At 54.4% G+C, this 129,244-nt stretch overlaps 4 protein-coding genes across 17 annotated transcripts in view; 2 read left to right on the top strand and 2 right to left on the bottom strand.

Annotated features, from left to right (window-relative positions):
- Nucleotides 1-9,992: 9,992 nt before the first annotated feature.
- On the top strand, nucleotides 9,993-40,016 carry SH3BP2 (SH3 domain binding protein 2). Of its 3 annotated transcripts, none has more exons than XM_081105329.1 (13): nucleotides 9,993-10,039; nucleotides 29,278-29,417; nucleotides 30,382-30,484; nucleotides 31,373-31,490; nucleotides 31,693-31,763; nucleotides 33,561-33,649; nucleotides 33,877-33,945; nucleotides 34,903-35,539; nucleotides 36,916-37,051; nucleotides 37,271-37,326; nucleotides 38,073-38,154; nucleotides 38,754-38,813; nucleotides 39,465-40,016. In XM_081105329.1, exons 2-13 carry the CDS (start codon nucleotides 29,282-29,284, stop codon nucleotides 39,600-39,602), a joined length of 1,695 nt encoding a protein of 564 aa, XP_080961455.1. In that variant the 5' UTR covers nucleotides 9,993-10,039; nucleotides 29,278-29,281; the 3' UTR covers nucleotides 39,603-40,016. The 3 variants fall into 3 exon arrangements, with proteins under 3 accessions (XP_080961455.1, XP_080961454.1, XP_080961456.1); XM_081105328.1 differs by lacking the exon at nucleotides 9,993-10,039 and adding an exon at nucleotides 22,110-22,286; XM_081105330.1 differs by lacking the exons at nucleotides 9,993-10,039; nucleotides 29,278-29,417; nucleotides 30,382-30,484 and adding an exon at nucleotides 30,905-31,297.
- A 4,515-nt stretch (nucleotides 40,017-44,531) lies between these two features.
- Nucleotides 44,532-121,792, top strand: ADD1 (adducin 1). 9 transcript variants are annotated; one of them, XM_081091907.1, is made up of 17 exons: nucleotides 44,532-44,654; nucleotides 89,481-89,695; nucleotides 93,013-93,175; nucleotides 97,907-98,058; nucleotides 101,672-101,752; nucleotides 101,998-102,147; nucleotides 104,204-104,347; nucleotides 104,448-104,546; nucleotides 105,416-105,592; nucleotides 109,546-109,794; nucleotides 112,266-112,367; nucleotides 112,727-112,816; nucleotides 113,407-113,499; nucleotides 117,379-117,535; nucleotides 117,767-117,850; nucleotides 118,513-118,543; nucleotides 120,070-121,792. In XM_081091907.1, coding segments are annotated over exons 2-17 (1,968 nt in total). In that variant the 5' UTR covers nucleotides 44,532-44,654; nucleotides 89,481-89,500; the 3' UTR covers nucleotides 120,071-121,792. The 9 variants fall into 9 exon arrangements, with proteins under 9 accessions (XP_080948033.1, XP_080948034.1, XP_080948028.1 ...); XM_081091908.1 differs by lacking the exon at nucleotides 113,407-113,499; XM_081091902.1 differs by lacking the exon at nucleotides 118,513-118,543.
- Nucleotides 121,793-122,307: 515 nt separating this feature from the next.
- Nucleotides 122,308-126,211, bottom strand: MFSD10 (major facilitator superfamily domain containing 10). 4 transcript variants are annotated; one of them, XM_081092411.1, is made up of 13 exons: nucleotides 126,137-126,211; nucleotides 125,439-125,695; nucleotides 125,257-125,353; nucleotides 124,895-124,998; nucleotides 124,524-124,682; nucleotides 124,280-124,441; nucleotides 123,899-124,007; nucleotides 123,700-123,811; nucleotides 123,410-123,518; nucleotides 123,224-123,314; nucleotides 123,063-123,110; nucleotides 122,891-122,980; nucleotides 122,308-122,716 (listed from the first exon to the last, which is right to left on the bottom strand). In XM_081092411.1, exons 2-13 carry the CDS (start codon nucleotides 125,610-125,612, stop codon nucleotides 122,601-122,603), a joined length of 1,371 nt encoding a protein of 456 aa, XP_080948537.1. In that variant the 5' UTR covers nucleotides 125,613-125,695; nucleotides 126,137-126,211; the 3' UTR covers nucleotides 122,308-122,600. The 4 variants fall into 4 exon arrangements, 3 of the variants coding, with proteins under 3 accessions (XP_080948537.1, XP_080948538.1, XP_080948536.1); XR_013996061.1 differs by having other exon boundaries at nucleotides 123,899-124,437; nucleotides 126,137-126,205; XM_081092412.1 differs by lacking the exon at nucleotides 123,410-123,518 and having other exon boundaries at nucleotides 126,137-126,205.
- Nucleotides 126,212-128,480: 2,269 nt separating this feature from the next.
- The window catches only part of NOP14 (NOP14 nucleolar protein), a 15,177-nt gene continuing 14,413 nt past the window's right edge, over nucleotides 128,481-129,244 (bottom strand). Inside the window, exons 16-18 of the mRNA XM_081090505.1 lie at nucleotides 128,986-129,104; nucleotides 128,707-128,862; nucleotides 128,481-128,598 (exon numbers count right to left, since the gene is read on the bottom strand). Of these exons, the coding sequence (XP_080946631.1) occupies nucleotides 128,499-128,598; nucleotides 128,707-128,862; nucleotides 128,986-129,104 (375 nt within the window). The 3' untranslated portion in view covers nucleotides 128,481-128,498. The remainder of the gene's footprint in view (nucleotides 128,599-128,706; nucleotides 128,863-128,985; nucleotides 129,105-129,244) is intronic.

Raw genomic sequence — 129,244 nt, 5'->3', positions numbered from 1 at the left:
TCAACTAGGTATTGTCACCAAAAAGAATTTATTTGTGAAAAAGAAAAGATTTCCACCCGGTATGTGCAGAGTTGGGGAGCCAGGTGCACACACTGAGGGAAGTCGAGGGGAGGGGCTGCCCACCAGACGGCCGCTGTGAACAATTCTTCCTGCTGGGCTCTAGACATTCAGGGGGCGGGCTCCTCCCACACGTCCTGGCCCCTCCCACCCACATGGCCCCTCCCACATGTCCTAGCTCCTCCCACACACCCTAGCTCCTCCCACAAGCGATGGTCCCTCCCACATGGCCTGGCCCCTCCCACGTGCCTTAGCTCCTCCCACACGCCCTGGCCCCTCCCAGGGACTCTTGCCCTCTGTCCAGGTTGAGGTCTCTGTCATGAGCTTTGCGCCCTGCGACATGGAGGATTACTGGACATGGCGTCTTCTGGGAGAAATCAGCTCCCCCAGCCACTCGGCCAATAGGCGGTAAGAGGCCGTCGTTACCCTGAGCGCACCCGTTCCTCCAATGACTTCCCTTCCAAACAGCCCTTCCCTTACCCATCCGATGACGTCCCTCTCCTGCGTTTGTTGGACTTGGCGGCGGCTTATTGCTCAGGCGGCTTGTCTCAAATTGCAATTCCTTGCCGTCTCTGATTAAACCCATCGTTTCTGGTAAAATAACGGAGTTCCACTTTTTATTTTTTTAGTATTTTTTTGTTAAGATTTTTTAAAATGGATTTTTAGAGATAGAGTAAGCAAGAGAGAGAACGAGAGAGAACCATCAATGGAAGAGTGAAACATCTATCAGCTGCCTCCTGCACACCCACCCCCTACCCAGGATGGAACCAGGCATGTGCCCTGACCGCGAATGGACCCGCAACCTTTCGGTGCATGGATGACGCCCAACCAACCGAGCCACACTGGCCAGGGCCGGACTGTTGTATTTTTCAGGTTGACACCTGGAGCCTGGTTCCCAGCTGTGAGATGAGCGCCCGAGCCTGTCCCTCGGCACTGGGGGTCACCCGTGTTCGGGAAGGAGCACCTGGGTTGTAGGGAGGAACCTGTAGCTGGGAGCGGCCTCCAGAGCGACCCCATCGCCTGACACTCGGCCTCGGATGGACCAGGTGACCAGGCGCATGACTCCTGGGCTTGGTCTCAAAGCACCGCAGCCACTGCCTCGCCTGGGAGGGCCGGCCCTGGGCAGCCACGCACATCATGAGGACACTCGGGAGCCCTGGAGAGGCCACAGGAGGGGCTGGGACAGCTGAGCCATGGCAGGAGCCCAGCCCTCTGCAGGCTGTGTGCACACAGGGGTGCCACCCCCACCCCAGCTCCCAGACAGGGGGAGCCAAGGAAACCATCCTCCGCTGGTCCTGCGGGGGACCCCTGGGAACCTGGAAGTCTGGGGAAGGAATTGGGGCCACCTCGCCCCTGGTGTATTTGAGCAGCTGTGGGCACCATCATATCTACCCCTAAAGGCAGCAAAGGGACGAAATTCTGGACCCTGAGGCTGAGGTTGGGGGTACGTTCGGACAGAGCAGTTCCAGCCCCCCTGTCGGTGGTGGGAGCCTGAGTTGGCCCCTCCCTTCTGTCCCACACCCGCTTGTCCCCGCTCTGTCCCCAGAGCCCTTTCTGACCTTGCGCCCTCGTCAGAGGGCGTGGGGCTGAGCAGAGGGAGGCCTGGACAGGACCCTGGGCGGGTGGGGGGTGCAGGCCCCAGGAGGGCCCTCCTGCCACACACCTCGGGCCTCAATGCTCAATAGCCACCTGGAGAAACGACCCCTGACCCACCCGCACAATCATTTCCTTTTTTAAAAAATATTGTTATTGATTTCAGAGAGAGAGAGAGAGAGAGAGGGAGAGAGAGAAATATCAATGATGGGAGAGAATCATTGATCAGCTGCCTCCTGCACGACTCCCACCAGGGATCAAACTCACAACTCGGGCATGTGCCCCGACTGGGAATCAAACCCTGACCTCCCAGTTCATAGGTCGACACTCAACCGCTGAGCCATACTGGCCAGCATCATTTCTTGATCAAGTGGTCAAAACGCAGATGCTGCAGGATTTATGTTCCGTTCCTGGTGGGTGCGGGCGCCTCAGGCAGCTGGGCTCATGGGCAGAGCCCAGGGACTTTGCACACCAAGGAAGGGCCCAGGCAGAGCAGAGGAGACGGGACGGGTGCTGGGCTGCCTAGGGCCCTGGGCCCTGCCCCTCAGAGCTGCTCCCTGCCCTAGACCACACTCTGGGTCTCCAGGAGACCCCACTGGGCCCTCAGCCTTCCCCCATGAGTGTCCACAAGGGGGCGATGTGACTGGTGTTTTAAGGGGCCACCAGGTTTGGGGGGCAGAGCCTCAGGCAGGACCCAGAGTATGTGCCAGCCCCACTTTCCGCCCAGCCTGAGCATGCACAGCCCCCGCCTGGGCTCTCGTCACTGAACGCTGTGTTGGTGTAAGAATGTCCAAACCTGTAGAGAATTGTTTCCTTTAATTTCTTTTATTTATTGATTTTTAGAGAGAGAGAGGAAGAGAGAGGAAAAAAACATCAATTTGTTGTTCCACTTATTTTTGCATTCACTGGTTGCTCCTTGTATGTGCCCTGACCAGGGATCAAACCCATAGCCTTGCCCTGATTGGTTTGGCTCAGTGGATAGAGCGTCGGCCTGTGGACTGAAGGGTCCCAGGTTCGATTCCAGTCAAGGGCATGTACCTTGGTTGCAGGCACATCCCCAGTGGGGGATGTGCAAGAAGCAGCTGATCGATGTTTCTCTCTCATTGATGTTTCTAACTCTCTATCCCTCTCCCTTCCTCTCTGTAAAAAATCAATAAAATATATTTTTTTAAAAAAAAACAAAAAACCCATAGCCTTAGCATATTGGGACAATGCTCCAACCAACTGAGCTACCCAGCCAGGGTGAGAATTTTTATAAAAATTTATTTGAGCTTCTCTCTCCCCCCCCCCCCCCCATCACTCTGGCACCCTTTCCTCTCTCCTTTTCCCAGGCGTGTTCTCTCTGACTCTTTTTCCTACGCTCCAAGGGCCCTTCCTTTGCCTCTGTAACTCGTTTCCTGGGCCCACCCAGCCCAGCTGGCTCACCTTTCGTTCCTCGGTGACTTTCTAAATAAACTTTCTCTTATAATTTGGAAGAAAGAATTTTATTGAGCTAAAAAGAGGACAGATGTCAACAGTGAGGGAAGTGCCTCAGAGTGACAGGGTGCGGCTTCTTTTGTGCGGGGCGGGGTGGGGGGGGGGTCAGGAGGGAACGCGAGGAGGTTGCCAGGGACGGGGTGCAGGACAGGCCGCAGGTGTGTGCTCTCCTGAGGCGGTGCCGCTTATTCCAAAGGTGCCTCAGCCCGGCCCTGGCGGGTGTGGCTCCGGTGGTGGGAGCTTTGTCCCTTGCACGGAAGCGTGACTGGCATGATTCCAAGTCAGGGCACATACCCCGGTTGTGGGTTTCATCTGATCAGTGTTTCTCTCTGTCCCTCTCCCTTCCCTTCTCTCTCAAATCAACAAAAACATTTAAAGAATATTTCCTGATAGACTGTGTGGCTGACAAAATAAGGACCCCCCAAAGGCGTCCCTGTCCCAACCCCCAGAACCTGTGGCCATATCGCCTTCCCCGGCAAGGGAGAAGCGAGGGTGCCTGAAGCAGTGAGCAGCCGGCCGGCGTGGCTCAGTGGTTGAGCGTCAGCCTCCGATTCCCGGTCAGGGCACAGGCCCGGGCTTCTTGGACGGTCCCCACAGAGGGTCTCTGGGCTGGGGGACATCAGACGGAGGGGGAGGGTCCATGATGAAAACAAGAGTCCAGCCCTTGCTGGTGTGGCTCAGTGGACAGAGTGTCAGCCTGTGGAACAAAGGGTCCCGGGTTCGATTCTGGTCAGGGGCATGTACTTCGGTTGCAGGCTCCTCCCCAGCCTGGGCTCTGGTCAGGGCGTGTGCAGGAGGCAACCCATTGATGTGTTTCTCTTACATCAATGTTTCTCTCAGCCTTTCCCTCTCTTCCACTCTCTCTAAAATCAATGGAAAAATATCCTTGGGGGAGGATTTCCAACAAACAAAAATAAACAACAAGCCCTAACCGGTTTGGCTCAGTGGATAGAGCAGTGATGGAGAACCTATGAACTCATTTTTTTGGTTGATTTTTCTTTGTTAAATGGCATTTAAATATATAAAATAAATATCAAAAATATAAGTCTTTGTTTTACTACGGTTGCAAATATCAAAAAATTTCTCTATGTGACACGGCACCAGAGTTAAGTTAGGGTTTTTCAAAATGCTGACACGCCGAGCTCAAAAGGTTCCCCATCACTGGGATAGAGCGTCAGCCTATGGACTCAAGGGTCCCGGGTTCGATTCCGGTCAAGGGCATGTACCTTGGTTGTGGGCACATCCCCAGTAGGGTGAGTGCAGGAGGCAGCTGATGTTTCTCTCTCATCGATGTTTCTAACTCTCTATTTCTCTTGCTTCCTCTCCGTAAAAAAAATCAATAAAATATATTTTTTTAAAATAAATTAAAAAAAAAAAAAAAAACAAGAGCCCAGTGCATGGTCAGCTCTGAGACCCCAGCCTTGCCGCCCCCCCCCCCCCACGTCCCTCAGGGCCAGGACTGGAAGCCGGGCCTTGCCCCTTGAGGCAGGACGTGGGAGCGCATTTCTTCGGGAAACCTGATTAGCCAGGACCCGGGGCCATGTCCTCCGGTCACTGCAGGACAAAGGTCCCTCAGCAGCCTGCTCCCAGGTCCACTCCCGTGGTCAGCGGGGGGCAGGGAGGGAACTGCAGGCTTTCTGAGGTGCACACCTTCTCAGCTGGGATTTTACCCTCAGCCACACTTCCCCAAGAGTTTGCGATCTTACTCCCCCGCATATGTCATCAGTTTGGCTCAAATAAACCCTTATTAAATGTTTAGAAGACCCTGGTTGGGTGGGTAGCTCAGTTGGTTAGAGCATTCTCCCGATGCGCTAAGGTTGCGGGTTCGATCCGTGGTCAGGCCACTTACAGGAAGCAACCAATGCCCTGGCTGGCTCAGGGGCTGAGCATTGACCTAGGAACCAGGTGGTCACCATTCCATTCCCGGTCGGGGCACAGGCCCGGGTTTTGGGCTCCATCCCCAGTGGGGGCCGTGCAGGAGGCAGCCGATCCATGGTTCTCGCTCATCATTGATGTTTCTCTCTCTCTCCCTCTCCCTTCCTCTCTGAAATCAATAAAAACATTTTTTTTAAAGGCACGAAAAGCAAAACAAAACAAAAATAAACGAAGGAAAAGAAGCAACAATAAATGCATAAACACTAGTAAATCTCTCTTTCAAATCAATGGAACATTAAACAGCGACAGCGAGGAGGAAGCGCCCTGCGGGGCGGGGGCGGGGGCTGGGGGGCTGGGAGGCGGGGGTGGGGGTGGGGGGTGATTGGGAGGATGGGGGGCGGGGGCGGGGGCTGGGGGGCTGGGAGGCGGGGGTGGGGGTGGGGGGTGATTGGGAGGATGGGGGGCCGGGGGGGGAGATTGGGAGGATGGGGGGCCGGGGGGGCGGGGGGCCGCGCTGCCCGGGGGGACAGGGAGGAGGCCGCTGTGGATGCGGGCGCGGGGGGCAGCGCGAGGGCCGCAGGGAGGAGGCGGCGCGGGCGGCGGACGCAGGGAGGGCCGAGCCGGGTGCGCGCGAGGCTGGGAGCTGAGCGCGGGCGCGGGGCTGTGGGCGGACGGACGCGGGTGGACCCAGCGACGGGAGCGGAGCCGAGGACCGTCCCTCCAGGGAGCCGCGCCCGGTGGGGACGGGGACGGGCGGCAGGTGGCCCCCGAGGGCGGAGCAGCGACGCCGCGGGCTGTCTGGGGGAGGAAGGCGAAACCGAAAGGACGGGCGGAAAGTTGCGATGGAAAGTGAGGGCGGGACCTGCTGCGGAGCCCGCGGGGCACGGCGCCTGCCAGGGTCCCCCACCCCGACGGCGAGCAGGAGCGGGGTCCCCCACCCCGACGGCGAGCAGGAGCGGGGTCCCCCACCCCGCGGTGGGGCACGGCGCCTGCCAGGGTCCCCCACCCCGACGGCGAGCAGGAGCGGGGTCCCCCACCCCGACGGCGAGCAGGAGCGGGGTCCCCCACCCCGCGGGGCACGGCGCCTGCCAGGGTCCCCCAACCCGACGGCGAGCAGGAGCGGGGTCCCCCACCCCGCGGGGCACGGCGCCTGCCAGGGTCCCCCACCCCGACGGCGAGCAGGAGCGGGGTCCTCCACCCCGCGGGGCACGGCGCCTGCCAGGGGTCCCCCACCCCGACGGCGAGCAGGAGCGGGGTCCCCCACCCCGACGGCGAGCAGGAGCGGGGTCCCCCACCCCGCGGGGCACGGCGCCTGCCAGGGGTCCCCCACCCCGCGGCGGGGCTGGGCAGCAGGCCGCTCTGGCCGCTGCAGGCAGAGGAGGCCGTGGGCACCGCGCTCATCTGGCCACGGGGGGCGGGCGGGCTGTGTCACCGCGGCCTGCGGCTCACACGCACCCCTGTTCGGTGACTCGCTCTTTGGGCCGGTTTCCACGGAAACGTAGAAACGCAGACAGCGTGAAATCCATGTGTCCCCCCCCACACACACACACCCCGTGAGGGCGCTGGCGCGTTGGCGGTGCCCATCCTCACCCAGGGCACGTTTCCCACGGACTTTAGAGGGAGGGGAGGGGAGGGGAGGGGAGGGGAGGGGAGGGGGGAGGCGTCACCGCTGCCTCCTGCAGGCCCTGCTGTGATGGAGCCAGAACCTGGGCCCGTGCCCTGACCGGGAATCGAACCCGCGACCTCCCGGTGCGTGGGCCGCCGGTCAAACCCCGAGCCGCACCCGCGGGCTGGCGCCCTTCTCTCCCCGCCAGTCCTGGTCCGGCTGAGCGGGCCCTGCCTCTGAGGGGCGCCGGGCACCCCCGCAGCAGCTCGGGAGGCGCTGAGAGGCGCAGGCGGCTTTGCCCTCGCGTTTTCAACATGAAACAGAGAAAGTGAGGAGGCAGCCAGACGCCCAGACGCCCAGGCGCGGAGCCCGGTCCCGGGGGGAGCCCCTCCGAGCAGGTTTTCTCCTGGAAAGGGAGGCGCCCCGCCATCTCCTGTGGCTGCACCCACCGAGGGGGCAAGGGTGCGAAGGCCTGGGCACAGCGGGCGCTCAGCGAAGGCCTAGTGCCCCCCACCAGCAGGCTCAGTCCCCCCTGTGCGCCCTCCTGCCTCCTCCTGGCCTCCTTCCCACGGGGACCCAGCCCCCTGCCCTAGAGCCCCCTCCCCCGGCCGCCCCAGGGCCAGCGCTGGGCCTGCTCTGCTCAGAAGTTCGCAGTGGACAGGCCGGTCCACCTGCCCCTGGGCTTGCCCCCTGTCCTGGGGGGGAGGAGGGAGCAGGGGGCAGAGCCCAGAAGCAGCCTGCAGCAGGGCCAGCGGTGGCGGGCTGGGCTGAGCCAGGGCAGAGGGGAGGGGAGGAGAGACAGGGTGTCAGGAGTTGGGCTGATGGGTAGAGAGTGGCCTGGGAAGGGGTTGTACCCCAAGCCGCCCGTCATGGATTGGGGACCCTCGGGAGCGCACCTGGAGGATGGAGGATGGAGGATGGAAAGGGAAGGGAGGGTTCCCCGGCCCTGGGCGGGGCAGGTGCTGAAGGTTCAGGGACACCCACCAGCACCCACAGGGTGGAGAGGTCCGGGTGCCTAGTGAGGTCCAGGCTGCCTGGCTGAGGGGCCTGGGGGCAGCCTGGGGGGGCCCAGTGCCTCTGGGTCCCTCATCCCCGCCTCTGGCCCGGGGGCTCCACAGTCACACCGGCCACCTCACACCCTGTCTCATGTCCTTCCTCCTAGTGCCCAGCCCTGGCCTGGGGGGCGGCTGCCCGGACCCTAAGCTGGTGGTGGGACCACCCCCCCTCCCGTGAGTGAGGCCCCAGCCTTGACGGCCACAGCTTCCCCTTCCAGACCCCAGGGCCTTCCCCAAGGTCACGTGGGCTCGGGAGTGGGGGACAGGGGCCACTGGAACCCCGAGTCTGGAAGGAGGAAGGCCGGGTGAGCCACCCACCCCCCACGCCACGGGCCGGAAGCCCTAGAATAGAAGGGGCCCTTCAGGTCCCAGATTGGCCCCGGGGCTGAGGGCAGGGTGTCAGGTATAAAAATAGAGCCTCGAGCGTGTGCGTGGGCCGAGCCCTCCACCCACGGGGAGTTTGGAAATAGACCTTCCTGGTGGGGCTGCCTGACTGCGTCTGTGTACAAGTTCCACCCAAACAACCTCAGGCGAGGCAGCAGCTGACCAGGCTGGGGTGCTGATGGTGCCAGGGGCCGGTGGCCAGCAGTCAGGGGGCAGCCGCTAGGGAGGGGGCAGCCGAGAGAGGGGCAGGGGGGGGGGCTGGCCCTGGAGTTGGCCTCCCAGCCCAGGACTCCCTCACCCTCCAGGGCCCTTCCAAGTTGGGAGGTCTTGGCCCCTTGGTCCCCAGGAGCCCCCTCTGACTGTCCCCCACACCCTCTCGGGCGGCCGAGAAGGGAGCCGATGCCCACCCACGGGTCCCCCTGCACTGGCCATGACAAGCAGCCAGGCAGGTTGCCCTCCGGTGCTCACAGTGGGCAGTGGACCTGCCCCCAGGAGCCCAGCCCAGGGAATGGGTCCGAGGCATGAAGCCAGTCCTGCCAGTCCCCTGCAGTAGTGGGTGGGGCTGGGATGGAGGTGGGCCCCGGGCTGTGACACTGAGCTGGCTCTCCCAGTAGCAAAGCAAGGGGCTGGGGGCAGGGGGCAGGGGCAGGGGGAGGCAGCGGCCAGGCTCTAGCTCCAAGTCCAAACAGACTTCCCATCGCCGAGTCCTGAGCCACCCCTAGGGCCCGCCTTCGGCCCCACCCCCGTGTGTCCCCTTGGCTTGGTTCCAGCAAAAGAACACCTGGTGGGGCTCAGCCTGTGCTGGGCTGGCCTCTTCCCGCCCCCAGCCCCTTGGGCCCCCGGCCAGCGCCTGCCCTTCCCAGCTCATGGCTTCCTGGGACCTGGGACTGGGGGTCCATCCCCCACACCTCATGGGGACGAGCCTCCCTCCTCCTCACCCCCCAGGCATGGGCCCCTTTTCTGAGAGGCTCACCAGCTTGCAGGTCTTGCTCCCTCTCCCTGGAACACCTGCACTCTATCTCCACCGCTCATATCACCCACCTGGCCCCTAGGCCCCCCCAAGCCGTTTCCTCGCAGGAAGCCCCTTCCTCCTAGGCCCCGCCCCGTAAGCAGGGCTGTCTAAGTCTAAGGGGGCCTGGAATCGCCCCCCACCCCCCCGTTTCTGCAGGCGGTGGGGCGCGGCCTTGTTGGCTGAGAGCCTCCCAGAGGCAAAGGGAGAGGTGGCCTGTTTGCTGGGAGCCAGATCCCGGGCCGTGGGCGTCCAGGCTGGCCCCAGCCCCAGGGCTGAGTCCCCGTTTGGAAGTGGCTGAGGTGCCGGCGCGCGTTCCACTGGGTCCCAGCAAGTCCTCGGTCAGAGGGGTTCACCGGGCCCTGCCCCAGCTGCCGAGGCCACCAGGAGGCCCCGGCGACACAGGCCGGACACGCCCAAGGACAGACAAGCTTCGTGTGTTCTCTCATCTGCATTTACTGAGCATCTACTGTGTGCTGTGCATGGCCCCCCTGGGTGGCCAACACCCGCCTGTCCCTGGGAGCGGGGTGGGGAAAGGTGGGGGTCCCTGCACCCTGAGGCCCCGGCACCCAACCTCGGGCCTCCACGACGGCGAGCTGAACCTGGGGGACCAGTGCGCGGGTGAGGAGTCCTCAAGGAGTCTGGGGCGGGGCGGGGCCAGGCAGGAGGGGCGTGGCCTGACAGAAGGGGCGTGTCCGGGCACAGCCGGGGCTCCAGGAGGATGGAGCTCCAGGAGGCAGGCGGGGCCCGGAGTGGGGGCGGGGCCTGGCCGGAGGGGCGGGGCCTGGCGGGGGCGTGGGCTGGAGCTCCAGGAGGCAGGCGGGGCCCGGAGTGGGGGCGGGGCCTGGCCGGAGGGGCGGGGCCTGGCGGGGGCGTGGGCTGGAGCTCCAGGAGGCAGGCGGGGCGGGCCCGCGCGCGGGGAGGCCGAGCCGGGATCCGCCGCGGAGAAGCTGAGCCCGCGGGCCGGGAGCGGAGCCTCGGCGGGTAAGGGGCGGCGGCGGGATGCGGGTGGGCGGGCGCGATCGTGGCCCCCGGGCTCGCCAGGGTCGCCAGGGCTGCCGTCCTTGCCGTAGGGCGCCGGGGGCGAGGGGGCGGGCAGCGCGGGGCCCGGTGCCGCCACTGCCTCCCCGCGGGAAGCGCGCGTTCGGGGTTGTCAGGGAGCGCCCCGGAGACCTAGGCGTGGCGGAGGTGGTGTCGCGTCGGTCCCGCGTCCCTGTCGTCCTGACTCCGCGACCCCAGCCCCTGTGGCAGGAAGGCCTCCGCCGGGCCCCTTACACCACCCACCCGTCGCGGCCTCCGGGACTCAGGCGGGAATCTGTTCCCACCTCCTCCCGGCAGCCCGGACCTTCCTGCCCTGGCCGCTCCGCCAACGGAGAAAAGCCACCCGTCTGCGCTGATTCACACTGAAGTGTGAGTGACTGGCTGCCGTGGCTGGGAGGCCTGCCACTCCTGTTCTGGGGAACAGTGAGGTGTCGGAGAGGGTGGCGGAGTGGATGGGAGAGTTGGGGGTTGGGACAGCGTTGCACATGTGGGTTCGGCCCCTCCCCGCGCCCCACTCTTTCCTGCTGCTCTGGGCCTTGGCTTCCTTCCCCTGGAGGAGGGGTGCTGGCAGCTGGCTCCCTCCGGGTGTGGAGAGGGCCGGGCGCTGCTGGGGGAGCTGCTGCCCAGGGGCCTCGTCCTCTCAGTGCGTGGGCTTGCTCCTCCGCGCTGGCGGTGTCTGTGCCCGCGGCGGGTTGGCCGTGCTGAGTGGCCCTGACCACTGGGTGCCCTGTGGTCTTGCCCATGAGGTGTGTCACCTGGCCAGCACAAAGGGGCTCCAGAAAGGTTACCCGCCTGTGGGTGAGGATGTTCTGTGGGCCGAGGGGTGGCAAGCCCTGCAGTGGGACCAGGGTTCCAGGTTCAAGTCCAGCCTGGCACTGCCCCTGCCCCTGGTCGGCCCTGCTTTCTCTGGCCTGGACTCTGCAGGACCAGAGGAGGGGGCTGGGCTCCCCCTCCTGTGTCTCGCCCACTGTGCCCATTACCAGGACAATCCCCTGGGAGCCCCCTGGGAGCCAAGGCTTCCCTCCCGGGGGGCCAGGGGACCAGGGGGTCCTCGGAGGAGTGAGGACTCTGTAAATCCCCCTCCCCCATTGCTTTTCTCTGGGTTGGGGCACACCCTGGACAGAGGGGCAGGCCAGTCCTGTCAGCCGTCGGAAAAAGGGGTGCTGACAGAGGGCCTGGCCTTTTGGGAGAGCCCCTCGGGCCTAGGAGTCAGGGAGGAGCCCGGAGGCTGGTCTGGGGGAGAGGAGGGTGGACGGCCCCCGATATGCCTTGGCCCTTCCTGTTCATAGGAACAGAGGAAAGTGGGTGCTGAGTCAGCCGCCACCCCTCCCCGCATGTGCACACGCCCGCGCACAAGCCCACAGATGGGGAGCCTGAGGGGCAGGGAGACAGAGTGGCCCGGCCGTGGCCACAGAGGCCCTGGGTTTCAGTCCGCCTGCCGCCATTTACCAGCCCGGGGACTTGCTGTCCGCCTCTGTGCAATGGGCAGTGAGCTACCTTCTACCTCAGGGGTGGCCGTGGCTGCCCAAGGGCCTGGGGTGGCCGGTCAGTGCCTGAGTCACTGGGCTGAACAGCAGGGACAGCGGGGCCACCTCTGCTGGGGGGTGGGGTGGGGGCGGGGCCGGACTGGAGAAGCCTGGACAAAGGGCAGGCTCCCAGGTCCCCTCCCACTGGCCCTCTGGACAGAGGCCTGAGTCCACCAGGAGCAGCAGATTTGGGGAGCCACCCGGTCTCCTGACTGCTGTCCTTGGAGCTGCAGGGGGACACTGAGGTCAGTGCCTGCTCCTCCCATACCGCTGGGCGCCCTGGTGCCAGGCCCCAGGCCAGGCACGGACCCTGGAGTGGACAGGCCCACAGGGCAGAGGGCAAGGCCTGCTGGCGGTGCCCACAGGGAGCAGCTCAGCCTGTCTGGCCGCCCTGCCACCGTCTCCCTCAGAAGCACTTGAATAAAAGGCTAAGTGTCTGTGCTCAGGGCACCCTCCCTACCTCCCCCCCGCCCCCCATAACCCCCGCGGCTGTGTCTCCTCAGAGTCTTTCCTGGTCGCTGTGTTTACCTGTCTGGCTCCCCTGCCCGATTGGGAGCTCAGTGCTCCGAGTGCCTATGTAGCCTGTGCCAGGGGAGGCGGGCGGTGGGGCTCTCCCAGGGAAATCTTCCTGGAGCACCCAGAAGCTTCTGCAGACCTGAAGCGCCGGCAGGCAGGCTCACAGGGCGGGCAGGCTCACGGGCCGCGGGCTCACAGGCTGGGGCAGGGCCGGGCTGGCAGGGTGCCCTATGAAGCTGGCCTCGTCTGTATCTAACTCTCACTTTTAGCTTCGAGACAAGCACAGTCTTCGCCCTGGAAGGCCTGCGGGGTTGGCAGGGCTTCGGTCAGATAATAATGGGTCGTTGTGCTGTGGCCGCTCTGGAAACTTTCCGGGTTCCATCACAGGCCCCCCTCGCCCCCTCTCCGCCCCGCCCACCACCACCCCCTACCCCGGGCTCTAGCTGCCTTGGTGGCCCCAGAAGCTGCACAGATGGGGAGACTGAGGCCCTGCAGGCATCCTCAAGGCCCCGTCCTAAATGAGGGCAGGTCCTTTCTCTGTTCATTTCTGGAGACGGGTTGGAGCTGAGGATGGGGTCAGCCTGTGCGCCCCCAGGCCTCCTGCCACAGCGTGGATCTGGGATTGGGGTCCCAGGGAACCAGGCCCTAAGATGGGGCGGCCAGGTCAGATCTGCACCCCTTAGGAGAGCGGTGGGCAAGGATCCGGTGAGGAGCATGGCCTGTGGGACCCCAGGGAGCCCCACCAGGACACCAGCGCTCACCTCGCCTCTGAAGGTGCCTTTCCAACCTCAGCTGCTGCCTCTCCTCCTATTTGAGGCCAGAAGGGCCAGGACTGCCCCCCATGGCCGGGCACACCGTGCTGGGCCTGGCGGGGCAGGAGGCCCGGGTGGGTGGGTTTACCGCGGTGGGCAGAGGACGGACTGGCTGTGTCTCCCGCCTCAGCATGGAGGTGCTGCGCCGTCTGGACGGAACCTCTGGGAACGCATGGCCGCTGCCCGCGCTGGGTGGGCTGCACGGGAGTGACAGCCACCTGGCCTCCCTGCTGGCCCCCGGCTCCTGTCGCAGCCCGTGGTGCTGGGAGTGGACCGAGCCTGCCGCCACCCTGTGCACCACCCTGTCTCAGGACCAGCTCTGTGCTGAACCCCCACAGCCCTCCTCTCGACCTCCTGTCTTCTCTCAGACCCCATCCTGGGGGAGGTAGAGGCTGCTCTGGGACCTCGCCCCAACACTTCGCCGCCTGGGACCTAATGCTGGCTCCTTGTCACATCAGGGAGGGGCTGGGGGTGGCGAGGGCCAGAGAGTCTGGGTAACCTGCTGGCCAGGCCCGGCCGTGGCTTCAGACCCTGCTCCTTCTGCCTCTGAGTCCCCAGCCCATCCTGGGGTCCGGGGCCCTGGAGCAGGGGCTCCCGGAAACCGGTCTCCCCATTTCTGGAGAGTGTGACCAGGAGGGTGAGGTGCTGTGGCTGGTGGTGCTGTGCTCTTTCTGGGGCAGGAAGTCGCTGGGGAAGGAAGAGGATTGAGAAAGAGGACCCCGTGCTCTGGGGAGGATCCGGGAGGGCCTGCCCAGCCTGGGTTCCCGCCAGCCGGGCACTGAGGGCAGCGGGGCCGGGGCTATGGGCCCCACTCCGGGCCTCCACGTAGATGCACCCACGCCTCATAGACGTACACCCCTCCCAGTGGGCAGCGCCCAAGGATGGTGCAGGAGGTGCCATGTGGGACCCCAGGAGGGCCTTCTGGGGGGAGGCAGTGGGCAGCAGGCGGGCGCAGGCCTGCCAGTGCACTGGCGGGCTCTGAAGGGCCAGGAGCAGCCAGAGAGGCTGGAGGTGGGTCCGGAGCACAGTGGCTGGAGGATGTGCTCCAAGCGCCGTCTGGGTCTGGAGACCCACTCCCTGCAGCCAGCTGTGGCCCAGGAGGCTGGGCAGGGCCTGCAAGAGGGCTGTGTGTGTGTGTGAGGGGGGGCCCGGCCAGGGCAGTCAGTGACCCCCACCAAGGGCCTCTGGGCCCAGGGGTGGGAGCTGCTGAGACGGTAACCCGCCTGGCAGTGCCCACCCTGCCCCCACCCCACCTACCACCAGGCTTCTTTGCTGGCTTCTCTGGCCGGCAGAGCTGTGACCCAGGGTCTCTTCCTGGGGAAGGGGTGTTCCTGCAGCATCCACTGAGCTGCACTTCCTCCCCCCACAGTGCAGGCTGCCCCGCCTGTGGCAGGTCCCTGGCCCCGGGGAGGCCTCCGCTGGCCACAGCAGCCACCTTGTCCCTGGGAGCCTGCGAGGCCACCGGCTGGAGGAGAGCGTTTGCCCGTCTATGGTGGCCCCGTGATGGCCCCTGGCTGAGGGCAGGGCCAGGCGGGCGCCGGGCCTGGGGATCCAGTGATCTAAGACCACTGTGCCGGGGGTTGGGAGCGGGGTTGCTGGGTGCACGGGAGAGCCTGGGCCTGGGGCTCACATGGGCCTGGCTGTGGAGGCCAGGGCTCTGGCTGGAGCTGGCACCCTTTGAGGAAGGGCCCAGCTGGAGTCCCGGGGGCAGTGGGATTGCGCTCCGCCCGAGGGCCTCCTCTCCAGCCCAAACTGGGCTCTGCGATCCCCCAAACCGCCTGGGACCCCGAGGGCCACCGCCTGCCCTCACTAGGGCATCAGCGGGTGTCTCGGGGTGACCTGAGCTGGGCCCAAGGCAGGCAGGAGTCTGTCAGGTGGGACAGGGTGAGGTCAGGGAAGGGCACCAGCCAGGAGGGGCCTGGGCTGAGGCTGAGCAGGTGCCTTTGTGCTGCGGCTGGGCCGGCATCTCCGAGCAAGGAGGGAGGGTGGGGCTGTGGGGTGCAGGAGCCCCTGGACCACTGGCCTTGGAAAGGGGACAGTGTGCTGGGCAGATGGGGCGCCCCTCTCCCGTCAGTCAAGTGCTGGGCACAGACGCACTGGGAGGGGCAGGGGAGGCTGGGGCCTGGGGGCTGGGGCCCTTCCCACCAACCCGGGCCCAGGGCCAACCCTTCTCCTCACAGGGCAGGCGAACAATGGGGCAGTGTGAGGGCGCCTGGGACCGGGAGGTCAGCCAGGCCCACAGGGCATGCACAGGGGGGACGTGCACAGGGGGGTTCGCAAGGGGGGTGTACACGGGGGGGGGGGCACGCACAGGGGACTGTGCACAGGGTGGGTCCTCAGAGGGGGACATGAACAGGGGGGCACGCACAGGGGACTGCGCACAGGGGGGTCCTCAGAGGGGAACACGCACAGGGGGGCGCGCACAGTGGGAGCGCGCACAGGAGCCAGTGGCCATGAGTCATCCTGTCCAGCGCCCAAGCCCAGGGTTCCCAGGCCGGGGAGGAACACGCTGCTCTCGGTTCCCCAGCTTCATGCTGGCTCAGCTGGCTCCTCCTTCCCCCTTCGGCCCTCTCTGCCTCTTCCCGGGTCCCCTCTCCGCTCCCTCCCTCCCTCTCAGCCTGTCTCTGCCCCTTGCCTCTGAGAGACAGAGATCCCGGGAGACCCATCCCGAGTGGCTGCTCCCCCAGACCCTGCCCGGCACCCGAGAGCTGCTCTCCAGGCCTGTGGGTGACCCGGGAGGTCGCGGGTGAGAAGACAAGGCCAGCCCCTCCGTGGGACCTCCTAAGGCCCCTGAAAGGGACTAAGGAATAAGAAGCAGCCCGAAGCAAGACAGTAAAACACAGTGCCAGCCAGCGCAACGCCCAGAGGCGAGCATCGATCGACATGTCGAAGGAAAAGGATGTTTCAAAACAGCTTAAAATTCACATTAGTGATAAAAGGGGAAAAGTGGGTTAAAACTGAAGACCAAATCCTAAAAGGCTGAAGTCAGTGGGAGGAGGAGGTGGCCCTGTATGTAGCCGACCCAGCCTGACCCTGACTGTTCCGGCCCCGGGCAGGGCGGGCATCAGCCAGAACCTCTGCCCAGACAGTGGGCTCGGTCCTGGGAGCCCCAGCAGCAGGAGCCAGGGGGGGCAGACCTCACCACACCCGTCCTGGTGCCCTGTCCTGACCCGGAGCCTGACCTGGTGGGTAAAGTGCCCAGAGCTGTACGGGCTGAGGGCGGCCGAGGTGTGGTTTGAGGGAGGCCACCAAGGCCTGAGGGAGACGAGAGCGATGAGTCATGGAACAGATGGTGGGGCAGCCAAGGCCACTGGCCGCTACAGGGGTCAAGGCTGGTGACCCAGCTGGTCTGTCCCGGGATGCCCTGGACTGGCACCGCGGACAGCAGGTGTCCACGCAGTGTGTGGCTGACCTGGCCTCCACCCTGGGCTCCTGTGAGGCGCCGTGGGGCTGGATCGCTCTGGCTGCCTCCTCTACCCACTGCCCCACCTCAGCATGAGCTGTGTTCCCTGTCACCTCCCCCTGCTGCTGGGATCTGGGCCAAGCAGGGTGCCCTTCACCCCCAGAGACCCTGGGACCCAGCACTAGGCCAAGTGCCCGTGGGGAGTGCCGGCGGGCTGCCTCCTGTCCCCAGGGTGCTGTGCCCAACAAGCCTGTATGGGAGGGCGAGGAGGGGAGGCTCAGGGTGCCGTGACTTGCACCAGGAATCCGTGCGAAGAGGAGAGGCCGGGACTGGAGGCCAGTCCTGAACAGTGCTCAGCCAGGGCAGGTGCGGGACCCATCCACACGCGGCAGCCTGGAACGGGCCTGCCTCTGTCCCCCGTGTCTGTGGGCCTGTGCCTCCTCTCACCCTGACCCCAGGCCCTTTGCACAAGCTGCTTCTGATCCAGCGCTTTTCGTGTGCTCTTCCTGCTTGGCTACCTCACATGGAAGAGTCCTCCCAGCACCCTGGCTGGTGTGTCACCATGTCTGGGCGGAACAGCGTCATGAGGGAGTGAGTCAGAGGTGGCTGCCTCCCCAGCAGACGGGGAGCCCGAGCTGGAGGGAGGCCGGCTGGGATCCTGAGGGTAAGGGTGTGGGCTCGCAGGCAGGAGGCAGTGCCCTGATGCCTCCCTCGGCCCTGGTACTGGGGACTCAGGGTCGGGGGGCGGGGAGGGGGGCGATGCCGGGTGCAGGAGACAGGCCCCATGGCTCCAGCGCAGCCCCGCCCAGCCCAGCGGTGGGCGACAGCATGCTGTTCTCTGGCCTTGATTTTCTCAGCTGCCCAGTGGGTTGGCCCCGGCTTTGTAGGAGCCCCCATGTCTGTGCGGCGCTGTTCTGCCTCGCTCTGTCCGCCAGCCTAGTGCTGGTCCCAGCCGCTCCTGGGACGGCCCGTGCTCCTGCTGGGGAGCCTGAGGCCTGCACTCTGCTTCGCTGCCAGAGCCTGTTCCAGGGGGAGCCCCAGAGGCCCCTGGGGGCGCGGCCGCTGTGAGCAGTGAGCAGGGCCGGGTGGGGCTCGTGCCGTGGCTGCCTCCTCTGAGATGCAGCTGAACAGGCGGCTCTGAGCCAGCAGGGCAGCCTGGCACGCAGTGTGGCTCTGCCCAGAGCCCGTGCCCTCTGGCTGCCCCCGGGCTGGTGGGCGTCCCCCCAGGTGGGAGCACCTGAGAGTAGGCCCTGGGGCCCCCTCTGCCCCTTTCTGCCCCTCAGGGCCAGGCCTGGCAGGAAATGGGCGAGGTGGCCTGGGTCCTGGTCACATGGGCAGTGCGGCTGGGTGGCCGTGGCTGCAGCCACTCAGCCTCAACTTCCTCATCAGGAGCGCAGAGTTCAGCCTCGGGGAGCGGGGACTGCGCGGGCCGGAGCTGACACGTTGGCACTGGCAGCCCTGCCCCTGCCCATCGGCCTGGCCCTCCATCTCGAGATGACTGCAGGCGGGGAAGTGCCGCCTTCACTCCCCCTGCCTTGGCCTCAACAGGTGGACACTCTGTCCACAGGAGGGGCTGGTTGGTGGCAGCCTCTGCCCCTGAGTGGGCCCATCCCAGTCCCTCTGCAGCCGGGAGGCAGGCCGGAATCCGGCCCGGAGCCAGGGTGGGCCCGTGGGCAGCGAGTGTGCGGAGGGGCCGGCGTGGTGGGTGTGCGGGAGCCCAGCGGCCGGGAAGCGGGAGGGGGTGGGCTGGATTTGGGGAGTCCTCTCTCCTCTGGTGCCTGGTCTGGCTCGAGGTCAGCTTGACTCGGACTTCAGAGAAGGTGGTCTGTCCCTCTGGGCGTCCGACAGGTGCTTGCCAGGTTTCCGCCCTTGGCCCTTGGGGCCAGCAGCAGGGGCAGCCCCCCCTGCCCGGGGTGGGGCGGGGCCCTCAGGCTCAGGGAGGGAGTGTGGCCCCGGTTCCCCACCTGCTCGCGGTCTAGGCTGCGGCCTTGCTTTGTGAGCGCGGACACTGAGGCGGGAGCCCTGGGCCTGGCTGAGGTCCATGGGGGAGCAGAGCTGGGCGCCTGTCATGCAGCCAGGGCCCCCGCTGAGATGGAGAAGTGGGGTGTTTGGGTCAGATGAATGGTTTGATTAAACAAATGAGCTTCATGAACTGGACCCCATGGAGAGTAGGGGGCGTCCAGCTAGTGGGGGGCCCCATCTGCTCATGCTTCAGGGGGTGCCCAGGGCATGCTGGGTGCACTCCAGGGGGTGGACACGGGGTGGAGCTGGTGCGGGGGAGAGGCAGGTAGCCCACAGACAGACCGGACATGCTTGGGGGTCCTGAGGGGCCGCTCCTCCCAGGAGCCGGAGGGTCCTGCCCACGGGCGGCCGTGCAGGTGGCCGGCCCCAGCCCTGAGCAGCGTGGTCTGACCGCGGCCACGGAAGCAGAAAGGAATGAGCGAGCCGCCAGGGCAAAGGCCTGGCCCCTCACCTCCAGGTGGCCTTCCCGACTTGGGGTAACAGCTCAGAACGGGGCCGGGTGGCCGGGAGCCCTGAGGTCCAGACGCTTGAGAGAAGGCTCTCCCTCCCCAATGAGCCTGTGAGGCCGGCGTGGCCGGCGTGGCCGGCGTGGCCGACGGAACCCAGCGCCAGGGGCCCCAGGGGAACCCTGCCCAATGCCCTGCCACGTGGTGTTTAGGACAGTGCCACGCAGGAGCTGTCAGACGAGGACACGGAGGCTCAGGGTGGGCCACAAGGTTAGAGGAGAATGAGCCAGGCCCGTCCCCAGGGAAGTCCGTGCTCTAACCACTGCCCCATCCTGCCCACCAAGGTTCCTGTGGGTGGGGCAGACATGGACTGAGCGCCTCTTGGGGTGGCACCCCGTGGCCCCTGCAGGGTCCAGGGCCTTGGGTGCTAAGCTGGCCCCGGGGTGGGGCAGGGAGCCTCTTTAGGCCGGGGCGGGGCCGGCCGGGTGGGGGGCGGGCAGGAACTCGGGGTGGACGGGCCCACACGTCTGCCCTCGGGAGAGTTTTCTGAAGCGACTGAGAGGTGGAGACTCATCGGTGTCACGATGAACTGAACTGTGAATCCTGACCCGCCTCTGCTGCTGTGGTTTGAGGTGGGAGAGGCGCAGGAAAGCGACACCCCAACCTGCCCCCCGACATGGCCTGAGTGGCCCTGGTGCCCAGGACAGGGACCTCAGCCTGGAGGCCCTGCCCAGACGCCCCCCTCCCCCGCACGTGCTGTCCTCCTGGTGAGGCCCCAGCGCTGTCCCAAGCTCCGCGCCCTCGGCTCCAGGAGGAGTCGCTCCGCTTGGGAACGTTCGCTGGGGCAGAGGCACCAGGCCTGGGAGGGGGAGGCCCGGGTGCTGTGGGGCCGGGGCCTCGGGGATGTGTGGGCGCAGAGCGTGAGCACGGGGGCCCCAGAGGAGAAACCCACCCCTCCCGCAGCTCGGCCTTCGTCCTCGGCTGCCCAGCCCCTCGGCGGTGGCCGTGCATGCCCGCCTCCTCTGCCTCCGGAGTCCCTGGGCCGCAGGAGAGGCCGGGGTGCCTGCCCCCATCCTGGGGGCCCTGAGCGGCCCCTGGTGCCTCCTGGAGCCCGGCCACCACTGTCCTGTGGGCACAGGGCGCTGGCAGCTCCAACGCAGCCGCCCCGGGCGCAGGTGGGCCTGGGCGCAGCCTCGCTGCCAGTCAGTTCTTGCTGGGGGTCAAGTGGGCGGCCAGCCACAGTTCTTTTTTTAATTTTTATTGACTTCGGAGCGGAAGGGAGAGAGCAGCATCACGATGAGAGAATCGGTGATGGCTGCCTCCTGCACGCCCCCTACTGGGGACGGAGCCCGAAACCGGGGAATTGAACTGTGACCTGGTTTATAGGTCATCAACTCAACCTCGGAGCCGCATGGGTTGGGCCAGCCACAGGTCCTCAGCCTGGCTCTGAGCAAGGTCCAGGCCCGGGCTGGTCATGGCCATGTCGGGGGTTTGGCCACGTGTGTGGACATGACTCTGAACCCATTGCCCACCCGTTGGCCTGCCTCGGCCGTGGCGACGCTGGTGAGCTGGGCTGTGCCATCGACTTGGAGATTCCCGGGGGGAGGTGAGATTCTAGGTGATGAGGGAGCGTTTGTTGGGGAGGATGAGGTTTCCAGGTGGAGACCACTGTGGTCTTCGAGACAGGGCCCAGGGTGGGGAGCGGGGCCGGACCCCACACTCGCCTGAGCCAAGGAAGGGCTGGCCAGGGTGCGTGAGCAAGAGTGGTGGGCGCGGGCCTGCACGGCCTCGCCCGTGCCGGAGGGTGCCGGGTGAGCCAGGCCTGGCAGAGCTGCGCACACGGGGAGGCCGGGGTGCACACCAGCTGGGACCCGACGCCCACCGTTGTCAGGAAAGGGGTGGCGAGGCCTGGGGCCGAGTTTCCCACGGCTGCTGCCAGAAGTGCCGCAGCCAGGGGCTTGCACAACCACCCACCTCTCCTCTGTGCTGGAGGCCAGAGGCCAAAGTCAAGTGTAAGCGGGGCCACACTCGCGCCTTCGGCCTCTTCCTCCGGCCAGGCCGGCAGCCCCGCTCCCTGGGCCCGTGGCCGCCCCGCTCCAGTCGCTGCCTCTGCCTTCACGTGGCGCCTCCTCAGTGTTTCCTCTGCTTCCTCCAGGGATCGTGTCCCTGGGCTTAGGCCCCATCTGGCTGATCCAGGACGAGGTCCTGAAGCCCATGCCACATGCAAACCCGGGCAGGTGCGGGCAGGACCAGCAGCGCCCGGCGCTCACCTGGCTCCGGAGCAGGCGGGACCCTGAGCCCTGAGTGAAGCTCCCCCCCTTTTTTTCAGGCTGACCCTTGGCCCCTGCCCGGCCCTGCTGGCCCCCACCCACCCTGGTGAGTGTCCTGCGTGTGGCGTGGCAGGGCGGTCCCAGACACTGTGAGCTCCGGCCCTTGGGGTGAGGGAGGGTGGAGTGGGAGACCCCAGCAATGCTCCAGCCCCACCTGACTTCCGGCTCTGCGTCAAGGCCAGGGAGCTGCCCTCATGGCGGGTGGGTGGTGTGAATGTCCAGCGGGTGAGTGCTGCCTCGGAGCTGGGAGGGCACATGGAGAAAGAGGCCCGAGAGGAAGGGTCTGGGGGGAAAGGGCCCCCCCAAGTCTGGGCCCCTCAGGGACCCCTGTTCCTCTGGTCTGGGCCGTGGCCACTCAGTCCCAGCCTCCGTAGAGCCAGCAGCGTGGCGGCCCCTGGAGGTGTGGACCGGCTCCCACGCAGGCTGCGGTGGCACCGGGAGTGGGAGCTTTGGGAAGGTGGGGCCTGGCCTGGCTGAGAACCGGTGTCTTGGTCCTTTGGTGTCAAAGGGCAGAGCGGTGACCACGCCCGTGTGGCCTCAGAGGGCAGAGCTGGGCACTGGTGCTCGGGGTGGTGGGGGGAGCGTGCTGGCAGGTAGCGAGCTCCCCGCGGGCGGGCGGGGGGTGAGGGTGAGCACTGGCTCCGGGCAGGGGTTCTCGGGCCAAGGAGGCTGGCCTGGTGCCCTGGGACCCACGGGCTTCGGCGGTGCTGGGAGAAGCCACGTCGAGGGGAGCGCCTCCCAGGGGACGCAGCTGGCCCCCCGGGGCTGGAGGGCTGCGGTCTCTGACCACAGGGGCCGGAAGCCGGGCCACTCCAGCCCCGCGGGAGCAGCCCCAGCCAGCGCGGGTCTCTGGGCCTCGGGGCTCCGCGGGCGGAAGGCAGGAAGTGCGGCTGCGACCGGCTGCCCAGGGACCGGCAACAGGAAGTCCCGGAGGGGGAGCGGCCTGGAGGCCACAGGCCCCAGAGGCAGCGGCGCTGTCAGCAGGGCCCGGGCAGCGCGGGCAGCAGGCCTCACCGCGGGGAGATGCCGGCCCCGGACCACGGCCCCTGAGCCCCATGGCCTCCCGGGGCCCCAGGACGCCTGCCCCCCACCCGTCGCCAGGAAGGAGAGCCATGTGCTGGGTCAGTGCCTTCAGGTCAGTGGGGGGCCTGCGACCGGGCGGCGGGGGGTGGGGATGGGGGGACGGCGGGGGGGGGGTGCCGCCAGCGCCTGTGGAGCCACTTGGGGAGGCCCGAGGGGGCCTGAGGGGAGCAGGGGAGGGGGCACTGGGCCCGGCTCTGGGCACACAGCTGGCAGCCGGCAGGGAGGCCGGGCCAGAACGCCTGGGGGGGCTGAGCCTGCCCACAGCACACCCTCCCGGGGGCAGCCGTGGTCTTTAGGACCTGTGTGTGCACACATTGGGTGTGAGTGTGAGAGCACTGTGAGTGTGATGGTGTGAGTGTGTGTGTGTGGTGTGATGGTGTGTGTGAGTGTGTTATGGCGTGAGTGTGTGAGAGCATTGTGAGTTGTGCTGGTGTGAGTGTGAGTGTGTGTGAGTGTGTTATGGTGTGTGAGTGTGCATGTGTGAGAGCATGATGAGTATGGTGGGTTGAGAGAGATTGTGAGTGTGATGGTGTGTGAGTGTGATGGTGTGTGAGTGTGATGGTATGAGTGTGTAAGTGTGAGTGTGTGTCTGAGTGAGTGTGTGAGTGAGCCATGCGCCGAGGGTTCGGACGGGGTGTGGGGGCCCCTGGCTGCCAGCCGGACGCTGTGCGCGGGGCCTCCCGGCGGGGGCTTTCCTTGTGGCCTGGTTGGCACCCTCCCTCTGGCGTGGCTGCTCACCGCCTCCATCGAAGATTTTCGTTTTGATTCTTTTATGGAGAAGGATTCCGGGAAGAGGAAGGGGAAGGAGAAACCGAAAGGCAAGCACAAACGAGCGGGTGTGAGGCGCCAGGTCCCCCTGCAGCTGCCAGCCCTCCGCCCCTGTGCCCTGTGCCAGGCTGGGGGAGTGGCTGCTCCAGGCGGTGTGAGCGCCCCACCATTTACTGGCTGTGGGACTTCTCTGACCCTTGGAGTCTTCATCAGTGACGTGGGGTGACGCTGGCTCACACCTCAGAGGAAGTGGGGATGGTGACATGAGGTGCCCATGGTGGGTCCCCAGCCTCTCCTGGCCCCAGTGTCCTAGTCTGTAAAGTGGGAGTAAGGCGCCGAGCCTGAGGTGTAATGAGCTGCCAGGCTGGCCTTGGCGCTGCGTGTTGCAGGGCTGGGGTGGTGGTGAGGGTTTGGCAAGGCCCACACTCCTGCCCAGGGCACAGGGCCTCGCACGGAGGCTCCTGCCAGCCCGGGCGGCTGTGGTGTAGCCGTGCGAGCCAGTGAGCCAGTGAGCCAGTGGGCATGAGCAAGCGTGAGTGTGGAAGAGTGCATGTGAGTGTGTGTGCACGTTTGAATGAGGTGCACCTGCGTATGTGTGTGTATGGACCAGTATGTGCACATGTGTGAGTGGGTGTTACGTGTGCATGTATATGTGTGAGTGGGTGTTATTGAAAATGCGTGTGCGCCCTGGGGTGAGCGTGAATGTATAAGTGCACGTGTGCGATGAGGCAGTGTGCGTGGGTGTGAGTGTGTGAATGTGTGTTGGGGACCTGTGGCTCCCACACACTGGCCAGCCCGTCACCACTGACAGGAACTCCCTGACACTGTGGTCACACGCGCGCCAGTCCCTCACCATGTTGGGGGCATGTCTGCCGGTCCTGCAGGAGCCCAGCCCTCCGGGGACCCCACTTCACTCTCAGGCACGGCTCACACCGTGCACACCCACGCACGCACACGCGCACACACAGGACCTCCCGTGGAGCGCACTGTCCGTGGCACGCGGCCATGTGGACCGCAGCGCCCGCTCCCAGGCGGCCTGCGCACAGCCCCCACCAGCCTGACTTCCTGGAACTCGCTGTGGCTGTGACGGAGGGCCTCCGCCACCTGCTGTCCCCACTCCTGCACCTCGACCTCGGGTCCCCGAGACCAATCTCAGCTTTGAGGGGGTGTGAGCCCAGGAGCAGGGCCCGAGAGTGCCCGGTGCCCAGGTGCCTCTCCCAGGGCGCACACCTGCAGACGCCCAGCGGCACTACCTGGCCACCCACCCCGACCTGCGCCTCTCGAGAGCCCTGTCCAGGCGGCCGCTCGAGCTGCGGGAACACAGCGCCCTGCACCACAAGCTGGGCAGCTGCCAGCTCACGGGGTGGCCTGGGGCACCAGTGGGGTGTCTCCCCTAGAGAAGGGGACTGAGGTTTCCTATGGAGGCCCCGGGGGTGAATGGAGTTTAACTGTCAGGTCACTGGGGCTGGGGGGGAGGCAGCCCGGGGGGCAAGGCCACCTGGGCGATGGGTGACCCTGGGGCCTCCCCTCCACTTTCTCGGGCTCCGATGGGGTCTGAGCTGGGCTGAAAGTCCCCCCAAAGCTGTGAGGTCACTATGGCCACCATGGCCTGCCGTCACCCTCACTCTCAGCTACCACTTCCCCCGTTCACTCCAGCCTGGCCTGGCACCGGCTTTCCGGTCAGCTGCCCGCCAGCCCAGCTCACCCGCGGGTGCAGGTGCAGGGCCGGTGGCGGCCAGAGGATGTGTGGTGTCAGGATGGGCTTCCCTTTGGACAGTCCGTCCTTGGGAGAGGGGCTGCAGATGTTGGCATCTGTCCTGAAGCAGGGACACCCCTGGGTGTGTGTGAAGATGGACACAGCCTGGCCCTGTCACAACCCACCCTGCCCACCCAAGGCCAGTCAGCGGCCACCTGGCGCCCTCAGCTTGCCCAGGAAGGGACGGTGGCCAGTGAGAATGGAGGACTCCCCCCAGCTCCTCCCAGATGGGGAGCAGGAGCGAGGGCGCCATCTGTCCTCACAGCAGCTGCCCCGTCCCCTTACAGGCCAGGAGGGTGCGACACACCTGGCTGGGGCTCTGTTTGGGGTTCCTGCGCCTCCCACACAACTGCAGTCCCCACACCCGCCGGGTGGATACCCTCCGCCTCCTTTCGGGCTCCCCGGGTGCCCCTGTGCCGGGCCTGAGCTGGTGAGGACGGGATGGACAGTGACGCCCGTGTGGTCAGTGTTGGGAGGGGCCGTGCAGCCCGTGGAGGGACACAGGACCCCGCAGAGGTCAGGGAAGGCTGCCTGAGGAGGGCGCTGGACCTTAGCTCGTTTTGGGGCTATTCGCGTGCTACTGTCTAGAAATACCACCAATTTTTGTGTGTTGGTCTTGTAGCCAGCCCCCCCACCGGCCCCCCCAGCCCGTTTTAGTTCTCATCGTTTCCAGCGGGCTCTTGGGATTTTCTACACCGAACAGCTAGTCTGTGACGTTTACCTTCCTCCTCTCGTCGGATGTGTTCCACTGTTCTTGCCTACTGGAACCGGCTAGACTGCCGCTAGAGCCTCCAGGGCCAGGTTAACCGGCGGCAAGGAGGGCAGTCCCTGCCTGCCCCTGCCTGTCCCTGCCTGCCCCTGCCTGTCCCTGCCTGTCCCTGCCTGTGCCTGCCTGTCCCTGCCTGTCCCTGCCTTAGGGCAGAGCCTTAGGGCAGGGCCTGCGCGGGTGCCTGAGCGGCTGAGTGGGGGTGGCGGCGGGTGCTCCCGGCGCCTGGCCGCCTGGAGGAAGTTCCCTCCTGGTCCGAGTTTGTGGAGTGGTGTGCTCATCCTGAAAGGATTGTCCAAGTTCGTCAAACGCTTTGTTTCCTGAGACGATCAGGTGGCTTTCGTCCTTTATTCGATCGATCTGATTGATCCGACCTGTCACCCTGCTGACTGCGAGACCGCCTCCGCCCTCCCTCCTGGGGGCCGCTTGGCGGGCAGAGCCCCGGCTGGCGTTGGGGGACTTCTGTGTCCACGCCCGCCCGCGGGGCATGGTCTGCAGGTTCCGCTCCCGGTGGTGCATCTCAGCTTGGTGTCGGGGCACTGCTGGCTCCGAAAACGAGCCCCCCTCTTCTGTTTGCCAGTTTGGGGGGGATCGGAGCTTATTTGAGCCGGTGGCACTCCAGGCAGCGGGAACTGGCGGAGGCCCGGAGGAGGCCGGCGGGCTTGGCAGCAGGAGCCGTGGGCCGGGCTGGACAGGCCACCGCGGGGTGGAGCGGGGTTGGGGTGGGGGAAGTGAGGGGGGGAAGCCGTGGGAAAGGCCCCCCGGCGGGACCCGGGAGGGCAGGTGGGCTTGGGGAGGCCCAGGAGGTTCCGAACAGGGCAGCGAAGGGACCGGTGTGCGCCCCCGGGGCGGTGTGGTGCCTGGCAGGGCGGTGCGGGGAGCGGTGCGGGGGGCGAGGGGGGGGCGGTGCGGGGGAAGGGGCGGTGCGGGGCGGGGGGGGGGAGGCGGGTCCCCACCTGCCCGAGAGCTCTCCCTCCCCGCGGGGCGGAGCCGGCGGCGCGGGGCGGGACGTGGCAGCATGGCGGGTGCGGGTCTCCGGCCGCGGGGCTGGGGTCCGCGGGAGCCGAGAGCCTGGCGCGAGGCGGCGGGGAAGCCCAGCCCGGGGCCGTGTCGGTGCGCGCGGGGCCGGGGGTCCGCCCCCCGGAAGCCGGCCGTGCCCGCCGCGTGGACGCCGTGAGTACCGAGCCGGCCCGGCCAGGCTTCCTGCGAGAACAAAGGCGGGCGGGGGGCGGGGGGCGCGGGGCGCGGGCACCTCTCCCACCCGCGGGGCTGGTCCCGGCCGGGGCGCGGAGGGCGGTGCCCGCCTTTGTTCGCAGCCTCGGCTGTTGGGTCCCGGCCGCAGGGATTGGCTTCGGTTCGAGGCAGCCGCCGGCCGGGGTGGGCGATCGAGGCCGCGGGGCAGCCCGGGCGGCGCGGGGAGCCCCCACCGGGCGCTGCTCCTCGTGGGCGCAGAGGCTTTGTTTTGGGGGGCGGGGCTGAGGTGGGGAAGGCCCCGCAGCTGCCCCTCTGCTGAGCACACGCCTCCTCCAGCCGCACGGGGCCCGGGGCGGGGGGTGTGGGGGTGTGGGCGGGGTGGGGGCCCGGGACGGGGTGGGGGCGGGGTGGGGGTGTGTGTGGGGGTGTGTGGGCGGGGTGGGGGGCGGGATGGGGGGGTGTTTGGGGGTGTGTGTGGGCGGGGTGGGGGCGGGGTGGGGGGTGTGGGGGGTGTGTGTGGGCGGGGTGGGGGGCGAGGGGTGGGGGGGGGCGGGACGTGGTGCCCCGCGGCAGGGGACCGGGTCTGGGTCCTGAAGGCGCGGCAGGAGCCGCGTGGGAGGGGAGCTGAGCCAGAGCGAACAGCCTGCGGGCCGGGAGCCTGGACGCTGGCGGCGCCGGCCTGACCCCGACGGGAACCGGGGCGGGAACCGGGGCGGGAACCGGGGCGGGAACCGGGGCCGGGCACGCAGCCGGGGTGGGGAAGCCTGTTCCCGGGGCCACGGGACAGTTCTAACAGCCCTGTGGTCCGTGCAGTCACCACTACAAACCAGCCTGCGTGTCCTCAGGGACTTCCGTGGCCCTGAGCTGTCCCCTCTTGCCGGGGATCTTACGGGAGGTCTCAGGGAGGGTCTGCTGGAACACCATCAGCCCTGCAGGGGTGCTCTTTCTAGGCCAGGGGTCCTCAAACTTTTTAAACGGGGCCAGTTCACTGTCCCTCAGACCGTCGGAGGGCTGGACTATAGTTTAAAAAAAAACTATGAACAAATTCCTATGCACACAGCAGCCCCCCAAAACACCCAGCGGGCAGGATGGGCCGTAGTTTGAGGACCCCGGTTCTAGGTCATGGTCCCCTCTAATTGGTCGGCTCCAGGACAGGGTCATTACCCGCTGGTCCTGAGGCAGCCACGGTGTCACTTGTCTGGTTTTGCTGCTTCCCTGGGCCTGGAGCTGACTTGCACGGAGGCCCGGATGCTATCTTGAGGGAGGGAAAGGTCAGGGGCTCACAGCCTGACCAGTGGTCAGCCAGGGGAGGAAAGGCTACCCTGGGGCGAGGGTCTGTTTTCCCAGTTCTGCCCCCGGCTAGGCATCTGGGCTTTCCGCCCTGGTGCGCGTCTGTACCTGCCCATCGTCCTCCTCTGCTCGTGTCTGTTTATAACACCCGGGACCATGTACTGTATGGTCCCTGCGGGAGGGAGGGTGTGCTGTGTGCCAGTTTATAACACCCGGGACCAGGTACTGTATGGTCCCTGCGGGAGGGAGGGTGTGCTGTGTGCCAGTTTATAACACCCGGGACCAGGTACTGTATGGTCCCTGCGGGAGGGAGGGTGTGCTGTGTGCCAAGCTGCGTCTGCACTGTCCTCCCATTTCACAGCCCCAGCAACTGAGGCTTAAGGATCCCCTGGAAGGCCGAGCCAGGGCAGGAACCTGGGTTGCCTGACCCAGGAGCTGGGGGGCTGGTAGCTACCTGCTTTTCTGCTTCCTGGTCAGGGCCCGAAGGAAAGGATGGGCAGTCCCTGGCCGGGTAGCTCAGTTGGTTAGAGTGTGGTCCTGATATGCCAAGGTTGTGGGTTAGATCCCTGGTCAGGGCATTTACAAGAATCAAATAATGAATGAGTGCATAAGTAAGTAGAACAACAAATCGATATTTCTTTCTCTCTCTCTCCCCCCTTCCTCTCTTTCTAAAATCAATAATAAAACAAAAATAATAAGAAAAAAAGAAAGGGATAGACAGAAGCCAGCTAAGGGCAGGTAGGAGTGGAGGGTGGGGATCTAGGAGCCATGTCCCTCCCTGCTGAAGGTCGGAGCTGGTGTAGCGGGTGCCCAGGGCCTGCCCCAGCCCCGAACCTCTTTAACTCCCTCCTTCAGGCTGTGACTCAACACCTCCTCCTGGGAGCCCTCCCTGAATCTCCTGTCACCTGGGACTTATCCCTGGGTGGTTATGGCCTGAGGCCTGACTTTCCTGGGCTGGTGGTTTCCTGAATTCCTTCTGCTGTCCTCAGCCTCCAGGGGCCTTGAGCTCAGTAGGTGAGAGCTGAGTGAACCAGTGACGATGAAAGAGCACCCTTCGCTCTCAGGGTCCCTGGGTGCCCGGTATGTGGCCAGAAGGACCAGGGGCTGACCAAGCGGCCCAGGCGCCCTGTCTCCAGGGTCCCCCCTGGAAGCCTGGGCCTTCAGAAGGCAGCCTTCTCACCCTCCTGCCCTGAGCCTTCACGCGGCCTCAGGACCTTGGTGCCCCCGCTGTCCCCACCCCTGGCTGAGACATCTCTGCTGTCATTGCAGCTTCATGGCGGCCGAGGAGATGCACTGGCCTGTCCCCATGAAGGCCATCGGTGCCCAGAACCTGCTGACCATGCCCGGGGGCGTGGCCAAGGCCGGCTACCTGCACAAGAAGGGCGGCACCCAGCTGCAGCTGCTCAAATGTGAGTCCCTGTGGGGGGAGCGTGGTGGGGGGACGCGGGGACAGAGCTGAGCCTCCGGTTCCTTCCCTGGGGGCCGCCAGGGTTCCCCTCCCTCCCTGAGGTGGCCGCTGGCAGGACTGGGAGGGGCGTAGGTGGTGCCGAGCTAGGGTCCTTGGTGTCGGTGCCGACCAGCTGGTCAGGCTGAGCCCTCCCCTGTCCGGTGGGTGTTCCGGGAGTTGGTTGGTCACCGTGGTTTGAAATGACCGCACGTGCCAAGCCGAGCCTCTCGAGCTGCATGAAAGTGGGGGCTGGGCCCTGGGACCGCAGCTGGGACAGGAGAGCCCTGGGCCTGCGAGATGCCACTTGTCAAGGCGCTGAGGGCCCAGAGCGCCCGGGCCTGCCCATTCCTCCGAGTGCTGCCTGGTCGTGGTGCCCCAGGCTGGGCACCCCCTGGCCTGCTGTCTTTGGACAGGGTGCCTGCGAGGGCGCGCTGCCACTGACCTCCCGGGCCGGTGGGGCTGCTTGGCACGGGGCAGCGGAGAGCGGGGCTTCAGCGGGACTGACTGCTCAGCCTGGGGTCGGAGCCACACTCGGGGCTTCTGTGCCTCCTCCTCTTTGCCCCTCCCCCGCTGTGCCAGCCTGGGCTGGAGGGAACCTTCCGGCAGCCCGCAGCACCCAGCAAGGCGGCTGGGCCTCCCCAGGCCTCTGGCCCTGCTCTGCCCGTCCTGGAACCAGCCTCACAGCCCTTGTCTGCACAGCCAGTGCCCACACCTGCCCTGCCCGGGGCCGGCCATCATGCCCACGACTGTGCCCCCGTTTGACCCCATTCTGGACTCCTGGGGAGGGGCCCGCATGCCAACCCAGCTCCTTGCCCTTCCATTCCATGGGTTCAAAGCCTGGTCCAATCGCCCATGGCCCCTGGGGAGGGTCCCCAGAGTGGGGTCTGCCCAGTGGCCCCCAGCTCACCCGCACCCGCTGCCCACAGGGCCCCTGCGCTTTGTCATCATCCACAAGCGATGCATCTACTACTTCAAGAGCAGCACCTCCGCCTCCCCGCAGGGCGCCTTCTCCCTCAGCGGCTACAACCGGTGAGCGCCCGCCTGCTGCGGCCCTGCCCCCCAACCCGCTCCCCTGCCCTTCCCCTCCACCTGCTCCCCAACCCGCTCCCCTGCCCTTGCCCCCCCTGCTCCCCAACCCAGCTCTCCCCTGACCCTGCTCCCCCCAACTCAGCTCCCCCTACCCCCCACCTGCTCCCCCAACCCAGCTCCCCTGCCCTTGCCCCCCCACCTGCTCCCCCAACCCGCTCCCCTGCCCTTGCCCCCACCTGCTCCACCAACCCAGCTCCCCACTGACCCTGCTCCCCCAGCCCCACAACAGAACTCTGGCTGGTGACATGCTGTAGTGTGCAGCCCGGGCCCGTGGGTGGGACGGGACATCGTGTAGTGTGCAGCCCATTAGTGTCATCCGGATCCACCCCATGGCTTCAGGGCCTGCATGGCAGGGTGAAGTGGGCACCAGGGCCCTGCACCGTGGCATCAGTCTGTGCCCATCGCCCATGCCTGGCAGACCCCGGTCTGGGGACCCTCCCCAGAGGCCATGGGCGATGGGAGCGGGGTCAGCGGGGAAGGGCCTGCCCCCGCCTGAGGAGGCCCATGGTTTCACTGGGGGGACGGAGACCTCAGGCAGCGACTCACCCCGCTCACACCCAGCCACAGCCTCAGGGAGCCTTGCCCCAGCGCCAGCCCAGCCGCACGTGGGCCGGAGCGCTGCCGCAGCGGGGGCGCCAGGGCCCGGTGGCCGCTCTGGGGTCGCCTGGGGAGGGACGCTTTCTTCTCCAGACTCACTTCTGCCTGGAGCCGCTAGCTTCGCCCGACCATGCACGTCTGTCCGCTGGAGCCGGTGTGGGTGCCAGACCCGTCCCGGGCAGGGCCGCCCCCTGGGCGTGGACAGGGGGTGACCACTGGCTGTGCCCTCAGGGTGATGCGGGCGGCCGAGGAGACCACGTCCAACAACGTCTTCCCCTTCAAGATCCTCCACATCAGCAAGAAGCACCGCACCTGGTTCTTCTCCGCTTCCTCTGAGGACGAGCGCAAGGTGACGGGCCTGGGGCGGGTTAGCCATGGCAGCGGCAGGGGCCGCCCTTAGTGCCCGACCGGCACCGCATGCCCGGGACCTGCCCTCAGGAGGAGCCCTGCATGGGCGGAGGGGCCTCCCGACCTTGGTGGGCACAGCAGGGCCTGAGGGAGGAGGCCGTGCCCTGGGCAGCATGTGCCCACTGGGCCCCGCTGCCCCACAGAGCTGGATGGCCTTGCTGCGCCGGGAGATCGGACACCTCCAGGAGAAGAAGGACCTGCCGCTGGACGCCAGGTGGGCCCGGCTCCACCCCGTGCCCACGCCCCGCCCCCACGTCTGTAACCCCGTGTGCGCATGCGTGTGTGCCCTGTGGGTAGTTCCTCCTTGGGGGTCACATGCTCTCAGCTGCCCACTGGAGGCCCGGCATTGGCAGCAGCCAGAGCTTTGGGTGCTGCCGCTCCGTGTCCGCCCGGCCGGCCCCGGACTGAGTCCCTGGGACACCACTCGGCCCACGTGGGTCTCGGCGACCTCACCGAGGCGGCCAGCGGCAGGAGCTCTTGGGCAGAACAGAGCCCTCCGTCCTTTCATAGATGAGGCCACTGGGGCCCAGAGGAGGCCCGGCACCCCCAGGGCCACCCTGCAGGTCCCTGCCTGCCCTGGAGCTCCAGCCCTCAGCTCCAGCCAGGGTCCTGCGGTAGGCCCGGTGCCCTGCGGTAGGTGCCCTGTGGTAGGCTTGGTGCCCTGTGGTAGATGCCCTGCAATAGGCCCGGTGCCCTGCAGTAGGTGCCCTGCGGTAGGCTTGATGCCCTGTGGTAGGCCCGGTGTCCTGCGGTAGGCCCGGTGCCCTGTGGTAGGCCCGGTGCCCTGTGGTAGGTGCCTGTGGTAGGCTTGGTGCCCTGCGGTAGGTGCCCTGCGGTAGGCCCAGTGCCCTGTGGTAGGCCCGGTGCCCTGTGGTAGGCCCGGTGCCCTGTTGTAGGTGCCCTGTGGTAGGTGCCCTGCGGTAGGCCCGGCGCCCTGTGGTAGGCCCGGTGCCCTGTGGTGGGTGCCCTGTGGTAGGTGCCCAGCGGTAGGCCCGGTGCCCTGTGGTAGGCCCGGTGCCCTGTGGTGGGTGCCCTGTGGTAGGTGCCCAGCGGTAGGCCCGGCGCCCTGTGGTAGGCCCGGTGCCCTGTGGTGGGTGCCCTGTGGTAGGTGCCCAGCGGTAGGCCCGGTGCCCTGTGGTAGGCCCGGTGCCCTGCGGTAGGCCCGGTGCCCTGTGGTAGGTGCCCTGCGGTAGGTGTCCTGCGGTAGGCCCGGTGCCCTGTGGTAGGTGCCCTGCGGTAGGTGCCCTGCGGTAGGCCCGGTGCCCTGCGGTAGGTGCCCTGCGGTAGGCCCGGTGCCCTGTGGTAGGTGCCTGTGGTAGGCTTGGTGCCCTGCGGTAGGTGCTCTGCAGTAGGCCCGGTGCCCTGCGGTAGGCCCGGTCCTCTGCAGTAGGTGCACTGCGGTAGGTGCCCTGCGGTAGGCCCGGTGCCCTGTGGTAGGTGCCTGTGGTAGGCTTGGTGCCCTGTGGTAGGTGCCTGTGGTAGGCTTGGTGCCCTGTGGTAGGTGCCCTGCGGTAGGCTTGATGCCCTGCGGTAGGCCCGGTGCCCTGCGGTGGGTGCCCTGTGGTAGGCCCGGTGCCCTGTGGTAGGTGCCTGCGGTAGGCCCGGTGCCCTGCGGTAGGTCAGCCTAGAGACCACAGCCTCCAGGGCAGGAGCAGGGGGGACGGTGCCCTGAGGGGGGACAGCCTCTGGCCACTCGGGGCCACACTTGTGGCAGAAACCACGGGGCGGGGGAGGCACCACAGCCTTGTCTCCGTGCTGGTCCTGTGCGCTCGATGGAGCGTGTCTGTGTGTCTGTCTGCATGCCTGTCTGTCCTCATTTGTGTTCACCTGTGTTCTAGGTCTGTGTCCTGTGTCCGTGTCCTGTGTTTATCTGTGCATATGCCCACATCAGTGTGTGGTGTGTGCGCGTGCCTGTGTTTGTCGTGTCTGTGTGTCCACATGTTTGCAGTGTGTCTGTGAGTGCCGGGAACGCTGCCCTGTGCTCACTGCCACCCTTCCCCCCCGACCCCAGCGACTCCAGCTCGGACACAGACAGTTTCTACGGCGCCATTGAGCGGCCTGTGGACATCAGCCTCTCTCCGTACCCCACAGACAACGAAGGTGAGGGCGCCTCGGCGTGCTCCCGATCCTGCTCCACCCCGGACCTGGCTGCTGCCCGGGGGAGGCAGCCCTGGCTGTCCTGCCTGCTCTGTCCCCGTGGCTCCCCAGCCCGCCCGTCCTGCCCTCAGCCCTGCCCAAGCCTCCCTGACAGCAGTGCTCCGAGCCTCGCCCTCCGCCCCGGTGCAGCCAGCCTGGGCCGCCCTGCCCTGACCCCCATCTGCCCACAGACTATGAGCAGGACGACGAGGACGACTCGTACTTGGAGCCCGACTCCCCCGAGCCCGGGAAGCCCGAGGGTAGGTGGCCAGAGGTGGGCTGGGGGTGCTTTGGGCAGAGGGCAGGGGCTGGGGGTGCTTTGGGCAGAGGGCAGGGGCTGGGGTGCTTTGGGCAGAGGGCAGGGGCTGGGGGTGCTTTGGGCAGAGGGCAGGGGCTGGGGGTGCTTTGGGCAGAGGGCAGGGGCTGGGGGTGCTTTGGGCAGAGGGCAGGGGCTGGGGGTGCTTTGGGCAGAGGGCAGGGGCTGGGGGTGCTTTGGGCAGAGGGCAGGGGCTGGGGGTGCCAGCCCCACCCTGGGCCTCGGTCTCTCCACAATGGCCGGCGTGACAGAGGGAAGGGGGCAGAGGAGGCGCGTGCTCTGGCTGCCGCTGCCTGCCGCTCAGGGCCGGGCCCACTTGCGGGGGGAGCCAGGCTGGTCCACCCGCTGTGGCTGGCAGCGCTCTGCTCCATGGAGCTCAAGGCCAGACAGGCCCTCCCAGGCCCCTCCCACCTGCGGCAGCCCCAGTGCCGTCCCCAAGTCCGAGGGCCTCCAGGGCTCGGCCCGGTGCACTCCTCCCGTCCCACCTGGGCCACAGCCGATGTCCTCGCTGGGCTGTCGACACCTCCAGCCTGTGTCAGTGTCGCCTGTGTGTCCCAGGGCACCTTACGCTGCCCTCGTCTTCCTCCGAGCCGCCCGCCCCCTCCCCGGTGGGAATCCGGCCTCAGCGAGGCCAGCTCCTCCGCGTCCTCCTTGCCGCCGGCACCCCATGGCCCCTGGTGTGACATCTGGGTCTCGGGGAGCCTGCTCAGGCTGCCGCACGTGGCGGGTGGGGAGGTGACCGGCCGCGGGCTGGGTCAGACCCCAGAGGAAGGCTGCCTGTGAAGTGCTGAGCGCGCCTCCAGGGGGCACGCGCACCTGACCCGGCACCTGGCACCAGCAGGGGGCTGGTCCCGCCCCACCAGTGAGGCTTGCTCACCCACTGGGTCTCTTTGCTCCGCAGATGCCCTGACGCACCCGCCAGCCTACCCCCCGCCTCCCGTGCCCGTGCCCAGGAAGCCCGCCTTCTCCGACATGCCCCGGGCCCACTCCTTCACCTCCAGGGGCCCGGGCCCTCTGCTGCCACCCCCGCCCCCGAAGCGCCGCCTCCCCGAGGTGGGCGCGGCTCCCGAGGACTTCAAGAGGGACCTGCTGGGCCCGAGGTGGCCCGAGCCTGGCCCCAGGGTGCCGGCTGCCTCCCGGAGGATGAGTGACCCCCCGGTGGGCAACGTGCCCAGCTTGCCTACCCTCCGCCGGCCCCCGTGCTTCCCTGAGAACCCCAGCCCGGAGCCCCGCGTCCCCAGCCCCGGAGCCGGCTCTGCTGGCTTGGCCGCGGCCACCTCCAGGAGCTGCGATAAACTCAAGTCCTTCCACCTGTCGCCCCGCGGGCCGCCCACGCCCGAGCCCCCACCCGTGCCAGCCAACAAGCCCAAGTTCCTGATGGCAGTGGAGGAGGAGCCCCTCAGGGAGACGGCCCGGCCTGGACTCTTCGTGCCCCCCGTGGCACCCAGGCCTCCTGCCCTGAAGCTGCCCGTGCCTGAGCCCCCAGCGCGGGCCACGGTCCTGCCCAGGCCGGAGAAGCCGCCCCTGCCTCACCTCCAGTGAGTGCTTCCAGCTCTCCCTGCACCCAGCCTCCTCCCCACGGTGGGGGGTCGGCCCTGCCCGGGGGAGGAAGGCTCTGCCTCGGCCCAGCAGCCTCTGCACCTGACCGGGGTCCGAGGATGTCCCACCTTGACGTGGGGCACGTCAGCCCAGGCGTGGTGGGCCTGGGGCTCAGGGCTGCCTCGAGGCACAGTGGGTGAGGGGGGCCGTGGGGACAAGCTTTCTGAGCCCCTGCCATGCCTGGCCAGGGCCTTTGGGGTCGGGAGGGGCTGGCAGGGTGGCTGCCTGCCCTGGGAGAGGCCTGGGGGACAGAGCTCGGGCTGTGAGCCTTTGGGACCCTTCCTGGGGCCCTGGGTGTGCCCCTGGCTCTGGAGCCGTGGGGGCTGCCTCGGCACCCTCCCCGAGTGGGAACTTGCTGGAATGCGGAGCGTTGCAGTGACTCCCCCAGGCCTGCTCGAAGTGCTTTCTGCTCTATTGCTGGGCAGTGCCAGGAGCCCCGGCGCCCCCACTTCCAGTGTCAGCAGCCTGTGGTCAGAGATGCCGGGACCCACAGCAGTGAAGGCCCTGGGGGCCACAGGGTGCGCCTCGAGTGGGTGCGCTAAACCGGGCCCCCAGCACCCTCGGCCACGGCACCTTTCCCCCCAGGACTCTCTCTTTTTTATCCTTATCTGAGGCGGTGTTTATTTTTATTATTATTTTTAATGATTTAAGAGAGAGGAAGGGAGAAGGAGATTGAGAGAGAGAAACATCCACCGTTGCCTCCTGCACCCACCGGGAATCGAACCTGAGACCTGTTGGTGTCTGGGATGATGTTCCAACCAATGAGCCACCCGGCCAGGGCCCCAGAGCTCTTGTTAGGCCTGCTCTTGTGGGAGGGGCCTGGGAGGACCCCTTGCCGCCTCACTTGTTTCACGAGAGGCCACAGTAGTGTAGACTGTCACTGCGGAGCCTGGGACCTGGGCCTGGGACCAGGGTGGACTCACAGCACAGCCTCACCCACAATCCAGCAGCTGGTCCTGTGTAGGCTCCTTAATTCTCCCCGAGCCACCGGGCCACACGTGGCCCAGCCCCTTCACACCCGCCACCCATCCGCCCTGGCGGCTCCACAGCGTCTGAGCTCAGGCCCCAGCAGCCCGGCAGTGTCGCCGGCAGCCTGACCCCGGCTGGGGCCTCCAGGTCCCGCGATTCCTGCTGCCTCAGATCCGTCACACGGCCTCGCAGACGCTGTGGCCGTGGGCCTTCGCCACCGGCTGTGGCAGCCAGACCCCGTGTGCCCAGGCCGAGCTGGCGCGGTCCCCCGGTGCACAGGCTGGTGTGGAGGAGCGCTGAGGGGCTGCCCCGTGTGATGGACGTGACCTTCTTGCTCCCCTCCCAGGCGGTCACCCCCTGACGGGCAGAGTTTCAGGAGCTTCTCCTTCGAAAAGCCCCGCCTACCCTCGCAGGCTGACGCCTCGCAGGACGACCCGGGTGGGAAGGACTCTGGGAAGGACTCGGATGAGGACTATGAAAAGGCAAGCGCCGAGAGCTCGCGCCGGAGGGGGCACTGCAGGAGGGCTGCGGGCGGAGTCCCCATGGCCGTCCCGGCCCGGAGCCCCCAGACCCTGGCGCGGAGGGGACAGACCTGGTGCAGAGCCTAGGATCTCGGCACAGGCTGGCAGCCGGTGGGGGTCGGGGTTGCTGGCCACGAGCCCATACAGACCATGCAGCTGACCACGCTGCCCTCCCTCCAGGTGCCCTTGCCCAGCTCAGTCTTCGTCAACACCACCGAGTCCTACGAGGTGGAGAGGTGAGTGGGAGCCCTTCTCTCCAGGCCTTGTTTTTATAGACACGAGGGTCCCCGTCTTTCTGTCCCCTCCTCACCGCGGTGCTGGGTCATGGCTGGCACAAGTGCTCAGCCGAGTGTTGCCGGAAACCTGGCGAAGCAGCAGATGCCATAGCTCAGTTCTGCCGACACCCTGGGCTGGCCCTCTCGTACCCACTGCTCTGGGCACCCACTGCTTTCAGCGCGCCCCCCCCCCCCCGCCCCCAGCACTGGCTTGAGGCAGGAAGGAGGGTTGGGGCCCCAGATTATGATGGGGGTGGGGTTCACGGCACCCACTGCTCCCTGCACCCACTGCTCCCTTCACCCACTGCTCCCTGCACCCACTGCTCCCTGCACCCACTGCTCCCTTCACCCACTGCTCCCTGCACCCACTGCTCCCTTCACCCACTGCTCCCTTCACCCACTGCTCCCTGCACCCACTGCTCCCTGCACCCACTGCTCCCTTCACCCACTGCTCCCTGAACCCACTGCTTCCTTCACCCACTGCTCCCTGCACCCACTGCTCCCTTCACCCACTGCTCCCTGCACCCACTGCTTCCTTCACCCACTGCTCCCTGCACCCACTGCTCCCTGCACCCACTGCTCCCTGCACCCACTGCTCATGGCGCCTGAGCTGCAGGAGAGAGAGAGGACAAAGTCACATGGTCCTGGGGCTGGAGGGTCCCCAGGGAGCCGTCTGAAGATGGGTCACCTGCTCACTTAATTTTCAGGCTGTTCAAAGCCACGAGCCCGCGGGGAGAGCCCCAGGACGGACTCTACTGCATCCGCAACTCCTCCACCAAGTCCGGGAAGGTAGGTGCCACGGAGGAGCCTGGTGGCCAGCCTGCCAAAGACAACGCCCTGGGGCTGGCTGCATCGTGCTGGGTCTGCTGGCCCTCCCCACGTCGGGCTGCAGGCGGGCACACCAGGCGACAGGCCACGTTCCCATGAGCCTCTACCCCTCCACCCAGTGCCATCCTTGGGGTCTCTGCCTGGCAGCCCCTGCCCCATTTATTCTCAGGAAGTAGATACCATCTGCAGATTGGGGGAAGGGTGGCCGGAGACGGGAAGGGGAGCTGGGGCCCTGGACTCCGATGGGGGGTCCTGCACTCTGAAGGGGAGGCTGCTTGGAGCAGGGCCAGCGGTAGGTCATCTGCCAGCTCGGCCTCTGCCCCTCCAGGGGCGACTTGTGTGACCTCACGGAGCCTCAGTTTCCCCATGTGTATCAGAGATGGCGCTGGTGGGCCAGGCACCCTCGAGTCTCATCAGAGGCCATCTGAGGGCAGGGCGCCCTCCCCACGTCGTCCCTGAGGCCAGGGGACTCGGCCTTGGTGCAGCTCACCCTGGGTCCCCGAGCCCGGCCCTCCCGGTCAGAGCTGCCCTCAGCCCTGCCTGCCGCTTTTCTCCCCAAGGTCCTGGTTGTGTGGGATGAAGCCTCCAGTAAAGTGAGGAACTACCGCATCTTTGAGAAGGTACGTGGTGGGCTGAGGGCCTGGGCGGGAAGGGGCGTGGCTGGGGGCCGGACATCTCCCCGAAGAGCAGGCATGGGCCACATCCGCCGGTCAGCGGGCCGTATAAGGCCCTGCCAAACTGGATGATGAGGGGCGAGTTAATTACATGTCTGACCACATAGAGAGGCTGATGTGTAAGTTGATAGTTTTGTATCGCCCTCGAATGATGTTATAAATATCCACATGGCCCTGGGCAGAAACCAGGTTCCCCACCCCTGAGTGTGGGCAGGGGGCAGGCGGAAGCTGGCACCTGCCGGCACCATCCCTCTCCCACTGCCTCAGCCTCCCCCTTCCCTGGCCTAGCTGTGTCCTCAGTGAGCTAGAGGGGGTGGGGTGACCAGTTCCTGACCCGGCTTATCTACAGCCTGGCCTGATCCCCTGCTGAAGCTGGGGGGGCGGGGGGGGGGAGTGGGGGAGGTGGGGAAGAGAGGCAGGCATGAGGGGAGGGAACGGGTAGCGGGAGCAGGCCTGTCCTTAGGGCTGGCCGCCCCGTTTTGCACGGAGGGGAGGGAATGGGCAGCAGGAGCAGGCCTGTCCTTAGGGCTGGCCGCCCCGTTTTGCAAGGGGGGAGAGCTGGCCCAGCCCCCCCTGACCTCGCTCTCCTGCCCCCAGGACTCTAAATTCTACCTGGAGGGCGAGGTCCTGTTTGTGAGCGTGGGCAGCCTGGTGGAGCACTACCACACCCACCTGCTGCCCAGCCACCAGAGCCTGCTGCTGCAGCACCCCTACGGCTACGCTGGGCCCAGGTGACGTCTGCGCCAGAGCTGCTGACAGAGGTGACCATGGGCCGCCTCCTCATGCCGATGAGACTGGCCTGTCTGGGATGAGGAGCTCTGGATGGAGGCCTCCCCAACAGACATCTTGTGGAATCTGCCAGGCCAGGCCCCACCCAGCAGGCAGAGTCCCTAGCGGGCTGGAGGCTCGTATCCCACCCCGGCAGCCCCGCCGCACTTCCCAGAACCCGGGGTCCCTGGACGAAGCCCAGCCTGCGCTTCACGGACAGGAATTCCGGTCCCCCCAGCGCCCACCCTGCACTGGGCAGGGGGCTGGTCAGGGCTTGGGCATTTGGGTGGGGGCAGGGGCTGGCCCCAGGACCCCCAGGAACGCTAAGACTTGGCTCCCGCAGGGGCCTTTGCTGCACAATAAAGCACAGGTGACCTTTGCCGTGGTGGCCGGCTTCATTGGCAAGGAGGGGTGGCCGGCCCTATCGAGGACGCACACCGACATCCAGGGGGCCTCCCCACCTCCCCGCGCAGGTGCTAAATGACCTGCCCAGTTCGCAGGCAGCAGTGGATGGAACGCGAGCGCAGCAGTCCGCCTCCGCCCACCCTCCGCGTGCCAGGCTCTGCTGGGGCTCCAGGAAGACCTGTAGGGGGAAGTGACCGCTACAGACAGAGGGGCAGGCAGAGAGGGCCCTGAGTGGGCCAAGGGTAGGTGGGGGTGGTGGCACCCGGATGGCTGAGTCCTCCGGGCCACACGGGGATGGACCAGCCCCGATCCACCCCTCGCTTCCTGCCGTGGAATTCCAGCCAGCGCCGCCCTGGCAGGTCAGCCAGGCGGGATCTATTTGTGTGGGAAGCGGCCTCAGCGGGGGGTCAGGGCTGGCAGGGACCCCGGATCATCTAATCCTCGCTGCACTGTAAGCTGGGGAAAGGCATTCGCTGTGTAAAGCCCAGACCCCAAACGGCACTGTGCCTGCTGTCCCCGGAGGAGGCTCTTTGGACTCCTCCCCCCGGACGTGTTCTGGTGGGGTGGTCAGCTGGAGAAGGGGAAGAGATGAAGCTGGTCAGCTGATGCGGGAGGCCGCGCCCCCGGGGTGCTGGGGGGTGCAGGGGCGACAGTGGCCATCTGCTTCCAGGAACCAAGTGTCCCCGCTGTCTGCAGATGTTTCCTCTAAGGCCTCCTGGGGTGAGGCTCGGTGCAGCTACCATCGAGTCTGGGGCACTGGGACAGGGAGCTCCCCATGTCCTGCAGCGGCTCTGGAAAACCAATCCTTGTGCCTGCAGTCACAGCTCCCTGCCCTTGCCCTGCACTTGTTTGGGGAACCCAGTGAGGCACATCGTTCTCCACTGTGCAACTTCCCTTCCTGTAAAATTTTTTAAAATATGTTTTTATTGATTTTAGAGAGAGGAAGGGAGAGAGAGATAGAAACATTGATGAAACACTGATCAGCTGCCTCCTGCACACTCCCCACTGGGGATCAAGCCCACAAACTGGGCATATGCCCTAACTGGGAATTGAACCATGACTTCCTGGTTCAGGGGCTGATGTTCAACCACTGAACCACACCGTCCCGGCATGTGTAAAACTTTAAAATGGGGACTTGGGTCAGAGAACAGCTTCCAGCCGGTGCCCAGGGTCCTCCACGCTGGTGATGTGAGGCAGGACCCAGGACGCTATAGCTTTTAGCTAACATGCAGCTGCTTCGGAGACAGCTCAGTGGGTGAAGCACTTGAAGACCCTGAGCTGGAAGATTTTTGAGGTTCTGGGGCCCAGAGCCACGTGATAGGAACTTCTAGCTGCCAGGACAGATGAGGCCTGTGGTTGCCTAAGGCCCAGCCCAGAGTCTGGCCTGGCCTTGCTCCTCCCAGGCCCTGGCTCTGCCTCTTTGTGAACTATTCCTGGGCCCAGGGCCTCAGTTGCAAGAGTGTGTGCGTTGGGGGTGGCAGATGGGATCCCAGGCATGGTCCTCCAGCATGAAGCCAGGCAGCCGGCGCCACTCCCTCCTGAGACCTGCCTGAATGTTCTGTACCACCTAGTGAGCACTTCCTGTGCTCGAGGCGCTGAGCTGGGCCCTTGACAGTCTAGTTTGCTTGGAGAGCAGCTGCTGTTAGCTCCATTTTACAGGTGAGAAACTGAGGCCAAGGTCTGCATTCAAGTTCCAACTCTGCTACGTGATCTCCCACCTCTCAGCCCAGACCCTACGCTCTGGCTAGCTCCCCACCACCCCTCATGGCCTCTGATAGTTACTGCGGGGTGCCCAGATCCTGGTATGCTCAGAGATGGGGTGCATTCCTGGGCTGGGAAGCTTCTCCAAGCCCAGGGCTGACCTGGTTTTACTTTCCCTGCAGTTGGTGAGAGTGCAGTGAACCTCTACATCCTCTGTTATTAGAGACTTTTTATTATAAAAAGATGTTTTTAGAACCAGAAGAGACCTCACAAAGCAAGTCTTTAGTAGCCCCTAGTCTCCCCCTTCCTCTGGGTCACATTGTGTGGGCGCCCCCTGCTGGTCCAAGAAGGGCTTCCGGTACCTTACCGGGAATGGGTGGCTTTGACAGGGCCCAGGGAGGAAAAGGCCTGGGGCCTGGGCTTCTTGCTCAGCGCTCGCTGAGCCTGGCCTGTGGAGGGGAGACCCAGAGGACACAGGCCACACGAGTACGGGGCACAGCTGGCATTTGAAGCAAAGCTGTGTGAAGACCAGCGAGGGGAGGGCCACCGCCTCTGTCTCTGGCCGTGGCCCAGCAGTGTGATCCCCTCGAGGGCGACTCCTCTGTATCCAGCTCTGCCTCGGTGCTGGCAGCCCCGTCCCTCGCCCGGAAAACACTGCCCGATGGAGTCACGGCCACGGGGAATCCCCGAGACCACAGGTGTCGACAGATACTGGTGCGATGGTGGCAGGTGACGTGGGACTGGACCACCTACCTCGGCACCTGCCTGAACTCAGTCCTGGATCTACCACTTCCAGATGGTGCACCTACCGACGTGATGTGGCGGAGGTCTGACGGAACCCAGCGATGGCAGTTGTGGCCTCAGGCACTTTCGATGGCCCATAGAAACATTCCATTTGTACCAGAGCCCAGTAGCAAACCAGTTACTTGGGTTTGTGGTTTCCATCAAATTTGAAAACAAAACACCTTCAGCCATTCTATCTTCAAATAGTGTATCCGTCCTCCTCCCACCTCCACCTCCCTGGTCAGGGGCTCTGATTACACACATACTTGGCCTCTTGAAGTTGTGCTACTGCTCACTGGAGCTCTGTTCCTTCTTTTCTAGACTCCTCTCCATGGTTCACTTAGTTTTGTTTTTTTTTTAAATATATCTTACTGATTTTTTACAGAGAGGAAGGGAGAAGGAATAGTTAGACACGTCGATCAGTTGCCTCCTGCACACCCCTTACTGGGGATGTGCCCGCAACCAAGGAACATGCCCCTGACCGGAATCGAACCCGGGACCCTTCAGTCCGCAGGCCGAGGCTCTATCCACTGAGCCACACCGGTCAGGGCTCAGTTCCTTGTCCGTCTCCTACTTCACTTTCTTCTGCTGTGTCTAACCCGCTGTTCAGCCAGTGTGTTTTTCAGTTCTGACATTATATTTTTCACCTTTAGAAGTTTGATTTGGCCTTAAAAAACGAAAATGTTTCCCGATTACAGTGGACATACAGTTTTTCGTTTCAGGCGTACAACACAGCGATTAGATATTCATGGAACTTTTGAAGCGACGGTCCTGATAAATGGCACCCGATCGGACCCGTACATCAGTTAGACTGCATTCCTAGGCTGTGCTTGACGTCTCGGCGACGATTTGGTCTTTTCTGTACCTTCTGTCTCCACTGAACGTGCTCCACGGTCTTGGACGCCTCCCTCCTTCCCTCCAGCAAGCCCCCCCGACAGCCCCGTGGCCAGGCCTCGTTGCGGGTGCCAGTGGCAGACGTGAGCGGGACAGGAGTGTGGCGGCCGTCACTATCCCCAGAGATGGTCCCGATCCTCCCGGGGCCACGGCCGGGGCCCCGCTGGGAGGGAGGCCCGGCTCCTCCCTGCTCGCCGCCCAGCCCTGGGCCTCGGCTTTCCACGGGTGGTAAGGGGGCAGGAAGCTCTGCCGGTCTGTCTCCCGGGCCTTCGGGGCTCAGAGGAGACAACGGGGAGGACAGGGCGGGGAGGTGCTGGTCCCGCTGGGCCAGCCTCCAGGTCACGGCCGGTGGCCTGGTCGAGAAGGTGCTTCCTCCAGCCTCGGCGGGCCAGGCCCCGGCGCCAGGCAGCCGCCCCGTCGGTGGGGCCTTATCAGCGTCCGCAGGCCCGAGGGGCCGACCGCACCCTGGCTGCCGGTCGGCCCCGTCTGCCCGCGGACTCCCGCCCGCTGGGCTGAGGACGGAGCCCAGCGGGGGCCGCGCACGGGGCAGGGTCCTCCGCTGCAGCAGCGGGCGAGCCGAGCAGGCAGAGGCCCGACCGGGCCCGCACTGGCCCCGCTGGGACAGCGCCCGGGGCTGACGGGCCTTGAGAAGGCCGAGCTGCGCGTCCGTGAGCCTGGGCGCAGGAGGCCTCCACCGGAGTCTGACCGGCGACAGAGACCGAGGGGACGAGCGGCTCCGGGGAGCGGGCGCCGCTGGCACAGCCGGCGCGGCCTCTTTCAGCGACGAGGCCTGAGGGGCCGCGCCCCCCGCCTCCCGCCCCCCGTCCCCGCGCTGCAACCCGGACAGTGGCGCCCGACCCTCGCGGTCGGCGGGAAGGGCGGGGCCGAGCCGAGGCCGGTCCCCGCGAACTCCGGAGGAAGCCCCGCCCCATGTCAACAAGGACCCACCCTTCCGCGTCCTCCCGCACGCGGACAGCCAATCGCAGGGCGCGTTGATTAGCGGTGCGTCGCGGGCCGGGCCTATGGGGAGGCGCGTTGTTGGGCCGCAGCGCCTCTAGCCGCACCCAGCCGGAGCGGCCAGGGCTGCGCTGAGCTGAGGGGGCGGAGAGGCCGGGCGGGCCGGGTGCGCGCGGCGGGCAAGGGGCGGAGCCCGAGCCGGAGCTGGAGCCGGAGGCGACGGGCGGCGGCCGCACTCGGACTTGAGGTCCCGCGCGCTGCCCGTGTTTCGTCTCTGAGGTGAGGCCGGGCGGCGGGGCCTGCAGCCTGCCGAGCGGGCGGGGGCAGCGCAGAGGGCGGGGGCGGTGGTGGGGCCGCGGAGCCGCCCTCGGAGGGGTTCCGCCCTTCGGCCGTCGGCCTGGACCGGTGCGGAGCCGACGCTCTGCAAGCCTTTTGCACGGGGGCGGCGGTGGGGGCGCGCGGGTCCCGGTTTCCGGGCTGCGCGGTGGGGCCGGGGTCCGTGAAGAGGAGGCGGCTCCGGCCCGCCCGCTGGGCCCGCCCCTCGGTGCCCGGAGGCTGGCGGCCGCGGCGTCTGCGGGGAAGGAAAGCGCGTCCGGCCCGCAGACGGGAACAGGTCGTCCTGCAACTTTGCGCCGCGGGCCGTCCTCGCTCTTGTTCGCGTCCGGGCGGCGCAGGGGCCTCCCCCCACACTTACTCCTGCTCGCCTGACGGTCAGGAGGTAGGCGGTGCGTCCCCTTCTCGCCTCCCCACCGGGGTAACGGCTGGCTAACCTGGCGCGGCGGGCGGCGAGGCCCAACACGGACCGCGATGATCCGGTCCCCGCGGCCGCGAGCCTGGCTGGGGGCCCCCCGAGCCGCGGGCCTGTGCAGAAAGGGGGTTCCGCGTGTGGAAAGGACTGAGATCTCAGTGGAGGCGGGAAGCCGGCGGCCGGGAGGCCCCGGCGTCTCCTCGGCGCAGGTCCGCGGGCCCCGGTGCCGGGCGGGTGGACGGAGCCTCGAGGGGGCTCAGCCCGCCCCAGAGCGGGGCGCGCCGGGCCCGCGGGGAATGGCTGCAGGTCCCGCCAACGCCAGCGATGTGCCCAGTATTGTTGTTTCTCTGCTTTATTTTTTAAAATCCCAAATCTGAATACCCGCGCTGGTTCTGGCGGCGGGGAGGACGAGAGCAGTCAGGTTGTCGGTGCGGAAGCGGCGGGCTCGGGCCGGGGGAAGGCGCCTCGGAGTCGGTGTGGCTGCGGCGGGTGGTGGTGGGGTTTGTGGAGGTTTGGGGTTCAGAGGCTCCTGAGCGACGTGCGGCCGCATCGCCCCGTTTCCAACACGCAGGCGAGTTTCCTTTTAGAACGTGAGTTACAGGCCGGCCCTTTTCTCCTGGAACTCTGACGCTGCCTCCCACGGCTTGGGTTTTGTTTGGCGGTATTTTGTTTTACTGATTGTGCCGCAAAGGCTGTTTGTTCAGATGATGGTTAGTTTTTAGTTATTTCAAGTAGTCATTGTATTGAAGCAGAAAACACCTAACTAGGCTAATTTAATTTTTTTGTTAATCCTTACCTGAGGATCCGCCCCCCCCCCCCCCCCATTGATTTTCAAGGAGAGTGAAAGGGAAGAAGGGAGGGACGGAGGGGGAGAGAGAGAGAGGGGGAGAGATGAGAGATGAGAGAGAGAGAGAGACACACACACACATGGATTGTTTGCCTCCCCAGATGGAACCTGCAACACAGGCATGTGCCCTTGACTGGGAATCAAACCCCGGACCCTTCCGTGGTTGGTGGACGCTCTAACCACCGAGCAACCAGCCAGGGTTTGGCAGTTAATTTTAAAAAGACATTTTATTATGTGAAACCTAGAGCTTAAGTGGACTTTCTTTTTACATGTTTAGTTCATCTCTCACATACACAGAGAATAGTGTAAGTCTCTCTTTACCCTCATCTAGCTTCAGCTGTTAACTCATAGCTAATCTTGCTGTATCTGTAGCCCCAAACCCAGATGCCATTCGTTTTAACTGTTAAATATTTCAGTCTGTGTATCTACATACATCCTCTTAAAAAGATAAACACAAATACCAGTATCCCGAAATTCCTTATTACCTTCATATATCCAACCAGTGTTAAAATCTTGATTGTCTCAATTCTTTTTAACAGTTTGAATCCCGATCCACATGCGGTTCATACATTGTGTGTGTGTGTGTGTGTGTGTGTGTGTGTATGTATATATATATATGTTTTGTAGAGGGAGAGAGAGATAGAAACATCAAAGATGAGAATCATTGATCAGCTGCCTTCTGCACCTCCCCTACTGGGGATCGAGCCGGAAACCTGGGGATGTGCCCTTGACTGGAATTGAACCTGGGACCCTTCAGTCCGAAGGCCAGCACTCTCTCCACTCTGCCAAACCAGCTAGGGCCATACTTTTTTTTTTTTCTTCCCTAAATATATTTTATTGATTTTTTACAGAGAGGAAGGGAGAGGGATAGAGAGTTAGAAGCATCGATGAGAACATCGATCAGCTGCTTCCTGCACACCCCCTACTGGGGATGTGCCCACAACCAAGGTACATGCCCTTGACCGGAATCGAACCTGGGACTCTTCAGACCACAGGCCACTGCTCTATCCCAGGCCAATGCTCTATCCACTGAGCCAAACTGTTAGAGCCATACATTGTTTTAATCTATTCCCCCTCCATCTTTTGCTATCTCTTGTAATTTATTTGTTGCTGAAACTTGATGGTTTGTCCTGTGGAGTTACATATAGTCTGGATTTTATTATGCATTGTGGTTTACACAAAATTTACTGTAAATTTAATCAGTTAGATGTAAAGGTGTAATCAGAGTCATGATTGATATACTTTTGGCAAGAAGACTCTGAACCGCGTCCAGCATGGCCAGGGGTGAAGGGGGGAGGAGGGGAGGTGGGGGAAGGATTAAAGAAGACAGAGAGAACACAGTTGGGGCTAGGTAGGTTCACTGGATTAGGACACAGTGACAGCCTGTAAGCCAAGCTTTAGTCAGAGCACACAAAGCAAAACAAGGGAAGTGGTCAACATGTTTACAGTGTTCTTGCGAATTTCACCTTGTTTTGGCAGCACTTGGTGCATCTCCCCCAGCCCATTAGCTACCAAGGAAGGAACAAGGGAGGACTATAAGGTCAAGCTTAATCATGCTAGGGCGGCTCTGACTCTGCCCTCCAAGCTGGGACTTGTTTGGGGCCCTGCCACAGGTCAGTCTGAGGCTTGATCCTGTAGCCGCTCCCTACAGACTTCATAGGTGAGTTAGGCAGATGAGGATTAATAGTTTTTCTTCTTGTTAGCAGCCCTTGAAGCTCAAACTTAGTCATTATTTCATTAGGCATGGAAAATGTGGATAAATTCTTTAACCTCATTTATTAGCTGGAATGCTTCTAAAAGAGACATTGCCCTTCTATAATTTCATTACCTTAAATTATAGCTCTTTCAGGAAAGACAGGATAAATAATAAATACTTAATTTCTGTCAATTATTTACTAGTTTTTTGTAATACTGAGTTGGCATCCTCCAGAAGTAGCCAATGAGTTGTATGTGTTTGTATTATTGTGAACTCATGAATTTAAGCATATTTGATATGATTGAATCCATTGTAGGTATTATCTTTATTGATACTCAGATTATCCCATCTTTGTCCAATAGTAATCTGTTCAAATTGGGTCCTAAATCCTGTAGACACAGCTCTAATAGTTTCTGAGTGCTCTCCTTTTTGGTATGACAGACTGCACTGGGCTCATCTTGTACATTTTCTATCCCAGCTCTGAAATCATCCATTTCTCCAAATGAAAAATCATATTTATTAAACACAATCTAGGCCCTGGGCTCACTTGTTCATTGCTACTAGGTTGATTGTTTCATGGTCTTTTCAGATCATGGGTTTCTGATACTTCCAGTTGTAAAGCAAGAAGACAGAGTTCTATTTAACCTTTTTTTAAAATCCTCACCCAAGGAGTGAGGTTGTTTCTCCATTGATTTTTAGAGAGAGTGGAAGGGAGGGAAGGAAAGGGAGAAAGAGAGAGGGAAACATTGATGTGAGAGAAATACATCTATTGGCTGCCCCCTGTACGTGCCCTGATGTGGGGGATGGAACCCACAACCTAGGTATATGCCCTGACCAGGTATGGAATCAGCAACCTTTTGGTATATGGCAGTGGTCTGCAAACCGCGGCTTGTGAGCCACATGTGGCTCTAGGCCCCTTGAGTGTGGCTCTTCCACAAGATACCACGTGCGGACGCGCACGTACAGTGCGATTGAAACTTAGTGGCTCATGCGCAGAAGTTGGTTTTCGGCCTTGGCGAGTCTTTTGAAGAAGTGGCGTTAGAAGAAGGTGGGGTGTGTTGGTCCGTCGGGGACACAGCGCCGGGGAGGTGCGCGCGATTCATGCACGAGTTGATTGAGCCAGTCAGTCAGCAGTCTTGTTGTGCAGTGGTTAGTGCTAGTCGTGTCTGCAAATCGCGCGCGGATGACAAAAGTACCTACTTGAAGCATAAAGTTACCTGTATTTTTCCAACCAGCTGCAAATCCTACAGGTATTTTTGTCATCAATTTAAGAATTGTAATTATTTTGTGTTGGTGGCTTTATTATTATAAAATGAAACATTTTTTTAGGTATGTTGAGATGGTTTGGACATATAGAGAGGATATACGAAAGGAGATAGACGAAACAAGTATACAAGACGAGTGTGGATGGGAGAGTTGGAAGGGGTCGACCTCAGCGAACGTACCTCATTCAGATTGAGGAGTACCCTAATGAAGTTAATAACAATGTACCTACCTATATAGTTTAAGTTTAAAAAAATTTGGCTCTCAAAAGAAATTTCAATCATTGTACTGTTGATATTTGGCTCTGTTGACTAATGAGTTTGCCGACTACTGGTATAAGGGATAATGCTCCAACCAACTGAAACACAGGGCCAGTGCAACTTAACCTTCTTGATCTTACACCTGTATCTTTTTCTTCTAAGGGAAACATCTTGATTCTGATTACTCATTGTTTTATCCCACACTGTATACATCTCAGTCTCAGGAGAATATGAACACTATACCACCAGCTAATAAAAACAGTTTAAGAGTTTTTTTTGCATACTTATTAGGGATATGTAGGCTAATTACTGTGATTAAAGTTACTCAGAATCATTGCTCTATGATTTTGCTACTACTGGATGTGTACTTTGGTTCTTTTGTTTTTTATTTTGCTTTCAATATTTAGGAATTGATTTTTTAAAGTTGAATTTTGTCTTATACTTATGTAAAATATGAAGAGACTCTCAAAAGCAAACATAAAACAAGGTATATTTAAAGTAACAAAACACAATCACTTATCTGTTCTTTGTATACATGAGTTTGGTTTTTGTTGTTTTTGTTTGAAGATTCCACATATCAGTGAGATCATACAGTATTTACCTTTTCTGCCTGATTTCACTTATCATAATGCCTTTAAGGTTTATCCATGTTGCAAATGTCAGGGTTTCCTTTTTTATGGCTGAGTAACATTCCTGTGTGTGTGTGTGTGTGTGTGTGTGTGTGTGTGTGTGTGTAATGTTCTCTTGGGGACGATCAGGGCCCTGATCAGGTTGGCTGGCTGCTGCAGCGCACATCATAGCCACCAGTCGTTCTGGTCGTTATGCCATTCCAGTCACTGGGCTTTTATATATATACTAGAGGCCCGGTGCACAAAAATTTGTGCACTCGGGAGGGTCCCTCAGCCAGGCCTGTGCCCTCTCGCAGTCTGGGGCCCCTTCGGGGATGACCACCTGCTGGCATAGGCCTGCTCCCTGGGGGATTGGGTATAAGCTGGCAGTTAGACATGGCTCTGGGAGCCCTCAGGGGTTGTCCACTTGCCAACAGGGAGCAGGCCTAGCTGCAGTCGGACATCCTTAGTGCTGCTGAGGAGGCAGGAGAGGCTCCCATCACCACCACTGTACTGGCAGCCATCAGCCTGGCTTGTGGCTGAGCAGAGCTCCCCCTGTGGAAGCACACTGACCACCAGGGGACAGCTCCTGCATTGAGCATCTGCCCCCTGGTGGTCAGTGTGTGTCATAGTGACCAGTGATTCCCGCTTGTTCTGCTGTTAGGGTCAGTTTGCATATTACCCTTTTATTATATAGGATAGAGGCCTGGTGCATGGGTGGGGCTGGCTGGTTTGCCCTGAAGGGTGTCCCGGATCAGGGTGGGGATCCTGCTGGGGTCCCTGGGCAGTCTGGGTGAGGGGCTGATGGCTGTTTGCAGGCTGGCCAAGCCTCCAGCCACCCAAGCTCCCAGTGGAGGCTGGCTGGAAGCAGGTATCTGGGATTTATTTAGCTTCTATAATTTAAACTTTCTTGCCTTTTGCGGAGGCTACAGCCAGCAGCAGGAAGCTTGGTTGTGGGGCAACCAAGCCTCCTGCTTGCTTCAGCTCTGTGGCTGCCAGCCGCCATTGTGGTTGGGTTAATTTGCATATAGTCGCTCTGATTGGCTGGTGGGCGCGGCTTGGGCATAGCAAAGGTATGGTCAATTAGCATCTTGTATTTTATTAGTGTTGATAGATAATGCTGCAATGAACGTGGGGGTGCATGTATCTTTTGGAGATAGTGTTTTCATTTTCTTTCTATATCTTCCCAGAAGTAAAATTGCTGGGGTTATATGATAGAGTTTTTTGGTGGTGGTTTTTTTTTTTTGCCTTTTTTTTTTTTAAAGGAATTTCTATATTGTTTTCCATTTACATTCCTATCAACAATGCACAAGGGTTCCCTTTTCCACAACCTTGCCAACACTTATTTCTTGTATTTATAGCTATTATTAATAGGTGTGAGGTGGTATCTCATTGTGGTTTTGATTTTCAGTCCCCTGAGCACCTTTCATGTACCATCTGTTGGCCATCTGTATGTCTTCTTTGGAAAAATGTTTATTCAGGTCCACAAGTTTTTTCCCAGTTGGTAGGATGCCTAACCCTTTTAATTTTATGGTTATGTTCCTACTTCCTCTTTATTAGATAGATAGTAGTGTACTGTACATGTTTTCCCACCATGTTTTTTTTTTAAATTTTTATTTTGGTAAAATACACATAAAATTTAACATGTTAGCCATTTTTAAGTATATATACAGTAGTGGTACTAAATATATTCACACTGTTGTGCAGCCATCACCACCAGTCATCCCCATAACCGATACATTCTCATGACTCCTTTCTTGTAAAACTGAAATTTTGTAGCTTTAAGCAGTAATTCCCCATTCTCTCCTTCTCCCAGCCCCTGATAACCACAATTCTACTTTCTGTGTCTGTGATTCTAAGTACCTCATATGAGTAGAATTATGCAATACTAGAGACCCGGTGCATGAAATTTGTGCATGGGTGCGGTCCCTAGGCCTGGCCGGCGATTGAAGCACAAGCGTCTGGTATGGAAGGGCAGGTCCCAGTTGACCTCTGAGCCCTGGGCAGCACCTGGGCCTCTGCATGCCCCCCTCCGCCTGAGTCATCGGGCCCCCGCCTAGCTCCCTCAGCGCCTGGGAGCCGGGCAGTGCCCCCGTCCCCTGCTGCTGGTCGCTGTCTGTGGGACAGTCGGCAGGATGATCGGGCCCCGCTTGCACCCACCTTGGCCTGGTGCCACCTATTCACCTGCACTACCATCTTGCCACGGTCCCGCTCTTGTCAGGGCCCATCGGGGCTGGCAGCGCCTCCACTGCTGCCCACTGCCAGCGCCATGTTGCTGACACCCACCATGGTCCGCGCTGCCCCCTTGTGGTCAGCGCACATCATAGCGGGCGGTCGAACTCCTGGTTGAGGGGACAATTTGCATATTAGGCTTTTATTATTATACTAGAGGCCCAATGCACGAAATTCGTGCAAGGGGCTTGGTCCTCGCAGCCCTTCACATCCTCGGCCGCCCCTCACAGCCCTGGCTTCGTCCGGAAGGTCATCCAGATGGTTGTCGAAATGTTGTCCAGACGGTCGTTCGGCTGTTCGATCTAATTAGCATATTAGCTCTTTATTATATAGGATAGGATATGTTCTTTTGTGTCTGGCTTATTTCACTTTGCATAATATCCTCAGTTCATCCATGCTGTAGCATGTGTCAGAATTTTCTTCCTCTCTAAGGCTGAATGATGCTCCATTGTATGGACGGACCATGCTTGCTTATGCACTATTCTGCTGATTGACACTTCCATGTTTCAGTTATTGTGAGTAATGATGCTGTGAACAGGAGGATACATACATTTCTTTGAGAACCTACTTTAAATTCTTTTGAGTCTATACTCAAATGAGGAATTGCTGGATCGTGTGGGAATTTTATGTTTAAATTTTAGAGTAACTGCCATACTGTTTTCCACAGTGACTGTGCCATTTTACATTTCCACCAAGAGAGCACAAGGGTTCCAATTTCTTCATATCCTCACTAGCACTTGTTTTCTATTTTTTTGAGAGTAGGCACAGTAGCCATCCTAATAATAGGTGTGAGGTAGTATCTCATTGTGGTTTTGATTTGCATTTCACTAACCCCGCCATGCCTTTTTCATTAACATTTGGCATTCCATGTATAATCTATAATAATAAAAGTATAATATGCTAATTAGACTGGACATCCTTCTGGATGAAGCCGGGGCTGTGAGGGAAGCCTGGGTCTCCAGTGCCTGCTGGTGGCCGGAGGGAAGCCCGGGTCCCAGGTGCCAGAGGGAAGCTGGCGCAGGCAGCTGGGGGAAGGAAGGCCTACTCTTGCACGAATTTTGTGCATCAGGCCTCTTGTATAGGCATATGTCTCCTTCCTTCTTTCCATTGTATTGTATTTTATTCAAGAAGATAGGACTTCTTTTTAATGAACACTCAACATGAAAAACTTGTCCATTAATGGCACTTTTTTCTTAATCTGTGATTTGGTGAGAGTTTTCTGGTGCATTTTAAGTTATCAGAATGGAAGGAAAACTCCACATAGGTGTGATGTCATACTTCAAAATTTTATTCTATGGAGGAGACTTGAGCCTTCTCTATTATGTGGCAGTTAACAGCTCCAGATGTTAAAGACTTCGGTATTACAATTTTCTTTTTTTAAAACAGCTGCATTTCAGCCTTTCAGCTGCAGTATACAGTTTTGGGTTGGTTTCAGAAATGCCATTTCTGAGATAAATTCACCTAATTCATAATAATGACACAGTAAATTCATTATAATTATTTTGAATTTTTATTTATTGATTTGAAAGAGAGAGAGGAAGGGAGAAAGAAGAGAAACATCCATTTGTTCCACTTATTTATGCATTCATTGGTTGCTTCCTGTGAGTGCCTTGACTGGGGATTGTCATAACCTTGGCATATCGGGACGATGCTCTAACCAACTGAGCTACCCGGCCAAGGCAGTAAGTTCGTTATTATTAATCAAATTGTTAAACATCACATTTTAGTAATCTTTTTTTCTGTTATTACTCATTGTTCTCTCTAAACTCTAAGGTTTAAAATCTAAAATATTAGATCTGTATATTATAAGTGTGTGAAAAACAGTGCCTGTTGCTATTATCATTAATGCTGTCTTGCTAACATTCGTTTTGTGAATTCTGCCTTCAGAAAACCTCCTGACTCAGTCCTAATAGTCCATCTTGTCTTTTACTGAAGGTTCCCAGCAGCCATCATATCTCTCTTGGGTTATCATAGCAGCCTCCTGCTGGTCCCCCCCCCCCTCCCCCCAGTCATTTCTTTCTACCTATTCTCTACCTGTCAGCCAGGGCGATTTACATAAAATATAAATTAGGTCATGTTCTGCTTTGCTAAAACCCTTCTAAGACTGATAAAGTGGTTGCCTCTAGGGAACTGTGTGGCTGTTGGACAAGGGTAGGAGGGAGACTTACTTTTCACTGTATTATAACCTTTATACTTATAAAATTTTGATACATGTAACTGGATTATGTACTCAGAATAAAGTAAGTAATTTTGCAAACTAAAAAACTCCAGTGACTTCCCATTATACTTAGAACAAAATCCAAACTTCTTACCTTGCTTTCCAAGCTCATTTTATATCATTCTTCGACTTGCTTGTTTGTGCAGCATTTACAGTTGTCTTCCTGGAAACCGCTAGCCCTTTTCCAATTTAGGGACTTGCACATTGATCTCACTGCGTAGAATGAACTCTTTTACTCTGCTCTGCATGGCCAGCTCCTTCTTACCTTTAGGGTTCCACTCAAATGTCCCTTAAAGAGGCCTTTCTAACTGCCCTCTTACAGTAAGTAGGTTTTCCCTATTATTCCCTAACTCAGATACTTCTTAATTTTAATGACTTATTTATCTGTTTACTCAGGTTTTCTCTCCCATAGGAATAATACTCTACGAAGGCTGACACTGTGTTTAGCCATTGTTTAAGGTGGCCCCTCTATGTTCTTGCTGGAATGAGTGACATGACTAGACTGTCACTTCCCTGTTGAGAGCTTTTCAGTGATTGGTCCTGAGTTCCTGGACCAGGCTTTCAAGCTTTGGCCTCCTGCCATAGCTCTAGTTTTATCTCTCTTTTCAAAAAAAAATTTTTTTTGACAGGGATTAGAAAAGATCAGTTTGTTGTTGTTTTAAAATGTTTTTGTTGACTTGAGAGAGGGAGGGAGAGAGAGAGAAAGGGAAAATAACATCAATCTGTTGCCTCCTCATGCCCGCTATTGGGGATCGAGTTTGAAACCTGGGCATGTTTCCTGACCAGGAATTGAACCGGTTACCTTCTGGTGCATGGGACTATGCTTAACCTACTGAGTCACCCTGGCTAGGCTCCAGTTTTATCTCTTATAACATCTTGGTTTTGCACCCCACTGTGCTCTGAGCAGGTAACCGGGCGCACAATAAGTGCCCAGTAAATATTTGTGGGATGAATGAATGAATGAATAAATGACTTAAAAGCAATCTTTTTGTCTTTGTGAAATTGTCACTCTCTTGGGACAATTCAGGGAAGGCTACATAAAGAAGGTAGAACTTAAATTTATCTGGGTAGAGAGGGTAAAGAAAAAGTCATTTTGTGAAGGAGAAATGGAAGTTTTTTTTAAAGAGTTTTTTTGCAGTCATGTTTTATGGCAGTGGCTTAGACACACACATGTAGGGATCCTACCTAGACCTGCTGAACCGCAGCCTTGGGCCAGGTGATTAAGGAGCACTTTTATGGCTTTGCTTTTAGAACAATCGTCCACCATTTAACCAGGTTTGCAGTGGACCCAGGACCACCATTCTGTGAAGGTGGGGTTGCTGTCCACATTGAGGCGATGTGTCTTGGTTAAGTGCCTTGGGGCTTTCCTTTAAGATTTGTCCCTCCCTCTCTTTAAGTGATTGTTGAAAAATAGGGATATGCTTTTAATTGGCAATATAGAATTTCCCAACTTCAGTGTATAAATTTGAATTTTCATCTTTTTAAATATTTGCTATGTGCTAGACATTGTTCTTTTATGTATTCTCTCATTTAATTCTTGTAACAATACTATTAAGTAGATAGCATTATCATTTTTCTTTTTTTAAGTATCATCTTTTTTTTTTTCCAGGTAAAAAACAGAAGAGAGTTTAAGTGATTGCCAAGGTCACACCGTTAGGAGGTGGTGCATCTGGGATTGAAACCAAGGGTGTCTGACTCCAGAGCAATGACCCTAACCACCAGGCTGTGCTGCCTTTCTTCTCTATGCTTTTGTAGTCCTAACACTTTAGGCACTTGGTTATAACTGCTGGTCCTCGTCTTCCTGTGTGGGCGGGGACTGTGCCTTGTATACACCTGTATTTCCCAAGTCTGGCACCATGCCTGGCATAGAGCAGGCCCCTAAAATATTTATTTCATTAGTGATCTTGAGTTAATTTTTTAAAAGCTTAGGTATGAGAGATAGTGTTCATGGCAAATTCTTTTTTTTTTCTTTTCATTTAAATTATTAAAGCGTAGTGGCCTGGTGCACGAAATTCATACACATTAAAAGGGAACTAATTAGAGGAAATATTTTAATATTGCTATTTGCCCTTTATAATAGAAGTGTCAGAGAGGAAAGAAAATTAGTAAAATGTATATGAAAATAATATGTAAATTTATTAATAATCACAACATGATATAACAACAACAAAGACGATATAAAAACAACAAAAACATGATGTAAAAATAGCACTGATATAAACAATGACTGATAAAGTGATTAAACTTACTCTAATATCTCCCTGTACACTACATTAAGAGTGAAAACACTTTCAGAGTGCTTGACTAATTTCCCTTGTGATGAAGTATTTACAACTTTAACTTTAACATCACATGCTCTTCGAACTCAAGAAAAAGCAACATATAACTGACCATATGCGAAAATGGGTTCAGGTAGGAATATTCCTACTCTGTCTAGATTTTGTCCTTGTGATTTATTAATAGTCATCGCAAATGGTGGCATCACGGGAAACTGTCTTCAAATTAATTTAAATGAGAGGCCAGTGTCAGATGGGGATAAATCAATGCTTGGAATCAGAACAAATAAATCTAGTACCATTACAAAGACCCAATTTACTGTTAAGGTTTCTCAGTAGCATGATGATTGCACCCACTTTCAATTTTAATTTATGACAGGGCATTCCTGAAGGAGTAACACTATTAAGAAATTTGATGGGAAAATTTTCCCTTTCGGCATTATCTGTTGAATCAATGGAATCATCACTCTTGCTTTGTGCAAATAACATGACCCTCTAGTCCAGGGGTGGGCAAACTTTTTGACTCGAGGGCCACAATGGGTTCTTTTTTTTTTTTAAAATATATTTTATTGATTTTTTTACAGAGAGGAAGGGAGAGAGAGAGTTAGAAACATCGATGAGAGAGAAACATCGATCAGCCGCCTCCAGCACATCTCCCACTGGGGATGTGCCCGCAACCCAGGCACATGTCCCTGACCGGAACCGAACCCGGGACCCCTTAGTCCGCAGGCCGATGGTCTATCCACTGAGCCAAACCGGTTTTGGCAACACAATGGGTTCTTAAACTGGACCGGAGGGCCGGAACAAAAGCATGGATGGAGTGTTTGTGTGAACTAAATAAATTCAAAGTAAACATCATTACATAAAAGGGTACGGTCTTTTTTTCCCCCAATAGTTTTATTCATTTCAAATGGGCAGATCCGGCCCTCGGACTGTAGTTTGCCCACGGCTGCTCTAGTCCCTCCCGCCGCTGTGCCCAGGTTGGGGCTGGGAGGGAGCTCCCGCCTGCCACCGCCACGACCAGGCCAGAGCTCCCTCCCACCTGCAGCCTGCTGTTCAGTCATCCGTCTGGTCTTTAGGTCATGACAGGCCCTGACTTTTTATATATTAGGATGGTGTGGCCCTTCTACTTCCTAAAGCAGGAGTTGGCAAACTTTTGTAATGGCCCAGTGATAAGCATTTGAGGCTTTGAGGCTCTGTGATCTGTGCTGCACCTGCTCGGTTCTGCTGTGGTTGCTCGGAAGCAGCTGCAGAGAATCGAGTGTGACTGATCCAATACAATGTTACTTATGCGCTGAAGTTTGATGGTTTCATGTCTACCATATGTAATTATTAATGGTTCATATATTTTTTTTAACTTTTAAAAACCAATCTTAGCTTGTGGCCCTTGTAAAAACAGGCAGTGGATTTGGTTTGGGGAGGCCATCATTTGCTGATTTCTGCCCAGAGTCTAAATCTTACCATTAGATCAAATGAGCCACCTGCCTCCTGGACTGAATTGTTTTGTCTGCCTGTGGACTTTCTTTAGTTACATCATGTCTTGGTCTACATGAAGGAATGTGTAGAGAAATACTGTTTCGAAACATTCCATTGCATTGGTTGTAGGGTGATTGTTGGGGCCCTTGTTCATTATAAAAAATGAAATAAAGACTGTTCTTTCTTTTCATTAAGAAATTCACTTTTCTTTGAATAGAATGAATTTTTATATTTTATGTTTTTCTTTAATATTTTTCAGTTGTAGTTTAATAGAAAGAGCTACTTGGAGTTAGATCAGGTACACTAGCTCTGTGAGTTTCTTTGCCAAATTAACCTTGTTTAGCAGTGTACCTGTTCCTGCTTTCAGCCCCACCACTTCCTCCACCGCAGGTCCTTGGGCAAATCACTTCTCTTTCTGTGAGCTTCATCGTCCCAGTTGTACAGTGGGTATGGTGACACCGTCCTCATCTGCCCCAGAGAGTCTGTGTGAAGATTAAATGAGATGATAGTGTTTCAGACAATGTAATGCTCGTAGTTCAGAGGTGCCGTTGCCACAGAGGCAACGACACAAAATCACACATTTGTGCCAAAAGACTGGAACTCAAACCTTGCTGCTCAAATCCTTAGGTTTTACTTAAAGATGTTGCTTTACTGTCTTCCTGCTTGCATCATTTCCTACAAAAAAAATCTGTCTTCCTTATCTTTGTTTCTCTATATAAAATGTCAACATTTTCAGGCTGCTTTTAAGGTTTCTTCTCACCGATTTTGAACAATTTTATTTTGATGTGCCTTTGTGTACAGTAGTTTTCTTCATGTTTCTTGTGCTTGGGGTTCATTGAGCTTCTCTTTTGGATCTGTGGGTTCATAGTGTTCATCAAATTTGGGGACATTTTGGCCATTATCTTTTACATATTTGTTTCTGTTCTCCATGTCCTCTCTTTTGAGGACTCCTATTCCACGCATGTTAGATCGTGTAGAGTTGTCCCACAGCACACGGATGCTGTGCTTTCTCGGTATGTTTTGTTTTGGAAGGCCTTATTGCTGTACTAATTTACTAATCTTCTGCAACGTTTAATCTGCTATTAATCTTGTCCAGTGTAATTTTTCATTTCACACATCGTAGCGTTCTTTAGATGTTCAATTTCTTTTTTATATTTTCCATCTCTCTGCTTGAGATTTGAACATATGGAATACAGTTGCACCAACTGTTTTAATGACCTTGTCCACTGATTTTAAGTTCTCTTTCAGTTCTGAATTGGTCTTGATTGATATATCTCCTCAACATGGGTCATATTTTCTTGCTTCTTTGCTTCTTGGGTAGTATTTTATTGGTTGGAAGGCACTGTAAATTTTAATGTTTTTTATTCTCATCCTAGGATATGTTTATAGACTTCCTTGTTTTGTTTTTTTGTTTTGTTTGTTTTTTTGGGTTTTTTTTGAGAGAGAGGCAGGGAGAGAGGGAGGGAGAGGGAGAGAGAGAAAAAGAGAGAAACATCAATTGTTTGTCTCCCATATGTACTCTGACCGGGGATAGGACCCACAACGCTTTGGTGCACTGGACTACCCTTCAACCAGTTAAGTCACCCAGCCAGAGCAACACTGTAAATTTTACATTGTTGGATTATGAATTATTTATTCCTATAAATATTTTTGAGCTTTATTCTGTTACATTAGCAATAGGACTTTAAAATTTTTCACTGTGTTGGAGATGGTGAATGGCCACGTTAACATTTTTTTAACATAAATTCCTAGCCTTGAGAATCTAGTCACTTAAAAAACAAACACCTCTTCCCTGTGAGTCCTGTGTGTTGTTTGTTTTCATTTCCCCCCATGCTTTGGCAGGTTATCTGGGCATGTAGAAGGGATGTCCTTTTTGAATTTCCTATCTTCTCAGGTTTTAAAAACTGAATCTAAGATGTGGTTCGTAGCAAATTAAACATACTAATACCTCTTTAGTTTATCAGTACCGACTAGCTATCACATAGCACAATATTAAACTTTAACAAAACTGTTTAATAGGTAATGCTTTTTCTGACCTTTACATGCAGGAAACTTGAGTTGGAAGGAATGAAGGGGAACAAGTTTAAGTCTGTTTGCCTTTGAGCTTTATTTATTCCCGAAGCACCTTTTTAAACAATTGTTGTGACCAGTATTTAAAATTGTTTTTTATTCCTGTTAACTTAAAAGTGTTGAGGCTATTTTGACAAGGCTACATATACACATGAGTTTATTCTACATTGGAAAAAATGGCATTTAAATGCAGTAGGACTAGAGTCCATAGGACAGTTATTTTAACTTTGGCTGAACAGAATCTTGAGACTCAACTCTTCCAGGAGAAAATGACAACAGTAATTTTTTTTATTTTTTTTAAAATATATTTTATTGATTTTTTTTTACAGAGAGGAAGGGAGAGAGATAGAGAGTTAGAAACATCAATGAAAGAGAAACATCGATCAGCTGCCTCCTGCACATCTCCTACTGGGGATATGCCCGCAACCCAGGTACATGCCCTTGACCGGAATCGAACCTGGGACCTTTCTGTCCGTAGGCCGACGCTCTATCCACTGAGCCAAACCGGTCTCGGCGACAACAGTAATTTTTAAAAATGTTATTTCCCAAGCATATTTTCTGTTATACAGATTTTTTTTTTTTAACTTGCATCTCAATTCCATCTTTTTGTAAGTATTTACTGAGCATCTAGAATCTGCTGGGTACTGTTGGAGGCACAATGGACAGAGCAAAGAATGAGACACAAACCCCCCCCCCCCCCCCCCCGGAACTTATGTTCTAGAATGGAAGATAAATAATAAAGAAATACTACTGCTGCCTGGCCAGTGTAGCTCAGTGATTGAGTGTTGAGCCAGGAACCGAGAGGCCACGGGTTCGATTCCTGTTCAGGGCACATGCCAGGGTTGTGGGCTGGATCGCCTGTGGGGAGCGTGCAGGAGTGCAGGAAGCAGCCAGTTGATGATGTTTCTCTCTCAAATGTTTCTATCTCTATCCCTCTCCCTGCCTCTCTGTCTGAAAAATCAATTAAAAAAAGAAAGAAATACTACTATGTTGTCAGGTAGTAGTAACTGTTGTGAAGTCCATGGAGGCAGGATAAGGGACTAGAGCAGCGGTTCTCAACCTGTGGGTCGCGACCCCTTTGGGGGTCGAATGACCCTTTCACAGGGGTTGCCTAAGACCTTCGGAAAACACATATATAATTACATATTGTTTACAGTAGCAAAATTACAGTTATGAAGTAGCAACGAAAATAATTCTATGGTTGGGGGTCACCACAACATGAGGAACTGTGTTAAAGGGTTGCGGCATGAGGAAGGTTGAGAACCACTGGACTAGAGGATGATGGCAGCAGGATCTGTTTAGATGTAGTGAGGTCAGCTTCTCTAAGGAGGGGACATTTGGCCAGAGATCACATCTGCGCGGTCTGTGGGAAGACCTGTGGCCAGTGGAGACACATCTCGCTGCACATGGTTTCTGGCTGCCCGCTGGTGGAGGTGCTTGCTGTGGGGCAGGTCTTGGAGGCTCGGTGTCTGGAAAAGAAACCCTGGAGGGCTGGGAGCTGGTTGGGGAAGGAGAGCAGACTCAGGTTTCCTGTACCTGCCTGATGCCTGACATGGGGTAGTACAGGCATAAAATTGATGTGTGTGTGTGTGTGTGTGTGTGCAGTCCATCTAATGACAAAATTATTGTTATTAGTACTAGTGTCATAATGAAATAAACGTTAAGGTACAGTAATAGCCGCAGACGGTGGTCATTGAGCACCATGTGGCCAGCCATGTGTCATCCCATTTTGCAGGTGAGGGAGCTGTGAGGCAGGTTAGAGCGCAGCCAGGATGGTGTGTACATACACCTCCCGTAGAGAGGATGCTCATCTCTCCCCCTGGTGCATCTTGGAGATGCTCACTGTCTGCACACGCAAGTCTGCTTAGGCTCTCTACCAGTCCCAGGTGTTTTCCTTTTACAGATACACTATAATGTATCCACTGCCGTATTGAGGAATATTTGCTTACAGGTTTTCACTGTTACAAGTGTTTTGGTTAATATTCTTGCATCTCTAGGTTTGGGATCGGTGAAGTATATCTGTAGATAGACTCCCAAGTGCAGTTGCCTGCTCCAAGGATATTTGTACTTCCAGTTTTCATAGTTATGTCCATTACTCTCCTAAGATGTTAGGCCAATTTATATTCCCACCAACTGTATGTTAAAGTGTTTACATGAAACACAGGGGTAATAATAGTACCTATCTTCATGGTTATGGTGAGAATTAAACAAATTAAGCATATAAAAGGTACCTAGTAAGCTGTCAGTAAATGGCTGTTATATATCTCTAATATAATCATTAACCATATTCCTGAATTTTATTACCAGAAATATTATAAGCCTAGGAACTGTTTCAGGAGGTTGGGAAATTATGCAGTTGACCATAGCAATATATACCCCCCAAATACTGTCCCCAAAAATGTATACACACACTTTGAATAATTATAAAGGTAGTATTTACTAAAATATATTTCATTTTCAAAATTGAGCTATGAGCTGTTAAAATGTATACATTTTTTGGGGGGCACCCTGTATATCATAACGTGAGCTCTACAATGAGGCCTTGGCGCTCCCGAGGCCTGGGAGCGGGGGCTGATGTTAGGGGATGGAGCCCACAGGCCCCTGCAGACTTCTGCTAGGACTGGGCTGCTCTCAGGGATCGGAGGCAGTAGGTGTTGGCTCCATGTGTGTTTCCGCAGCACCTGGAACAGCAGCTTTCAGTGCTCCACAGGAAGAAGGCCAGCACCTGGGAGGGACCTTGAGAGGAATCCAACCTGAACATGGCATTCTCCCTTCTCTTACTCTGAAAGGCTTCACTTAGATTTGCCTTAGGGATTACTTCTTGAGAATGACTTAGGAAGCTTGTTACCTAAAAAGTGGTTTTTCTCATCTGCACGCTATTGCTGAAAGTCCTCCCAGAGACAGAGCAGTGTAGTGGTAGGGAATGAGCAGGCTACCCAGCAATCGGTGATAAAGTCACCTCACTGCTCCCAGCTCCAGTGTTCTCCATCCCAGAGGAAAGCAGCTGTAAGATGCAAAGAGAGAATGATATGCGGCTACTTTGAAAATTAAATGCTGAAGGAAAACATATGTCCACCCCCAAACATGCACACAAATGCTTTATATTGCTGGAAAGTGGAAACAGCCTATAGCTGTCCATCAACTGACGAATGGATCAACAACATGTAGTGTGTCCATACAATGAAACATTATTACTATAAAGAATGAACTACTGCCCTAGCTGGTTTGGTTCAATGGATAGAGGGTCGGCCTGTGGACTGAAAGGTCCCGGGTTTGATTCTGGTCAAGGGCACATGCCGGGTTGGGGCTCTAATCCCCAGAAAGGGGCGTGCAGGAGGCAGCCGATCAATGATTCTCTTTCATCATTGATGTTTCTATATCTCCCTCTCGCTTCCTCTCTGAAATCAATAAAAATATATTTTAAAAAAAGAATGAAGTACTGATACATCTACACATGGATGAACTTGGAAAATGTTATGCTGAGTGAAAAGAAGCCAGAAAAAGAGGCTGGAGCTGGGGGAGCGGGGGAAGAATGGGAAATGTTTGGGGTTTCTTTTTGGCATTGAAAATGTTATAAAATTGGATTGTGATGATGGTTGCATATCTCTGAATATACTAAAGACTACTGAATTGTATACTTTAAAATGGGTTAATTTTATGAAATGTGAATATGTATCAGTAAAGCTATAAAAATGCAAATGCATTAGGAGTTTTTGTCTCCCTAAACTGAGTCAGTCGTCAGTTGTTGGTATATTGCTGGGTATTAGGGATATAGTGTCAGGATGCAAGTCCAATTTGCTGCTCAAAATATGTGGTCATGGATTAAGTTGGTGAAATTCTCTGAACTCATTTTTCTCATCTCTTGAAACAGCAGTAGTGATGATGATAATCTTGTCTAACTGCTCATGGTGGTGGGCCTCAGTGAGGGAGCTTTTGAACATGTGTGGTACCCAGGTTAGTTCTCAGTGTGCATTTTCCTTTCCTCCCTTCAGGGTATAGACAAGTGAGAGGCAGGCGTTAAGGAAGGGCGCAGAGGCCACAGGGAGCCCTGTTCCTGTTCACTAGCTGCTCCCATGGTCTTTTCTTGTTTTTTTAAGGAAATCAGAGCTCTGTGCAGAGGTATTTTTGTCTGCTACAGCTGTACGCGTTTGCCGCTTAGCAAGAACTTTGTGGTTAAGCCATGCTTTCCAGGATTCAAGAATATGTTACTTAACAGGCCAACCTTGTTCCCAGTGATACCACTAATCTGGCTTCAGGCAGGAGGGAGGGTTAGGCATGGTGCACGAGTACCTGTAGGACTGAGTGTGTCCTTCAATAGGAAGGGATGTGATGTTAATCTGACCTTATTTAGGGGAACTGGGTGACCCCACCACCCAGATACTTATTATCTCAAATGCTCTGAGTATCCTCCAAGTGACTGAAGCCATGGTACTCTGACGGCATAACCATTAGGAATGTCACTGACCCATTCAACCAGAATCCTATATAATAAAAGCCTAATATGCTAAGTGTCCTGTCGTCTGGTGATCAGTCGACTGTTAAACCAATCAAAGTGAAATATGCGAGTGATATGCTAAGGCTGCTCAGCCACTCACTATGACATGCACTGACCACCAGGGGGCAGACAGTCGACCGGTCAACCAGTCGCTATGATGTGCAATGACCACCAGGTGGCAGACACTCGGACTGATAGGTTAGCTTGCTGATGGGGTCCAGTTGATCAGGATTGAGCGAAACGGGCTGGACATGCCCTGGAGCCCTCCTGTGGTCCCACCCTAATTGAGCACTGGTGGGGTCCCTTGGCCTGGCCTGCACCGTCTCACAATTGGGACCCCTTGGGGGATGTTGGAGAGTCGGTTTCGGCCTGATCCCGCATGCCACTCCCCTTGGGAGGCCGCTGGATGCAGGGGTCACAGCTGGCAAGTGCTGCTGCGGCGTGTGCGAGCCTCTCCCGATGGGGACTGATTGGGTGCTAGCCCAGGACAGGTACAGTGGGGCCGGGTTGAGCGGGGGGGGGCAGGGTAGGAGCTGCAGGCGGCATTGGACTGCAGGTTTCATCCTGATGCCCGCAGGCCACCCAGAGGGACCCCACCCATGCACGAATTCATGCACCGGGCCTCTAGTATTGAATAATGGACTCTTTTTTCTACATTGGGTGTTTGATGGATTGTTTAGGAAAGCTGGGGATTCCTTCAGGGTAGTGTTTCTTTTCTGTTTTAGCCAAGTGATGAGGGTATGGATTTTCTTTGTCTCTAGTTTATGTGTGACAATAATAGCATTTTAAGAGTCTAATTCATTGAACTTATTCAGAGGCTTTCAGTGAGTCAGGTGTTGAACTAAGCATTGGAAAATCAAAGATGAAGAACAGAAGTGTCCCCTCAAGGGCTCCTGGCTCTTCAGATCAGACAGAGAGGACCATCCTGAGGATGACTGTGCAGGAGTTCCTGGTAGGGCCTTCTCTGTAGGGACAGATAGAGCTGTTCAGGTCATTAAGATATTTCATACCATTCACCACAGTTATTATTCTTCTGTTTTATAAAAATCAAGCTAACAGTTCTCCTTTAAAGTATATTTTAATTTTTCTTGGTGGATCATTTCCATTTTGATTGCTTCATAATGCACTAGGGAGAATTAGGAATCTCAGGAAAATAGTGCAGATTTTGCTGACTACAACTATGGAGAGTTGCCAGTACTTTTTCATAGATTGAGGTATCTGTATGTTATTTCAGCTCTTGAGGCCATTGACCCTAGATTTCACTGTGCTGTGAAAAAAACTAACAACATTTTTATTCTCAGTAAAATTAAGGCTGCATTTTTCCTCTCTGAACGGGCATATGGTTTGTGCTCTTAAACTCAGGTGATCAGAACGTTTGTAGCTATAATCTAAGCTATACTAGTAATATGACCTTCATCACTGCTTATGATTAGAATTTATATATATTAAGACATAGTGAGTGTGATTGCTAAATGGTTTGGAGTTCTTTTTCTAACTTCTAGAAGAAGGTTGCTTATTTTTTAAAAATATGTGTTTAGCCCTAACCAGTTTGGCTCAGTGGATAGAGCGTCAGCCTGCGGACTCAAGGGTCCCAGGTTCGATTCCAGTCAGGGGCATGTGCCTTGGTTGCAGGCACATCCCCAGTGGGGAATGTGCAGGAGGCTGCAGATCAATGTTTCTAACTCTCTATCCCTCTCCCTTCTTCTCTGTAAAAAATCAATAAAATATATTTTTTAAAAATAAAAATATGTGTTTACGGCTGTACATTCTCTGAAAGTAGCTACTTACTGAACTCAACGGTTTTTACTAGTATGTTTCCTTTTAATCCTGAGGATATGTTTTTATTGGTTAGAGAGAGAGAGAGCGCGTGATGTGAGAGACCCATACTTGCCCTTGACCCTACCCTGATGGGAATTGAACCTGCCCCACCTTTTGGTGTACAGGAGGATGCTCCAACTAAGCCACCCGACCAGGGCTCTGAATGTATGGTTTAAAAAAGAATATATTTGTTATTGATTTAATTGTGTTGTGACCAGAGAAATAGTTTGTATGCTACTGATTCTCTGGATTTGGTTGAGATTTTCTTTATTTCCATTCAGATATGAGGTGCATGTTTATGAAAGGTCCTTGTAGTCTAGAGGAAAATATGTATTCTTTAAGTTAATTGTTTTGAAAAGCAGGGAGGTGCATGTTTCTGTTAATGATCTAACTTATTAATTATATTGTTGTAATTTTCTCCTTACTAATTTGTTGAACTGCTTTGCCTGTTAATAAGCAATATTTTAATCTCCCAGTATGATGGTAGATTTGTCAGTTTCTCTTTGTGTTCTAGCAGTTTTCGCTTTATATGTGTTGATACCATTTTATTAGGCATATATATTTTTCATCTTGTTAACTTTTTGTCGTTCTGTAGTCGCTTTTTCATCCTAAAGAAATGCTTTTATTTCCCATGGTCTTTTTAATTTCATGTTCATATAGAACTCCAGCTTTATTTGGTTGGCGTTTACTTGATTACTTATTTTCAAACTTAATGTGTTCTGTTCTTATGCTATGTGTATAGAGGCTGCTGCAACAAATTACTATAAATGTGGTGCTTTAAACAACAGAAATTATTCTCCCACAGTCTGGAGGCCAGAAGTCCAAAATCAGTATCAGTGAGTCAAAATCAAGGTGTCGGCAGGAATGTCCTTCCTCTGCAGGTTCTAGGGGAGAGTCTGTTTCTTGCCTCTCTAGCTTCTTATGGCTGCCAGCGTTCTGAGGCTGTGGCTGCAACACTCCAATTTCTATTCCTTGTCAAATTGCATCTGTGTAGATAGGAGAGGGCAAGACCCTCTGCCTTCTTTCTGTAAGGGCACTGGTGATTGCATTTGGGGTCAACTCACTAATCCAGGATGATCACACTGTCCTCAAAGCCTTTGCCATGAAAAGTAACATTCACAGGCCCCGGGGGGTTAGGACTGATACCTTGGTGATCATTATTCCGCCTACTACAGTGGGTGTAATGTCTGTCTGCTAATTGGCAGTTTAGTACAGTTACATTTATTGTGATTTTGATAAATGTGTACTTTTTCTAATACCTTATATATTTTTTTCTTTTTTTTTTTTTTACAGAGTGGAAGGGAGAGGGATAGAGAGTTAGAAACATCGATGAGAGAGAAACATCGATCAGCTGCCTCCTGCACACTCCCCACTGGGGATGTGCCCGCAACCCAGGTACATGCCCTTGACCGGAATCGAACCTGGGACCTTTCAGTCCACAGGCCGACGCTCTATCCACTGAGCCAAACCGGTTAGGGCTATATTTTGTTTTCTATTTGTCATTTTCCCCTTCCATCCTTGCCTTTTTAAATAACCAGGTTATTTCGTTTTTCTTTATGTATTCCTCTCTTTTGGTTTGGGAAGTATATACTCTATTATGTTCTTTTCATGGTTACCCTTGATATTTTACCATGCATATTTAGCAAAGCCTGAAATTAATATTTATATATTACACTAGAGGCCCTGTGCACAAAATTGGTGCTCTGGGGGTGGGGTGGGGAGGGGAGTTGTTCCCTTAGCCTGGCCTGCGCCCTCTTGCAATCTGGGAGCTCTCAGGGGATGTCCAACTGACGGCTTAGGGGAGCGGGCCTAAGCCCGTCAGTTGGACATCCTTAGCGCTGCCACAGAGGCGGGAGAGGTTCCTGCCACCACCGCTGCGCTCGCCAGCCATGAGCCTGTGGGAGCGCACTGACCACCAGGGGGCAGCTCTTGTGTTGAGCGTCTGCTCCCTGGTGATCAGTGCACATCATAGCAACCAGTTATTCAGCTGTTTGGTTGATTTGCATATTAGCCTTTTATTATATAGGATTCCTGGAGCAGACAAAAAAAGGGCATTAAAATACTTTAATTCCAATTAAACTCAGCGATCAAGTTACATGCTGTGTTGTTAGTATTTTCATCTAGCCTGTTTTTAACCACATAAATTGGATGTCATCCTATATAATAAAGAGCTAATATGCTAATTAGACCAGATGGCAGAACGACCAGTGGGCAGGGGGTTGGGGCCACAAGGCAGCTGGGGCTGTGAGGGCCTAGCCTTGAATGAATTTCGTGCATTGGGCCTCTAGTTATCACTATTATCTAAAAACATTTTTTAGATTTACTCCCCATTTAGCAATTTCTTTTTTTAAAAAAAATATTTTTATTGATTTCAGAGAGGAAGGAAGAGGGAGAGAGAGAAAGAAACATGAATGGTGAGAGGGAAGCATTGATCGGCTGCTTCCTGCAGGCTCCACACTGGAGATTGAGCCCATAGACCGGGAATTGAACCTGTCAACCACTGAGCCACGCCAGCCGGAGCCCTTCCTTTATTAACACTAACTGGTTACTTACCCTAATAAATTGACATAAATTAACTCGTTTAATCTTAAACCAAGGAAGTAGATAATGATATTCCCATTTTACAAGTGAAGAAATTGAAGATTTCTTGAGAGATGAAAGTGTTTCTAAGGTATAGGCTGTAAGTGGTGAACTGGGATGAGAATTCAGGTGGCCCTAAGGCAGTGGTTCTCAACCTTCCTAATGCCGCAACCCTTTAATACAGTTCCTCATGTTGCGGTGACCCCCAATTTCATTGTTACAAATTGAACATAATTAAAGCATAGTGATTAATTACAAAAACAATATGTAATTATATATGTGTTTTCCGATGGTCTTAGGCGACCCCTGTGAAAGGGTCATTTGACCCCTAAAGGGGTCGCGACCCACAGGTTGAGAACCACTGCCCTAAGGTCTAAACCAGCACATTTTTAAAAAATATATTTTTATTGATTTCAGAGAGGAAGGGAGAGAGTGAGAGAAATAGAAACATCAGTGATGAGAGAGAATCATTGATTGGCTGCCTCCTGCACACCCCACACTGGGGATAAAGCCTGCAACCCGGGCACGTGCCTTTGACTGGAGTTGAACCCTGGACCTTTCAGTCCGCAGGTTGACATGCTATCCACTGAGCCAAACCAGCTAGGGCTAAACCAGCACATTTATTAACCAGTTAGCGTTGAGAGGCTAATGACATTTTGATGAAGACCCAAGCCAGATTCTTTTTTTTTTTTTTTTTAAATATATTTTATTGATTTTTTACAGAGAGGAAGGGAGAGAGATAGAGAGTTAGAAACATCGATGAGAGAGAAGCATCGATCAGCCGCCTCCTGCACATCTCCCACTGGGGATATGCCCGCAGCCCAGGTACATGCCCTTGACCGGAATCGAACCCGGGTCCTTTCAGTCCGCAGGCCGACGCTCTATCCACTGAGCCAAACCGGTTTCGGCCCAAGCCAGATTCTTTCTGAACCATTGTTATCAGACAGATTTTGGAACTGAAAACAGGATAAGGGTGTGTTAAAGTTCATTTCTACTAAACACATGGTTAGTTGGCTTATCTTTACTTGCCTCACCCAGTTGTTTTCAAAACCACACCCAAGTCTGTTACAGCAAGTTTCACTAGAATACTGGTTTAGGAATTGAATTAAAATGAGAAATCTCATAATTAGTGTTGCATGTATTGATACAGTTAGAACACTGGAGTTTTACTTAAAATATGAAAAGGTAAAATAAGATGAGTTTATAATTGAATGTTATTTTTAACTAAAGTAATGTATTTTTTTAAAATATATTTTATTGATTTTTTACAGAGAGGAAGGGAGAGAGAGAGTTAGAAACATTGATGAGAGAGAAACATCGACCAGCTGCCTCCTGCACATCTCCTACTGGGGATATGCCCGCAACCCAGGTACATGCCCTTGACCGGAATCGAACCTGGGACCCCTCAGTCCGCAGGCTGACGCTCCATCCACTGAGCCAAACCGGTTTCGGCTAAAATAATGTATTTTAACTTTTAATTTGTTAAACAATGTTTTTAAGTTTTTGGAATGAATTTCATAGCATGTTACTTTTATGTTCTCAGATATCAGAAAATTAAAATATTTATTTATAGGGTATTCATTATGTGCCAGATATTTTACACTTATTATTTCTAGCTAGAGGCCTGGTGCACGAATTTGCGCATGGGTGGGGTCCCTTGGCCTGGGCGGTGATCTTGGCCGTTTTACCCAGTCCCAGTTGGGGCCGATCAGGGCCGCCTGGCTGGGGAGAGGGACCACTGGAAGTTGGCTGGCTGCCGGCCAGGGGGAGGGGCCACGAGAGGTTGGCTGGCCACAGGAGGTTGGCTGTGGGAGTGCATGGACCACCAGGGGGCAGCTCCTGCATTGAGCATCTGCTTCCTGGTGGTCAGTGCGTGTCATAGCTACTGGTTGACCGGTCGTTTGGGTGTAATGGTCATTTAGGCTTTTAAATATATACTAGTAGCCTGGTGCCCGGCACATTAAAAGGGAATTAATTTCCCTAACCGGTTTGGCTCAATGGATAGTGCATTGGCCTGCGGACTCAAGGGTCCCGGGTTCGATTCCGGTCCGGGGCATGTACCTTGGTTGCAGGCACATCCCTAGTGGGGAGTGTGCAGGAGGCAGCTGATCGATGTTTCTCTCTCATCGATGTTTCTAACTCTCTATCCCTCTCCCTTCTCTCTGTAAAAAATCAATAAAATATATTTTTTTAAAAAGGGAATTAATTAGCAGAGATATTTTAACATTGCTATGTGCCCTGTCTCTATAATAGAAATGTGAGAGATGAAAGGAAATTAGTAAAATGTATATGAAAATAATATATAAATTTATTAATAAACAAACAGTAACAAAAGGATATAACAACAGAGGCATGATATAAAAATGACAAAAACATGATATGAAAACAACAAAAACATATATAAAAACAACAGTGATGCAAACAATGACTGATAAAGTGATTAAACTTATTCTAATATCTCCCTGTACACCACATTAAGAGTGAAAACTCTTTCAGAGTGCTTGACTAATTTCCCTTGTGATGAAGTACTTAGAACTTTAACTGTAACATCACATGCTCTTCAAACTCGAGAGAAAGCAACATATAACTGACCATGTGCAAAAACGGGTTCAGGTAGGAATATGCCTACTTTGTCTAGAGTTTGTCCTTGTGATTTATTAATAGCCATCACAAATGCTGGCATCACGGGAAACCGTCGTCGAATCAGTTTAAATGGGAGGCCAGTGTCAGATGGGGACAAATTCTTGGAATTAGAACAGCCTCTCCCTCTGCAGATCCTGTTAATACTTCAGCTTTGATAATGTTAGGTCATAATCTTTTGATAATAAATCTGGTACCATTACAAAGACCCCATTTACTATTGAGATTTCTCAATAGCTTGATGATTGCACCCACTTTCAATTTTAATTTATGACACGGCATTCCCGAAGGAGTAATACTATTCAGAAATTCGATGGGGAAATTTTCCTTGTTTCTTTGTTATGGTGTGGGGCCACAACATTAGTAACAAAGAAACAGAATTAAAATTTTATTGTGGGGAGCCGCTACAGTGTTTTGGACAGGTTCAAGCCTTGGACTGATGAGAGGACACAGTCCTCTCATTGCCACGTGCAAGTCCCAGCTTGGAGGGCAGGGCCCTCCCAGCACAATTATAGCCAACAGCTGTAGTTGTGAGCTTGAACCTATGGTCCGAACACGTGGCCCCACGTGCCTGAGTGATGTGGGCTTGATAGAGTTCAGGTGCATGTAGTTGAGTAGCATTGAAACCCAGGAGAATATTTGTAAACATCTTGGTCACGCCCTTCCTTTGCCTCGTAGAATCTGCTATAAAATAAAGGCATGGCTGTGGGCGAGCTCGCTGTCTCTCAGAGAAGCAAGCGTCCCACCGAGACCCGGCTTTCATTCTCTTGTCTGTCTTTTCTAAGCCTTTCAGCTGCCCCACTCAGGTTCACCCCGTGCTGGCGCGGCACACTTTAGAAAGATCTGCCTCCATGCTCCCAGATGGGGTTCCTGCCTCAAACTCCGCCCTTAAGGGAAACAGCTCCCGGAAACAGCTTGGGGGAGGGCGCAGCCGTTGCCAAAACAACCCCTGTAGGACTGACTTCCTTCTGCTGGGTCTCGGCTGTTCATCTGTATGTGATGAACACCACCCATGGGTTTTATATAAGTAGATATATACATACATGTATATATCTTCATCTACTAAAATTGTGTGTGTGTGTGTGTGTTGTGTGTATATATATGGATTGCCTCTACAGTCTTGGAACACATAATTTGAATGTATTTTATTACAAATGAAGGAGGAAACTGAGGTACAAAAGATGACCAACCGTCTCCTCATCAGGCGGTAGATTATGAGGCAGTAGTGGGTGCTGCTGGTGCAAAGTTGAAACGTCCTGGTGGGAAGTGAAGAAACATGCCTCTGTGTCTCCGAGAGAATTGGTGCTGAGATAACTGGAAAATATCATTCACCAAAATGAGTTCCAGATGGGTTAAGGAGAAATGTTTACAATTCTAGAGATTGTGGAGAAATAGCAAAGTAAAATGTTTGTCAGAGATAGGGTCTTAAAACTTTCTTGCTGCATTTTATTAGCCATGTGCTTGTGAAGGAATGATAACATTTTCTTTAGAAGCAAAACTCAAAGGAAAAGGTTTACAGAACTAAATATGCAAAATGTTAAACTATTTACTCATTAAAAATAAAATTATGGGCCGAAACCGGTTTGGCTCGGTGGATGGACCATCGGCCTGCGGACTGAAGGGTCCCAGGTTTGATTCCATTCAAGGGCATGTACCTGGGTTGCGGGCACATCCCCAGTGGGAGATGTGCAGGAGGCAGCTGATCGATGTTTCTCTCTCATTGATGTTTCTAACTATCTCTCTCCTTTCCTCTCTGTGGAAGATCAGTAAAATATATTAAAAAATAAAATAAAATAAAATAAAGTTATGGAATGCCAAATATAACAAAAGGTCAATACACATACTTTTCTTTCAAATTTGTTGGAATAAATACATCAAGATTTCAATAAAGAGGTAGGCGGACAAAGAAATTAATAGACCCTATGGAAAATTTCAGATGTAAATATACATGAAAAGCATTCATCTTTGTCTACTAATCAGAGAAATGCCAGATAAAGTAGCCACTTCTGATCCACCAAAGTGGGGAAAGTTTAGTGATATCTCTACTTCCTTTTCAGAGTATGTGAGTCAAAGAGGAAGTGAAATTTTATATTAATTCTATAACCCTTTTTGGGGTTCCCTTTATTGTACATTTTTGTCAGGTTCACTCTTTAAATGGTTATTTAAAGATGTCCTCTTCTGCTATTTTATTCAGCAACTGCTCTTTGAGCTCCCACTGTAGGCAAGGCCCTACAACTACAACTTTTTAAAGGAGTCACATTTTCTGGGATGTTTCTGAGTCACATTTTTATTGGCTTCTTTAAAATATGCTGTAGTTTTTGAGAAGTGCTCTGAACTGTTGTGTGGAAATCATTTGAAGTATGTCATACTCTTGGGATCTGGTTAGAATTGTGTCCCCTAAGTAAATGAGGTGTCAATATTCATTTAAGGCTTGGGGTGAAACACTTGACTAGATGGGTCATTTCTATCCTGTAGAACCCTGAGAAGTCAGGCTGCAAGGTCAGGGCTCCGAGATTTTTCTCAACACACAGTATAGCATAGTTGGGAAAGAATGACCTATTCACTCATTTCAAAGCCGGGCTAAGTTCAGGTTAAAAGTGCTGGTGTTACTTAGCTAAGTATTAAATGACAGATGGGAGGGATAGGCGTCCTCTTTGCTCCTCTGGGCTTTAGACGTTCTTTCCGGGCACACTGCTTAATGCTCCGGCCTGTGTCTGGAGGGATTTCTCCCGCTGTTCCAGTGACCAGTCGCCCCTTAGTGTGTCTGGGTAAAGTCAGCTGTTCACAGAATGGGAATCTTTTCTACTGTCCAAGTTTTTTCCCCCCAGTTGAAAAGATTTTATTTCTAAAAATCTAATCTACAGCCTAATAATTTTGAGGTTTTAAAGCATCTATGCATATACAGATGTTAGACTTCTATTTTTTAGTCATTTTGTTTTTATTTTTAAACAACAGGGATATGCAAAAATTACAGGGTTTTCCTCAATCCCCAAGTTAAGTACTTCTTAAAAAATGGGGTTTATATATGGGAGCTATTGATATTCATTTAGATAAGTAAAGTAACTCTAGGGAATTGTAACTACCAAAGATTAATTTACTCGTTAGTGTTAAGTGTGTTTTATTATATTATAGGTGTGTTTTTTTAAATGTATTTTTATTGATTTCAGAGAAGGAAGAGGGAGAGAGATAGAAGCATCAGTGATGAGAGAAAATCATTGATTGGCTGCCTCCTGCATGCCCCACACTGGGGATTGAACCTGCAACCTGGGCATGTGCCCCAACCGGGAATTGAACCATGACCTCTTGGTTCATAGGTCGACACTCAACCACTGAGCCAGGCTCCATTGATTTTTTAAAGAGAGTGGAAGAGAGGAAGGGAGGAAGGAAAAGAAAAGAGGGAGGAAGGCAGAGAGAGAGAGAGAGAGAGAGAGAGAGAGAGAGAGAGAGAAAGAGAGAAACGGATGTGAGAGAGACATATCGATTGGTTGCCGCCCACTTGCACCATGACCGGAGCCCAGGGAAACCTGCAATCCAGGTTCATGCCCTTGACTGGGAATCGAACTCTCGACCATTCAGTGGGTGGGCTGACACTCTAACCACTGAGCACACCAGCCCGTGCTGTATTCCAGGTTTTTGAAAGCCAAGGGGAGGAGTTTCAAGTCCTGGCTGTCAAGCTTATGCTAACCAGTGAACAGGACTTCATGTTGAGCGTATCATGCCCACTCCTCAGCAGTCTTGTGAGATAGGTGTTATCGTCCCCCTTCTACCAGTGAAAATACTGGTGCACAAACAGTGAACTTGGCCGAAACCGGCTTGGCTCAGTGGATAGAGCGTCGGCCTGTGGACTGAAAGGTCCCAGGTTCGATTCCGGTCAAGGGCATGTCCCTCCAGTAGGAGATGTGCAGGAGGCAGCTGATCGATGTTTCTCTCATCATCGATGTCTCTAACTCTCTATCTCTCTCCCTTCCTCTCTGTAAAAAAACAATAAAATATATAAAAAAAAATGACAAGACAATATCTGTCTATTGTGAATAAATCAAAATCATACCTATTTAAAAAAACAAAAAAAAAAAACAGTGAACTCGCCCAGGGCACAGTTCTAGTAAGAATTTGGGCTGGAGTTTGAACTCTGATGACCACAAAACCTTCCTTCTTCCCATTTATTACCACCACTTTCCGGCAGTTGTAGTACCTGAGAGTCACCCACGCATGTACTTACCACCTACTGGCCTCACTGATTTCAGGCAGATGGTAGGTGGAGAATAGAGCTATTGCAACCACTCGGAAATAACCAAGCAAACAGCCTGTTCCCATTCAGCCTTCAGGTACTTGGGGCTGCAGAGTGCAGGAGAGGTGGACAGAAGCCCTTGTCTAGCCATGTTGACGTCTGTCTTTGTTGTGTATTCGCCTTGTTACATGGCTGCAAGCCAGTTGTGTCTATGCTATTTGAACAACTTGAAGTATGGGCTACATTTACTCAGTAGGTCATTTATATGATTAAATACTTCATCCCGCTGTTTCATAACTATTAAAATGTGCCCCCAGTACAGAGCCGTACAGTTTTCAGGGAACTACTCTCCCCTTAGGCTGGTGTTGGTACACAGTGCCCTAATGTGTGTCACTGGAGCACAGGATAGTTTTTTTCTTATTAAATTTACTTAGAATTTTCTGTACTCACGTGTCTGGTCAACCTGTGCTTCTTGTCTTCCTGCAGTCTTTATGGGCTTCCCTGTAAGCACCAGTACACTTAGTGGTGAGGTCTAGAAGTCTCCTTTCTTGCTTTTCTTATTTCCCTGCCTCTGGGAATTGTACTTGCTCGAGTCTCCAAGTCTAGCCCATTAGAGGCAGATAAAGCTACTTTTGCTCTGTATACCAACTTTGGGAATTGACGTAATTCTGAGAAACATAAAACCCAGGTAACTCAAAACACAAAACCCAGTTTGATACACAGACTGTCCATTTGCAGTTTGGAACTTCAGATTTGGATCTGTTTAGTGAGCTGCTCGATCCCCAGAGCCTCTGTAGTCATACGTCAGTTGTGATTGAATGAAGCAGTGACAGCTTTTCTTAAGTCAGATAGATGCCTCTGACTTAATAGATGCGTCCAGTTTTGCGTTGCCAGTCGAGAATGGTAGACCTGAACTGGATTTTTTCCTTAATATCTATTGACTGAGGACCTATTCAGTGTGAGCCCTGTGAATGCAGGAGTGAACGAGGCAGACAAGTCTGCCTTCTTGGAGGTTACATTCTAATAGAGGGGACAAGCAATGAGTTTCTGATAGTAACCCTAGTAATAACGCTGGAGTGCTTCCTATGGGTCACACACTGTGCCACGCATGTTACATGATTCACTCTGAGGTGGTTCTGTGTTAACCTTGTTATTTCAGTTGTGGGTGCTGAGACCAGAGAAGTTAAGACCACTCATCCCCCAAGCTTACAGAGCAGGAGTCTGGCTCCATGGTTAGTTTTCTGACTGTGGTGATAAGTGCCCTGAAGAGAAAGAAAATGCAGAACACTCTGGGTGATTTCAGAGACCTGAGAGTTGGAGTACTCGGATTGGTTGCCAGAGAAACCAGTCTCAACATTTGGAGGTGAAATTTGACCTGACACCTGGCTGACAGGAGTGAGGCACTCCCAGTAGCTGGATTCAGTTTGTTCTGGGCAGAGAAGAGCAGTTCTGAAAGCTCTGCGGCGGGAAAGCTGGGAGTGTGCAGACAGAAGGGAGGCTAGGAGATCTGGGACTCAGAATGGCAGCTGCCGGCCACACTGGGGAGGCCCCGGCTGGCTGTGGTCAAGATTTCAAATTTATTCTAGGGCCTGTGGGAAGCCAATGATGGGCATCAAGCAGGGGCGGGGCACGGGATGATGACATTATTGTGGAGAAAGAGTTTAAGAGTAGAAACAGGGATATAAGACGTGGGGAGAATTTAGAGTTGTTTCCAACTCGTTAGGTTTGCGTGAACCTCTTTGTATCTTTGTTTGCTTATTTACCAAAATGTAGATGAAATATAAATATCTCAGTGCCTAAAGAAAATGATGGCAAACAGACTAATTCCATCCCCCTTTCCCGCTCCCCAACAACAAACGCCAGTCCTCTCTCCAGCTTTAGCTCTACTGTTCTCTGCCTGGCGTGCCTAACACCCTAGCCACTGTGATGTCACCTTCTAACATTCTGTGTGATTGACTTACTATCTGGTTTCCTGCCAGGCCCCCTCTGCTGGAATGTAAATTCCCTGAAGGCAGAAATCTGTTTCGTGCCCTGGTATTTCCCAGGCTTCCAGATGGAAGAGCAATGCCTGGCCCTGTTAGCCTCACTGTAGGTGCTCAGTACATATTTGATGGGTAAGTGAATATAGAGTCAGTGGAAAATAAGGTAGTTTATCCTTTAGCTCCAAGGCAGCTGCATTTGAAGTCACATGGGATCTGCAGCTGCTCTCCATCCTGAGTGCAGAGTCTTCTAGACTTGCATTCTTCCTCTTCCTCAGTGCTGTCAGGTCTTTTGAAATGGTACCCTTTTGATTAAGTAAAACTAATAAATAGATGTTATTTGAGGCATAATTTTTCTTTGTTTAAATTTGCTTTTGGCCTTTTTTTCATTTCTGGTTTTTAGACTTTTATAATTTTCCCCTTTAATTATCAGTTGGAATTTTTAAAGACTTTAGAAGTTATTTGGATATTAATGTAGGAAGGTGGTAGTGCTAATGAGAAATAAATTATATGAGAAACTAATTTTATCAGTTGTAGTTATGACAGATATCAGAAATTTTTACGCCAAAACCGGTTTGGCTCAGTGGATAGAGCGCCAGCCTGCGGACTGAAAGGTCCTGGGTTCGATTCCAGTCAAGGGCATGTATCTTGGTTGCGGGCACATCCCCAGTGGGAGGTGTGCAGGAGGCGGCTGATCGATGTTTCTCTCTCATCGATGTTTCTAACTATCTTTCTTCCTCTCTGTAAAAAATCAATAAAATATATTTAAAAAAAAAAAAGAAAGAAATTTTTACTTATTTTTCTCAACAACAAAAATGTGAGCAAGAAGGAATTCAGTGCTGTGGCATGTGCACAGGGCTGGCCAGGACACTTAGTCCTAGCTTTGTCCAGTGATCATAGCCACCCTTTATTGTATGTCCACTGTTTGCCTGCCGGACGCTCTGTTAAATGCTCCAAAATAGCATTTCTGACCATATCCCTTAAGGCTGTCACTACAACACCCAGTTTATCAGTGAGGAAACTGAGTCCGGGGGGAGTTAAGCAACTTGTCCAGGATCGCACAAGTAGTGAGCAGCATGGTGACTAGACATACACCAGGCTGCTGCTCTCTGCCATCTTCTCTCTTCTCTGAGCTTCAGTTTTCCTACTTTTAAAATGAAGGGGTCAGTGGTTAGAGCACCAGCCCATACTCCAAAGGGTCACAGGTTCAATTCCCCATCAAGGGCATGTATCTGGGTTGCAGCTTCTATCCTGGGTTAGGGAGGCAACCAATTGATATGTGTGTCCCTCCCTCCCTTCTTCCCTCCCTTCCTCCCTTCCTCCCTCCAACTTTCTCTAAAAATTACTGGGGAAAATATCCTCAGGTGAGGATTAACAAAAATAAAAGAAATAAATAGAACGAAGGGGTAACATTTAAACTATGACAGAGAACTTCATCACATTGAGTGAGAAAGGCTCTGAGGTTCTCCACAGCCCACTAACCCCTCAGTTGAACCCACTTTTGTGGAGCTGCTCCTCTGCAACCGCAGTGTGAGATGCTGTCAGACTGCAGAAAAGGATGAGGGCCCGGTCTGTCTGTCCCGGTGGGCAAGGGGCTGTGCTTCCCTAGTAGCTGTCGGCTCCAGGGCCGGTGTGGCCAGTGCCCTGTGGGTCAGCAGTAAACCTTGCCCGTCATTCCCGACACCAGAGGAAGGGGCATCAGGCCTGCTTGGTGGGCAGAGGCAGGCACCTAGTGCTTTGGGGCGGGGGCGGGGGGGCTGTGCAGTGGAGCCAGCATGGGTTTAAAGACACGCTCCTCCTCAGTGCTTCTGGTGGGAGCACAGTCATTTTGGAGGAGAGACTATGGGGGGTTCTTTTAACCCTGTACATTCCCAACGCAACTTGAGAACTTGTTACCTTGCTGTTTCTACCTCAGGCTAAGACAGCCTCTTAGAACCTACGTTTTATCACCTGTAAAGTCAGGAGAGGGTCACCCTACGGAAACACTTAAGATATGTACATATGTAATACTTTCAACAGTAAAGATTTAATTTAAAAAATATGTATTCAACTCTAATTCAACTAAACAAATGTTTGGTATCAACATGCTACTGGAAATGCAAAATACTGTGTACTCTGTTCATTTGATTCCTCAGTGATGCTTATTATTTTATTTATGTTATTTTTAAACATTTTTATCAAAGGGAGAGAGAGATAGAAACGTCAATGATGAGAGAGAATTGTTGATCGGCTGCCTCCTGCACACCCTGCACTGGGGATCAAGCCCACAACCCGGGCATGTGCCCTGACTGGGAATCGAACCAGCTGTCTTTTATTTCACGGGATGACGGCCAACTAACTGAGCGACACTGGCCCAGGTATCTTTTCTTTTTGAAAAATTTATTGATTTTTAGAGAGATGAAGGGGAAGGGAGGGAGAGAGGGAGGGAGGGTGGGGGAGAGAGAGAGAGAGAGACAGACAGACATCGATTTGTTGTTCCACTTACTTATGCAGTTCTTGAATGTGCCCTCCTGGTGATTGAGCCTGTAATCTTGGCGTAGCGGGATGACGCTCTAACCACTGAGCGGCCCTGCCGGAGCTTGCTCTCTTTTCTAAGTTGAATTTGCTGGGGCATGTGATGGCCACAGATGGTAGGTAATGGAATTTACGGGCAGATTTTATGGAGCCGGGCAGCCTGAGGTCAGACCCTAGCAACCCCATTACTGCTTTGGGCCTCAGCTTTCCTATCAGCAGGAAACAGTTCATACCCGGAAAAATGAGTTTCTAATCAGCACTTACCACATAGGAAACAGTGACTGTTTTAAAGGGGATTTTTGAGCCATTTTATCTGTTAAAGAACATCTGGAGAGACGGGAATAGAAATAATCTGATCAGAGGAATTAAAGGCTTTGAGCTCACTGTCCCAAGCAGGACGTGTTTCGTCAGCCTGAAGCTGTGCAGAGGAACCTTAAACATAGGAGGGCGTCCGTCCTGCGAAAGTAGGGAGCTGGCTCGGAACGTGTGCAGTGAGGGTTCTGACTCGTGGTAGTGGGTTCTCCTTTATGTAGGGAGTGGATCCAGTGTTGGGCTCCCTCCTGCCGGTAGAAAAGGGGTTTGATTCCCTTTTCATTGACTGGCACTGCACCCCTTCTAGAATGTTAGGTTTCTGAGAGTTTGTGATGGATTTCTGGCCTGGGCATCCAAGTCTCTTCTGCTTTCCCACCCGAGGCGCCGGCAGGGTGTGGACTGTCTCTGCAGCGCTGTTCCGAGCCCTTTGCCAGGCTTAGCCCGAAGTGTCGGCTCCTCTACGCCTGTTTAAAGTCTTGCCACTCTTCAGGGAAACACTAATACCATATGGTTTCACTTACATGTGAAATCTAAAAACAAAATAAATGAACAAACAAAACAAAAACTCAAAGATACAGAGAACTGATGATTGCCAGGGGGGAGGGGTGCAGTGGGGTAAAAAAGGTGAAGGGATTAAGAGGTACAAAACAGTCACTGGGATTTAAAGTACAGCCTAGGGAATATAGTCAATATTGTAATAACTATGGTGCCTAGTGGGTACTGGACTTATGGGTGATCACTTAAGGTCTGTAAATGTCTGATCACTATTTTACACCTGAAATTAATGTATGTCAACTGTACTTGAAAAAAAAAAAATCTTGTCATTTTTTTTCAGCAAAGGCTTCACTTTGACTTTTTTTAAAGCTTTTTTTCCTAGCTTTATCTATATACTAGAGGCCCAGTGCATGAAATTCGTGCACGATGGGATCCCTCGGCCTGGTCAGTGATCGGAGCTGATCGGGGTCAGGCTGATCAGGGCCGGGCCGGAGAGGAGGCAACAGTTGCTGGGCCAGGTGCAGAAGGAATGGACGCCGGACGTTGACGCCCCATTGTCCGTACCCTGCCACCATGCAGTTCCCTGCCTCCCCCTTTTCTCCTTCCCTCACTGCTGTGCTACCACCATGGTGGCCAGGCGGCGAGCCAATCAGGGTCTGCTGGGTTGGGGGAGGGACAGGGCATGGGAGGTTGACTGCCAGCCCAAAGGAGGGAGCTGGCCCTTGGCCCCTCTGGGAAAGGGGCTGCAATCACCACCACCCACCCCCAGGTCCCCGTCCCAGCCCCGGGTGCTGCCGGCTGGTGGGGAAATACTGCAGGAGGTTGGCCAGCCGGGGGAGGTTGGCCATGGGAGTGCACTGACCACCAGGGGGTAGCTCCTGCATTAAGTGTCTGCCCCCTGGTGGTCAGTGTGTGTCATAGCAACCGGTCATTCTGGTCATTCCAGTCGCTTAGGCTTTTATATACTAGAAGCCCAGTGTGAGAAATCGCACAGCCCTGCCCACCCACGCCGGTCTTTGGTCATTACAGCATTAGGGCCAAGGGCTTTTTATACATATAGATAGATATAAAAGCCTCAGCAACCTTTACGACCGAACAACCGGTTGACCAGTTGCTATGATGCACACTGACCACCAGGGGGCAGACACTCAACACAGGAGCTGCCCTCTGGTGGTCAGTGCGCTCCCATGGCCAGCCTCCTGCAGCCCCTCCCCCGGGCCAGCTGGTCCCGATTGCCCCGATCAGAACCTCCTGTGGCCCCTCTCCCTGGCTGACTGGTCTCAATTGGCCCCGATTGCTGGCCATGCCGAGGGACCCCACCCGTGCACGAATTCGTGCACCAGGCCTCTAGTTGAGGTATAATTGACAAAACTGTAATATATTTAAAGGGTCCTCATGACGATTTCATATGTGTGTACATTGTGAAACGATTCCCACAATCAGGTTGGTGAACACAGTCATCACCTCACTTGGTTATTTACTGGTTTTTGGTGAGGGATGTGGGCCTCATGGAGCTCTTCCAGAGAAGTTAGGGTGTCCCTTGTAGCAGGTACCCTACTTCAAGAACAAACAGTCGAGTCACTACTATTTGTGAAACTTTCTCCCAGGGCTTGCTTACAAAAAATGAATTAGAAATTGTGTCCCTGTTTTTCACGGGCCCACAAACTGGTGATGGAACAAGCATCTACACAAGTGGTTTGGTCTTGTTTGAAAATGGCTGAAAGGAGGTAAGAATAAGGTGTCTTGGGCCGAAACCGGTTTGGCTCAGTGGATAGAGCATCGGCCTGCGGACTGAAAGGTCCCGGGTTCGATTCTGGTCAAGGGCATGTACCTGGGTTGTGGGCACATCCCCAGTAGGAGATGTGCAGGAGGCAGCTGATCGATGTTTCTGAGTCTCTGTCTCTCTCCCTTCCTCTCTGTAAAAAATCAATAAAATATATTAAAATTAAAAAAAAAAAAAGGTGTCTTGGAAGACAAGAGGCCAAGTGCCAAGCTCAGGGCCTTGGGAAAGCTTCACAGAACAGGAGCTATTTGAGTTGGGGCTTGAGAAGGAGTGGGGCTGAAAGGTTTGGAGGAGAGACTAGTTCAGTCAGGTCGTTAAAGCTCCTTGAGTCGGTGCCAGGCACCATGTGTGAAAGAAGGGGCCATGACCGTTCCCTCACTGTGCTGCCTCTCTTGTGCTGCTGTCTTTGAAGCTCAGTAGGTGTTCATTCACCAGGTGACTGCCACCTGTCCCCAGCCACCTGGAAGCATCTGCTTAGCTCTAAAAGCATCTCTCTCTTTTTTAATATCTCTATCTATCTATCTATCTAATTATTAATTGATTTCAGAGGGGGGGAGAGTGAGATAGAAACATCAATGAGAATCATTGATCAGCTGACTCCTGCATGCCCCCTGCTGGGGATTAAGCCTGCAATCTGGGAATTAAACCGTGATTTCCTGGTTCATAGGTCGATACTCAACCACTGAGCCACACTGGCCAGACTCTAAAAGTTATTTCTTGCCCTGCCTGGTGTGACTCAGTTGGTTGAGCATTATCCCATGTTCTGAGAGGTCCCTGGTTCGATTTCTGGTCAGGGCACATAACTAGATAGGGCACATAACTAGATCCTCAGTCAGGACATGTATGGGAGGCAACCTATCAGTTTCTCACATCGATGTTTCTCTCTCCCTCTCCCTCTCCCTTTCTCTAAAATCAGTAACAACATATTTTAAAATGAGTAACAGCATCTCTTCTGTGAAGCTTTCTGGATAGTCCTCTATTAGTTTTCTGGGGCTCCTGTGACATTGTACAGTAAAACCTCAATATAATAGATGAATTCAGGTGAGAGGGTTTCTAAACGCTAAAGCTGAAAGTCTATTATATAAAGCTGAATGTCCGAATTGGGTATGTTAAAAAAATAGACAAATTGCCCTGTCTGGTGTGCTCAGTGGTTAGAGCATGGGCCCCATGCACCAAAGTGTTGCAGGTTTGATTTAGGTCAAGGGCACGTACCTGGTTGCAGGTTTGTCCTTGGCCCCCTTTCGGGGCGTGTGCAGGAGGCAACCAAGTTGTCTCTCTCTTATTAATGTTCTCTCCCCCCACCCCGCTCTCTCTAAAAATCAGTGGAAAAATTATCCTTGGGTGAGGATTAACAAAAAAACAAACACCCCCCCCCCCAAAAAAAAACAGTGAATTAATAACAAAATATAACTTGTTAATTTAATTATAAGCAAGTCTTGGTTAAAAGCATTTTAAAATTAACATGGTGTTAATTTTCACATATGGCATATGGATCAGAAATGTCCGTTAAATCCTAAATCCATTAAGTCGAGGTTTGAAAAATCAAGGGTTTACTGTGCTACAAATTGGGGGGCATAAACAGCAGAAACGTGCCTGTCAGTTCTGGAGCCCAGAGTCAAGATCAAGGTGTCCAGGTTGGTTCCTTCTGAGGCTAAGGGAGGGTCTAGGCCAGAGGTTGGCAAACTCATTAGTCAGCAGAGCCAAATATCAACAGTATGACGATTGAAATTTCCTTTGAGAGCCAAGTTTTTTAAAATTAAACTATATAGGTAGGTACATTGTTATTAACTTAATTAGGGTCCCCCTAAGGCTTAGGAAGGGCCACACTCAAGGGGCCAAAAAGCTGCATGTGGCTCGCGAGCCGCAGTTTGCCGACCATGGGTCTAGCCAGCCGTGGGCAAACTATGGCCCGCGGGCCCAATCCGGCCCTTTTGAAATGACTAAAACTAAAAAAAAAAAAAAGACCGTACCCTTTTATGTAATGATGTTTACTTTGAATTTATATTAGTTCACACAAACACTCCATCCATGCTTTTGTTCCGGCCCTCCGGTCCAGTTTAAGAACCCGTTGTGCCCCTCCAGTCAAAAAGTTTGCCCACCCCTGGTAGACTCTAGTCTGTTCCAGGGCTTTGCCCCAGCTGCTGCTGATTTGCTGGCATCTTTGGGTTCCTTGGCTTGCGGAGCATCACCTCCGCTGATCTTCATGTGGCCTTCTCCCTGTATTTGTATCTGTGTCCTAATATCCCGTGTGCCCCGCCTCGTCTCAGCTAATCCATCGGCAAAGACTATTTCCAGATAAGGTCACATTCTGAGGTACTGGGGGTTTGAACTTCAGCATCAACTTTTGGAGACACAATTCAGCCCATAACACCCTCTGTCTGCTCTTTCTGCCCCCACCGCTGGATGTGTTCTCCCTGCTGGTGTGTCGATTTCTGTTGTGGCCCCAAGAGTCTTTGGTATATTTGTTAGTATATCCTCGGTTGGTTGGTAACACCGCTCCAACCAACGGAGCCATACTGTCCAGAGCCCAAATGTCATTCTTTATCTTTCATTTTACAGTTTGTTTGAATCACGATCCAGCTAAACTCCTTTAATTAGCTGTCAGGTTAAGCAGGGAGTGAATGACATGATTTTGAACCTCCCTCTGGCTAGCTGTGGAGAGTGGATTGGTGTGGGGGTTGTCAGGAGACTAGAGGCAGAGAAACTGGTGCGGAGGCTGTTGCGCCTCCAGGAGGTGGGTGGTAAGTAGCTAGTCAGAATGGTGTGGGCAGGATGAGACAGGTAGCTGAACGTGAGGCGTTACATGTGCAGGCCAGGCCAGGCTTGGTTGACGTGGTTCACCCAGACTTTTGGGTTATGTTGGATGTGTATGTCTGAAAGTGTTGTTCCCAGAGATTTCATTGATTTAGGTATCAACACGTTAAGATTTGTGACATCTTAAAATTTTACACAGGTAAAATCATAGCAATTTATATGCTTCTTGAGTCAATTTATTTAACTTTAATACAGCTTACTTTCCATGATATAATCTTGTCTGTGTGATAATTATAATGTCGATAAGATTACAGAATAGGGAATCTTATACTTTTCACTTAAACATGTTATATAATCTCATGTGTATTGTAATGAAGAATCTTTAGTTTTATAATGTGTTGAGATTTTAATATTTATGTTAAGTCATATGTGTATTAGACACTGATTGTTTCTATTTTAAAAATTAAGTTTCCAGAATTATTTTTTTTCTTAACAAAACAAAAAGCTACTTTTAACATTTATTTCCAGATGGATTTCATCTTGTTATTTGGCATGGCACAAAGTAAAACTGTTGCTCTTTGAGATTTATTAATTAGAGTGTTCCTAAGACAGATATGGAATCCATTGTTTTTTCAGTTAAAAAATAAACCTACTCAGATATTAAAATAACCCCAAAGTGGGGAAAATACAGGGTGGGGCAAATGTAGGTTTGGAGTTGTGATTACTCAAAACAGTTTATTTTTGTTTTATTTATTAATTGTATTATTTTCCATACAAACAACTGTAAGTCTACTTTTGCCTCACCCTATTTTGAAAGCCTGAATCTGGGTTTCTTTCTTTTTTTTTAGTTACAGTTTGCAATTATTCTGTATTAGCTTGAGGTGTACAACACAGTGGTTAGACTATCATGTACTATACAGCGTAAGTCCCCCCATATTTCAAGTACCAACCTGGCCCCATATGTAGAGAATTTTTTTTTAATCTGTATTTTTCCATAAAAAAATATTGGATTAAGTAATAATTTTTTGTAGAGTTCTTCCTAGGAAAAATTTGCTGTCTTAATACACTCTTAAAATTAAGTTAGTGAAACCTGAAGCCATAACTGACAGAAAACCAAGTACTATAGATTTTGTACTTTAAAACTGGAATTCTTTGTTATTTATTCATTTATTTTTCTAAAGGAGATTATCAGAGATAACCTCTTTTTTAAAATCCTCACCTGAGGATTTAAAAATATATATATATATTTATTGATTTCAGAGAGGAAGGGAGAGGAAGAGATAGGAACATCAATGATGAGAGAGAATAATTGATTGGCTGCCTCCTGCAGGCTTCCGCAAACAGGGCATGTGCCCTTGACTGGAATCGAACCTGGGACCTGTCAGTCCACAGGCTGATGCTCTATCCATTGAGACAAACCAGCTAGGGCCCGAGGATTTTTTTTAAAAACTAAAAAAAATTGATTTGAGAGAGAGAGGGAGAGGGAGAAGGAGAAAGAGCGAAAGAGAAACATTGATCAGTTGCCTCCGACCGGGGATGGAACCTACAACCTGGGTATGTGCTCTGACTGGGAATCAAACCCAACACCTTTTGGTGTACGGGAAGATGCTCCAATCAACCGAGCCACCTGGCCAGGGAATGTTTATTTTTAATTATTGGGCTCAGAATTAGTGTATTTTACGTTTATAGACTTCCTTACTAAAGGAATGAAATACATGCATATCTGGTCTGCAGTCTGTCTTATCCCATTCACACAGCAATTTGTAATGAAAACGGAGCAGTCCGCCTTATCTGTAGCATGTTGGTTTTACAAATTCCTTTTCTTCCGGTCAGCTCTAGGAACCAGGAACCGCCTCTGGTTGCTTCTTAAGTGTTTCCGTGTTCCTCCTGTTTACTGATGAAATGTCTTAAAATGTCCTGGTCACAGCAATGCCTGGGCTTCGAAAGCTCAGTCCCCAGTGGGCGGTGTGCAGGACTCATTTAGTAATGGAGAAGTTAAAATACTGTATATCCTTTTGTCTTTAAAAAAAACTGAAATAGAACATTTTATCATTGGCTCAGAATGTTCAGCTTCACTTACCTCTAGAGAAATGTCAGACAGCCATTATTGTTTTGTTCTTTGGTTATTGTTTTAGAGCAAACTAGGTTAAAGTAAACAGTAAAATTTTGTTATTATTATTTTTTAAATATATGTTTTATTGATCTTTTTTTACAGAGAGGAAGGGAAAGGAGTAGAGTTAGAAACATGGATGAGAGAGAAACATCGATCAGCTGCCTCCTGCACACTCCCTACTGGGGATGTGCCCGCAACCAAGGTACATGCCCTTGACTGGTATTGAACCTGGGACCCTTCAGTCCACAGGCCGACGCTCTATCCACTGAGCCAAACCGGTCAGGGCAACAGTAAAATTTTAAAGGAAGCATTTAGAGAACAGTACTTTTAAAGACTACATTTTAGGTCATTGGTTCTTTTATTTTGTGTTGACTTTTAGTCCCCTGTTATTTTCATGCTTTGTCTTTCAGTCCTTGAAATACTGCCATGTTAAGCTTGCTGTTATTTCTATCATATCTTTAGGTTTAGAAGGGCAATGTCCAAATTGATTTTTTTCTTTAAAAAAAAAAGTTTTCTTAAATTGATTCTTTGGCTGTTGGTACCACAAACTATTTTTTTTCTTTATTTGTGTTATGCTTATTAATTTGTGCAGTTTTTCAGTGTCTGGTAAGTTAATATTCAAGAAAAATATTAATATTTATTAAATTGTTCTATAATTTATGTTAACGATGACTCATTTATTTCAGCTCTTTGAATTCAGCATGTCTCTATCAAAATAAACCTACATTTCTATGAAAATTGAAGCTTTTGTGTTTTTGTGGCCCACATAAACTTAAACCTTGTTTATTTGGCCCTTGTTAACCTTTTAGTTTGACATGCTTGGGTTAGAGATTTAGTAGTTATTAAAGATGAACATAATTTAGTACCTTTGAACATTATCTGTATATAAAAGCCTAATATGCAAAGTGTCCCCTCGGGAGTTCAACCCATTGGGAGTTCGATCGCTCACAATGATGGGTGCTGACCACCAGGGGGCGGCGCAGAATGAAGGGAGGCCCCGGCGGACAGCTGGCAGCTGCTAGGGACCCTATCCATGCATGAATTTCATGCACTGCGCCTCTAGTTGCAAATAAAAGGTTGGGGTTAAAAAGAATGTAAAGTAAGTACCTTCTTGGTGCTGGGCACATATTAGCAGACTTAAATTTGTGCCTTTGGGGCATTTTTTAGGTTTTATTCACAAAGTAGGGCATGTTGACATTTTCGGTACCTGCTATTGAACCAAAAAGGTGATGCTGAAGAGGGTCATTTCTTATTTGTGTGCATAGATGTGTGAGCCTTCTCCCTTATTAATCTATTTAGGGAATCTTTTGAAAAATCACTACTGAAATTTCTTTAGAAAAATAACATAAATCAAATTTCTCCAGAAATGAACTTGTGGGATAATGTCCTGACTTTAAACTGTCTTGTCAAATTTTTGCTATCTGGTCCTTCAGGTTGTGAGAAGACGTAGTAGCTTTGTTAGATTGTTCTGTTGTCTGCTGAAGAACAATGGCAAGGACAAGAAATGCCATTGGCTGGTGCAAGGGTAGAGATGGCTGCTCGGCCAGGGCCACAAAGAAGCCTCCCACATCATGGCTCTGATGGCCAGGCAGTCAGAGGTCCTCACGCTGCAGATGTGTTTATCAGGCTGGTGTGCTCACTGTGGAATGCTGTGGCACATTGATTCAGAGACAATACTTTCTTTCATTTTTATTCTGTAGGAACCTAGAAAGATTGTGCAATGAATGGTGATACTCAGGCTGCAGTGGTGACCTCACCACCCCCGACCACAGCCCCTCACAAAGAGAGGTACTTCGACAGGGTGGATGAGAATAATCCAGAATACCTGCGAGAGAGGAACATGGCACCTGACCTTCGCCAGGACTTCAACATGATGGAGCAGAAGAAGAGAGTGTCCATGATTCTGCAGAGTCCGGTAAGAGCCGCTGCTTCTCCAGTGCTGCCCCTCTGGCGCGCGGTTGTGTGTGTCACAGTCAGGTCGCCTTAACACAGGAAATCGGCGCCTCCATGTATGTGTTGTTGTTAGGAGAACTCTGTTTAGTTCAAGTTATCAGACAACAGGGGAAAATCTTCAGTGTCATAAAGGGTAGCAGTTGTTTATTTCTCCTTTTTACTCTCAATGCTTCTCAGTCTTTATTTATGGCACCTTTTAAAAATTACTGTTTCCTCCACAATACCTAGCTGGGGGCCGGGCCCATGGTAGGCCTCGGCAGAGCCTGATTTACTGATTGATCAGCTTTTGAACGACAGTCACCCCAACAAAGTGTCTTCTGTTTGCATCTCTAGGTAGAGGAGCTGTCTTTATCTTCCCTCATGGGGACGCTGCTGCTCTGTGGACCGCATTCTGCTCATCTATTCTTACTTTACTATCTTCATGTTGTGGGATGCCATTGGCAGATAGTCACTGACTTTTTTATTAATGTTTATTATCTCTTATGTGCTGTTCAAGGAATTAGCCCCTAACTTGATTTATTTGTTTGGTTGTTGTTATTCACATATTACTGAGGTGTAATGTAAAGTACACAGGTCTTAAGTCCGGCTTGATGAGTTTTGACATACATGTAACACCTGTGTAAGCACCTGGATGAAGTCTCAAACTTTGCATTCTAGTTGGAGATATGCAGTAAGGAACCAACAGAACAGTTGGATGACTAGGTTGTGTATGACTTGGTTAGGACAGGCCTTTTTTTCTCTTTTTTTAAAATCATTATTGTTGAGAGTATTACAGATGTCCCCCCTTTTACCCACCCTCCCCATGGTCCCCCTCCACCTGGTTCCGTCCTACCCCAGGCCTTTACCACCCTATTGTCTGTGTCTGTAGGTAATGCATGTAATCCCTCCTCGTCCCCTCCCCGCTTCCCTCTGAGATTCGTCAGTCTGTTCCATGTTGCCATGCCTCTGGCTGGTTCTATTTTATTCAGTTTATTTTGTTCATTGGATTCCTTGTTCATTTATTTTGATATTTAGGTTCAGTTGTTGACATATATTTATTGCCATTTTATTGTTCATACTTTTTATCTTTTTCCTTCCTCTTCCTCCTCCTCTTCCTCTTCCTCTTCAGGCCTGTCTGAGGGAGGAAGGTGAATCTGACTCGGAGAGGAGAAGGAGCTGGCTGCTGTGTGGGGGCATGGGGAGGATCATTCCAGGTTGAGGGAGGGGCAAACGTGCATTCCCAGGACCTGGGCGAGCTTGATGGGCTCCAGTGTGTGTGAGCTTAGGAGGGATAGGGTGGGAGAGGGAGGAGGGAGCAGGTCCTGGAAGGCTGGGGAAGCTCAGGTCAGGGGTTCGTTTTGCACTCAGAGCACAGCCGCTACTGGAGGGCTGCAGACAGGAAAGAACACGATTCAGTGCTACAAAACTCAGTCTGCTTTCGGAGTAGAGAAGGAAGCATCCTTTGGGGCAAGGGAGAAAGCCGTCTTCCAGGCAAGAGGTGACGGTGGCTTGGGTCAGGGCGCTGCTGTAGAGGTGGAGAGGGTAGGCTCATCTGAGTCTTATTTTGAATGTGGGATAAATAAGAGGAAGATATGAGAAGAAAAAAAGTATCAGTTTAACATCTAGACTTTTGGCTTGAACAGTTTTCCTACATAAAAGCAACAAATCACTAGGGATAGGGTGGAGAAAATAGACTTCCAGCACCTCGTATGTCAGGCACTGTGCAGACAGCCAAGTCCCTTTACAGTCCCGTCTTAAGTGCAGCATGGGATCCTGGAGCAGAGAGAGGACTAGTGCAGAGTGTAGTGTGTGTAGCACGTGTTGTAGTGTATGTTGAATTGAGCTTCCCTTAGAGCTGTATGTGGATTTGAAAACCATGGAAATAGATTGGTTTTTCAGATTGAGGGCCCATGAGGGCAGGGAGCTGTTGAACCCAGCTTTTGTATGCCCTGTGCCCAGCACACTCGGTGAGGTTTAGTAGGGCATCTGTCTGTGTCTCTCTTTACCTACAGCTGTGCATGTCTATCTGTATCCTTGCAGTCTGCATTGCCATCAAAGGTGGCCCCAGAACCATGTGTCAGTGATACATTTTTCCTTGCAGTCCAAGGCCCTGCCAGCTTTTCCCTCCCTCGACTACCACAGAGTATGATGGATGGCATTAGGTAGCATGGTGTGGTAGGCAGGGGCTCCTGACTCTTGGCATTCTTTTATGCCACTGAATTAATGCCACTGCATTTGCTTCTGTTTGCTTCCCTCAAGTGACAGGTGTACTTAGTCTGTCCCTTCGCAATCTATCTTTTCAGCTCAAGCAGTGAGAGACTAGAAGTAAGGTTAACATAGAACCAGCCATACAGCAGCCCTTGGAGTGCTTATACTCTGGGCTGGATAATCAGTGAACTCACACTTTCACAGTAAATATTATTTATAATTATTTGACAATATTTATTTCTTTATAGGATATGTGAAAATTATTTTAATAATTTTTGAGGAAATTATAAATTACGTGTATTTCAGTAGTGACTTCATGTTAAAATTTCCATCAACCCAACTTATTAACCTTTCTGCCTAATTTAGGATTATTTATGAAGGGTGAATATATTAGGGTTTCTTTTTTAACTTTAAAGTAATTTAAAAACTGTATTATGAAGAAAATACTGCGAAGCGTAAAGTAGAACATGAAAATTACTAGTGATTCTGTCACAGAATTACAGTGAGCATTTTGATGTATTTTAGTCTTTCTCCGTTTCCATATGCATCTGCTCTTAAACGAACTGGTTGTGTTGCTTTATAACCTTTTAACTCAAATATATGTCAAGAGTACATTTATGCCATTTCCTTGGTCTTTCATGTTGAAAGTGCATAGCATTCCATTGTCAGGTGCAGCGGCTGCCGACTGTGGTCCGTGAGGCCCGAAAGGTGGGCGGCTGCTGGTGAGGTGGGGCCGTGCGTCTCATTAGTCTTCTGCACTTTCACCTGTGGGCACACCTGTTTTGCCTTCTGTCAGTACTGCTGCGGTGAACATCCTTACAGATAAGCCTTGAGCACATCCCTAGGTTTTCCTTAGAAAGGACTCCTGGCAATAGGATGCCTGCCCGAATGTTTAAGCTTTTATATTGTTAAATTCCTTCCAGAAAGAATGTACCAATTTGTGCTTCAAGTAGTTATATATGAGAGTGTCCACCCACCTCCCTAGGACTGGATGAAAACAAACAGGAACTCAGTCTGCGTGAAAGTTACCCTTGCCTTGTCCAGAAACACAAAGGAAATGGTGTCTCACTGTTGGAATTTACTGTTTCCTAGGCTTTCTGTGAAGAGTTGGAGTCAATGATACAGGAACAGTTTAAGAAGGGGAAAAACCCCACCGGCCTGCTGGCGTTACAGCAGATTGCAGACTTTATGACCACAAATGCTCCGAGTGTCTACCCGGCGGCCCCCCAAGGAGGAATGGCTGCCTTGAACATGAGTGAGTACCTCCTGACTGTACGTGCTGTCATTTCCCAGGAAAAATTTCCTGAAATACATGTAATACATAGAATCGAGTTTTTTGAAAATTAATGTGTTTTAGTAAAAAATAGGCTGTAAGCCTGAAAATGTCTTGAATGTAGAGGGCTCCCTCTTTTATGAGCCAGTGAGACTTATTTTTCAGGCAGGTGACTTTTATATATACATAGATTGATAGATAGATTTCAGAGAGGAAGGGAGAGGGAGAGAGATGGAAACATCAATGATGAGAGAGAATCATTGATTGACTGTCTCTTATACGCCCCCTACTGGGGATCGCGCCTGCAACCTGGGCATGTGCCCTGACCGGGAATCAAACAGTAACCTCCTGGTTCATAGGTCAACACTTAACCAGTGAACCACACCAGCTGGGCCACATGACTTTTTATGTGGCTTTTCAGACCCTGTGTGAATTAAACTGAGCAGAAATAATGGTTGTAGGTAGCACATTGATTTTGCCTGAACTCATTTCAGTCAGGCCAACGTTTCTTACCCACCATTCCTCACTGCTGCTTGCAAATAAGTGAGAAACAGAAGAATTCCAACAGAAAGCCAGAGGGAAAATGTTGAATTTATTGGGTACATGTGAGAATGTGAGCAAAGAATGATTAGTTGTCAAAGGTGGAGCCCAGGGTCACTGGAGCATCAGCTGATGTGACCCCTGTGTACTGGGCCTGGGTCAGGCTCTGGTGGGTCCGTGGATGGTCTGCTTCTGAGTGACCAGCACCAGGGCTTGGTTTCCGTTAGGTCACCTGGCATTTGCTGTTACCTGTCTGTTCCATGGTGTTCTTAGAGGTGGACTGACATTCACCAGAGTCATAGCTCACTAACTTCTAGAGACATTTAATTTACTAACTCAAACCTCCCTCTTGAGGTCAAATAGTATTAAGGAAGGTTTTCATAGGGATTCTTAATGGAGTCCAGTGACATTTCATATGAATTCGATAAGAAAAGAATAATGTTATATAGTTACTTGCATATTGTCTTCTAATCAGAGGTAAAGGAAAATTTATTTTAAGAATGTCATACCACAAAAAGAAAGGGAGAAAGAAATCTAAACTTAGAAACAAATTTTAACCGTTTTTGTAAAGTATAACATATATAGATGGCATAGAACAAATGATGTATAACTCACACATGACTTTAAGATGAACACCTTTATAACCACCACACAGGTATAAACAGAGATTTACCAGTCATCCACTCTCTTCACTATTAACCTCTTTTTAAAAAAATATGTTTTTATTGATTTTTATTTATTTATTTATTTAAAAAATATTTTTATTGATTTAAGAGAGGAAGGAAGAGGGAGAAAGAGATAGAAACATAAACGATGAGAGAGCATCATTAATTGGCTGCCCCCCCGAATACCCCCCTACTGGGGATCGAGTCGCAACTCGGGCATGTGCCCTTGATCGGAATCGAACCTGGGACCCCTCAGTCCATAGGCCGATGCTCTATCCACTGAGCCAAATTGGGTAGGGCTGTTTTTATTGATTTTTAGAGAGAGAGGTTGGGAGAGGGAGAGAGAAACATCAATTCATCCACATCGATCAGCTGCCTCCTGCATGCCCCCTGCTGGGGATCGAGCCCACAACCCACAGGATTGGTTACCTCCTGCACAAGCCCTGGCTGAAACAGGGATCAAACCTGAACCCAGGTACTTGCCCTTGACCAGGAATCGAATCCATGACCCTTCAGTGCAAGGGCTGATGCTCTAATCTCTGAGCTATACTGGCCAGCACTATTTTAGCTATATTTTCTTGAATTGGTGTTTAGTATGTATTTTGTTGCTTTGCTTTTGTTATGTGCATAGTGGATTTTCTTGGTTTGTCTTTTATAATTGTCCTTTTCCTCAAATCCTTTTTATCCCTTTTATTTCCTTGATTTAAAAAAAATTATTTTTAATTTTTCTCCAACTTTTTGTTTAGCAAATTATTTTTAAAATTATTATTTTATTTATTTTCCTAATTGTATTAAATGTTGTTTTTTTCACTTTCGTTATTAATGCCTTTCTCTACCTTGTTATGAAATAATAGGTTATCATTTTCACCTGTTTTGTGGACGTGTCTTCTTGTGTGCTTTCGTTGTCTGTAGGGATGTGATTCTGCCCTTTTTTGTATAGTAATTTTTGTATGGTGTGAGCATGCTATTTTTTTGTTTGTTTTTACATGAAATTAGTTTTCAGGAAAGTTTTTCCAAAGTCATGGGTCTAGAGCTCCCTCTTGTTTTGTGTTTGTGAAGTGCTGAAAAATGGCAGCTGATTGAATGAAATCTGGTTCTGCTCCCTCCAGTGCTTTTATCCGGACCATGTTTTCCTTCTCTTCTCTTCTCTTTTCTTGATGGTCTGTGGTAGTCAGTTTGGGTTTTGATTTCTATGAATTTCTTAGTGTGAGACTTTGTCCTGAAAGACAGTTGTGGGTAGCGTGGACGAAAGCGTGAGGAGCTCCTTCTGATTTCAGCTGCCCTTCTGAGCCTGGCCCTCTGAGCTTCCTAATGAATTCTTTTATTATTTACTGATTTATTGAGGATATTTCCCAGTGATGTTTTGAAAGAGTTGAAGGGACGGGGAGAGACAATGAGAGAAACATTGATTCGAGAGAGACACATTGATTGGTTGCCTCCTGCACGCACCCTGACCAGGGCCGGGGGACAAGCCTGCAAGGTAGGTATGTGCCCTTGACCACAATCGAACCCTGAACCCTTTAGTCCTCAGTCCAATGCTCTATCCTCTGAGTCAAACCAGGTAGGGCCCAGGTGAGTTCTTGTTGGTTCTTTTGGGAGTCTCAGGTTTGACACATGGTCCATGCTGATAATATGCGTTCTGCCTGTGACAACCCTGTCCCTTCTATTTTCTGGTTCACGGGCTCACTTTGTCGTTACCTCGTGTGTCGTAGAAATCATCTTTGGGGTTTGGTTTTGTTATCCCTAGTTGCTCCAGTTAGTTTTTGTGTGGGGTTGGGATAGAGATTTAAGAAGATTCAAAAACTATACTGCTACTGCCACTGTCTTTTGAAAAATCTTCCAAAACACGGTTTTGTTCCTGACCTGAGGAGGCACTCCCCCTTTCCTCACGAGGTCTGATGGTGGTGGCCGGCTGTGCAGATGCTCCTGTCAAGTTGAGGATGTTCCCTTCTGTTTCTGATTTGCTGAGAGCCTTTATCTTGAATGGATGTTGACATGCTTGTTCTGCATCTACTAAAATGATTCCTGGTGTTCCTCTTTAGTTTGATATGGTAAAGTACATTGATTGGTTTCTGAATGCTGAACTAACCTTGCATTCTTGAGATAACTCCCCCTAGTCATGATGTGTTCTTTTCATGTAATGCTGGATTACTTCCTAAACTTTTGTTAAGTAATTTTTAGTCCTATGTTCATGAGAAGTATTGGTCTGTCTTTTTCTTGTAATGCCATGTCTTTGTGTGGTTTGGTGTCAAGGTAATGCTGGGCCAGGCAGAATCAGTTGGAAAGTGCTCTGGAAGAGTTTGTGTAGAACTAGTATTATTATTTCTTAAACTTGTGATAGAATTCACAGTGAAGTCATTTGGCCTGGAAATAGGGCTACTCAGAATATCTGTTTCTGCCGAAACCAGTTTGGCTCAGTGGATAGAGCGTCGGCCTGCGGACTGAAAGGTCCCAGGTTCGATTCCGGTCAAGGGCATGTACCTGGGTTGCGGGCATATCCCCAGGAGGAGATGTGCAGGAGGCAGCTGATCGATGTTTCTCTCTCATCGATGTTTCTAACTCTCTATCTCTCTCCCTTCCTCTCTGTAAAAAATCAATAAAATATATATATTTTTAAAAAAAGAATATCTGTTTCTTACTGAGTGAGCTTTGGTAGCTTGTGTCTCGTAAGCAATTTGTCTATTTTATCTAAGTTAAAAAATTTGCTGACATAGTTGTTTATATTACCCCTTTATCCTTTTTTATTTTTATTTTTTAAAAAATGTTTTTGATTTTAGAAAAAGGAAGGGAGAGGGAAAGAGAGATAGAGACATTGATGAGGGAGAAACATCAGTCGGCTGCCTCCTACACGCCCCTGCTGGAGATTGAGCCTGAAACCCAGGCATGCGCCTCAATTGGAAATCAACCGGTAACCCTTTGGTTCACCGGGCGACACCCATCCAACGGAACCACACCAACCAGGGCCTTTATTCTTTCAATGTCTGAAAGATGTGTAGTGATGGCCCCTCTCCACTTCCTCACACTGGTAATTGATATCGTGGCTGTGTTTTGTTGATGAGCCTGGAGGCGTATTTCATTTTGTTTTCATTATTTTATTTCATTTTTAATCTCAAGACAATGATTTACTCTATTATTTTTCTGTTTGAGATCTGCTTTTACTTTTATTATTCCTATTTTCTTTTCATCTTGGATTTAATTTACTCTTTCTAGTTTCATAAGGTAGAAACCTAGATTATTAAAAAAAACCGTTTTTAAAAATAAATGTTTAATACTATAACTTTCCTTCTGAGCTTTGCTTTATTGCATCCTACCTATTTTGCTATCTTTTTGTTAATTGATTTCAACTTGATTGTATTAATGTTGGGGAATACGGTCTTTATGAAATTGTCTTTGAGTTTTTGAGACTGACCTCATGGTGTAGTATGGAAGATTAACATCTCGGAACGGTTATTATTTGATTTCCTTTTGGTAAGACTTATTAAATTTTTGCACTTCGTATTTATTTCAGGTCTTGGTATGGTAACTCCCGTGAACGACCTTAGAGGATCTGATTCTATTGCCTATGACAAAGGGGAGAAGTTACTGCGGTGTAAGCTGGCGGCATTTTACAGACTGGCCGATCTCTTCGGGTGGTCTCAGCTGATCTACAATCATATCACCGTGAGTACTGGGGGAGATAGTCACTGGCTGGTGAATGACTGGCGTGCGTCTGCTCCCACCTCTTCTGTTTGGGAGGAGAGGGAGCCACTGAGCTCAAGTAAAGCTTGGAAGAGCTTCCTCTGGTCCTGACGGCAGAGCCAGTAATCTGAGGACTCGCCAGTTTGAATGAAAATGATGAGAACAGTGATTCTTTAGAACTCCTCTCTTGCGTGCTGACTTCATAAATGAGTGTTTGCCAAATGCAGGCAGTTTTAAAAATCTTTTTATGCTTAAAAACCTAAGACTGGAGCTATTTTCTTCCCATCTCTTATTTTACTTCTTTAGCTACTCTAGTTTTAGCCATTTTTCGACATTATCAGGACCTTTATTTTCTTCACTTCATTCTGACAATCATTATTTACTGGGCGTCTGCTGTAAGCATTTACTGTTCTGTACGAAACGTTGTTCTCACTTTGGGTTCCATCACTGAATGAAACAAGCCCTGCCTCTGTGGGTCTTCCCTTCTACAGCCAGTCCGTCTGCCCATATTTGCTCCCCGTGCTGTCAAGCAGGGGTTCAGGGTCCATCGTTTCAGGAGCCCTTTGTCAACACCGTCCTCTCCCTCCCTGGACCTGAGCAGCCAGGTCTGCCTGCAGAGAGCTTCACAGCAGAGCCCCTGGCCATCTCCATACATTTGCAACCGGGTCTCCAGGGGACCCCCCACTGCCTGGCAGCTGTAGGCAACCATCTCTCATAAGCTCACTTACGTTTCCTGTGCTTTCCTCTCTGAAATTCCTGACCTCCTGCACCCAGCAGGTGACCCTGTGGTGTCACAGAGAAGATGGGAACTCCTTGCTGAACCCACTCTCTACTCCTCACCCCGCTTCAGTGTCCCTGTCTCTGCCCAGACACGACCTCCTGCCTTGGAATTGCATTCCCTTTTTGCCGCGTTCGCTTCCCAGTGCACTGTCGGGGGTTGGTTTGTTGTTTTTCTCTTCTGTGGAGGTAGCCTCTTTAATTGTTTCCTTCTTTTGATTTTTAAACTTGTTCCAATCTTCGTTTTTTCATTTATTTTTTTATTGGATATTTTAAATTACTAATACAGTTCCTGCTTATAGTAACAAGTGTTCCTTACACAGATGTCTAAAGAAGAGTTGTAACTGCCACTACTCTCCTCTCCCCTGAGACAGCAGTGTTAGCAGCCATTTGGATTGTTTTGCCCTTTTTTCCTACTCAACACGCGCACACACACACACGGAGATGTTTTTTACATGTGGACTGGACCTGTGGTGTTTAGTTCGGCTCCAATCTGGACTTAAGGAACGCTGAATCTTGGAGGTGGTGGCCTGGAGCCCACCTTTGTCACCAGTGCACTGTGCTTCGGGGATGGGACATGGGTCTTTGCCAGAGATACCAATTACCCTCCCGCCTCTTCTCCATGTGGCCCTAAAGTGAACTTTCCAAATGCAAACCTGACCCTGTCGTGTCCACACTGTCATGTTTGTAGAATGTCACCCCTCCCAACTCGTCCCCTTCGTTTCTCCCCGTAGCAGTGACCTCAGCCATACTTTACATTTGTGTCCGTCGTCCACACCTGCCCTCGGTCTGTATGAGCCCCTTGAAGGGAGTCCCTGTGTGTCTTGTGCTGTGTGTGCCCAGGGGCAGGAATTGTGCTGGGCACCGAGTAGACGCACACATACTCTCTGATGAACGACTGCGTGAAACCCCCAGCTGAGCTGAAAGTCTATCCCAGTTAGACTGTCCCACAGAACTCCATGGGCCTTTTGATGGTTGGTCAGTGTGTCCAGTTAGCCCTCCACAGCTGCCAGCTCTGTTCCTGTGTCTGCGTGACAGTGGCTGGCATCGTGTAGAGATGTAATGTGAAATGGTACAGCTATAAGAGGAAATGTAATCCTTAGCTTTAATAACATCGTCTCATTCTTTGGAAGTTTAAAAATGTTTATCACTAGTCCTGTTATGAATGCTATGTAAAGAAGGTTGAATTGCTTCAATTGCTTGTGTCTCCCCTCCCCCCTTAATTATTTGGGACTTTGGGACTAAATACTGAGTAAAAATTAAATTGAAGTTACCAGAACATTTCCTTTATCTTGTGAACTAGAGAATCTTTGAGGAGGAAAGTTTGTGTTTTTAAATTATTTATGGCATCCTTTTTTGTTACAATCTAGGTGTTCTCATATAGACACTTAACAGAAAAGAACTATTAGCAGTATTTATCAGTGTAATCAAAGGTGCTAACAGGTCATTGTGCCCTTTCTTTGAACAAGTACCATGGGATTTTCTGCTAAAGAGACTGAGAAATGCTAACAGGTGTTAGAGGGTTAGAGACACTTGTCTGAATTCGATCTGTTTTAAGATCGCATTGGATTTAAAGAAGCGTTGGTGTCAAGAGACAGGGTTGCCCAATTGGCATATGGGCTGGGTTTCCTCTCTTGGTGGCAGTTGGCTGATGCAGGGTTTTTATGGAAAAACCTTAATTCATCTCGGCTCAGCTCCAAGATGGTGTGGAGCCCACTTTGTGACCAGGGCACTGTGCTTCGGGGGTGGGATGCCTGTCTTTGCCAGAGATACTGATTTCCAGCGAGTGACCTGAAGATGTGTGACCTTAGAGTTTGTTCCTTGTACACAGAAGGGGCATTCGTCGTGTGGGAGGACATGCAGGAAAGCCGGCCCTCGTCCACCAGGGACCAGAAAAGTGACTGAAATGTTCTTTTCCCATTGTTACTCTACATCTGTATTTAGCACTTTCTCTTTGCTTCAGACTCAGAAAATTGTATATTATAAGATTTTCCCACTAAAATATGTAGATCTGTTAAGCACACTCTTAGAGATAATGTTAAGGAGCTAAGTGAAAGAAGAAAACACGATACACAAATACATTTACTATAGCCTTGTCTATAATAATATATATATATTTTTAATTTTAATTTGTTTTTCTCTCTCTTTTTTATTTTAATCATTCGAGGATATTTTTCCATTGACTTTTAGAGAGAGTAGAAGAGAGAGGGAAAGGCAGAAATATCGATGTGAGAGAAACACATTGATTTGTTGCCTCCTGCACGTGCCCCAGTCAGGGCCTAGGCCGGCGAGGAGCCTGCAGCCGAGGTACGTGCTCTTGACCAGAATCAAACCTGGGACCTTTCAGTTTACAGGCCGATGCTCTATCCACTGAGCCAAGCCAGGTAGGACAATAATGAAACATTTTTAGAGTCAAACAGTAGGTGGGAAATGGCTCAGTCATCCAACATTGGTCTGAGGGAATGTTGTACACCAACAGGGGCTCTGAGCGTGCTCAGGCAGCAATGCAGCGCTCTCCTACGTGTGCTTTTGTGATTGTTTGTTGTCCTGCAGGTTTTGCGTTCTAAAGACAAATCTGTTTGACTTTTAGAAAGTGAGCTTTAGTTTTCATTATCATTACCTGAGGAGTGACCGTCTTTGTGCATGCCATTGGTCAGTTACCATGAATGTGACCAAGCTGCACTTCATGTACGTGACACATGACCGCAGTAACAGCTCTACATTGTGTAGATGTTCGATAAGCCTGTGAGTTTGTGGCCTCAAAGAGATACAAATAATTTCAGTTGAATTTTGCTCTAACTCTGTCATGTCCCCACAGACCAGAGTGAGCTCCGAGCAGGAACACTTCCTCATTGTACCTTTTGGGCTTCTCTACAGTGAAGTGACTGCATCCAGTTTGGTAAGAATGTCCTTTCTCTCTCGGGCGTCATGACTGTGTAGGTCACGTTACTTAATTATAAACCCCTTCTAATCCTGTTAGACATAGAAAACCTAAGGAAGAAGAGAAACTAGTGTTTTGCGTGATTAATTCAAAGAAAAACCTTTAAAAGTAGTTATAAACACTAACATTTGGTTTAAATAATTTTTAGTTAGGGTAATTGGAAGTCCTTTTGACATTGATAATTTTTGTTTCCTCATCTTCAGGTGAAAATCAATCTGCAAGGAGATGTTGTAGACCGTGGAAGCACTAACCTAGGAGTCAATCAGGCTGGCTTCACGCTGCACTCGGCGATCTATGCTGCGCGGCCGGACGTGAAGTGTGTGGTCCATATTCACACGCCGGCAGGGGCCGCGGTGAGTGGCCTCGCACTCCCCCTGCAGTTTGTAGTTGTTTAGTGAGAGGCTCTGCACATTTCCCTGGAAGTGCCTCTTGTTGCAAATAAGTCCTTAGACCTAACTTAGTTGGATTAAAATATTTTTTTACTCACTAAGTTTGACTTTCTTAAAATACTTTTTTTCTTTTAAGGGGTCTGAAATGCCCATTAGACTTCCATATTAGAAAGTTAGAGCGTGTTGGCAGTGGAGGTCAGATGTCAGTGTGCTGAACACTGCTGGGAAGTGCAGGACAGCAGTGAACTTACAGAGCCTTTGAGAAGAGGGAAGGCAGGATGGGTGGTAAGTAAGGGTGCTGTGGGCTCAGGAAAGGGTTAGTGGGACTCGAGGGCCTGGAGGGTGCTGATGGGCTGTCGGGGAGGAGCCCCCGGAACCCAGGCTGCATCATGACTGGGGAAGTCAGAAGAAGGCAGGCATTTGGGGCAGGAGGGCACAGTAGTGCCGGCTGTGGAGAGCAGGCCTCCAAGCCCACAGCCCCCCAGAGGCCTGCCCAGCCCATCACCCAGCTGCGTCCTGCTGTGTGCACGGGTTACCCTGACAAAGCCCAGGCCTCTCGGATTGAAAATGAGCATTCCAGTTGCAGGGACAGTCATGTGAAAACGAAACACTGTCTAGAATTGGCTTTTTATCACCAGTCTCATACTTTAGTGACTTCATGGGCCTGTTTGTACAATAGATGATCTAATTGATTCAATAATGCTGAATTTTAATATCTTTTTTAAATTTATTTTTTATTTTTGTTCATCCTCACCTGAGGATATTTTTCCATTGATTTTTAGAGAGAGTGGAAGGGAGGGGGAGAGACGCAGAGAGAGAAACATCGATTAGTTGCCTCCTGCACGCCCCTTCCTCCCCCCTCCTCCCCTTTGGCGCAGGAGGATCCAGCCTGCAACCGAGGTCCATGCCCTTGACCAGAACCGAACCTGGGACCCTTCAGTCCGAGGGCTGATGCTGAGCCAGACTGGCTAGGGCTTGATTTTTAATCTCTTGATGTTTTAATGTCATGCATGTTGGTTTGTTTAGGTGAGTGAGTGACCTGGTTTATTTTACTTCGAATATGTGGTTCTTGATGTCAACATCAGTTTTATTAAGTATCACATTCTCTGAAGGATGTGATTTTTTCTTAAAACCCAAGAACCATCGGAGAGGTATCTTTGCGAATATGGCTATAAGCAGCTAGCATGTAATTTGTTTCAAAAACTATCAAAAGTTTACTTTGTAAGGAAATTTCTTCTTGTAGGTAAGGAAATTTCTTAAAGCTGATACTGTGAAAGGAATTAAATATTATATTGCCTTTTTTGTGGTATTGTCTTTTTATATAGTTTTATTGATTTTAGAGAGGAAGGGAGAGGGAGAGATAGAAACATCAATGATGAGAGAGAATCATTGATCAGCTGCCTCCTGCACGCCCCCTGCTGGGCATTGAGCCCACAACCCAGCCATGTGCTAACCAGGAATTGAACAACCACCTCCTGATTCATAGGTTGATGCTCAATCACTGAGCAACACCTGCAGGGCAACACCTGCAGGGTTTAGATGTTGTTGTTTTTTACCTGAATAAATGTAAAGAAATTGTACAGTATAATTATCCTCAACTTTTACAAATTTGCTTTGATCTGATTTTCAGGTGTTTTGGTCTCACCTGCAGTCTAACCTGTGCACACAGCCGTAGAGCACTTGCCATGCTCTCTGGTGCATTCAGAGGAGGCCGTTGCCTGTCCTCACAGATCCGGGGCTCCCTTGTCATCCAGTCTGAGCTCACAGAGCATTAGCATCAGTGTGGAGAAATCCAGAAAGATGTGGGCTTCCTCTTGGGCTCTCCCAGCTGAGTGAGAGTCTGCATTTCTAACTGTGCATTGCACTAAGCCCCAGAGTAATTTTTTTAAGCTCATGGGTTCATTTATTTCTGAGAAGAGAACAAAGTTAACTCTGTTCCACTTTTGTATTTCTTCGAGGAAAGACTTACCCTGTCATCAGTCAGCGAGGCTTTCGCTCAGTGTGACTGCTTGTTCTCCAGGTCTCTGCGATGAAATGTGGGCTCTTGCCCATCTCCCCGGAGGCACTTTCCCTTGGAGAGGTGGCTTATCATGATTACCATGGGATTTTGGTTGATGAAGAGGAAAAGGTTTTAATCCAGAAAAATTTGGGTCCTAAAAGCAAGGTCAGTAGGCATGTAACCTGGCATTTAAATTATGGAGGGAAGAGGAGAGAGAGAAAGCATCAGTGTCTTTAGCTCCATGGAGCTCTCGTGTTCCCCTCAGGTCCTCATTCTCCGGAACCACGGGCTGGTGTCCGTCGGAGAGAGCGTCGAGGAGGCCTTCTACTACATCCACAACCTCGTGGTTGCATGTGAGATCCAGGTCGGTGCTGCGTGCCGTCTGCGGGGGTCTCGGGTTTGCAGGTTCCCAGAACCTCTGATGCTGGTTGGCAGGGGGAGTCTTGGAGCAGTCTCTGCCAACTCTGAGCTCATGGATTTGGAAATCGAACAGGGCAGATGCCATTTCACTGATTTAGTTTGGCAAATGGTAGTTTTTATTTATGGAGTACTGTGGATACAGTGTGTGCCAACCCCTGTATCAGGTGCGTTACATATGTTATTACATGGGGTTCATTTGACCCTCGTGGCATTCCTTCTGAAAAAACAGGTGCAGAGAGCTAGAAACTTGCCATAGTCTCACGGCCGTAAGTGCCACTTAAGCCACTTGGTGGCAAGTGCTGCCCAGCCCCAAGTTTGTTCTCCTGACCTGCGTCTGTGCAGCCATGCCTTCCTCCCCGTTCTGCTTCTTACGCTCTTGAGAAGTAGTTTACATTTCTCCTCCAAGTAGGTGGGCCCAGTGTTTTTGTCAGGCTAAAGAAAAACTTCTGAAAATAACCTTGTTTTTAAAAATTTATTATGGGTTTATGTATTCATTTAAGATATTGATTGATTGATTGATTGAGAGAGAGAGATGGACTTGTTGTTCTACTTACTTATGTATTCGTTGGCTGATTCTTGTATGTGCCCTGACTGGGAATAGAACCCACCACCTTGGTGTATCGAGGTGATGCTCTAACCTACTGAGCTACCTGGCCAGGGCTGAACATAACCTTGTGATTAGTCTATCACTGTCCATTCTACATTTCTCATTCTTACACTTAGGGGTTTGACATCTCTGTGTACGTGATTTCCCACAGTCACCTGTGCTCTCAGTAAGGAGCTCAGACTGTAATGTTTGCTTGTTTTGAAAAGGTTCGAACTCTGGCCAGTGCAGGAGGGCCAGACAACTTAGTCCTCCTGGATCCGGGGAAGTACAAAGCCAAATCCCGTTCCCTGGGGGCCCCGTCAGGGGAGAGCACCGCCTCGCCTCCCAAGTGGCTGATCGGTGAGCAGGAGTTTGAAGCCCTCATGCGGATGCTCGATAACCTGGTAAGGACGTGGCTACCACTGCGTGATAATGGTGTCCTTCTAAAGCTCAGGTGTGTGGGTGACTGGGCACCAGTGAGGTAGTGTGGTGGAGTTGCTGTCCTCATGCAGCATCTGAGCACTTGCTCCTGAAAAATCACCCAGCAGCACTTCTAAGCTAAATCACCATAAAGTAGAGTGAGAACTTCTTTGTTTTTTAAAGATAATCTTGTTGGGGCCCTGTGGGGACAGAAGCACGGACTCGCCCTGCTCTACTGCAGGCCGCCAGCTCTGGGCGGAGGGTGGCTCAGCGCCTTCCTCCCACACTCACGCTCTGCAGGGGGCTTTGAAAGCAGTCGGCAAGGATTTTTGTTGTTGGTGTTAACAGGAAGTTCTAGGTGTTTGGAGGCCAATTACTGTTCCACAGACATTTGCTGCTGATTCACTGTGTGCCTCGCCCTGACTGCAGGGGCCTGAGCCCAGACACAGTGGGGCGGGGAGGGGGGTGCTCTGGCGTGATAGGGGTTCTGCGTGGACATGGCAGGATGTGGTCCACTAGTATGTGGGGTTTCAGTGAAGGCCTTCATCCTTTTTCACAGATCAGGGAGAACACTTTAGGTAGAAGATGGCACTTGGAAATGACCTCATAGGACAGGTAGAAACACGACAGGCTGAGCTGGGCGAAGGTGGGCATCACAGCAGAGGCTGCAGCAGCACTGAAGAGAGCGGTGGGGATGGGAACGTGCCTCCAGGTCCGCCTCTGCCTTTGACATGGTCTTTAATTACTCAGAACAAGTCTGTAGGGTCGGAGCCGCCACATTGTAAGGCAGATGGCTCTGTAAGGCAGATGGCTCTGTGAGGGGCCCTTTCATGCTGCGCTGTCACCTCTCAGATGCCCTTCCTACTGGTAGGCGTGAGGACCTGTCCTGCCGTGTGGGACAAGGGACGCTGGGAAGGGCTGCAGTCCTTGTGTGGGTGTGTCCCAGCCCCACTGGGACACCGTCCAGCCTCACTTAAGACGGTCCAACCTTTGGAAGAGGCCGCACATGGGACGGGTGGCTGCAAGAGGGTTACCTTTCCTGAAGATTGTGGAAAACAAAGAATTCATGGATCTGATTCAGGGTGTGCCCAGGGGCTGTGTCCACAAGAGTGGGTTTGGTCAGTGAGGGAGCAGAGGGCAGAGTCTTCCTTAACTTCTGAATTCAGTGCTCGGTGAAGATGGTTTGCACTAACTGACCATCTGCTCTTGAGCCTGTAGCCATGAACAGGACATGGCTCTTGCCCTAGTCAGGGAGGTGCAACCCAGCACTGCGCTCTGCGCCCTGGCAGCACGCCGAGAGCTGCAGGCAGAGACTCATGGGCCAGGGTTGGTCAGGGAAGCAGGACAGGGAACCGCTCACCGAGGAGATGGAAGGACGTTGGAGTCAGGCGGCAGACCAGGGGTGTGCAGCCTCAGGAAAGGCAGCTGGAGAGGGCTTGAGCGCGGGGCAGCGGTGGCCCAGTCCTATAGCCCTTCTCTCCTCCTGGCAAACACTTGGACGTTTCACTCGCTTGTGCCTAAAAGTAAGTGGAGAACAGGAGAGAGGACAAGAATGAAGAACAGCAGCCACCCATCTTGTGCACTCAGTACATTCTGGAAAATGGAGAAGAAAATCTAAATTGGGCAGTAACTCTGATTTGATAGGGGAGGAAGCTAGAGGATGAGAGGCTGAGCTGTGGACCTTCAGCACCGCAAGGCTTCCAGTGCCTTCTTATGGGCGGATCTGTGACTGTTTCTGATAGTAGCAGGCCCCGTGCTTTATAAGAAATAAACTGGACAGCGACCACTGATCACAGTCCAGGATTCAGTTAGCATCCTCAGCAGTCATATGTTTGCTAGTCATTGAATAGGTTAGAGAGCAGCTAGAGATCCTCACACTGTGAGAGTTCATTTCAGCACACACAGAAGAAATGCTCAATCCCACAAAAGCAAGATACAGTGCCAGTTTCTCAAGGAAGAAAGGAATCCATTTTTTTTTTTCTTAAATGTTTTTATTGACTTTAGGGAGAGAGGTAGAAACATCGATGAGGGAGAAGCATTAACATCGATCAGCTGCTTCTGCACGCCCCCGACTAGGGATCGAGCACACAACCCAGGCATGTGTCCTGACTGGGAATCGAACTGGTGACCTCCTGGTGTGTGGGTCGATGCTCAGTCACTGAGCCACACCAGCCAGGCAGGAATCCATATTTTTAACTTAGCCATATAATAGATCTGAAGTCTGTGTATTGCCTCTAATTTTGGTTTCACGGCATTTAAAGGGAAGAATACAGACCAAACCCACACGCTGGGAGGGTAGAATTGTGTGGAGGCCCGGTGGTCTATCCTGAGGCCTGGAGATGCCTCCGTCCTGGCCGTCCGAGCAAGAGGACGTGTGATGAGTAAGCCAGTGTTTTCCGAAGACAGTCTTCCTGGCTGAGTCATCGTGTTAGCCTCGGCCGAGTGTGAGCATCTCCGAGCGGGAAATGGCAGCATCGCCTCTTCCCAAGGACTGAGGAGGAGGCAGCAGCAGCGCAGGGACTACTGCCGTCCTTTTCTTAATGTGTTAAAGGATGGTTGGTCATGAAGGTGGCCCTGCACAGGGAAGCAGCACCCACAGGAAGGGGAATCCCCAGACTGAGGAAGTGCATGTTGCTGGCGTATCGGCCAGTGGCGCCGGCCCGCCTCGTGACCGCCCTGCACTCCTTGCAGCCCCAGCCTCTGGCTCCCCGTGAAGCGGCCGGGAAGGACTTGATCCAGATGCGAGGCTGTGGGTCCACAGTGCAGGGGCAGCTGAGCTCACAGGCTGCCAGCAGTCGGGGTCAGCTGGGCCGGGTTCTTGGCAGGCTCAGCGGGGGGAGGCCTCACTGCCAGGCTCTCAGGTGGTGGTCAGAGTCCATTTTCTTCCATCTGTAGTGGCCATGGCAGCTTGCTTCCTCAGACCGTAGTTCACAGAGACTCAGGATGGGCACCACACTCATCTACCGCATCCTGTCACTGCCAGTTCCACTGGTGAGGAGCCAGGCACAGGGCCCGTCCACAGTGCAGCAGGGAGGGCACTTCAGGAGGCGGGCCATGCGCATCACCAAGCTACGCACAGACAGGAGGGCTGATACCCACCCTTGCCTTGGGGATGCTGCCTGTGGGACCAGCAAATAGGCTGGTCCTGCACGGGGCCGGGGGTGGTGGTGGGGGCGGGGCGGGCGGCAGAGCAGATTGAATGGCTACGAGGCAGAGTCAGGGTTGAACTGAATGTGAAGTTAGTGTCAGTGGGACAGTCATCTTGTCAGAACCAGTTGCCACGAGGCTTGCTTGTTTGGTCCTCCCTGGAGCTTATCATGGCGTCTAAACTGGGACCTCAGCATTCGGTAGGTTGATGAGTAAAGTCTGTATTGTCGCCAACAGCAAGTAAGCCAGGTTTTTAAAAATTTTAAACTTATTGAAATACAGTAAACAGGAGAGTATACCTATTTAAGTATTCAGTTTATTAGTTTAAAAAACTGGGTGGAATCAACACCCAATCAGAAACCAGCACCAGCACCTCAGAAGGCCCGTCCCCTCTGAGAGCCACTTACTCCGCCCAAGGGTGACACCATCCATCGTAATGGGATCAGGCAGCACCCCCTTTCCCGTTGGTGTCTCCCTCGGCACCATCCTCAGGTTCGCTGGGGCAGAGTTCTTCTCGTGCCGCTTCCCAGTCCATGGTGAGCATGCCTCACGCCCCTGCCGACGGACTCCTGGTTGGTTCCAGTGGGGGCTGTTAGCAGTGGGGCTGCTGCTGGCTTGCAGGGCCTTTGTTTTGGTGAACGTCTTCGCCTTTAGGTTGGGCTTGTACTTGGGGTGCAGTCGTTGAGTTGGAGGTGCCTGCGTGCAGCCTCTGGGGGATCCCACACAGCGTTCCCTGAGGAGCTCTGTGTTGAGACGTGGACTAGTGACTGTTCACTCTCTTGGTCTCCAGGGTTACAGAACTGGCTACCCTTACCGATACCCGGCTCTGAGAGAGAAGTCTAAGAAATACAGCGACGTGGAGGCTCCCGCTAGCGTCACAGGCTACTCCTTTGCTAGTGACGGTGATTCGGGCACTTGCTCTCCTCTCAGACACAGTTTTCAGAAGCAGCAACGAGAGAAGACAAGATGGCTGAACTCTGGCCGGGGCGGCGATGCCTCTGAGGAAGGGCAGAACGGAAGCAGCCCCAAGTCGACTAAGGTGTGGACGAACATTACACACGATCACGTGAAACCCTTGCTGCAGTCTCTCTCGTCCGGTGTCTGCGTGCCAAGCTGTATTACCAACTGCTTGGTCTGTGCCTACCTTACTGTTCCTAGTTAGATGATGTAGAGCAAGTGGGGCAGCTGGGGCTTCGGAGGCTTTGGGAACCAGCCCTGCGGCCCCGACTGAAGGCGAGCCTTCCCTTTCACCGTCTGTATCTGAACCAGTGCTCCTCTCTGCTCGAAACTGCTTAAGATACTGACCCCCCCAGTGACTGCCTCTTTACCTAGTGCGTCCGTAGCCAAAGGTCCACCTAACGTGTGCATTAACCTAAACCCAGGAGCTGCCGGCGAACTCACACTGTCCTCAGGGAATCTTACTACTTCACGCACCAAAAGGCAGTTCAGTCATAGCCTGTTGTTCAGTGTTGTGAATGCCGGTGGTTTCAGTAAGTCACTAACTGTTCTTTAACGTCTCGAGTGTTTTCTTAAGCAGTTTCTCCTCTGGGTCCCGGCCTACTCTCGGCCGGCCAGGTCCTCCTCGTTAGCCTCCCCTGCTCTGTCCCAAAGCCTCCGAACGCTCTCAGCAGCTGCCTCCTGCATGGACTGTGCATGTGAGTAGACCGCCATCGCGGAGTCTTCTGACTCCTGCCGGGGGCGGCATGACCCCAGTGCAGCGCAGGCCACCGCGGGCACCAGCGACAGAGGGTTGCTGCCAACGTGCTTCACGCCCGTGTTCACCAGCCCTGAGCCGCCCTCAGGTCCCGGCCCTCAGCCGCCTCTGTGAAGACGGTCTTCACGGCCCCGCACCGAGCCCGGGACAGCCGTGCTCCTGCGGTGGAGTCCTGCGCGCACACGGAAGCGGGCACAGACCCACCGCTGCACGGTGGTGTGTAGCGCAGGCGAGACGGGCCCAGACTCGGGGGCCCCAGGCAGCGAACGGCTCCCCTCATAACGCTCTTACTTCGTAGACGTGTCGAAAAAGAGGCCTGTCTCCAGGTGGCTGGCGTTTTCCTGGCGCACAGTTGGTGAGAGCCTCTGTGCCCCTGAGCCGACATGCCGCCCACACGGGCAGAGGCCCAGTGCTGAGCCCGGCCTCCTCTCCTTCTCGCCCCCGGTCCCCCCTCCTTCCCCTCTGCCCCTCTCTCCCTTTTTTTCTTTTCTCGTGGCCTTTGTTTCGTTTTTACTGATGTTGCTTGTTCAGGGGAGTGGGCCCGAACGACTCTGCTGCTGTCAGTACATGTGCCGGAGGCTGTGCCGAGTTTTCCCGAAGTGTGTGTGTGGCAGCAGCTTTGAGCTACGTGTACTCTTAGCGTGAAAAAGTGTGAAGCGAGTCGGGCGTGTTAGTCAGTGTGTGTGGAGGGAGGCCCTGGGCAGCATTGCGATGTGTTTCTTGTTCTGGATTGACACGCCCGTACCTGCGCCCAGGTGGGTATGTTCACTTACAGTGATAGTGTCACGCTCCTGAGGTTGCCGTTTTCCCGTTTTGATGGAAATTATCTTTAATGAAAGGCTGGCGTTGTTTAATCTGAAGATGCCGTCAGTGAGTACCTCCCAGCGCACGCCCATCGCGCCCCCGCAGTGGCTGAGCATCGCTCCGTGGCTTCTCCACGTCTTACGGTTATGGCTCTCTTAGTGCCTCTTGAAAACACCCCGAAAAGAATAACATTTGCTCTCGGAGGTGGGCTTGTTTTAACACTCAGCGCCTCCTCATCCTCCCAATTACAATGTGATGAAAATGGTCATATCTGATTGGAAATTTAAAAAAAAAGTGAAAGGCGCAGGGTGCTGGCAGTGTGCCCGCTGCCTAAGACGGCCTTCTAGTAAGGATCCCAGCGCTCCGAGCTCCTGTGGGATATTTTTGTAACACTCAGAGTATGAAGTTATATAAAATATTCGACATCACCAAATCTTCCCCAGGTGCCTAAGCATTCATTCCACGATTTTCTTGGGTTGGAATAGCTATGCAAACAGTGCATTCTGATGCTGTAGTTTATTTTAAAGCAACACTTTGGTGATGCCCACTCTTGCCTTCCAATGCGAGTCTTCCCTCCCTCTGGGTAGCACATCACATTGCTTTCCATGACCCTGTCATCTCATGCTTCCCGCTGGCTTTGGTGTTGACGATGCTCAGAGCGGTGAACCAATGTGCTCTGAAGGGCCCCACTGGCTAGTCTGCGGGAGTTAGGGGCTCAGCTCTCGTCAGTCCATGTGAGACCCCACATTTCAGCGGGGCTTTCTCAGTGGCTCTGGCCGGTCGTCATGACTCTGGCCTCCGCCATTCCTGGTTTCGGTCTGGACATGCTCCTGCCCCCTCCAGCCGCTGCGGTGGCACAGGGTATGGTCATTGGTTCATCCTCTGTGATGCTCAGTGCATGACCAGATGTGAGATCAGTTGGACAGATTGGGTGCTTGGTGCCACCTGTTGCCGTCCCAATTCTGACATTTTAACTCTTCTTGATATTACAGTGGACTAAAGAGGATGGACATAGAACTTCCACCTCTGCTGTCCCTAACCTGTTCGTTCCATTGAACACAAACCCGAAAGAGGTCCAGGAGATGAGGAACAAGGTGCGTACTCGTGTGCGGAGGCGGAGGCTGCAGTGGGTGGACGGGGTGCTGGCTGCTGCAGGGCAGAGAGCGCGTGCGCGCGTTGAGGACTTCTGCTGCCCCATGACTGCAGCTGCGGCCCCTCTGTGCGCCCGTGCTGTGCACTTGTGGCCCGTGAGCAGCCTTCACCTTGGACTGTTCACAGTGTCCCGGTAAGAGGGACACGTAGGGAGTGTGCCCTCGAGTGAGTGAGCGCTTGCCCACGTCACCAGAAGGGGAAGGACGTAGGAATGGGCCCTTCCTCCCTTCAGACCCAGGCAGTACCGAGCGGGCAAGGTGTGGGCATGCTGCTGATGTGTTCCTCCTGTTGCTGCCCTCAGATCCGAGAGCAGAACCTGCAGGACATTAAGACGGCTGGCCCCCAGTCACAGGTGTTGTGTGGTGTAGTGATGGACAGAAGCCTCGTCCAGGTGAGAACTGGGAATTAGTCTTGTTATTCTTACGCAGTCTTTGTGAAAAAGCTTCATGATGAGCAATCACAGGCACTTTTCCCTGAGTCGTAGGCCAAGCACGAGCACGCCCGGGGCGTGTCCCCTCCAGCGCTCGGTGCAGTGCATGCCTGTGCGGGTGGCACGGTGCCCGGGGACCCACCCGCCCGGTCTGAGTGCTGCACACCGTGTAAAGTGCTGGGCTCCGGGGCTCGGCGGGCTTATTCCCATCCACGTTGCTGCCTGAGCAGGGCGCTGCCTGGTGCCCGTCTGTGGCCACGGTGGCCCACGTTTCTATAAAGGGACAGTGTCGGGGCCCCTTGAAGGTAATTGTGTCCGTAGTTGCCTCTGAAACCGCGCACGTAACTGCAGGGTAGGTAACTGTCACCGCCTCTTCTGATTGGTCAGGTGTGGCCCTGGTCCTGGGGACTGGGCTTGCACGTGGCAGCGCCACCCCCGCTGCCTTCCTGGCGCCGCCGCCGTCCCTGCTGCATGCTCTCAGCGGCGCCATCCTGTGCGCTCGGTACTTCAGGCTGGGCCTGGGGCTCTGCTGACTCAGTTTACTGTTGCAGGATGCACCCCTGTCTGACTGCACGGAGACAATCGAAGGGCTCGAGCTCACAGAGCAGACCTTTAGTCCAGCTAAATCTCTCCCTGTTAGAAAGGTACTCCTCCTGCCCGTAGTTACTGTCGGCTCGCGCTCCTCCTGCCTGCCTGTCCCCACCTGCCTGCTCCTGCCGGCATTGTCCCGGTTACGACGGAGCCGCACGCGGGCTCTAGCTCCTTGGTGAGAGGACGGAGGGTGCCGTCCTGCCTGCCGTGGGCTGTAGGGAAGCCCCGGCTGGAGGAGTGGGTGCGTCTCCGCATCATGACGGTGCTTTTCAGAGGTTCTGCATGTGACTCTGTTAGTGCCGGATGCTTCCGTGCGACCTGCTCCCTTTGCCTGCTCAGCTGTGACCGAAAACGTAAGGAACGTGCAATGGGGGGTGCGATTGAAAGACATCCTTTCAGGGAAGCAGGAAGTAAAGCAAGGCGGTCTCTGATCAGCCCGGTTGAGGAAATGTATTTATTTTGACCTTAAAAATCCTAGATTTTTTTAATGTTGCAAGGGGGCAAAGACTTGTGAAAATGTGAAACCCCAAATTACCGTTCTCCATGTACCTGCATACCTAAAGTGCTCAGTAAGTGGAAATCCACCCTATGTCCCGTGCCAGGTGGAGGCTCGCCTGTTCTAAGCTTTGAGGCGCTGAGGGCAGAGGGTGAGGCCTCAGGTGTTTGCCCTGTGTCCAGAGGAAATGTGTCTCAGTTACACTCCTCCAGCGAGTGCAGGTGTCATCCAGCCACGCCCAGGAGCCAGAGAGAAGGAGGCTCGCACCAAGGGCTCGGTATTCCTGTCTGGAACCCTCGCTGACGGCATTATTTTGCATATTTATGTGTTGTTTCAGCGGGTCCTGTTTTCCCTTGTCCAGCGGCCGTTCTTGGAGGAGCCTCGCAGAGCATGGGAGAGACGGCCTCCTGCCCCACTGGCTGCTTTTTCGTGCTTCCATCCCATGTGACCTTGTTTCTCATTCTTTCCTCTCAGGTGTGTGTAGGTGTGTGAAGTCCATGAGCCCTGGGGGCTTGTGGAGCAGAGCAGGTTTGGACAAGCTCTCTGGCTTAGGTTGCATTTAGTGGCTCCTGTTTGTGTCGTTAGGGCTGCCTGCCTGGAAGGGAGACCGTCTGCTGTGTAAGGCTGCTGCTCTGGCAGTTCCTCATCCGTCGCAGTTCTGTTTGGCTCTGTCCAGCAGTGCGCAGACTTGGGGGTGCACCCCGTTCCCTGTGAGGATGCTTCATGGAGCGTGGCCACGGGCCCCTCCAGCTGGCTGTGCGAGCACCAGACGAGACCCTGTGAGCGCCGTGTCCAGGCAGGATCGGCAGAGAAAGCCACTCGGCTCCGAGCCCAGCGAGGTGGTGCCCTGTGCAGGTTCCCGGCCAGCTTGTTTTCCCCGCCCCCTCTCCCGGGCACGCACATTGGCAGCCTTGCTCTTTTTCCCGTGACAGCATGTTTCGTTTTGATGGTGAGACTGTGCTTGGCCTCCTCTGTCCTTGACTGGGGTGGTGGCCCCGCCTTTGTGTGCGGACCGCAGAGCACAGACCACGGTGCTCCCAGAGGTGGCGCTGCTCACTGGCAGGTTGACCCTCTTGAGCAAGTGAAAAGGACTGTGTGTCAGTGTCCTAAACACGCCCTCGTCCCCGTAAGGCAAGCGTGCAGAGACGCGCTTCCCGGTCGAGAGCTTGAGGAACGGGCGTTTGGGACTAAGGAAGTTGGGGCTTTTCTGGAAGGACTTTCTTTTGCTTCCATCTCTCCTTTGTCTTCTGGCAGAAGAAGGGGCAGCGAGTCGCCAGCCACACCCCGTGCTCCAGCGCCCAAAGGGACAGGAAGCCCAGCCAGGGCTCTCTGGACTCAGCACTGTGCAGCCAGCGTGTGGCTGGAAGCCGCTCTGCCACCTGGATGTGATTCCCAGGGAACTGAGTCGGTAGAGACGGGCGTGAAGATTTGCACTTAGTCCTGTCCTGCTGCCCTCTGGTGTGCAGCCCGGACTCGCTGCTCTGCCGCACCTGTGTGCACTGGTGGTGAGCACCTAGTGTGTGCAGGCCCGGCACTAAGATGTACATTTAGCCCTGGCCTGGTGGCTCAGTAGCTGGTGCACCTGCTTGCACGTGCGGGTTCAATTCCCTGGATTGCAGGTTCGATTCTCAGCCTTGGTCAGGGCACCTCTCTCACATCAATGTTTCTCTCTCTCTCTTCCCCTCCCTCCCTTCCTTCCACTCTCTCTGAAAATCAGTGGGAAAAGTATCCTCGGGTGAGGATTAACAAACAAAAAAAGGAATATAAATTCAAATCTGTGTAGATTTTTCAGATGAAAACCTGATGCCTCAGCCCAGTGCCAGGAGGAACAGGCTTAGAGCCCTGGTGGGGCCAAACGGGAGGAGCACAGCAAGCGCCCCCACATGGGCTGCTGGAAGGAGCTGCCCCTTCAGCCCCGACTTCTCGGGCTGCTCCCCACAGGGCCTGTCTCTGCGGCTCAGGCATCGCCCTTTTCCTAGCTCCAGCTTGGCCTCACTGAGGAGGGAGCCCCTGCCAGCGGGCGGGAACCAGCTGTGCGGCACCTGAGGGCAGGGGGTCTGGACAGGAAGCATCTCCGTGGCAGTTTCTGGTTTTGTTTTCCCTTTACTGATTTTGAACATTGGACTGAAATGAGTGACAGTGTTTCTCTCAAAGCTCACATCACCTTCCTGTCTCACTGCAGTGCTACCAGGACGCACAGGCACCAGCCAGGTTGCGTAGATGATAGTGTCCGTGCTCTGTGGGCCTCAGGGGCCCGCCCAGCAGGCTCCTCTTGAAGATGGTAACAGGCCTGTGGACAGGAAAGGGCATGTCTCGGGCCAAGGGTCCGAGTGGCAGAGGAGGACGTGAGTCCCCGTCTTGGCCAGGCAGGGCTGCTTCTGGAGGAAAAGCCGGCGGCGTTGGGTCAGGCTAGTCGGAAAGAGGGCTAACTGACTCCCAGGTCATCCTGAACCTGATGACAAGTTGATAACAGGCTGCTGATCCCAGCAGGCCCTTTCTTCTGTCCTGGGGCCTGTGTCACTGTCAGCGGTCAGTCACGGAGTACTCCAGGCACTCTACCCAGCTCATGGGACCGGGCCGCTCAGCCCAGGTCCCCCGGCCTCGGTCTGGCTCTGTGTCCAGTGCCCACTGCAGGGACGCCGACTCCTCTGACGCTCGCCCCTCGCTGAGGAGAGCACAGGTGGACCGGCAGGCGTGAAAGTGACGTTGGATTCTCCTGTTTACAGTTACTTTTGGAAGCTCTCATTAAGTACTGGGCATGTGCATGAGTTCCGGTTAGCTTTCTCCAAGGTGAACATCGGGGAGCATTTGGGGCCGACCAGGCTGAGCGGGGCACAGAGCTGTGCTGGGCAAGGGAATGTGTGGTGGTGTCACACTCAGCCCGCTGGCTGCCCACCCTCCGGGGCCTGCCCGCCGCCTCCTGGCAGATGGGGCTGGTCTGTGGCCACTCAGTGCTTCATAGGCTTTGCTTTCTTTTCTCTCCTACAAATTCTTTTTCCAAATTCCCCAAATACTGGTGCCTGGGGACATTTTCTTCTTAAGGTCAAAAGAACAGAACCTGCCTGTGCTCCTAGAATGGAAGCAGGTCTCTCCTGCCTGACCTGAGTGTTGTGATCTGTGCATTTCCTCTTCCTGCCTGTCAGTGAGGACATGGGCTTGTCCTCGAGGTGCACTGTGTGCTCCATCTGCACTTTGCTGCCTTTGCTTCTGAAACCTGAGGGCTTTCTAGGGTTCTTTTCTCCTGTTACATTTATTTTGTTGCATCAAAATCGTGTGTCTCTGTCTTCTGCCCCTGAAGGCTGTAGCTCAGCCTAACCCTCAGGGATGTCTTTGTGCCCCTGGAGAGCTGCCCGCCCCACCCTGCCTGCAGCCTGGCCGGGGAGGAGGAGGTCCTGGGGCAGGGCTTCTGCAGACCCAGCACCGCTTCTGTCCGCAGGGGGAGCTGGTGACAGCCTCCAAGGCCATCATTGAGAAGGAGTACCAGCCCCACGTCATCGTGAGCACCACAGGCCCCAACCCCTTCAACACGCTCACTGACCGCGAGCTGGAGGAGTACCGCAGGGAGGTGGAGCGCAAGCACAGGGGCCCCCCAGGTGAGTGCTCACGGCGAGGCCCAGGCACCAGGGCAGGTTCTGCGTGGGCAGGTCCGCAGGTGAGCGCCTCTGTCCTCCAGGCCTTTGGTTAAGGGCAGAGTGCTCCTCAGCACATGCTTCCTCCCTCCTCACTCAGGCTGGTCCCAGAGGGGGTCCGACTCCCCTGGGAGGGCTCTGGTGCGGGCTCATGGCGGCATCTCACCACGCCCTCTCACCTTCTGCCACCTGCAGAGAGTCTGGACGAGACTGGAGAGCAGAAAGACAGTCCTCCAGAGCCCCCTGCTGCCCCCTGCTCCCCCGTCAAGCTAGAGGAAGGTGAGTCCTGGGCGGGGCGGGCGAGGCTGACCCAGGGCGGGAGGGCGCATGGCGCTGTGTGGATGGGTGTCCACAGCGGGGCTGCGGGAGTGGGCTGCGTGTTCTGTCCAATGGAAGGAGTGGCAGCTGACACTAGTGAGGACGTGTGCCTTTGCGTGGGAACCAGCACAGCACGTGCTGGGTGCTGCTGGGCCCAGCCTCTTGCGCTCGTTTGGCCTTGTCCTGGGAAACCTGAGGCCAAACAGGCTTGTTAGTGAGATGTCACGGGTGGGAGGACAGCCTTCAGGGATGGGCACCCACTTCACTGATGATGTCAGTTTTGCCCTCTTTGCACACTTCCTAAACCTTCCTGTGCTCGATTCCACCTCCGGAAACGTCCTCTGTGGTGTCTGAGCTACAGGATGTCATTTGGCTGCCGTGTTATCAGTCCATGCAGAGCACTGGCCTCCGTCGGCCTCTCAGACCACCCACCGCATGTCTGTGGCGTGGCTTGCGTGTCTGTCCCTCGGTCTTACACATCATGCTTCCCATGTCTGTCGGGAGCCTGTGCCTCTGTGTCCACAAGAATGGCTCGGCCGTTCTCCTCCTGTACCTGGTGCTGTGACTGAATGCGTAGATTCTCTCCCTGTGCTTTTCTCTTCTTGTGGCTGCGTGGCGAGCAGGAGGATGTGCTAAGGAGTACCTGTTACCATAGTAAGTACTGCCGGCTTCCCTGCGCTTCCTCATTCTGCTTCTTTGTTGCTTACTACGTTTTGTTTTCTGTTCAATCAAAATAAAAACATTGTCTTTCCCCCCCGCCCCCCCTTTTGTACCCAGTCCTTCATTCTGGGCAGTGGCCTTCCCGGAAGGGGTTCCGTCACCTGGGAGCTGCAGTGGGCAGCCTGCCCTCGGGGCTCCCAGGGGCCACACAGCGGTGCTCAGAGCTCTGGGTCTCGTGAGTGCCAGGAGGGCAGACAGTCTAGACGAGGCTCAGACAGGTGGGGCTGCCACCTGCTGTATGTGGTTGCATGTGTTTGAACCCCTGCTTAAGCTTTGTGCTTAAGCTTAACGTGACGGGGGCAGAAGAGCGACATTTGGGCTATTTTTAAAATATGTATATTTTTATTGATGTCAGAGAGGAAGGGAGAGGGAGAGAGCGATAGAAACATCAGTGATGAGAGAGAATCATGGATCGGCTGCCTCCTGCACACCCCCCACTGGCGATCGAGCCTACAACCTGGGCATGTGCCCTTGACCTGAATCAAACCGGGGACCCTTCAGTCTGCAGGCTGACTCTCTGTCCACTGAGCCACCTCGGCCAGGGCAGTGCTGTTTTTTAGTAGGACATTTGGTCCAATGATAAAGGTTCCCCTGGGCACCCACAGGCCACCTCTGCCCGCTGTGCAGACATGCCTCACTTCCCCCTGCCCCGGCCGTGATCCCGGGCAGGCATCTCCCAGGGCCCAGCCCTCAGTGTTTGTCCCCTGCACTCAGCTCGCCTCTCGTCGCCTCCCGAGGTTCGGCTGACTGTTGATATATGAACAGGTTTGGTGCTCCTAACCTGCCAGTCGCTCGTAACCTCGTAGGCTGTTTTTAGAAAATCTGCTCACCTGGTCTCCCCCACCCCAACCTGGAGATGGGAATCTTCCCCACAGACCAGCCCTTAGGCTCCTGAAGACAAGTGTGCTTTGTTTCCCGATGGTGAAACGGCTTGCTTTGGCCCCTCTCCCTGGCCTGATGGTTCATGTCTTCCTCTAAACTAGGCTGTTTATTTGATGCTGATGCACAAGGTCGAGAGTTATTAACTTGTGTGTCCAGGGGCTGCCATGTTTTCCGTGGCTCCCTTGGGGGAAACCAGGTGTGTGGACCCAAATGTAGGCTTAATTTCAGGGCTACTGAGGTGCCCTAGGGGCCTAGAGCAAACCTCGTCTCAAGGGTGTCAGGAGGACACTGCACTGAAAATGTCCCCTGCTCGCAGGGCACGCTTCCAGGAGAGGGAGCGCCCCCCCACACACACCCCCCCCCCACACCCCTCCTTAAGATGGAGTCTGTGTTTGGTACAGTGGGCTCCATCCAGCCTTGAAGTAGTGACACGATTTAAAGTTCCTTATCCTTGTCTTGGTAGAAGGCCCTGGTGTCCTTACAGAGCAGTTTCTGTGCAGGACGCAGCCCACCTTGAGGTCCCTCTCTGAGGGCTGGGCAGTTGCCCTTTAACCCCGTCTCTCCTACCCGCCCACTAGACCTGGAAGATGCTGTTTTTGGAGACGACAGTGATGCTGCCACCTTTAAGCCCACTCTCCCTGACCTGTCCCCCGATGAGCCTTCAGAAGCGCCTGGCTTCCCGACATTGGACAAGGAGGAGGACGAGGGGCTGGGCGAAGCCCGTGGCCCTTCCAGCCCCGCCAGGCCCTCCACGGTGGCCAGTCCTGAGCCGGCCCCGGCGGCTGAAGAAGCCCCCTCCCCGGCTGCTGAGGGGGCTGCCGCAGACCCAGGCAGCGATGGGTCTCCCGGCAAGTCCCCTTCCAAAAAGAAGAAGAAGTTCCGCACCCCCTCCTTCCTGAAGAAGAGCAAGAAGAAGAGCGACTCCTGAAGGCCCGTCCTGCACACACCGCTGTCTCGTGTTGTCTCCCTGTGCCATGGAATGCAAAGCCCCCTCCGCGTAGCTAGCGCTCCCCGCCGCCCAAGCCCGTGTAGACCAGAGCTCACCTCCTGTGCTCGCACGGCCTCCCCTGGCGCCCAGGCCTCACCTCAGGTCCAGGGAGGCTGTGCCCTGTGTCCACCTCTGTGCCCGTCTGTCTGCTCCTCGGGTCCTTCCCTGGGGCGTCCAGGCAGGGTCTGGCTGCACAGTCAGAGGCCCTGCCGGGTCTGGCCCTGACCTCTCTTGCTCTCCTTCTGTCATCCAGTAACCCACGCTCCGTCCCTGCTAGGCTCCCCTCCCCCCAGGTCTCAGGTGACTGACTCAGACTCCTAGCTTCCTGCTGGCCTTACCTGCTCGGCGATCTCACTCTGTCCATAAACACACAGCCTTGGTCCTGTGCCAACACCCTGTGCCTGCCAGTGGCCAGGGCGCTGTGGTGGCCTCAGGCAGCGTGGGGACCCCGCAGCAGCCTGGCCTGTACACCCTTGCAACCTATGCATGGTTACCCGGTCACCCCCTGGCAGCACCCGGTCCAGGGCTCAGTCTTATCACTGGGGTCTCTCCAGGCCTGTCCTCGGGAGGGCCCCTCAGTGAGAAGAAGTCTCTTCTAGCGTTCTCTTCAGTGTATTGGCAGTTCTGCGTTGCTGTGAACGGGAACAGCGACGTCGCGCTCGTTTCTCTGGGCCTGCGGCGGAGCCCCGCGCACCGGGGTGGGGGCAGGTTTCAGAGCAGGGTCTGCTCTTCCCGGAAGTCGGCCCTGGTGGCCCCGCTGCTCCCGAGCCCGAGCCGGCACTCATGGAGCTACTTGCCCTTGCTCACCTGCACTCACCTCCACCCCCTGGGAGGCAGCAGGGAGCTGCTGGCTGGCAGCTGGCCACGTGGGCTCCTCGAGGGCGCCTGTTCCAGGAGCTGCTGGGTGCCAGCCTGCCCACCCCAGACAGGCCCCTGGGAAGGCAGGAGGGCCGCGGTGGATCTGGAGCTGGACGTGGGCTCAGGTCCCCAAAACCGAGCACCCACGCAGGACGGAGGCCGGCTGCATGGCGCTGACCTCCGCTTGGAGCTAACAGGCGAGCAGCTGCTTCTGTGTCAATTTGTTGCCAAGTGTGTTCCGCCTCCCCACCACCCTCCTTGTTAACAGACTCTTCCCTGACCCTCCCTCTACCCCACACACGCAATGACTAATTCACTTTTGTAGTTTCTTTTAACTCTTTGTATCACAACATAAAGTCTAGCCACAGACAGGGACACAGGCTCAGGAGGGCAGGCCCTGTGTCCTTTCTTCATTGTAACATGTTTTACTCACAAATAAAGTTCTTCAAGCTGTATCCTGTCTGAACCTGGGGAGCGGTTTTACATTTTAATCCCTTTTTCTTTAAAATAGGACTTCCAGGAGTTTGTCTCTTCCCCAAAGTGTCTTATTTCTTGAGACACCATTTGCCATTTTGGACTGGGAGGACGTTCTAACCCAGAGATGCCCTGCCCCTTCAGCCTGTTCCTCCCTGGGGCTGCTGGGCACGGCCCTCGGACCGCTGAGTCCCGTGTCCTCTCCAGTCAGTGGACCCTGGAGTCAGCCTGGCTGGGGCTGAGCAGGAGGGTGGGGCCACGGTCTGTGACGGTGACAGCCCAGCAGAAGGCTCCCTGCTCCTCCATCTGCCAGGTGTCACCTGCCAGTGCTGACCGTCTGGGAGGGTCCTGCACCTGACTCCACCCCCCTCCCCCACCCCCACCCCCACCCCCGTGCAGGAGGGAACCGCGTGTGGTCAGTGCAGCTGCTGCTGCGGGGCCTGGGGCCCCAGGGTGTGGTGGAGGCTGAGGGACACGGTGTACTGGGAGGAGGCACTTAGTATAAAACAGCTGCTTTATTTTGTCATCCAGACGCCTGGCTGGTAGCCTGTTCTCCACAGAGTGAAAAACAAGCCGGAAGCCTGGAAAGATCTGGAGTCCCTGACCCTGCTCTGTGGGCACCAGGCAGGGCCGTCCAGTCCAGCAGGAGGAGGGCTGCAAGCGCCCCGTGGGCTGCAGGCCCCGGGATTCCTGCCTGGGCCCCAGGAGGAAGGGAGGAGTCGGGCCAGCAGGCGGGGTGGCCTCTGACTTCCTGCCTCGGCTCCTTCCGCCTGGGCTGGGCTGGCTCTGCTACTCCTCCTTGAGTGTCCGTGCTGGAGGTCGCAGGGGCCGCAGGAGGAGGAAGGGGAGCAGGAAGAGCCCCGAGGACACGGTGAAGCAGGCCGGGGCGCCCGTCAGCCAGTACACTGGAGGGAGAGAGCCAAGCGATGACGTGGGCCCACCGCCCCCGCCCCCGCCCCAAGTGCCAGAACGGAGGAGGCAGGAGCAGAGGCAGGCCGCTGAGGGAGGCCCCATCAGGGCCCAGCAGCCCTCGAGGCCTGGCTCCCCAGGGCACATCACGTGCTGTCCCACAGCCTCACCTGAGGCGGCCACCATGGGCCCCAATGCCCTGGCCAGGGCACCCAGGCTCCGCAGCGTCCCCATGACTGTGCCCTTCTGCCCAGGCGAGCCTGGAGGAGAGAAGGGGCCCTCAGGTGCCTGCTGGCTGCTGCCCCCCATCCCCGGTGGCCTTGGTTAGGAAGGGCTTCTCACCATAGCCGGCGACCATGGAGGACAGACAGGGCACCACGACAGCGGCAGCTGATGGGGGACATGAGCGAGGCACCGTCACCCCAGAGGAGAGAGGGCTCGTGACCTGGAGGGATCTGGCCACCAGCCCGCCGCGCCCCTCTGGCCCTGGCAGGCCCACTCACCGAAGGAGTAGAGCAGCAGCCCCAGGCCCAGCACAGGCAGCGAGCGCCCCCAGCCGATGAGGAGGAAGGCGGGGACCAGCAGCAGGATGGCCTGCAGCAGGACACAGTGGAGCTCAGGCCCCACTCCTGCTGCTTCCAGCAGAGCTCAGGAGGCCGCTCCCCACCCCCACCAGGGGCGCCCCATACCCGTTTCACAGCTGCAATTTCCCCGCCGGGGCTAATCCGCCGGGCATAGGTGCCCTGGATGGTGGCCATGGTGAGGCCGATGAAGAAAAACATCTTTCCCTGCTGCAGGCTGGGAGGGCGCGAACTTTAGTGCCCCAGCCCTGCTGGCCGGCTGCGCCCCTGCTCTGCCAAGCAGAGCCAGGGGACTTGCTGACAACCCCTGCCCACCCCAGGTTCCTAGGCTGGGCCCGGGGGATGGGGAGAGGGCAGGGCGTCCCTGAGTGGGGTCCCTGTAGGGCCCGCACTCCCACCTGCTGAACTGGAAGCGCTGGTGGGTGAGGAAGCTCAGCGTGTACTCCAGGCCCGAGAACAGGAAGAGGTAGAGGAAGTAGACCAGGCCCAGGCGGCGCAGGTGGCTGAGGCCTGGGGGGCAGCGGAGCAAGGGCATGAGGGGTCCACCGCCCAACAGTAGCCGGCGGAGCTCCACCCTCATGAAGGGCCACTCCTTACTGTCTCCAGTGGGCGGGTCCGGGCCATGGGCCACAGCGGAGAAGCGCAGCAGGGCCAAGGGACTGAGCAAGTCGGCGGCAGCTCGGAAGCCCAGGGTGAGGGAGGGTGCCTGGAGGGGGCAGAACTGGAGAGGCTACTGGGGGCCTGGGGGGCAGCCCGGGGAGGGACATGACCAGCCATCTACCAGGCCTTAGAGGCAGGGGCTGGGAAGCATAGAGACCCCAGGAGGCACTGTGTCCCCAAGAGCCTCTGGACACCAGGAGAGGACTGTCCGGCCTCCCCTGGCACCCAGGACCGGCACCCGCGACTGGCTCCCTACATGCCCAGGGAACCGAACCCCCGGGTCCGGGACCTGTAGGTGGTTTCTGGGTTCCTCCGTACCCGCTTCTCTGGGGGCAGTGTCTCCGGCAGGAAGCAGAAGAGAAATAGTAGGTCCGAGACAGAGAGGAGCAGGGCGAGCCAGGGTGCCATCCGCAAAGGGAGGCAGGCGCCCAGCATGGGGCCCAGCGTGAAGCCCAGTGAGAAGGCCACTCCGATGACTGCCTGGGGAGAAGCCACCTGAGTCAGGAGGGCGACCAGGCCCGGGAGCCCCTCCGGGCCCTCGACCCCCAGCCCGTGCACCCACCATGCCTCTGCTTCGGGCGGGCGGAGAGCCCAGGTCGGCAACGATGGCCGTGGAGAGACTGACGTTCCCCTTGCTGATGCCGCCAATCACCCTGGAGGCCAGGAAGGCTGCGAAGCTCTCCGAGGCAGCCCACACAGCGTAAGAGGTGGCCAGACCTGCCTGCCTCGGGGCAGGAGCCAAGGGTAGGCGTGGTCACTTCAGGCCAGGAGTGGCTGGGGCCACCAGCACCCCTAGGTCCCTGCCCTGTACTGCAGCACCCAAGGGCCCTTGTGTCCCCAACATCCGCTGGGTGGCAGAAACGGCTCTGGGACAGCCTGGCTTAGACACAGGAGCTGCTGGCCCCTCAGGTACCACCCCAGGGGCACCCGTACCAGGGACAGCAGCATCACTGGGCGCCTCCCCAGGCAGTCGGAGACGGCCCCCGTGAGCGGTGCCCAGAGGAACTGCAGGACTGAGAAGATTGAGCCAATCAGACCTGAAGGAGACAGAAGTCAGGGTCACCACACCTCAGTCGCCATCCCCAAGGGTCTGCTCACCTGGCCGCTCCCAGGCCATGGGCCTCAAAGCCAAGGTGGCTATGACAGAGTGGACACAGAGGGAGCAGATGGTGCCCAGGAGTAAGGAGGTGTGAACGAGGATCTGGGTGATGGGAGCTCAGGGAGGGAAGATTGGGTGGGGGGGGGACCCAGGAAGATAGGACCAGGGGCTCCCAGCATGGGGCTCAGGGCCACACCTCCGAACAGGACGCTGTTGTATCTCTTCTCTGCGGGCACCCCGATGGCTGCAGCAAACCAGTCCACCCCTCGCTGCCAGGAGCCATAGAGAGGGTCCTGGGGGACAGGAAGCATGAGAGGCGGGGGAGTGGGCACCCACCGTGGGGGTCAGGCTTCGGGATGGAGGGTGAGGAGGGCTCACATGTGCGCGGCCGTGGCTCTCCAGCAGCCCCGGCAGCAGGGGCAGCAGCAGCGTGAAGGCCAGGAGGTCCAGCAGGAGGCCCAGGAAGACCACAGTGACCACGCGGGTCTCGGACGCCGGCTGCTGGCGGATGGGTGGGTGCGGGGTGCAGCTCCCACCAGCTCCCCAGCCCATGATGGAGGCGCTCCGATCCTTCCTGGCCCGTGGGGGAGGGGGCCGGGTCTGCACAGCCCCTCTGGTTACGGCAGCACAGACGCCTACCCTACCGAGGGGGAAACTGAGTCCTCCTGCTCCTGTCTGGCCCCCAACACCCTAGTGAGCACCCTAAAGGGAGAGCCTGCCCACCCTGCTGGGGGGCGCCCATCACCACAGACGAGGTCCCTGGTGCGCCCTCCCCAGACCCCGGGATGCAGCAAACTCGGCAGCAGAGGTTGCGCAAGGAAACCGCAGCCACTGAGGCCAACCGTCCCAAGGGGCCAGGGTGGGGGCATCGCGGGCCCGGGCGCACCCCGTCCCACGCAGCCACCACCGCGTCCTCGTGTGGAGCGGGAAGGGAAACTGAGGCCGGGAGGAGGGCGGGACCTCTGAGGCCCGGGGCGGATTCGGGGAGGGGTCCCTGCGCCCGGAGAACACAGCCCCCGCCCACACCGACCCCGCCCCGGGCTCGCCTCCTGGGGCTCCGGGTACCCCGCCCGCACCTGCCGCGGCCGCGCGCCGGGGACGAGCAGATGAACCGACGGACCGCTGGCCACAGGGATGCGGAAAGGACCGCCAGGCACGCTGCTGGGGGCGGGGCGGGCGCAGGCCCCTCCCACTAGACACGCCCCGGAAGTGACGGGCCGTTGCTCTTCTCCTTCCGGCTGCGCGGTCCGGGCCGCAGTCGGTCTCTAACTCCGAGTGGCCTCCGCCCGACCCCTGCCTCCCGCGTTCCGGCTGCTGGCGGTCCGGGCGCTCCGCGGCGGGCGGCGACCCCTGACCCCTGGCCCCGACGGCTCCCACTCCGGCCGCGGGGCTCTCCCCGGTCGCGGCCCGAGTCCTTGCCCGGCGCTTGCTGGCGGGGCTGGTTCCCAACCGTGCGCCGCCAGCCACGGTCCCATCTGCCCCCACCCGCTGCCGGAGGGCGACCCTCTCCCCTCAGGGCCTGGGCTCTGGGTCCTCCGCCTGCGGGGCCGTCTCCACGGACAGCGCCGGGCCTGGGCGGGCAGCGCGGCGCGTGTGCGCGGCCCGTGGGTGTGACCGCCTGGCTCTCGGTGGGACGGTTCCTCCTGCACCGGCGCCGGCCGGTGAGGAGGGAAGGGACGTGCGGACAGACGGCGGGGACCAGACGCCCAGCTGCTCCGCTGGCGGCGGGGTCGGGGCGCGCCTGGCCGGGCAGCTGGAGCCGCTGTGGACGCTGGCGCCTGGCACGCCCCCGGCCGCTGCCCTTCATCTCACCCAGCCACGCCCCCGTGTGGCCGCCCCGCGCTGTAAACACGTGGGCGGGGATTCTAGGCCCTGAAGTTTTCCTCCCAAGCTGACAGGTGATGCAGCCCCACATGCCATCCGCCCCCCCCCCCCATACTGAACGATGCGTGCACTTGGGGGGCGACTCCCTCACCGGGGAGCCCTCTCCAAGTCCGGGAGCCCCGGGGATGTCTGCCTGAGGGCAGTCGGTATCCTTCGCCCCGCCCACCCCTGGCCATGAGCCTGGCTTCTGGCTGAGCTGGGGGGCACGGCTATAGGGTTAAGCCTCTGACTGACCTGTTGGCAAAGTACAAGTCCCAGCTTAGAGGGCAGGGTCCTCTTAGCGACTTAGCATAATTAGGCTGGACCTTAGGTCGCTCCCTAGATCCTATCTGGGAAGTTAATGGGCTGAGGGAGGTGCAGCAAGTGCTGCCAAAACAAGTGAAACTCACAAGAACACTCTAACTATGGTGACCACCACCTTATTTACCTCTGACTATAAAATAAAGGCTGGGCTTGCCTCTGGATCTCTGTAGCCTCAGCCAGGCACAGGCAGATCCACGGAGACTAGAGAGAGCTATGCTGATCACCTGAACGCTGTCTCCGTGTAAATCATGCTGCCACGACTCCGCCCACACCTCTGGGAGCCCCTGGACCGCTGGGGCTGGACCCCGGCACTGAGCAATGCCCCCCTGTGGGAGCGCTCTGCCCTCATGGTCAGTGTGTGACATAGCCACAGGCTGGGCGATTGGCCTATTAGCCTTTTATTATATAGGACACCCACATCACCAAAATAGCAGTTACACTTATGCCCAATACACAGCTGTTCCACCTGCAGCAAATGAAAACCCATTAGCTCTTTCCCCAAAGACTCGATGTCACCCCTTAGGTACCTTTGGCTGATAGCTCCCCACTGAGCCATGCTCCCCCTTTTGTAGCCTCTGACCTTCACACCTGAGACCGGTCACCTGCCTCCACACGCATGTCAGAGGGCGGGGGGCTGGGGCTACAGTGTTCCTATCAGAACGCTAAGAACGGCCCTCGTCTGGGCCTGTGCTCTGCTCCCCAGCCACAGCCCGTGGGGCCGGCCACCAGCACGGCGTGCTGCATTCCTGAGACGCTCCTGGTTAGTGCAGGGGACGGGAGGGCTGCTCTTTGCTGTTTAACTTACAAGGTTGTGACCTTAACCACAAACTCCACGTCTTCAGCCTCCCAGCTCAGCGCAGACGTCCCAGCGGCTCAGCGCCCAGGACCGAGACGGCCCTGGAGAGCGCCAGGCAGACTGAGTGAGGGGCTGCCCGTCGTGGTGCTGGGGTTGAGGGTGATTTTTTCCTCCGATTTCTAAACTGTTTGCAAACTTGTTTATAATTGAAAATATAACTTGTAATGTGAAATAACACTGCGCTCTATACACAAAGGCAAAAATGACCGGCCAGATCCCTTCAGTCCCAGACCGTGACTGACAGTTCGTCTGAACTGGACGGACCAACTAGTTCGTTCATCAGCACGTGCTCTCAGGGAGCGCTGCCCCAGGCCCACAGCGCGTTCAGGCGACGCTGAAACGGGAGCTGAAGTCCAGGAAAGACATCAGTGTCTCTCTGCCAAGATAAAAACCGTTTATTTTTTGAACTTTTTCCTCTTCAGAGCCTTCCATTCACCCTCCTGCTCAGCGAGGCTGTTGAAAAGCTGCTTCACTTTGCGCTTCCTTTCCGCATCCCTAAGGAGAAAAAGCCCAGTTTGGGATTAGTTTTTGGAGGACGTATGTGCACCGGGCGAGCAGGGGACACAGCCCGCAGGCTCCCAGCGCCCGCAGCAGCGGCCTCACCGTTCCATGATCTCCGAGAGCTGCATCCGGGCCAGGAACTGGTTGTCCTTGCGGATCTCCCGCACCGCGCCCTTGAACTCCCGCCTGTGCTTGTGGATGAGCCTCTTCCGCTCCTGCTGCTCCTTGGTGCTGCCCTGCTTCCTTCCAAACTCCAGCCTAAGAGCAGAGGCAGCGAGTTGGGCCCACACCCCACCCTGACCCCTTGGGGGCTGGGGTGCCCCTACCCACACCCTGACCCGGGCCCTCCATGGAAGGCCCTGCGGAGGCAGCTGCACTCACACTTTGACTAGCCGGGGGGTGAACAGCTTCAGGGGTACAGGCTTGCTCCTCTCGCAGACCAGGGGCTGGTAGCGCCTCTCCTGGGCCTCCATGTCGGCCAGCGCGCTCCGACACAGCTCCTGCACAGGAACCGTGCTGTGATGGCCGTGGCGGCCTCTCCAGCTCCTCCTTCCCTCCCCCAGGCCTTCCCTCATCTGCTAAGTAAAGGGGTGGGGAACGTCTGGCCCGCGGATCATACGAGAAGTTACCTGGTCTGGCC

Source organism: Myotis nattereri (genome assembly GCF_964212035.1).
Source record: "Myotis nattereri genome assembly, chromosome: 1".
In the NCBI taxonomy this organism is placed as follows: Eukaryota; Metazoa; Chordata; class Mammalia; order Chiroptera; family Vespertilionidae; genus Myotis; species Myotis nattereri.
This window is presented reverse-complemented; position numbering and strand designations above follow the sequence as displayed.

What these genes read in the sequence shown, in the direction of transcription:
- SH3BP2 (XM_081105328.1), top strand. Translation starts at nt 22,207, where the DNA reads ATGGCCTCCCGGGGCCCCAGGACGCCTGCCCCCCACCCGTCGCCAGGA. An exon ending in GACCTGCCGCTGGACGCCAG is followed by an intron (nt 31,764 to 33,560) that starts GTGGGCCCGGCT and finishes CCCCGACCCCAG; the next exon opens with CGACTCCAGCTCGGACACAG. An exon ending in CCTCCACCAAGTCCGGGAAG is followed by an intron (nt 38,155 to 38,753) that starts GTAGGTGCCACG and finishes TTTCTCCCCAAG; the next exon opens with GTCCTGGTTGTGTGGGATGA.
- ADD1 (XM_081091902.1), top strand. Translation starts at nt 89,501, where the DNA reads ATGAATGGTGATACTCAGGCTGCAGTGGTGACCTCACCACCCCCGACC. An exon ending in AAGTGACTGCATCCAGTTTG is followed by an intron (nt 101,753 to 101,997) that starts GTAAGAATGTCC and finishes CCTCATCTTCAG; the next exon opens with GTGAAAATCAATCTGCAAGG. An exon ending in TGGTTGCATGTGAGATCCAG is followed by an intron (nt 104,547 to 105,415) that starts GTCGGTGCTGCG and finishes TGTTTTGAAAAG; the next exon opens with GTTCGAACTCTGGCCAGTGC.
- MFSD10 (XM_081092410.1), bottom strand. Translation starts at nt 125,612, where the DNA reads ATGGGCTGGGGAGCTGGTGGGAGCTGCACCCCGCACCCACCCATCCGC. An exon ending in AGAGCCACGGCCGCGCACAT is followed by an intron (nt 125,354 to 125,438) that starts GTGAGCCCTCCT and finishes CCTGTCCCCCAG; the next exon opens with GACCCTCTCTATGGCTCCTG. An exon ending in GGACCCGCCCACTGGAGACA is followed by an intron (nt 123,812 to 123,898) that starts GTAAGGAGTGGC and finishes GCTGCCCCCCAG; the next exon opens with GCCTCAGCCACCTGCGCCGC.